Source organism: Malaclemys terrapin, chromosome 14 (assembly GCF_027887155.1).
Source record: "Malaclemys terrapin pileata isolate rMalTer1 chromosome 14, rMalTer1.hap1, whole genome shotgun sequence".
NCBI lineage: Eukaryota > Metazoa > Chordata > Testudines > Emydidae > Malaclemys > Malaclemys terrapin.
This window is the reverse complement of record NC_071518.1, coordinates 10,951,258-11,095,436: the sequence shown is the minus strand read 5'-3', so window position 1 is coordinate 11,095,436 and position 144,179 is coordinate 10,951,258. Positions and strand designations below refer to the sequence as shown.

The 144,179-nt window shown below is 43.7% G+C and overlaps 3 protein-coding genes across 4 annotated transcripts; 1 reads left to right on the top strand and 2 right to left on the bottom strand.

The window, feature by feature from the left end:
• Positions 1 to 2,292: 2,292 nt before the first annotated feature.
• LOC128848674 (protein phosphatase 1 regulatory subunit 3E-like) lies at positions 2,293 to 33,073 on the top strand. Of its 2 annotated transcripts, XM_054048733.1 has the most exons (2): positions 2,293 to 4,500; positions 30,451 to 33,073. In XM_054048733.1, the coding sequence occupies exons 1-2, from the start codon at positions 3,916 to 3,918 to the stop codon at positions 30,652 to 30,654; spliced, it is 789 nt and encodes a 262-aa protein (XP_053904708.1). In that variant the 5' UTR covers positions 2,293 to 3,915; the 3' UTR covers positions 30,655 to 33,073. The 2 variants fall into 2 exon arrangements, with proteins under 2 accessions (XP_053904708.1, XP_053904707.1); XM_054048732.1 differs by lacking the exon at positions 30,451 to 33,073 and having other exon boundaries at positions 2,293 to 7,458.
• A 1,769-nt stretch (positions 33,074 to 34,842) lies between these two features.
• On the bottom strand, positions 34,843 to 47,347 carry GCSH (glycine cleavage system protein H). The gene is made up of 5 exons (XM_054049060.1): positions 47,142 to 47,347; positions 41,399 to 41,478; positions 39,938 to 40,001; positions 36,557 to 36,688; positions 34,843 to 35,508 (listed from the first exon to the last, which is right to left on the bottom strand). Exons 1-5 carry the CDS (start codon positions 47,287 to 47,289, stop codon positions 35,411 to 35,413), a joined length of 522 nt encoding a protein of 173 aa, XP_053905035.1. The 5' UTR covers positions 47,290 to 47,347; the 3' UTR covers positions 34,843 to 35,410.
• A 3,829-nt stretch (positions 47,348 to 51,176) lies between these two features.
• LOC128848845 (polycystic kidney disease protein 1-like 2) lies at positions 51,177 to 125,048 on the bottom strand. The gene is made up of 43 exons (XM_054049059.1): positions 124,652 to 125,048; positions 120,650 to 120,811; positions 116,034 to 116,219; positions 114,630 to 114,740; positions 111,799 to 111,946; positions 109,265 to 109,494; positions 107,499 to 107,903; positions 105,732 to 105,830; positions 104,355 to 104,404; positions 101,457 to 101,574; positions 100,523 to 100,730; positions 99,403 to 99,523; positions 98,819 to 98,960; positions 97,104 to 97,304; positions 96,387 to 96,532; positions 95,324 to 95,518; positions 94,016 to 94,141; positions 91,005 to 91,187; positions 89,750 to 89,874; positions 88,726 to 88,852; positions 83,940 to 84,074; positions 82,605 to 82,830; positions 81,829 to 82,022; positions 81,137 to 81,367; positions 80,213 to 80,314; positions 79,316 to 79,494; positions 78,915 to 79,061; positions 77,900 to 78,099; positions 77,498 to 77,721; positions 76,450 to 76,666; positions 75,486 to 75,714; positions 74,476 to 74,707; positions 73,632 to 73,728; positions 69,838 to 69,978; positions 69,066 to 69,251; positions 67,207 to 67,534; positions 66,002 to 66,135; positions 65,756 to 65,883; positions 64,997 to 65,157; positions 63,604 to 63,814; positions 61,821 to 61,922; positions 52,711 to 52,842; positions 51,177 to 51,519 (listed from the first exon to the last, which is right to left on the bottom strand). The coding sequence occupies exons 1-43, from the start codon at positions 125,046 to 125,048 to the stop codon at positions 51,394 to 51,396; spliced, it is 7,542 nt and encodes a 2,513-aa protein (XP_053905034.1). The 3' UTR covers positions 51,177 to 51,393.
• Between the last annotated feature and the right edge of the window lie 19,131 nt (positions 125,049 to 144,179).

Below are 144,179 nucleotides of genomic sequence, written 5' to 3'. Positions count from 1 at the left end.
ACAGGTGGAAAGGCAGCTGTCTATAGGTCTCCAATGAAATTAAGCCAGATGTGACCAAAAACAATAGAAGTCCTATTTACATATGAATCAGCAGGGGGATAGGAAGTCCCCAGGAAGGGAAGAACAGCATGGGGTTCTCCTGAGTCTGGGGACAAAACAGTGAGTTTTGGAAGATATAAGATCAAGACAACTCTATTTTGGCATCCATCACTGGACAGACATACAAGAGGCCAGATCTCTTGCAAGCTGAAAAAAATGGTTTCTTCAGCCAAAGGGGATTAAATCTTGGGAACTGAATATAGGTAAGAAACCAGCTTATGCAAAGATCTTCCACCGTGGAAGACTAGGAAAATCAGCACCTTGTACTTCTGTGGAAGATCCTTACTGAGAGAAAGTCAGCCATGGCTGGAAAGAAGAAAGACTTATAAGAAATATACCTTGAACCAAGGCTATAGTTTGTTCAGTCTTAGCCATTAGAAAGCTATTTTACTTTTATTTACTTGTAACCACTTTGTCTCTATCCCTTGTACTTGAACTCACTTAAATCCTCTTTTTGTTTTACGTTTAATCTACACCAGCCCAGTGCCATGTTTGAACTGAACTTATTATTAATTCCAGCTAAAATAATAAACAGTGCTTTTGTCTCCTTAAAAGAGCAACGCCTCTGAATGTTCCAGGAGAAGGTTGAACATTTCAGGGCAATTTGGGGAAATTCAGGATAGGGATGTTTTGGGGTCACACAGCTGGTAGTAACCAAGGCTGGTAGAAACCAGCGTGTGACTATGATGTAACAAGCAGGCTGCTGGATTCAGAGTTGCTGGACCAGGGATGCTCAACATAGTGTATGCTGGCTGGGAGCATCCAGACAGGGAACTACAGCTTCCGAGTGTTTTAAGGCACTCAGAGTTACAGGACAAGCAGTGACACAACCTTTCATTGGTCTGAATTGCCCCCAGAATGTGACTATCATATTGCATAAACAGCACCTCCAAACTCACATTGAGCTCTGGCACCATGCTGGGACATTGCTACGAAGAGAAGAATACCACCTACAGAATCACCCCATCCTCTACTATCAAGGTTTTCCTTGAGGGTTTCCCATGCAAGTAGTTAACAGATCTAAGCCTGTTTAGTTTATCAAATCTGAGGCTCCTGAAGGTGATATGAATGCGTAGGGTTAGATTATTGAATATTATTAAATTTACAAATAAAACTTGTATAATTTAGTGGTTGTGAAATTAAAGTAATTAACATAAGCAAAAGCATGACACCAATAATTTAATTTCTTATAGAATTACAGACAAGAAATGAACATTCCCATGATTAGGGATAAGAATTAGTAAAAATAAGTGGTTAGAACAGCTCTATGGAACTAAAATGTATGTTAATCACTGCCTGGACCTCTATAATCTTTACTCCAAAATTCAAGTGCACAGATCAAAATACATAAGAACCTACGAACAGCCATACAGGGTCAGACCAAAGGTCCATCTAGCCCAGTATCCTGTCTTTGGACAGTGGCCAATGCCAGGTGCTTCAGAGGGAATGAACAGAACAGGTAATCCAAGGCCTGTCCCCCATTCCCAGCTTCAGGCAAACAGAAAAAGCACGCAGAGGTTTGTGCTGTTTCCTTGAGACATTAGTTGCACTGGTGGGAGGGGGCAAAGGCCAGCGCAGGAAGGCAGCATGAGGGACAAGAAAGGGAGACAATGTCAATATACTGGACTAGTGTATATGCCAATGGAATTCAAATGTAATGGTTGCTGTTACTGTTTTACTTTCACATGAATACTGCCCCAAATGATCCACCTGTTGTTCTGACTACAAGGCTACTTCAGTTTGTGGAAGCAGAGAAAAGAACTGACAGAAGGGAACTGTAATGCATGACGTTTGTTAGCAAGAGTCAGGCTAACTGTAACCCTGATAACGCGAGATTTGTAGAAGCGAGGATTGTGTGAGGCGGGTGAGAAAGAGCTGTGTAAGAAGTTATGATGACCTCAGCATAGATAAAGTGTAGAAGACCTTGGGTAGATAAGGTATAGAAAATAATTGTATGTTGGCAAGAGTCAAAACAACTGAGGAAATGAGATATCAAGATGGCCTATGTATAAACAAAAATGCTGCTGTCCCTCATTATTTTTGTAATGAAAGGTATAAATGCTTGCTGTAATTAGTTACCAGGGAGAGAGACCTGTTTACCTCTCTCCCTCTGCACATGTGAGAGTTAATAAAACATCTGACTTGCTATACCTAAACAAATAGTGAGAACTCAGTTTTTCTCCGACAAGTTCATTATGAAGCAAATTCAATGTCACATTTAACACTGTTGGACATTCCTTTTTTGTTCCCTAATTATGACCCATCCAGCATAAAAAAGATAGACAAATTGGATATAACCACAGGAGGTCATTTAAAAACTCCCTTTTGAGTTGCTGACAGTTTTGGTTTAAGACAATAGAAAAATTGTTCCCTGTCTTCTGGCATGTTGTTGTTGAGGTTTTTGTTTTTAGATTCTGAATCACTGTCATATGGAGATTTCTCATTATTAATGTCATCACCAACAGAGTCAGTTGTCTAGACTTTCTAGAACTAGGGAGTGCTGGAGTTAATGATGATGAAAACGACCCTGCTTAGAATTGAAACTGAAGAGTTGGGTGTCAGGTGTTTTTTTTTTTTGTTTTTGTTTTTTTTTTTTTACATTGGGTGGTTATTCTGTTGCCTGGTTTTAATGTTTGTTTACTACAGTTTATAGAGTCTGGATTTGAAACCTCTTTGTGAGTAGTCTGTTAGCTCCTTGAACCTCTTGTGAGAAAGAGCTGCATCTGGTCTTCATTAAAGTATAATTCGTTTGAATACCGTTTGCTAATCGAATTAACTTCATAAAGGATCAAACTGTTCATACTTTGTAATCAGTCCTTGTTTAGACTGGGATTTAGCTTTTATTACAAACACAGATCTCTAGCTGGACTGTAGCAGGTGTATGTTATTCAAGAGACCTATTGTAAACGCATTATAGCAGATTAGCAGGGTTTCCGCCTTTGAAATGTACACTGCGAGAGCCAACTCGCAAGCCAGCTGTTTCTTATCAATTCGTTTTGCCTTTCAGAGCTGCACTTTGCATCGTTCCTGGCGCTGCTATTTCTGTAACAGATCGGATAGGAAGAGTGGTGCAGCAGTGCATTGTAATGCTGCCACTGGGGAAACCCCACCGCTTGTTTTTAGATCATATCCTTAAGGAAAGACCCCGAATAGGAGCAGGAGGAAAAGGGTGGATGGAAGAACCTTGAAAACCTGGGAAAAGGGGGGATGATAGCGGGATAGAGGACAAGAGAGACGGTGGGAGGGAAGACATGACGGGGCGGAGAGCAGAGTAGCGATGAGACAGGATGACACAGGGACGGAGATGCGTATTTTGCTGCATGACTCCAGTGCGTCAGCAACGGATAGGGAGCCGGAGCGCGTCACAGACAGTCTCTCCCCAAATCTTAACGGATACCGCAGTGCTACCGGTATAACGCAGGCACATGCAGCTGCCTGGGAACAGATCCCGGCAGCATCATACGCTAGGGTCCGTCCGGTAAAGCAGCAGCAGGAGGATCAGCTAAAGCTCCGAGATAATCGGGCATCATCATTTCCTAGACCCCGACCAGACCCAGCAGCTGGAGCGTGGAGAGCACCAGCATAGAGGAGACTCTGCCGGGCTCGCGGACCAGCACCATGCACTAGGCTCGAACCGAGCCCCCGCTGGCATCATGCACTAGGCGGCACAACACAAGCGGCAGAGCGGTGCGGCCGCTGAGCTTCGCGGAAGAGCCAGCGGCAGCCGCAGGAACGGAGAGCTCTGGGCATGCATTAGACTTGGGCTCAGCCCTAGCAGCAGCCGCCCCGCTCATCCTAGTCGCCCTCTCGCCCCCCATGGATAAGGCGACCTCACTGCACACTTCAGTGCCCACGCCTCCCCCTCGGCTCTACCTGCCTCGGAACTTCAGCTGCAGCGCCTGCCTCTATGGCAGCCTGGCCGAGCACTGCAAGGGGGACTGCAGCCCGGAGCGCGAAGGGGCGCCGTCTCCCACGCCGGTGGTCCGAGAAGCGGCGGCAGCCGCCGGAGAGAAGCCGCAGCCTTCCCGCGGCCGGGAGCCCTCGGTGCCTCCTGTGCCCCCCAGCCCCACGCTGCGCCGGCGAGCCAAGTCGCTGCCCACGCCCGGCGAGCGCAGCCTGCGGCCGGCCTTGCAGCAGAGCCCGTCCCGCAGGAAGACCGTGCGCTTCGCCGACTCGCTGGGCCTGGAGCTCATCTCCGTGCGCCACTTCTGCGAAGCCGACCTGCCCCAGGTGCCGCTGCCCCTCCCGGCCCGCGCCGCCGACCTCTTCAAGACCAGGAAGCCGCCGGCGCTGGGCGAGCTGGAGCCGGTGCTGTTCGGGCCGTCGCCGCTGTTGGAGCCCCTCTTCCCGCCGCAGCCCGGCGCCAGCCCCGGCTTCGCGGAGCGGGTGCGGCGGCACAAGGTGAGGCTGGAGTGGGTGCGGGCCGAGCCCGCCGGCCTGCGCGGCGCCGTGCGCGTCCTCAACCTGGCCTACGAGAAGGCCGTCTCCGTGCGCTACACCCTCAACCGCTGGGTCAGCTGCGCCGAGGTGGCGGCCGCCTACCTGTCGCCGGGCCCCGCCGACGGCCTGACCGACCGCTTCTCCTTCCACCTGCCGGCGGCGGCCGCGGGGGGCACGCTGGAGTTCGCCGTGCGCTACCGGGTGGCCGGCACCGAGTACTGGGACAACAACGAGGGGCTCAACTACCGGCTGCGGGGCCGCCAGCGCGCAGCTCGGGCCGCCACCTCCCCGAACGAGGAGCCCGATGGCGGCGCCTGGATCCACTTCATCTGAGCGGCCTGCGGCTGGACCGTGGGGGCGTCGCCTGCTCTCTCCCGGGGAGAACCGAGCTCCCTCGCCCCCTTCCCTCCCTGGCCCAGGCCACCCTCGCCGCCTCAGCGCCCCTCCCTGACCCGGCAGCCTCGCCGGTTCAGCGGCTGCTGGGCGCGTTTCTCACAGGCCGTGCGGTTGGGGGAGGAATTTCCCGCCATGAATGTGACCGGGCCCCCTGGAGCATCGAGCGGGTATCGTGTTAGACCCCACGGGGCTGGCCCAGGTACATCCAGCCCGCCAAGGATTCTATGGCTGGGGACTGGGGAATAGGAGCAAGCAAGTACGGTTTGGCAGGTCCATCCAAATCTCTTTTCTAGTCCACTAAACATTGTACTCGGTATACTGAGCTTTTCTACGAGATCTTGGGGGATCTGAGATAGTTTTCAATGTTATCTACAGTTATCCTCTTCTGCCTTGTCATTTATCCGCTCCACTGTAATCTTGCCACTTTTCTCACAGATATAGTTTGCCCTGCAGTTAGTCACAGTCTCTTAGTTTTAAAATGCTTGTTTATATTTCACTAGAAGATATTTTTTGAATTCTGTTTACAAATAAATATAAATTATTTATATTTTCTATTTAACTAACTTTATTTAGGGGAAAACCTTTCAAACTTCTTTGCAAAAGCAAAGCATAAGAAGTGTGCAAGTCCTATCCTGTAATTTGTGAGTTCCACCATATCTTCCACCTCAAGTTTGCTACATTTTTGTTGTTATAATAGAAGTTGTTGTAAAGTATGGATTGGACAATTGCAGAATAATCTGTAGTGAACTCTGTATTTATATGGCCTCTAGCTGCTAGTCATCAGTGGGAACCTGGAGTGCAAGCAAGCCAGCTCCAGTGACTTGGAGATCAAGTCCAGCTCTCATTAAAATTGATGGGTCTTGGATCAGGGCCTAGAAGCATAGAGGACAAATATGATAATGAGCCTGTTCCTGCATCCCTAGCTCACTGGAGTAGTCCTACTGAAGTAAGCCCCCAATCCAGCAAATTCATAAACAGTTTGGACCCCTGCTCAGTGCCCCATTGATGTCAGTGTAGTTTTATGTGGGCATAGGAATCCACTCAGGTGTGTTACTTTGCCAGATTGGGACTTCACTTCAGTGAGCAAATACTACAGTATTGGGCCCAAACCAGTGCTGAGTGGTGGAGCCCAGAAGATCCTTTGTGTTGGTTTATTTCTCATGCTACAAAAATAATTCAATTTAGAATAAAGTTTTTCATTTTAGAACTTTGTTTTATCTATTTAAAAATGTTTAGAAGAGTGCTGAGAAAGCAAAATACTGTTAAGTGTCAATTCCACTGTGTCCATGCAGTCCATTGCACTGTGATTTGTGCATTAAAACACAGTCAGTTAAGGATTAGATTTTCAAATACACAAATTGGATGTGCTTGCAAGTGTAAGTCCAAATGCAGTCTTTCAAGTCTGTTTGCATACAGAATATGCATCCTCATATCAGGCACATGAAAATTGGCACGTGAAAATCTAGGCTACAAACCTCCATCCTTGGTGTAACCAGTTTGGTATTAAATAGTTTTTAATTGTGTATACGTTTTGACAAATGTTGGAGAATGTAACTGGTTTTCAAAAACTTGTGTTCAATTGATATTTGTTTTTAAAACTACATAATATATTTTTTGTAAATATTTATGTAAAAATCTGATGTGGCTCAGTGGGACCGCTCACATTAGTAAAGTTACTTGCATGCATATTTGCAGGATTGAGTCGTTAAATCCCACTGAAGCAAATGGGGATTTGCCTGAATAAAAAATGAGATTTGAACCCATTCTCAGTACATATTACAATATCCCATAATTATATTTCGCATCCCATCCCTATCCTTTTTAGCACGTTTCAGTTTGAATTTAATCTTTTATGCTAACGTACCAGTGCAGGAGTTTTTGCCTTTTTGAAAAAAGTTGCCCAAAATAACTCCACTAACCCACTGATTTCAAAAAGGCCCCTACATCTCCTTCATTATGACAAGACCTATTTTCTTTTAAAGCTAAACAAAGCAAAATAAATATTAACAAAATGATTATGTGAAATTAGTAGTAGGCATCCTTTAGTCTCGAGAGACCATGGGTATGCACACCTGAGAGGTAAAGAATTTCCTCAATTGGTTTTATTTCAACCGTGGCTGTGACTGAAGGGACCCAAGAGAGAGAACAGGAGTACTTGTGGCACCTTAGAGACTAACAAATTTATTAGAGCATAAGCGAGAATCTCTGCCACATCTGTCACATTTAAAGGTAGTGTTTCAACCCTCTGCCTTGTTCGAGCTCTTTTCTCCTCTACTAAGCTGGACGTCTTCCTCTCGTAACTCCAGAGCCTTTATTGAGCTGTTGTTTCCAAAGGCTGTGGTTCTGAGTGAGATCTTTCCATTTGTCCACATCTATGTCCATGTCTTTGAGATCTCGCTTGCACACATCCTTGAAATGCAATTTGGCCATCCTTTGGGTCTTTTTCCAGATGCCAATTCGCCATAGAGCAGTGGTGGGCAACCTGCGGGCTGCACACAGCCTTTCAGGGTAATTTACTGGCAGAACGCGAGATAGTGTTTACATACATCCGCAGGCATGGCCGCCCGCAGCTCCCAGTGGCCAGGATTCACCATTCCTGGCCAATGGGAGCTGCGGGAAGCGGCGCGGGCCACAGGAATGTGCTAGCTGCCGCTTCCAGCAGCTCCCATTGGCCGGAATGGCAAACCGCGGCCATTGGGAGCTGTGGGCAGCCGTGCCTGCGGATGATCAATGTAAACACTGTCTCGTGGCCCACCAGCGGATTACCCTGATGGGCCGCAGGTTACCCACCACGGCCGTAGAGGATGTGAAATTACTTTAAAACATATGTTAATATCTGCCTTTCAATCCACATGTAGTGTCTTATTAACTGTGAACAAGGTCAGTATATTTTTTCATTTTAAAATAAATTTTATTGAGCCGTTTAGCTGAATATGAATTGTACTGGGGCCAAATTAGGACACTGATTCTGCAAACACTTACGTGTGTGTGTGTGTGTGTGTGTGTGTGTGTGTGTGTGTGTGTGTGTGTGTGTGAGAGAGAGAGAGAGAGTAGGAATGGGACCACCACACGTATTACTCATGTGAGTGGTATGACTGACTTTAGATCTTTAGATGAGACTATTCATGTGAATGTGGGCTTCGGGATCAAGCCGTAAGTGATTTGGATCCTTTATGTACTGCATTAGGATGGAGTTTTATGGGCATTTGAATATGTTCTTTAGTTACACTTGTATGACAGTAATAATAGTCAAATCTTCAAAGCAGCTTGATCTAACATGATGCTGCGCTCCCTCAACTTCTGTTGAATTTAGTGGGAGTTAAGAGCACTCAGCATCTCTCAGATCGTGCTCCACATCTTGCAGGATGATTCCCAAGGTTTCTAGTTTTTGGTTTGATTCAGATAAGGGTCCAAACGATTGATTGATTTCTTCAGACTCGAGATTTATCGTGTAAGCACTGTGCTGGAAATGTCATGAGAAGAGGATTTCTCACCTGATTTCAGTTACATCTGCTTCTAGTCCCATGAGGAATAGTAGCAAAAACAGCATTTCTCATGGTATTGTTGTTGTTTATTCCAAACCAGTTTTCCAATTCCTTTAATTTTAATAAAGACCTCGTAATACACATATATTATCAAAGTCCTATTGGGTATTTCACAATTTGGAATATTTAAGCCCTGATCCTGCAAACATTTATGCATGTGCTTAACTCTATGCACTGTGTGCAAAGCTAAGCATGCATATGCTTGTAGAATCAAGGCCTTATATTGTTAATAATTAAATTATATAAGGAAGTATATTTTGATAAGGATATGCTAAATATTTTTCAGTTAACTAGTTTTCTAAGAGCCTTAGTATGAGAGGCAGGGAGAGAGTATTATCCATTGAAGAGTACTTTTTGAAAATTGAAGAAACACTTGGCAAATATCTCTTTATGTATGTGTTATGGCTTTCTGACGTATTTTTGCTTATACTTTTTGTAACAGATGCAGTTCTGCAAATGTTATTCAGATTATTAATCAAATGAAAACACTGCTATTTGGAAAAAAAATTGACTAGTATCTACCCATATAAAACATTATGTATGCTATTATTTGTTTATGGAGATTGAAAAGATTTACTGTAATACAGTTTTTAAATGGCTTTGGAAATATGAAAACTATGACAACCATTTTCAGCTCTGAAGGACTTTAATTATAGTGTTTTGAAACAATTATCTTTAAGAGTAGGTTAGACAAATGGCTATCTGGGATGGTCTAGACAGTATTTGGTCCTGCCATGGGGGCAGGGGCTGGACTCGATGACCTCTCGAGATCCCTTCCAGTCCTAAATCTATGAATCTATTAATCTTAAAGGGATTACATCTGAGTGCTGTTTGATTACTTCAGTGTTTGTAGATGTTTAATTGTTAAAAATATCTATTCTCATAAACTGTATCTTAATTTTTTTTAAATTCAGAAAACCTATATTTGGTGCACATGCACCAAATATTTATTAGCAAGTTATAGTTTTACCTTGTTTAATAATCAAACACAGTAGTTCTGACTTGAACTGCTGTCCTAATGTAGGTGAAATTGCTGTTGCTTTCAACTGGAGTTTTGCTTGTAGAATTGGGGTATAAATGTGTAAGCTGTATAATACTGCTGAGATACATTATTGATTTTGTTCTGTTATTTTTCAAATATAAATCTGGAAGGTGAACTTCTTACCTAGTCAGGAAAACTAGGTGCATGTTATTCAGCAGAGGTATTGTAAACGTATTATAGCGGATTAGCAGGGTTTCTGTCTTTAAAATGTAGACTGCGAGATCCAACTTGCAAGCCAGCTGTTTCTTATCAGTTCATTTTGCGTTTCAGAGCAGGGCAAAGCTGGAAGTGTGTTTTTGCAAAAACAGTCCCTAGACCCTGCAAACACTTATGCACATGCTTAACTCTACACACCTCAGTAACTTTGTTGACTTCAACAGATGGCAGATTGACTTCAGTAGGTATATGCATGTGTTTAAAGTTAAATGTGTGTGTGTTTACATGATTGGATCCAAATTTGTAAGGCTAGGCAGTAGTTTTCTAAAAGCTTATATTATAATCTAGTTATTAACCTACACTGTGTGTATTTTTCCAAATTTTGGGACGTTGATATTGGGCCCATTTCTGCTTTGACTGAAGAGTTTTACTATTGATTTCAGTGGTAGCAGGAGCAGGCTCACAATGCGTTGTTGGGTATTTAAATCATCTCAGTGATATGCTAAAGGTACGCTATTTTAATCATGCATTGAATTAGTTTAATTTTTATTAAAATAATTTATTTTTAAGGAGGATTTATTTAGACTTCCAATAACCTTTTTAAGTTGCGCTGATGGTGAGCATTTTTCCCAGCTGCAACATTTATGTATGCTTATCATATGTTTATATGCTCAGCCTAATACCAGATTTGGGTTGCTACATAGCACTGTGAAACATAGGAGAGGTAAAAATGAAAAAAAATCTAGCTACAGAATGACAGTCGATATAATATTTGTAAAAATATTAGCTTTGAAAAAAATTAGGCCTGAATTTGCTCCCTTTGAAGTCAATGACAAAACTTCCATTGACTTTAATGGGAGCAGGATCAGGCCCACTTTTTAAAACCAAATGTGTACAGTCTCACAGAATAAAGATAATACTATATTGCCACGGTAAAGCATTAAAAGTATTTTTTAGGAATATATGAATGTTTTGCAGATGATATTTTCTAGAAAAGTTGTCAGCTGTGAGTTGTGTCAATCTATCACCGCATCCTTTCCAACCGATATTAGAATGACTTGCCAAGGCAATAACATTTAATGACATATTTTACTTTTAAGTAAAATTATTCATTATTTTTGTCTGTCATAGATGTAAAAATGTATCTGTTGTTTACAGAGCAAGAATTGTAGCTTTATGAAATGTGCCATGTTATGTATTGTGCAATATAATGGTACTTTATACTGTAAGTCAAATTGTACTGTATGTATGATGCACATTGATGTCTGCTGCTTCACATTTAACTCTGTGGATTTGTTACATGTGATTCCAATGCCTTTTATGCCTATATTTTCCAGCTCTTTCAGTCATTATTAGAAATCCTTAACAGAATGCCAGGAAATGTGACACTCAGGTAACTATAAACTAAACCTCAATTAGCTAATCATAGTAATGCCCATCAGTATTTAAAATCAATGACTGAAACATTGGCACAGTCAATTTCAATGTCATTATTTAAGATAAGCTAATTTTACCTGCATCTAGTCACAACGGTCAGATCATAAAAGTATTTTTTTGAGCATAGATATCTGTGCCTCTACATGTTGTTAAACAAAAGGATAAACACACAATTGATTTTGTGTATGGGGAAAATGAATCACTGGAATGAACAGATGTTTGTTCGTGCATAACCTTGGTCTTTTTATCAAATACTTGAAGCATGTTTTAATAGAGCCTACAGGCAAAAATCTGTTAAATTTATATAATTCTAAATGTAAATTAATTTATAGTAGCATTCATAATTTGTTTTATAATATATGTTCAAACATAAAATGAATTTTTAGGTGCCTTTCAAGAATGACTAATAATTAATGTGTTCCTTAATTAGTTTTCTTATTTTTTGAACAGTCTATTCATGGCTTTCCCATTAAAATGCATTTTATAACAAAATCCTAAGAATTCATACTAATCTGCTGACATTTTTTCTACTGTGCCAGCAGTCCAGAAATCTGGAGCAGCCAGAAGGATTAGGTACTATTTTCCTATATTGTAATGAAAGGTGTTCTAATGAGAAACGTGTCTTCCTGGTAACCCTATAAAACCATGTCATTGTCTAGAAAGTAATACTGTGACTATAATTTATGTTTATAAAATATATTTATTCAACATGTGCACTTTTTTATAAAAATATAATTCTAAATGTATATTCTAGGTGGAATCAGAAATTCTAGTTTTTTACAAGGCTGATGTGTGTAGTGTTTACCCCTCCTTTAAATGTGTGTTTCAGTTGCTTGTATGGTGCATAATACATATCATGATATTTATGGATGGATTTCATTTCTTTGCACAGTCTCTACCACAATAGTCAAGTGCTCACTATAAGAAACATGTCTCTGAACAAAATTTCTTCTACCTTTAAATTAATGTGCATGGCTTTTTAGCAGCATTCATTTAGCTAATTTAGTAACATTAATGAGTTTGTATACTGTCAGCAACTTATTTGTGCAATCTCTGATATATGAAAGGCTCACCAGTTAACATACTAATTACATAATTGAAATGAAAACTTTTTAGGTCTGAAGTTGTTCTAAGGCTTTACAAACATTTTCACTATAAAGTAAGGGAGTGGAAATAGTTAAATTTGCTGTAAAACTCAACAACACATAATGTGTATTGTCTTATAATACTTAACAATAGCATGCAGAATAAAAAATGTTCTTGAAATAATACATACACTAGCAATTCCAAAGAACATAGTCAAGGAAATCATCATTAAATGTGAATTGTACTACTTAAAATATATGGGCTTTGTTCTAGTAAAATGCAGGCAAAAAGCCTCCATTTCCAGTGTAAGCATATTTATACCAGGGATTTTTTTTTCTATGCAATATAGTGGTACACCTATTTTTTTAGAGTTTAACTTGAAATGTTAGGTTTCAGAGTAGCAGCCGTGTTAGTCTGTATCCGCAAAAAGAAGAACAGGAGTACTTGTGGCACCTTGGAGACTAACAAATTTATTAGAGCATAGTCCACGAAAGCTTATGCTCTAATAAATTTGTTAGTCTCTAAGGTGCCACAAGTACTCCTGTTCTTCTTCTTGAAATGTTAGTTAATGTTCCTGCATTGGTCTATTGTATCTGTAATACCATATGAAAGGGCTTGGTAAGAAAATCATACGTCTTAAATAATGTTTGCATTGTGGGCCTTATCCTGCTCCTGCTGCAATCAGTGGTAGAACTTTAGGCGACTTCAGTGGGGCAGGATCAGGCTCTTTATAGTTGATACTAACAAAATAGCATTTCAGAAGGTTTGCTAAATAAAATCCCTTCTGTAATACTGTTCAAATAAGCTGCTTGGTTTGAGCCCCCAAAATATGGTATTATTATTTATTAATATTGTAATATTATTTTATACCTTTTATACCTTAAAAATACACCGAGTAGTATTGAGGCTTTGATCCACCAAGTTCTTAAACTTGTGCTTCAAGTTAAACACAAGTAGTACAACTGAGGTCAATGGACTACTCACATGCTGAAAGTTTAAGCATGTGCTTAAGTGCTTTGCTGGTGTGGATCCTAACAAATTGTGGCAATCAGATCCATGTGAGCAGTCCCCTTGGGTGAAATCCATTTATTTAAGTAGATCCAGGACTTCACCCCTTGATAATCCAAGGAGCTCTACTCGTATGGAAAGGCCTTCCTGCATGGATCCAATTGCAGGACTAAGGCCTATATTATAAGGTGTCTTCCACTCTTAGAATGGTTTGAACCAAACAAACTTTGCTTTTACAGTGTTACATAAATTGTTTCTCTCACTAATCACAAATGAAGACACTAGCTGTTCAAGACCGCATTCTTTTAGCAACATATGCAATTTGTTGCAATAACTTTTGTTATATATTTTGATTCACTTTGACGTTATTTAAAAAAAGTTGTCTTTTCTAAACATGGACTGGTAAATTGGCTTTGATATTAGTGTTTTCTGTAATATTTGCACTTCAAAAGTTAATCTTGGTTTGTTGTTTCTAATTTTTTAAAAAATTATTTCATGTCAGTAATATAAAAAGTTTATTCTGGGTTTTTAATGCCTTTGCTCTTTTTGAAGCCTGTGAATAGAAATGTGATTGATCTTGCCTTACAACAAAATTACATGTCTTGTCTACTTAAATCATACCTAGTCACTGGTTGTGTCACTATGATGGAAAAAGTATATTTATAAACATGTAACTATTAGTTGTCATTAAAGATGTGTGGTACAAACTGTGAGTGTGATAATTTATAAACCTATATGTTGAACTGATGAGCTAAGAAGTTCTATTGGTTGCAGGTTGTAAAAAAATAATAGCCAAAGTTTGTGCTCTTATACGTCCATTGTTTGAAGGCAATGGGCAATATACCTCCACGTGTGAGGGCAGACTTATCCCTTTGGCCTAGATTTTCAAAAGTTCCCAGAACCTACTATTGGTGCCAGACGTCCAAAGGCACTTGTCACCCAGCAGCTTCCATTGAGGATGTTCTCAATAGGAGCTATAGCGTGCTGAGCTCTTTTGAAAATCTGGCCTCTTCTGTTACTGTAAGTAATGTTAAGTATTACCAGCTGCAAGGAGCTCTCATGCCAGGTTCTAAGCTGCTAAAAAAATGATGTACCTACCCTTATACTCTTGTATCACAGCACATCTTACAGACACATTCTGTACTGCATTTTCTTACTCCATAGGTCAGCTGCTCACCTGCACTCAGTGAGCTCTGGGCACAGATGGGGGCGGGGAGGTAGCAAAGGGGCTCTTTGTTTCTTTTCAATCCTGAGGATTGGTTTTGCATGAGTACAGCCCCCAACATAAGTTTGGAGTGGCCTTGTGACTGCTTTCAGCTTCTCCAGCTGCCAAGGCATGTTCTAGATCAGGGGTGGGCAATAATTTTCTTAGGGGGGCCATTCCATGAATTTTGGTAAGATGTCATGGGCTGCACATTTCTACTATATTAATGAAGGGGGTGTGGACTCTGGGAGGGAGTTTGGGCTGGGGGCAGGGGGTTGGCGTGCGGGAGGAGGTGCGAAGTGCAGGCTCTGGCCGGGAGGCACTTACCACAGGCGAGTCCCGGCTGGCAGCGCAACAGGGCTCAGGCAGGCTACCTGCATGCTGTGGCCCCATGCCACTCCCAGAAGTGGCTGCTGCTGGCGCATCTATGCGTGCCCTTTGGGGGGGAAGGGGGCAGCGGGTCTCCATGCGCTGCCCATGCCCTCAAGAACTGCCCCCACAGCTCCCATTGGCCGGTTTCTGGCCAATGGGAGCTGTGAGGACAGTGCTGGGGGTGGGGGCAGTGTGGGGAGTTGCCTCCTGCGCACTTCCCCCCCTCCCAAGGGGCATGCAGAGATGTGCCAGCAGCAGCCGGCTGCTTCCGGGAGTGGCGTAGGGCCACGGCAGGCATGCACCTGCCTGAGTGCCCCGCTACACCGTGGGACTTTTAGCAGCCCGGACTCGGAGATCACGTGGGGGCAGAGGAGGCCGGACAGAAATGTTAGATGGGCCAGTTCCGGCTTGTGGGCTGTATTTTGCCACCCCTGTTCTAGGTACTAGAAACTGAAGGAACACTTTTTTGTTTTGAGGGTTGAAAGGGGTAAGGATTGAAGGTGTGAGCTTTGTTTGTTTGACTTTAGAAATATCAGTAATATTTAGTATAATTTTCCCGGGCTGCTGGAGGACCACTTGGTGGATATACTGAGCTTGTGCACTTCAGCTGTGAAGAGGCAAGGGTGCTGAAACTTTAACCAACACCTCCTTTTCCCCCAAGTATTGATTAAGCATTTTCCTCTCAATTGCTCGGCTCTCAATTTTGCCTCTTGTAATGTCACGATTTCACTAGTCTCACAGTCTCCTATGGCAGCCAAGACTTGAATTTCTAACATAAAATACAGATTAAATTTGAGAAAAACCTTTCAGGCTTTTTTTATACATGGGGGGGGGGGGGAAACAAAGATAAAAGGAGAGGGAATGAGATAAGCCTAATGTGTCTTTCTTTTTCTTTTGTAACTTTAAAAGAATGGCAGCTGCTGGATGCAGAAGCAGCAGCAGTTTGGCAGTGTGTGTGTGTGTGTGTATTTGTTAATAATAACAAAAGTTCCATGGCTGATCTGTAGCGTTGGGTATATCATTTTACAAGAGAGTACACTTAATTGTCTTCACTTTTTCATTCTCTCTTCACTGTCATTTTGGAAAGGCCGAAAACAAACTATTGCCACTAATTTCATCTCTTCTCCAAGTCTGTGTGCATGTATTTTGTGGTTAATCATTCATCTAATAAGAACATAAGAATGGCTATACTGGGTCAGTCCAATGGTCCATCTAGCCCAGGGGTTGGCAACGTTTGGCACGCAGCTTGCCAGGGTAAGCACCCTAGCGGGCCGGGCCAGTTTATTTACCTGCTGACGCGGCAGGTTCGGCCGATCGCGGCCCCCACTGGCCGCGGTTCGCCGTCCCGGGCCAATGGGGGCGGCGGGAAGCCGCGGCCAGCACATCCCGCGCCGCTTCCCGCCACCCCCATTGGCCCGGGACGGTGAACCCCGGCCAGTGGGGGCCGCGATTGGCCGAACCTGCCGCGTCAGCAGGTAAATAAACTGGCCCGGCTCGCTAGGGTGCTTACCCTGGCGAGCCGCGTGCCAAACGTTGCCGACCCCTGATCTAGCCCAATATCCTGTCTTCCAACAGTGGCCAATGGCAGATGCTTCAGAGGAATAAACTGAACAGGGCAATTATCAGGTGATCCATCCTCTGTTGTCCAGTTCCAGCATTGGGCAGTCAGAGGCTTAGGGACACACACAGCATGATTGCATCTTGGCTAATAATCATTGATGGACCTATCCATTGAATGTATCGAATTTTTTTTTTTAAACCTATTATCCTTTTGGTCTTCACAACATCCCCTAGCAATGACTTCCAGAGTTTGACTGTGTGTTGTGTTAAGTATTTTCTTTTGTTTATTTTAAACCTGCCTATTAATTTTTATCAGGTGACCACAGATTCCTGTTATGTGAAGGTGTAAATAATGCTTTCTTATTCACTTTCTCCACACCATTCATGATTTTTATAGACCCCTATCATATCCCTCTTTAGTCATCTTTTTTCCAAGACAAATAGTCTGTCTTTTTAATCTCTCCTCATATGGAAGCTGTTCCACACACCTAATCATTTTTGTTTCTCTTCTCCGTATGTTTCCATTTCTAATATATCTTTTTTGAGATGGGGAGACCAGATCTGCATGCAGTATTCAAGGTCTGGGTGTACCATGGATTTATATAGTGGCATTATGATATGTTCTGTCTTATTATCTATCCCTTTCCTAATGTTCCTAACAGTGTTCGCTTTTTTGACTGCTGTTGCACATTGGGCAAATATTTTCAGAGAACTATCCACAATGACTTCAAGATCTGTTTCTTGAAAGGTAACAGTTAATTTACCATCATTTTGTATGCATAGTTTGGAAAACACAATCCAATGTGCATTACTTTGCATTTATCAACATTGAATTTCATCTGCTATTTTGTTGCTCAGGAACCCAGTTTTATGAGATCCCTTTGTAACTCTTTGTATTCTGCTTTGGACTTAACTATCTTGAATAATTTTGTATCATCTGCAGACTTTCCTACCTCACTGTTTATCCCTTTTTTCCAGATAATTTATGAATATGTTGAGCAGCACTGGTCACAGTACAGATCCTTGGAGGACTCTCTCCATTCTGAAAACTGACCATTTATGCCTACCTTTTGTTTCCTATCTTTTAACCAGTTACTGATCCATGACAGGACCTTTCCTCTTATCCCATGACTACTTACTTTCCTTAAGACCCTTTGGTGAGGGACCTTGTCAAAGGCTTTCTGGAAGTCCAAGTACAGTATGTCCACTGCATCAGTCTTTTCCAAACGTTTGTTGGCCCCCCTCAAAGAATTCTAATAGATTGGTGTGGCATGATTTCCTTTTGCAAAAGCCATGTTGACTCTTCCCCAACAAATTGTGTTCATTTATGTGTCTGATAATTCTATTCTTTACTATAGTTTCAATCAGTTTTCCTAGTACTGAAGTTAGGCTTACTGGGCTGTAATTGCCAGGATTGCCTCTGGATCCTTTTAAAAAAAAATTGTATCACATTAGATATCCTCCTACATTTTGTGTCTTTTGCTAGTTGCTCTTCAAATTCTTTTTTGGCCTGCCTAATTATACGTTTACACTTGACTTGCCACAATTGGTGCGCCTTTCTATTTTCCTCAGTAGGGTTTGACTTCCAATTTTTAAAGGATGTCTTTTTGCCTCTAACTGCCTCCTTTACTCTGTTTTTAAGTCATGATGGAATTTTTCATCCTTTTACTATTTTTTTAAATTGGGATATACATTTAATTTGAGCCTCTATTAAAGGTTTCCATGCAGCTTGAGACATTTCAGTGTTGTGACTGTTCCTTTTAATTTCTGTTTAACTAGGTTCTTCGTTTTTGTGTAGTTCCCCTTTTTGAAGTTAAATGCTACTGTGGTGGGCTTCTTTGGTATTCCCCTCCCCCCATAAGGATGTTAAATTTAATTGCTTTATGGTTGCTATTACTGAGTGGTTCAGCTATATTCACCTTTTGAATCAGATCCTGTGCTCCATTTAGGACTAAATCAAGAATTGCCTCTCCCCTTGTGAGTTCCAGGACTAGCCACTCCAAGAAGCAGTCATTAATGCTGTCTAGAAAATTTATCTCTGCACCCTATCCTGAGGTGACATGTACCCAGTCGATGTGGGGATACTTGAAATCCCCCCATTATTGAGTTTTTTATTTTTGTAGCCTCTCTAATCTCCCTAAGCATTTCACATCACCATTACCATCCTGGTCAGGTGATGGGTATATATTCCTACTGCTATACTCTTATTATTCAAGCATGGAATGTCTATCCATAGAGATTCTATGGTACAGTTTGATTCATTGACTGTATTTGATTTATAGTGCCACGCCCCCACCAACACAACCTACTCTTTTATTCCTATGTATTTACTACCCTGGTATTACCACGTCCAACTGATTATCATCATCCCAACAAGTTTCTGTGATGTCTATGACATCAATATGTTCATTTAATACCAGACACTCAAGTTTACCCATCTTAGTTTAGCATTTGTATACAAGCACTTATAAAACTTGTCAATATTTAGTTGTCTGCCTTTATGCGATGTAATTGAATGAGACTCTTTCATTTGACTGTTTCTGTTCAATTCCTACCTCTACTTCATCAACTTCTATCCTCTCCTCTTTACTAGGATATAGAGAATCCCAGTTACTAGATCCTCCCCTAAATGGAAGCCTCTGTCCGAACCATGTGCTCTTCCACACCTATCAGCTTTCCCCCAGCCCTTAGTAGAAAAACTCCTCTATGACCTTTTCAATTTTACATGCCAGCAGTCTGGTTCCAGTTTGGTTTAGATGGAAACCAGCCTTCCTGTACAGGCTCCTCCTTTCTTCAGTTCCTAATAATCCTAAAAGCCACCTCCCAACACAATCATCTCATCTACTTCTCATCTTTTTGTTAAAAGTAACAGAAAACTATTAGCATAAATTATAAATTCTTAAACCCAGTGATCTTGAATAAAGTTTCATAATATGCCACTGTTTAAATATTAGGGTAGAAGATATCTCTTACAAAGAATGTAATTTCCCCATCTTCCCTCTCTGCTTTAAAGGATAAAGCTCCTAATACTAGTGAAGCAGAAAATTCAAAGAAATATGTCTAGCATCCAATTCTATACAATGCTTAAATAAAACATGAACTACTAAGGCATGAAGCACAGGCGGTTCTGTTTTATTTTGTCAATATTTTTTCCAGATAACTTTACATTTTCAATCTAAAACTATTATTACAAACCTCAAAATAATGTCCAGTAAAAAGTTGATGAGGTTTCAATGTTAGAGATCTGGCTGAGAACCTTAATGGATTTATTATCATTTTGTCCTGTGTAATCTCAAGGGGATGGGAGAGTGAAAGAAGTACTCAACCTAATAAAACAAATACAATTTGAAACATTTTATGTGACTTTATCTTATCCCTGAAAAAATATCAATGCAGAAGTCACTATTAGCCGAAATTACCAATAAGGTGAAACAAAGTTCCTTCTTGCTAAAATACCTTAGAATATGTAAAGCACTCAGATATCATAGTAATGTGCACAGTATAGATTAGGGAGAAAATTCCAGTGGTCACAGGACAATAAGATGAATCCAAATTATACTTTAGTTACAGGAAGGAAAAAGAAGTCGCCTACAACATGTCTCATGCAAAAATTCCCATTGTCACTTGTCATATAATATGTTCATCAGTGTAAATTGCTTATTTTAGGGAAATTACAGTATATCACAAACATTAGTGAAAACGATTCTGGTTCAAAAGTAATTTTTCTCTTCTACTTTTTAAATAATTCTAAAACAGATCCTTAAAACAAGCAGAATATTTGGATTACAATGATAGCGTTTAAATGACAAGTTTCAGAGTTTGTAATTCTACAGAGGGTTTATTTTTGTTTGTTTTTTTTTTTAAATGAAGAGTATCCTGCATTCTGGGGGTAAATCCAATTTTTGAAATCCTGACTTAGGCAGGTAGTTCCAGTAAAGTCAGTACGATGACGCTAGTGATAGGGACTATCTACAAGTGTTTATAGGATGGAACCTCTGGATATTTTAGTTTGCCCAGGAAACTAAATTGTCAGATTCTTTCCTCTTGCTTTAAGGCTTCTATCAGTTACATGCTACTGCTGTGAATTGCTAAGAGCCCACAGGCTCTGTCCTCTCTTAAATAATGGATCCGCATTCTGGTTCCTTCCGTTAACCTGTTTGCTGTTTCATAAAACCCTGTAGCTGTGTATCCAGGCAAGTTACCAATTGCTCTATCTTTTATGTCTGGTTGATTTAGGTAACATTCCAGTAGACATGGCTTGCTGTATTTTGAAGAATAACTCTTGTCTACATGGTTCTAAAAGGAGTGCAAAGAATTACTCAGAGTTCTGTATGGAAAGGATTTTTCCAGCACTAGGTACAAATTAGATTGTTGTCTTCTAGATGAAATCAGCATAATTTCAAATATCAAAGGGGTAGCTGTGTTAGTCTGGATCTGTAAAAGCAGCAGAGAGTCCTGTGGCACCTAATAGACTAACAGACGTTAGTTAGTCTATAAGGTGTCACAGGACTCTTTGCAGCTTTTACATAATTTCAAACACACAGATATTACAGACTGAAACACTCCCAGGGAGTGTGCTTACTAGTGAGTCCATCGCTTTTTATGGTCAGACTGAGAGCCACAACAATCAGTGAAAAACACATTTAACAACGATCTTGACCTTATATTTAGGAAAGGAAAAATTAGCTTTACCAAGCAGAGAGAAATTAGAGTTAATGTGTTCATGATCTAGAACAGTGGGGTCCAATTTCAGCCTGAAGGCCCAATCTGTTATTTCAGAAAGGTGAAGGGGTTACAAGTAATACTGTAGGGCAGAGAATTGATCCCTTTCCTTGCGTTGCACTGCAAGTCCATTACTTGGGCTTATCCTGTTTGTTGCTTCTCAGTCTCTCCTCTTTCTACCCTCTCCTGGGCTATCCTTGGGTGGTAGTTTACAGGAAGGGAAACATCCTTATTAAACTTTCCTTCAGACTCAGGCAGAGCCAGTTGATCTCCATCCTGTTTTGCAGGGGCTCCCACAGCCTGGTAAGGGAGCAGGCTATGGTGCAAGCAGAGCTACTATTCTTCCTTCCCTGCAAAGCAGCAGGCAGCCAGAGCAGCTACACTAGGGAAGAGGTAGGAGCTGATAGTGCACTTCTGGCTCATACCCGAGCTGCTCATATGGGTGCAGGGAGGAAGATGAGAGACAGATCGTATCGTCCTATCTGTCCTCTACCCTCCCTATAGTGATTAAGCTGATACAAATATTTCATTTTTAAATTCACAGCTCAGGGAACATATTTTCAATTCGTAATCAAATACACATTTTCTTTTTAACACAGTTGCCCTCAGCAGCCACATTTTGTTGCCTCCAGGACTGCAAGTGGTGGTTCAACAGCATTGCACTAGACTCTTTCCCATAACCAGTCTGCACACACAATCCTGATTGGCTGACATGACCAGAGACACTTGTGTGATTGTTGTCAGGGAAATCAGCTAAGATCCATATAGCATGAGGGAGCAGAAAGTGTGTATTAACACAGGATGAGATATTTATTAGAGGTGACAAATCTATGGAAGTCCGTGGAGAAGTGAAAAAACTGTTCCCTGTGACTGTTTTGAATGACAGTCATTCAAAACACACCATATAATCAAGACAAAAAATTAACCTCATATAAGAACGACACCTTTTGTCAAGGTCACAAAGAACCAATACAGCTGCCCAGCTTTTAGCTTGCCGCTGAGGAGCACTTAGGATAGCTGAGAAGGGAACTCTGCAAATATGACTTTGAGCCTGAGGCTGCTCTGGGCTGGGCCTGTCAACAGCACAAGTTAGGGGGGCTGTTAGAGCAGCCCGGGATTTCCAGGGCATAGGAATGTCTCAATCTTAACCCTTTCCCCACATTTCAAACCCAGCATTGGCTGCAAGGTGGAGTAGTGGTTTAGGAGCTTCTGTGGCAAATCCATGACATTCCCCTACATATGGGGAATTCTTGTGCAAGACTACTTCTCTGATATAAGAAATACTGAAACACCCTCCGAGTTTGTGGAATCATTTTCATAGTTAGAAAATAATCTAAATCCAGTTCTGTATCTGTATGAAAATATATCTGTAAGCAAAACACAGTCATGACTAAAGATTGTAAACAAACGTACAAGAAAATGGTCTGATAGCAAATGATGTCGAATACTTGAACAGAGCCAGCCCCATTAGAGCCCAGGGGCCCAGCACCATTACAGCTCAGCGGCGGGGATACTGTGAGGGAAATTAACCAAACCTAAATATCACTGAATAATCTCTCCCACCAAGGACAGTTCCTCCAGGATAGTGGAATACGTTAAAAACCAAAAGATAAGCTATATATGCAGGAACAAAATGTTACCATCCTGCTCAATATATATATGATTGGGAAACCAGGAAAGAACTGTATATATTAGGATAACAAATAATAGCAATACAAGGACTAGATCTGAACAAGGACATTAAGTGAAGATGAACATAAATATATCTTGAAAATTAAATATACAAACTTCAAATTCAGCACATTATATTGCAGATTCCTTCTTTAACTTTGGCCTGCTAGTTAATGTGTAGATTCTGAGGCCCGAAGGGATCATCAGATCATCTAGTCTGTCCTGTATAACACAGTCCATAGAATTTCACCTAGTTATTCTTTATTGAGCCCAGTTCCTTGTGTTTGACTAAAGCATGTTTTCCAGAACGGCATCCAGTCTTGCTTTGAAGCTATCAAGAGATGGAGAATCCATCACTTCCCTAGCAGTCTGTTCCAACGGTTAATCATCCTTACAATTAAAATCTGTGCCTTATTTTTAATTTGTCAGGCTTTAACTTCTGGTGATTGTTGTATTTTTGTTGTTGTATTTTTCTCTGCTAGATTAGAGAGCCCTTTTAGTACCTGGTATTTTCTCCCAATGAAGGTACTTAGACACTGGGATTAAATCACCTCTTGATATTCTTTTTGATAATCTAAACATTGAACTCTCTAAGTTTCTCACTGTAAGGCATTTTTTTCCAGCTCCTGAATGATTTTTGTGGCTCTTTGCTTTACCATCTCCAATTTTTCTTCCTTTTTATAAAAACTGAACATAGTATTCAATTTTTGGTTTCACCACTGATGTATACAGACGTAAAATAACCTCTGTACTTCTACTCACTTCTCCCTGTTTATACACTCAAGGATTGCATCATTATCTCTCTTTGCCACAGCATTGCACTGGGAACTCTGTTCAGTTGTTTGTGCAGTATGATCCCCGACATCTTTTTCAGTGCCACTGCTGTCCAGGATATTGTCCTCAGTTCTGTAGATATGGTCTGCATTTTTCATATTTAGAAGTGAGACCTTGCAATAGGCTGTATTAAAACACATTCTGTTTGAATGGGCCCAGCTTATAAAACAATCCAGTTCACTTTTAATGACTGCTTTGTCCTCATCATTTACCACTCAGCTGATTTTTTGTATCACCCACAAATTTTATCAGCTGATTTTATATTTACTTCCAGATCATTGATAAAAAATATTGAATAATGTTGGATTGATGTTAATTATGTGGATTTTTATTTTCATGTATATGCCAAAATATTTTTCTATATTTTATAGCAGCCTGCCAACTGCTTGATACTGCACAACACAGAAAAGGCATAGCGCTCCTGCCCCACAAGGCTTGCTTGCAATCAAGGGCCTAATCATCTTCCCACACATTAAAAGTCCATAGGAGGGGACTTTTTGGAAGATTTACACAAATTACCTACTGGGTGAAGCAGGGTCAGTTTTGCCACCTTCCCCTACTTCCGCCTACCCCCCCGTTTAGAGTTTATCTCCAAACCTGGCAGACCCCAGAGAATCTGTGGAAGGGCAGGGTCAGTTACACAGAAGCCTGCTATCTCCACACTGTTTGTTTACTTTAGGCATGTGCACATCCTGGTGGTTCTTTTTTGTTTGTTTAAAATACAGGTCAGGGTAATAGAAATAGGGAGTATTATCAACTTATTTATTGTGGGCATCTCCGCTTATTGCACATTTTTAATGGACCCATCACTATAAAATCTGGGTGCCCGACAAAAAATTGAGATATATTATTCTCCTAAATGAGAGAATATACCGGCATTCACTCTGCTAAAGTTATCTTACAATGATTAAATCCTGGCAGGAAATCCCCCAGCATTGTTAGGGATACTCCTGCCCTGACTATTGGGAAATACATACGGTTAGGTTGTATCCCGCTTACATTACTACACAAGTAATTCTGTTGAAATCAAAGGGGACTACTGGCAAAGAAAGGTATTACTGCTCAGCCTACGTAAGGGTGGTGGAACAACCTGGCCCTATGTAAGTAGGCTGTTCTTGCGCTGCACTCTAGGGGCCTGATCCAGCTTCCTTTCATGTTAAAGGGAGTTTTGCCAGTGACTTCAAGGGAAGCGATAGTAGGCCTGAAAACTCCATCCATCTCTGTCTGTCAATGGAAAGATTTGTACTGACTCAGTGGAAATTGGATTGGCCCCTAAATGTGGCAAATCTTGATGGTTTCCAGACACATGAGAAAAAAAGATCCTGGCCATGAAGAGATTACCATTTCTGTTAGATATAACACAGCAGAAGAAGAGAAAAGCCTATTGGGGAGAGGGTAGGGAAGGATGATGGTTACAACATATAAGGCTCACATGTTTTGTTGCATGTTGGTTCCAGTTCTTTGTTGTTGTTGTTTTCCTTATGAAGTCAGACCCCACACTATGTTTAATTATGTCTTTGGTTCCACCCTTGAAATTTCATGGAGGAGTTAAATGAAACTGAGATGGGCATGTTAATGCAGGGCCTTTGAGAGGTCTCAATTCTGCCTTCTTCCTGTTCTACTCCTCTCATGGTACTGCTCTGCTACCTACCCCAATAAAGGGGAACTAACAACTTAAAATGCCTTCTTCAGAAATTTTAAGTAATACTTAACTTTCAAATGCCTGAACAGGAAATGTAACTTTTCTTGTCTGCATAGTAAACACTGGCATTTTTATCTGTTTGAATGATCAGAGTGGTGCTTTCTGTGCTGCCTTGGTTGCAAAGATTTGAACTGCTTCCTGAAGGTCCACAGTCTGGGCCAGCTCATGCTCTATTGAGATGATTGCAAGGTCGACCAGCCACTCTTGTGTCATTGTGAAATGTAGATGTGTTTTTATTAACTTCAGCTTGGAGAAGCTGCGCTCTCCACTGGCAACTGTTACAGGAAGTGCTAGAAGTATGTGCAGAGCAACAAAAGCATTTGGAAAGAGGGTGGTCATCTTATTTGTGCACATATATTCCAGAACAGCCTTTGGAGTTGATCCTGCTGAAATGTATCTTGAAAGGGCTTTCAGTTCATCACCTAAATCACTCGCATCAATATTGCATATGTCATCATGTGTCAACACTGTCTCTAGTGCCCTGCATTGCTGGTGTAGGTCGTCTTCAGGTAGAGTGAGGAGTTTTGGAATATCATACAACATCCCAAATATACTGCTGTGTTCCTTGAGCTGCATGAAACGTTCTTCAACTGACTGTATTGCACAATCTAGCACCTGGTTAAAGAATTCAACTTTGAATTGTTGTTTGGGGTCTCTTATGGGATTATCCTGTGCCTCGTAATCAAAATGTCGTCTTCTTCAGTGACTCTTGTATTCTTGAATGGGTGGGAAAATTAGCTTCAGTGTGAAGTTCCTCTGCCAACTTCTGTGTACTCTTCAGAACGTTTTGAAATCCCTCATCTGACCGGTAAGACTGTAGGTATGATTTTGCTTTGTCCAGATTGCTCCAGATATACCAAGGTCAACACCTTGGAGTCTCTTGCTTACAACATTTATTTCAAACAGTATGTCATGCCACAACACTAAGCCACACAGAAATTTGAAGTTATGTATGTATCTGGTGATTTCATTTCCCTCTGCCACCATTCTCCCACAAACAGTTCCTGTCATAGCATTATCCTCCATAATGGCAACTATGCCATCATCTATCTTCCCAATTTGGTGTTTGATAGGCTTTATCGCCTCCACTCGACTTTCTCATCGTGTGGCACTCAGTGGTTTCAGTGTCAGATAGGATGTTCCCAGATGTTGCTTCAAAATTTGCCATCAGTGAGTTGATGCAGAGAAAAATACATAGATGCTTTGAATTACATTAAAAAATTCGGCAGCCTCACTAGAAGCTAATGCTGCACCACTGACCACCAAGTTCAATGAATGAGAACTGCATGGGACAAAAAAAGCTCGAGGATTTAACTCTCGGATCCGTGTCTGCACTCCTCTGTTCTTTCCTCTCATGTTAGCACCATTACCGTAGCCCTGACCTCTTATGCAAGCACATTTGTCATACCAGCCTCTGTAGTATCATCAATGTCAATAAATTCTAGAAAATGCTCTCTGACAGTCACCATTGCAGGGATATTTTCACTAGGTTCTGTTGTTGTTACAAAACGCACCATTAAAGTCATTTGTTCCGTATGGCTGATGTCAGGTGTGCAGTCCAGAATAACACAGTAATATCTTGCTGACTTCAGATCTGCCACAATCTTCTGTTTGACTTTTGTTGCCAGTAACTGTTTTTCCAAGGTAGTAGTGTGTGTACATTTCTTGGGTGCTGACTCTTCTTAGATGCTCCTGGAGTACAGCATCAAACTCAGCCATCAGCTCCACAATCTTAAGGACGTTTCTATTGTTTGGCACATACAGCTGATCTGAAGCCACACAGTGCTAGATTTTGGGTAGCAAGCATTCTCACAATGGCAATGAGCCTTTTCAGAACATTTTGCCAGTAAAGAGACTCTGATGCCATCTTCTCTTGATGCTGATCATCTGTGATGGCCTTTAATCTTTGTCTCATCTCAAGCTCTTTCCACCTATGGAATGCTCGCTCTCTGGTGATTTGCTGCCTTCTCAGGGCATGCCAGATTTCTAGCCAGATTTTTCCAGTCCTTTGTTCCTGCAGAACCCAATGTGGCTGGAACATTAGACTGGAAGAGTTTGCAACAAAAACAGTATGCAGCATTCTGGGTTTTTGAGTACATAAGCCATGGCCTCTCCACTTTGTCACCATTGGGGATTTCATGCCAGGAATGTGTTGGATGGAAATTTCTATTTTCATTGTCTTTGGGAAACATGAAGTTTTTCACTTGCTGTGGCCCAGGCAGTACAAGGAAGTCCCTCAGGCTACTGCTCAAATGGGTCCACAGTCCTGGATCATCTAGACTTAAGGAACTAAACTCAGCAGCAGCTGTTTCTTGCGCCTCCACCACACTCTTCTCTGATCTACACTTTTCTTCAGGAATGTGCATGGTTACATCCATTTGAGATGGAGATATGGATGCTGCAGTAGCTGCCAGGTCACCTGCACTCTGACTAACTGGAAGATCAGGCATCTCCTCACCACTCACATCCTCACTGGGGCCGGAAGACTCACCGTGAACATTTGTGTCTATGTATCTCAGGAGAGCTCCTTCCTGCTTAGATAGAAAAGCTTCCTTTGCTTTTTTTTCTTTTTCTGAATGCTGCCCCAGAGGGGCGTTTTCTTCTTTCACCCATAACTGCTGTTCTGTGCCAGCTATCGTGGCTCTCAACATTCATTTGAAGGGGACAAATAAGCAGGTAGCAGGGCCTGAGTGAGGGAAGATATCAGCGTCTTCAGGGCTTAACTGGCTTCTATTACTTCAGTAGATAGCCTGTTCTCCTCAAGTGGGTTCAGGGAAGCAGCAGGAAACAGGAAGCTCTCTGAGAAGCTGGTGTTAATCAGTCCAGCTTCCTGGGGGTGCTAGAGAGGTAATAAAAGCCTCCTCCTCCTCTCTCTCCCTGCAGCTCCTGCTCCTTTCTGTTATTCCTTCTCACCTTTTCTCCTGCCTGCCTGTTATGTCTGGTGTCCCCTCCTTTCTCCAGCACAGCACTCCACCATCTCTGTGCATCTAGAGCAGAGAGAATACATATGCACCAGCAGCAGACACAATTTTCTACACCCTGGGTCCTAGTGGCGCCCCACTCCCCCCGCCCCCCCAGTCTGGCACCTGAGGCGGACGCCTCAGTTCACCTCATGGTAAGGCCAGCCCTGCACATATGCTGTGTGTAAGAAATGGAGATGTGCCCTCTTCGTAGCTCAGTAATCAGAGTTGCTTAAGTAACTGTCTTACTGCTAATTTAATTTGACAGTGAAGCTGATACTGAATATGTTTTGTATCCATGTTTGATGACCCTGATGACAAATTAAAAACAATAGTGCATGGGTAAACATTACAGCATTAGCTCTCAAAAGAAATAATACTATCATGCAAACCTGATTTCATTTTTCAGTACTGTAGATGCAACATTAATCTTTTTAATAATTCCCTTCTCTGCTGCTGGAATATGATCGTGTTTCCTCAGCAGTGAATGATAATAGTTCATACATTTATATAGAGCCTTGCATCCTGAGGGAACCTAAAGTGTTTTACAAACTATATACACATAGCACTACTGAAATGCTCCAACCTCTGGGGTGAGATTCTTTCACCAAATGCCTATTTTGCTCAGGAATGTTATTTAGAGATGTATTGTGAGTGCCATAGAGGTATTAAAGAGTGTAACCAGAGATCCAGAGGAGTTTTCAAAGATGCCCTTGGTTAAAGCGAGAGATTAATCTTACCCAGCACACACCAGTATTATAGCAGCAGAGAGTCCTGTGGCACCTTATAGACTAACAGACCTATAGGAGCATGAGCTTTCGTGGGTGAATACCCACTTCTTCGGATGCATTGAAGAAGTGGGTATTCACCCACGAAAGCTCATGCTCCTATAGGTCTGTTAGTCTATAAAGTGCCACAGGACTCTTTGCTGCTTTTACAGATCCAGACTAACACGGCTACCCCTTTGATACTTGACACCATTATTATAGCATGTAGAAAAATTATTTACAAAGATAATCCATGGAGATGAGATGAATTAAATTAATGCAGCAAAAACACAATTCAGTGGATGAACTTTATGAAGTCTATAATTATAGAAAAATAATTACAAGTTTAGTGGTTAGATCAGGGAACTGTGAGTTGGGACTCTTGGGTTCTTTTCTTGGCTCTGCTTGTATGGCCATGGAGTCAGTCTCTCTGTGTTATGCCAGTTTCCTCATTTGTAAAATTAATATCAAGCCATCTACCTCCCAGGCGCTTTGAGTCTTAATTAATAAGTGTTTGTACTTTCAGAGCTCCAGGTACAAGCTGTTACAGAGCTGCAGAGCATTATTATTATTATTTTAGCTTAGTTTCACACTGGTGAATGGTGTATGGATGTTTTTTCTCTGATAATAATCCGTGCATAGGTATTTCAATCCAAGGATTTACAGACATTAATTAATGAAACCATGCAAGGTAGGGAAGTATTGTTGTCCCCATTTTTTAGAGGAACTAGGAGGCTAAGTAACTTGCTCAAGATCACACATGAAGCCATGATACAGTAGGGAACTGACAGATATCCTGACTTCCAGTCCTGTGCTTTAATCAAAGGATCATCCTTTTTCTAAGTGCATTTCATTAAAGAAATGTTGAGTTCTGGCTCAGCTGATAGCTCAGAAAGTTGTCATTCTGGCTACCCATGTCCGGGAGCAAGCTCATGACTTTTATAATGCAGGCCAAGAGAGCCTTGAGGGAGAGGACACAGACTTTATCACACTTGACTACATCCCAGCAGCCTGTTTAAGTAATGACAATGTCAGAAGTTTGCAGTGTTGGTGTAGCTGTGTCAGTCCCAGGATATTAGACAAGGTGAGTTAAGGTAATGTCAGAAGTGACTCTTATATGCTCTCCAGGCTGTGGCAACTGTTTTGCACCCATCTGATTAAAAGGAAAGAAAACAAATATTTTAAGGGTAAAAAAATAAATGCCCTATGTCTCTGACTGATTTCATACCTGGACTCAGAAAGGTACGTGTCATCTGTGACAGTGGAACAGTGAATGAAGGGCAGGTAATGCTTGGATACTTAACCCTTCACTGTAAAGATTAAGGAATAATGTAGGAAGGTAAAATGCCTTAACTTATCAAATGAGCACATTTTTATTCTCCATGTTTTTCGGGAACTTCTACCCTCATTTGACTCCAAACAGATCCAGAACTATCTTTGTCTTTGCAGGAGACTGATTCAGCCAAAGTAGGTTCTGGGACTACCATTTACGCTGAATTTCTAAGTGTGAATCAAAGCACCTCCAATAAACTTTCATGTGCTGCTGTGGCCCAGAATTCAGCACCAAAGAGCAAAAATGAAAACGGGACATCTTCATGGACTTTGAAAAACAGCTGCTCTGATCATGTAAAATGTCCTCAGAAAAGTTACTGATCAACAGTCAATAGGTATAGAAAGTGAGTATCATGGCCAACCAGAGCCTGAAGATTGTGTTTTGTATTCTTTGGATAACAATGTTTGTTCTTACTGGAGATCCCACCTGCAAATAAGACTATAAACAGAGCTGAAAAGGGAAGGAGAAAGAAGATGGCATCTTTGCCAAGGTGCCCGGTAGCTGTGAAAGCTGCAGTCTTCTGGTTTAGAAGAGCTTTGCATGTACAATACAAACCTGCACTAAAAGGCACAGGAGCTTGAGGTTCCAATTATCCATGTTTTCCAGTGGAATTTCCATGAAGAAAATGGGCAAAATTATACATTGGCAGCCAGAGGAGCTATCAAATAAATACTGGCTTGCCTGTGCCCTGCCACAGCTGAACCAGTCTCTGCTGGCCAGGTTTAAACTCTTTTTGAGATTTTAAGATAAAAAAACTTGTACCTTTCCCTATATTCCAGTTTTTGTGGGAGATTACATTTAAGGACTCATATGAGCCTTCTGGCTAGCTTCTAGCATATTTTACAACCTGAAGAATGGCTGGGGTTTTGAAAATGACCCTTTAAGGAACATGAACTGGAATTTTGCCTTTATTTGCCTTTTTATAATGAATAAGCCTTTTTATGTCATCTTCCACTAATGATATTTGGTCTGTCTTTCTATTGTTGTGTGTTTATTTTTATTTTCACATCACTATTTTGAAGTAGGAAAGGAAGCTTTAGACTAAAAACTTGTAAAATCTTTGTGGCTGCAAATCAACCATCCTTTCATAATCTACTGGTTTGTGTATAAATCACTGTTGCCCTCTAGTGGATGGAATGTCAGATTTATTTGTATGTGCCTGGATTCCCTTCCATGTTCTGAGCTAGTGGAACTGATTTTCTTAGGTCACAAGTTTGGGAGATGAAAGTTCAATTTTCACTCCTGTTGCCACATGTTGGTGACTGATGTATATTTGTACCTACAGGTTGTTGTACTTGACTCAGCACAATGTGCCTAAGTATTACTGATCATATTGTATGCAAGAGCACCTGCTGTTCTAAAACTTTTTGAGTAGCTAAGCAATGGTTTCTTGTTGCTTTGTGACAATTTTGTTACGTGATGGTTGAATATGTAAATTTCTAAACATATGCCCTACACAGTCCATTTTTTTAAAGACACTGGAAGGAAAACTTCTGTGGTATGAATTTCTCATGTTAAAGAGCAAAATGGAGGGTAAATAGTAGGAGAAAAATACACAGGGATATAACTATATATTGGAATTATTACATAATGCAGTTCACCATGGAGCCTGAATATGTGAGCATGCAAGGAATTACCATGCTCTAACAGTGTGATGTACTTGGCTAACATGTCTATTCTTTCCAGAAATTTCCTATTACTAAAGCCATTTAGGAATTTTAGGTAGTCTTCCAAAGGAAGTGTTGGATTCTCTACAATTATATAATATTAACCTAGACAAGGCAATGGACATGTTGTATTGAGCAGGATAGTCTGGACAATGTAATGGCTTTCTCCCATCTCTAACTCTTATATAATACTAGACTTTAGTATCCTAATGTATATACTCTTTAGCTATAAACTGCTGAATGTAATTTGTTTTTATTGTTTTCTAAATGTAATAGACACCCCTATAACAGAACACTTGAGATGTTCTATTCACAAAATATGGTAGCATGTTTCTTCCCAATTATGGAAAGCAGATAAGAGAAGGGAAACTTGTATCCCAGAATATATCCCCTTCTTGTCAGTAATTCCTGGTTAGCCATATATTTCAGAATTACTTTATTCTGTCCTTCGTCTCTGCCCTCAATTTTTATGCAAGTTAAAACCTTGCATTATTAGATGGTTATGACTTTTGTGGATTTGGGTTAACAATGAGGTAGGCCCACTGACACCCAATTGTTATACTTTGTATTTGCATAATGGGTTTTTAATTTTTAAAGCACTCTGACAACATCCATTAACTTATCCTCACAATACCCTTGTGTGTGTAGTTCCATTTTAGAAATGGTGAGACTGAAGCCTAAAGATTAAATCAATTACCCAAGGTCACACAGTCAGCCAAGGAGCCAGGATTAGAATATAGAATACCTTAGTCTCAGATAGGTGATCAAGCCACTAGATGACATCTGTGACTGCAGTTCACGCTGAAAGGAAAGTCAGGGACACTAAAAATCCCAGGTAAACAAGGATTGAACTATGAAATAGTAGTTTGCCAGCTAGAACCTCTTTCAAGAATAGTGATTGAATCTATTTCCCCATGTTAAGTATCCTCACACCTTCTTGTCAAACTGTCTGTAATGGGCTATCTTGATTATCACCACAAAAGTTTTTTCTCTTAATTAATAAGCCTCTTAGAGTTGGTAGGGCAACTTCCACCTATATATATATATATATATATATAATCTCCTTACTATATGTTCTAATGTATGCATCCGATGAAGTGGGCTGTAGCCCACAAAAGCTTATGCTCAAATAAATTTGTTAGTCTCTAAGGTGCCACAAGTACTCCTGTTCTTTTTACATGGAAACAGGACATTGATTATGTAATTCCCATATATTACTGGAAATGACTCATTTCAGAACAAGTGGCTTTAGTGGCATTCTCTCTCACTTACTTGAAAGCTTAAAACAAATAGTTCCAAAAAGTACATCCAGGCAGTTCTAAGTTCACATACATGTTGATAGTGTTGTCTATCACAGTGTTACTATTTCAAAGGAATGATTCTTGGACAGAATTTTCTATAAAGTCATTACAGTCCTTACAAGATGCAGTTTGAGGTATGGAAACATACAGACTATGTGGATTCTCTCTCTGGCAGTAAGAGGATCCCTATTCTTAACAAACTTTTTGATTTTATACTAAGATGTGCTGAAGATGATGTAGTCGAGACCCAGTAAGGTTGCTTTTTGGTATCTGGATCACCTAAAAAGGTTTTAAGTACAGAATTTTAGATCCAACCTCCTAGGATAGTCCTTATAATACAGGGCTAAAAGGTTATGAGAGTCAGATACAAGACAATTGTCAGTCTGAATGAAAGAGACTTCACTGCCAGCGCCATCCATGAGGGAGCACTGAAGTATGAACAGCAAGACACCGGTTACATAGTGGAAGGACTTCGCTGCAGTACTCCAGGAACAAGAGCAGTAGTACGCAAGACCTCTTCACAATAATACACCCAGCATATTCTGATATGACAAATTAACACTTGTAGGGCACATACTATGTTTCACAGCCTACTTATATTAGGCTCAGGCTGCACAACTCCTGTCATTCTCGGCCATCTTGCAGTAGTGGCTATAACAAGTGGTACTATTGAAGTTGAATACATTTTAAACAGTTACTAGTTTCCTTATGATGGCACTCCCTACCCACTTATCCAAAAGCTTGACATTTCTGTAGTCCCCAAGTGGCTTTTCTTCACTACACAAGAGGATGTCATACACGATCCTGAACATTCACATATGATTAAAGCAACCATTTCCCAATTAGGTCACATTAAAGAATGGGTAGACCCTGCTGTTTCCTAACCATCAGCTGATAGATACTGAACTTTAACATGATTTTTAATAGAAGTAAGAAATAATGCTTTCTGCACAAGAATTAGAGGAAAAAAATGAAATCCAAACAGCTCTAGAACTCATATGAAGAGCGAAGTATACAGGTAATTTCCCTCAATCGATTGTGCTTGTATCCTTTTCTGACCTCCCAAATTAAACTTTTCAACAGGAGACTATCGTTCATTCACATCACTTCCATCTATCCCATCCCCCTCCTAATCCTAAATCAGGGTTGTTGTTTTTTTTAAGTACATTGGACTTATCCTTCAGTTTGTATACATAATAGGCATAGCTGGCCTCTTACTGAAACTTCAGGTCCTCTTAACCCATCAATGAATCCATCATGGTTTTGGCTGAGGGGGGCATGAGATAGTGTTAAAGCATTAGAGAGGGCTGCATTTCTATCATGTATGTGTCAGAATGAGATATTAGTCATTCTAGCACGCAAATGCATAGTTAGAATATACAGATCCCGAGCCTTTGAAGGGTTGCATGTATTTTGAGTCCCAAGTTTGTTCAAGTGATAGGTTAATCTTGCAAATTCCAAACAGGATACTGAACTTTATATACAATATGTAAAATGGGTTATGGTACATGGAATACAAAATAACAGCAAACGTAAGTGGTAAAGTCAGTTTTTTTTTATTTTCTGTTATCTAGTCTGCTGCAAGGCTACAGCCGTATCTGTAGAAAATTTTAACTAAACTAAACTTTTTAAAGATTATATTGCTATGCACACCTGAAACCTGATGCAACTTTTGTATCACAACAACCTGTTAGCTATGTAAATGTATTTGGACAGCTAACATAGTTACCATGCTGCTGCTAAGACTGTTGCATGTTACAGTGCTACACTTTAAGTGTGTATTTTTAGGAACTAAAAATATTTTACTCTAGATGACATTCCAAACTTTGAAAATTACATAATTAAGTTTAATAGGCTAAAAAAATCACTAGCAAAAGGGAGCAAATGTTAAGCATTTTTTTTCCTATCTGCAATCTCTGATTGTCACAGGATTGCTCTTTAGTACAACACGATTCAGAGGCAGCATATTTGTCTTGAAATCTTATTCAAAATTTCTGGAATATGCAATTTTTTCAAGCTGCCCAATGTCAGACCTTCTGTACACCACTAATCTATGACAAACTACGCTGATATAAGTGTTTTGTAGTGGTTTATTTTAGCATTCCAGGTCAGTCCTCAATGGATTTTATAAATTTCTCATACGCGTCCTCATTCATCAGTTCATTAAGTTCTGAAGGGTTGTCCACAGTCATCTTGATAAGCCAACCTGTAAGTAAGAAATTAAATTATTTTTTTTTAAAAATTAACTAGACCTATTAAAATAAAGGCATCTAAATCCAAACCTTAAGGAAATATTTTTTTAAGTTCACCCCCACGTACCTACAGCTCTTTAAAACTGGAATGGACTCAAGGGCTTGGTCGTCTAGCATATGCAAAACAGTTTTCAGATGCTTTTAAGATCTGTTAAACTTAAAGGAGGAAATATAACCACTCTAAATATGTTCTTCCTTTGCTATTTAAAAGGAGGTTTAAACTCAACCACAGTATATTTAGCTCTGAAGATTTCTGGAAGTTGTAAGCAACAGATCAATTTCCTAGTGAAGACAGGACTAAAATGTTTAACAATTTCATACTATAGGGTTTATTGGAACTAGAGGATGCTCAGAGACATGAGGCATGACTACACTACAAACTTAAGTAGACCTACGTTAGGTGGACTTACAACTACTGAAGTAATTACTGCAGTTGTTTATGTCCACACCACCCTCCTTCTGTCACTGGTGTGCATCGTCACCAGAAGCATTTCTGCTGACTGAAGAGGGGCGGGGGGGGGGGGGGGGGAGGGGGGTTCAGCTCTGAGCAGAGCTCTCCGCTGGGAGCCCAGGGCTGTCAACTTCCCGCTCCCTGCCAGAAGCCAGGCTGCCCCCTGGACTCTCTGCTGTGAAATTGATAGGAATGACAGCCAACAACTGATGTAAGTAACGCAGTGTCTGTATAGTAATGCCCTAACTACCCGACATAAGGCCTAAGCCTCTCATGGAGGTGGAGTTATTATGTCAGTGTAGTAAGGCACTTACTTCAGTAGGAGCAAGGCAGTAGAGTAGACACTGACATAATTAAGTCGATGTAAGCTGCCTTATGTCGACTTAACTCCGTAGTGTAGACCAGGCCAGGTTCCCTCCATGTCATTTTTAGATTCCAAATAATTAAATTGGAGAAATGGACAATAGAAGATCTGCTTGTGATAAACACCATCTGGATCTTAATCACAGAAGTGCTGTTTACTCCTTGAAAGTGAAACAATAGCTTCTTACCGTCTTCATAACAAGATTTATTGACGAGTCCTGGATTATCTGCAAGGGTGGCGTTAATTTCAGTTACTTCTCCCGTGAGAGGAGAATAGAGTTCACTAGCAGCCTTCACACTTTCCAGAGCACCAAACTCATCTGAAATACATGATTGTGTTCATTAAAAAGAAAAAGGAAAAAAAAAAAAAAAGGAAAGACATTGATGATTTACTTTTGTAGATAAAGGTTTTAAAGATGACCCAGCCCCGATAAATCTCTGGAAACTAAACAAGGAAGAACGGATGAGATTTTCACACAGGCTGAAGATAAGGCCCTGGTTTCATTACAATGACTATAGGCTTCAAGTTTGAAATTTCTTTTTGAACTATGTACTCTGGATGAAGGGACAGTTGAGGGATAACATTACCTGCTACTGCACAAAGGATGGGAATTTGTCACTTAGCTCATCCTGGGGGCTGGTGCCTTACTTACAATTAGTCTTGGAAGAATTCAATTTTTATCAATAAATGTCAGTAAACATTGATTTCATTGCACACAAAAAATATTTTCATCGATAACTAAAATGTACAGATAGACCTTGAGAACTTACTAGAATTCTTATTAGAAGGATATCTGCTGTCATTAAATAACTACCTCTGACCCCCCCCCCATAATTTTCTGCAATTCTACATTTAAATTGATAAACATAAAAAACCTTCAAGCCCAGAATTTTGTGTAATTGTGCAAAACTGAATAGATCAAAGAAGAAAATGTTTAAACATCAGTTTTATCTGTCAAATATAAAAAACAAAAAACAAAAATTGAATTCTGCCAAGCCTATTTACAATGCTTTACAGCAAAACTTCTGACCAGTAAAGAGGGGCTAGGCACCAGTAGCCACATCCAGCCCTCTGCTGCAGAGTATAAATATAAATTCTGAGTAGCTGCTAACTAGCCTTTAGCTCTAGTAATCTGCCTGTGAAATAGTCAAAGCAATAGTCTTGTGAATTCTGATTTCCTACCACACTGAGGTCTTGTCTACACTACAAAGTTTGGTTGGCAAAAGCCTTTTGCCAACAAAACTCGAGAGGCGTACACACTACAAAGCTACTTTTGACGGCAAAACCAAACCACCTCAACTAGAGGCATAAAGCTTTTCGCGGAAAAGTTCAAGTGATAAAGCGTCAGTGTAGACACTGCTGTTTGTTTTGTCCATGGAACTGGCTTCCACCAGTATCCCACAATGCCTGCTGTGACCACTCTGCTGACTGTTTTGATCTCTGCTGCTCTACAGGCAAGTGCCCCTCTCCTTTCAAAGCTCCAGGTGTCTGACAGCTGAGCTTGCTGCTCTGGGAACAGAGAGCAGATCATTAGAGGACTGCTCCTGTTCTGTCCTGCAGTAGGAACACAGGGGCCTGCCGCGGGGAGGGGGCCTGCCGTGCTGCTTTGACATTCCTCAGCATGGAGAGCTTACAGAGCTACTCAGGATTCCGCTCCCAGCAGCTAAGAAGGCAGCAGGGAGGGAATCTCAGAACCATAGGCAGGCAGACTGGCAGAGTGGGCTGCTTGGGGAGAGACTGTTGTGCCGAGCAGGGGGCTGACATGGGGGGTGGGGTCCCTCACTCCTCCTACCTCACGATAGGTCGGTCAGCCTGTCATCTCTCCCTCCCCCCAGACTTCAGTTGAAAATTGGCTGACAATCTACTAGGATGCCCATAGAACCATGCGATTCAGAAACGTGTATCATGTGGCGCTACACCTTCCCCGAGGCATTGCAAACCCTTCCGAAAGCACCATGTGGCCACTTGCACACTAAATAGCTACCACCGCGCACTGCTCTCTGTATCGATGCAAGAGCTACTAGTGTGGATGCACTCTGCTGACACAAGGAGCATAGTGTTGACACGCAACAGCGGTTTTAATTGAAGTGACATAACTTTTGCCGACAAAACTTGGTAGTGTAGACAAGGCCTAAGAGTGCACTTTTTCAGAAACACCATCAGGAGCTAATGTACATGCACTGGGAGAAGAGCAAATCCCTTAGTATTCAGAATCAGGAAGTGGGTACCACTGAATTGCTCTCCCCCTTTTCCTTATTTTTTATACAGTTATTGAAATGGCAGGTGGGACACTGCTACTGAAAGCAGCCGTAAACTGTAATGAAATGAGAAACAGGCTGGAGGAACATGGAAATGTCAGAACAACAGGTTGGTATGAGCACAGAATGTAATGGGTTCGGGAGTTTGGAATTAGATGTGCATGGTGCAGAATCAGCGTTAGAGCTGGTGGAGCAGATAGGAACTAGGAGGAATGAATTTTCTCACTATAAAATAAAACAAAAATGTTGAGTTTGTTAATTAGAAGCCCAAAAGCAAAGGGCCTTTCTCCAACATTTGACATTCAAGCCTTCTGTAGATGGTGTGGCTAAAATAGTTGCTGGGGACATTTTACACAACAAGGATTTCAGAATAGAGGTCCTGCTGCTTTACCTCTTTTGTAATCTTGTTTTGCAATTTCCTGCGTCTGTAGTCCATGGTGGATTATTTATGTTTCTAGGCAAGAATGATTTTTGGAACATGTACCAGAACATCAGCACTCCTTATGAAAACAAAGGAAAAGCCTCCTCCTGCTTGCTAACACTCACTCTTTTGCAGTGATTTACAAGTTATTACACTCTTTATAATTTAATAATACATAATTAAATTATTGAGAAGCAGCATGGGCCAAGCATGGAACTTGAAGCTGGAAACTATCAAATTCTAATTCCAGCTCTGGTAACTTGCCAGAGGGTTAAGATTTGTACAAACCTTTGAATTTGTAAAACACCACATCAGCTGCTGTGTTGATTAATGCCACAACCAAAAAATACCTTGCAAAACAGTAACAAATAAGTCACCTAGAAGCACTGGCAGGTTGTCAAATCACAATATGGAAAATTGTACAATTTTAAAAGTTTATTGTAGCAATTCTATTTAAATTTATATAATTAAAAATTTAAGCAAACATTTAAATTAAACAACTGGTTTTAAGTGTCTCTTTACAATTTTAAAGGCAGGTTCTCCTATTAAGCAAGATCTGAGAACTCTTCTTGCTCTGTTTTAACATTCACAGTTTAGAAATAAGGCCTTTAGCTCTCTTAAAAATGTGAACAATCCATATTTTATATCCAACAAATATTCAACCATATAAATGAAATTAAATATGACAGGATCGGAGGGTTACATCAAACAAACAAACAAACAAACAAACAAACAAACAAACAAACAAACAAACAAACAAACAAACAAACAAACGTTTAACTATATGAAAAACAACAAGAATTGAGGAAGTGGCATAATCACGTTAGTTCAGATTAAACCTAAGAATTGTTATAGCAATAGTTTAACAGCTTAAAATAAAAATACTTACCCTGTTTGTTCAACTTTGTCCCAATTTCTGGAAGACTACAATAAACGATGTCTCCTAATGCTTCCTAAAAACAAACCAAATGCATCAGGAATATATACTAGTAAAGGCTAAATGAGCATGTGGAGAGGGATTTAAGGTTGTAACTACACAACTGATTAGACTAAAATTATATTCCTCTGCTTAATGTTGGTGCCCATCCTACTCAAAGGCTGCACACTTTTAACAGGAATCATGTTTTTTGATACACAACTTGCAAACCAGTTAGCTTCTCATGCCCTCTAAATTGTAAGATGTGTTAATATATTAGGGTTTTAATAAGCTTACAGCTGTGTTATGAGTCCATGAGAAAGAATTACATAATCATTCCTCCAGGCACGATGTGACAGAATTCCTGTTGATCTTTATAGAAACAAAATGGGTCCTAACAGCAAAACTCCCAATGATGTCAGGGAACTAAGATTTGACCCCCAAAACATGAAGCATTTACTGTTTGTGTCATTTGAAAGACATGCAATATCTGAGTCCTAGTCTACCCAATGCAGACAATTTACATATTGCCTAGTACACAGTACTCATCAGCTGTCTGGTTTTGGGCCATTTGAGTGACTGGGATTTATGCCATTGAGTTCAACAGAAGCAGGGTCAAGCCCTTTAAGACCCAAAATTTATCTCTACCTCACACAAACCTAGGGATCTTTTATGATAATAGATGTTATTTACACATTCAGAAAGCTGAAATTACAGAAAGGCTCTTTATCCTAAAGAACATGAATCCCACTACACTCAAAGCTTCTGACATTGTCCCATATATTATACATCAATGCAATGTCCCACATTTGGTTGTTACCAGGTTTAGGCATGTTTCTTTGGATTTTTTGTTTTTAATGCACATCTTTAACTAGCATCCTATTAACCAGTCATAACAGGGACTAAAGCTAGAAAAACACCCCGACCAAGGATTTGAAAGCTAATAGTCCAATCTCTTTGGTAAGCATCACAGATGAGGATGCTAATGACTATCACACATATTACAGACTCTCCCTGCACCAAATCCTATTCCTGTTCACAACTCCACTTAAATCAAAAGGGTAAAACTCAGAGCAGAATTTGGTCCAAATAATTTCCTCATGCAGTCTAATGTTCCTATAAAGAAAGTAAAAAGCAAGATTAAAACAGTAATAGCGCAATAAATCTGATTTGTTATTCTGATTTAACAACTAAGATGCTCATCAAGTCTAAGTCAATCCAATGGAGAACTAACATAATCAAAAAATTATCCACAAATGCTGAAGCGGCATAATGTACTTTAGAAATAGTTTGAGATCTAAGCCCATAATATGCTTCAAGTGTACAGTATATGCAATAAAAATAATAAAAGGACAAGGTAACAATCCAAAGTTCAAGGACAAGAGCAGGAATGTACAAGTAAATATTGAAGGACAACAACAAAAAAATCAATACCTGTGCAAAATTGCTGATTCCTACAGTCCCAATACCATTTTCAACTGATATCCACTCGTGCTTGTCTGTGAATTTGCGGGCTAAAATGAAACAGATTTGATATCTCAGAAAATATTGACATTTTACTTTTATAAATACTCTAATATACTGGCATTCTGAACACTGTTTTCTCTTGAGTTTGGCTTTGAACATTATTGTTCAACTTTGGTATGGACTGCATGTTTGGGACACTTTTTGGAAGTGCCGGTATTATGCTTTGTATTAACACAGACCACACGTGAGGTGTTGAAATGTGCATCAGAATCGCATCATTTAGCTTTAGATGCCAAAATATATAAATAACAAGTGTGAATTGCAGATCCATTTAAAAAAAAAAAAAAAGCCTGATTTACATCTTTAGTGACACAGTAGGGGCCTGATCACAGATGGCAAAATCTGGCCCTGGACAATCTAAATATGCCATAGGAAATCATATTTAAAGCTACCAGCTCAAAGCGTGAAGCATGAAGCACCACCAGATGGGATTTAATTGGAAAAAAGACAGTTTGTACTATTCATTAAAATGACAGTTTAAGAATTTTATTCATTGTTGTGTGTGTGTCCAACACAACTTTAAAAGGTTTCTCCCTCAAATTCAGAATTGTTTAATTAGCCAATTCTCCACATTATTCCCACGAAAGCTGACCCTAATGACATTTCTGTAACACTGCAACTTTCACAGTGCCTCATGCAATGCACTATATTTGAACTTTCTTAGAGGACATGGAGAGGTCATACTATCCCTTTGCAGATAAACTATTTCAGCTTGCAGAAACTCAAACATAATGGTTTTTAAGTACATTTATTTTTCACTTATTCATTATTGCAACAATTCAGCTGCATTATTGCAATAATTCACACTTTGTTTAAAAAAAAATGGAAATAAGATCACTGAATCCCCAAAACTGTCCATATTTTACTGAATACATTTCATTCTGCAAATCCAGATAAGAGGAATGATTCTGCACCCTATGCTCATCAGACTACTCATGCAAGTAAGGATTACCCCACAGGAATACGGGTTGCAGGATCAGCTTCTGGGACATTTATATAATTGTTGTGCAATTACTGCAAGGTCACCAGAGAATTGTGTTCTTAATAGACAATTATATAGAAGACCCAGTTAAAGTTTGATCACTTCACAGCAATTCTCACTCATACTTCTGCATGTATTCTAGTCACATTTCTACAAATACAACTCTACCCTGATATAACGTTGTCCTTGGGAGCCAAAAAAAAAAAAAAAAAATCTTACTACGTTATAGTTGAAACCGCGTTATATCGAACTCGCTTTGATGCGCCGGAGTGCTGCTTTACCACGTTATATCCAAATTCATGTTATATCGGGGTAGAGGTGTACTACTCTGATTCTCTCCGGAGTGTGACTCTTTTCATGCTTATGTTCCAGATGCCCTACACTTCATACTTAATTCTCCCTCTTGGAATCCCATTTGAAGACCTCTCTTCTCCATGACCTTTAATCCCTAACAGGTCCAGAATCCTATTCCTTAAACTTCTAGTCTGCTCCTTTTCCCCTCTACTCATCCATTCCCCCCATCTGCCACATTTGGGAATGAGGGGAATGTATAGCAGCAGTGGGGGAATTTGTACTTGTCTTCACCCTGACTCACTATGTGTGTCCAATCAGACATGGGCTGTTCTGACAACTGGAAAAGACTATTTATGAAACCAAACTTTCTGTATTACCTGTGCCATAGCAATTCAGTCTGGCCAGGCAATTCATGTTCCTATCTGGATTTCCTTTTTGGCTCCAAGATCCTCCCTGTGTTTTTTAGCTTCTCTTGTAGGATGAAATTTCAGCCACTGGTCCCCTGCAGAATCCCCACTATACTACCTCAAAGTTTTCCCTACCTTGTAACCCGCTGCCTGAAGAAACTCAGCAGTTTTTGTTATCAACCTGCTGGGCTCCTGGACTGCAGCTCAACTATATTGCTGTAAACCCCTGATTTTAAAGTTGCAATTCCAGGACCCGTGAAGCAGATCTCAAGCCTTAGCTGAACACAAACGTTATGTATTTCACATACACGAGACAGCCACTAATTCATCATGAAGACACACAAGCATATAGAAAATTTGATTATAAAGCAAAATTTAAAAAAACTTGGTAGAGGTTTAATTCCAAATCAGTCAAGTGTTTTGAACTGTTGGAACAGTCTGTAAATTGCTCTTTGTAGCACATCAAAAAGAAAAGGAGCATAGTCCACTATGGCAACAAACATTCTAAATTCATATAAACAGTAGAGAGATTTAATAAATCTTGCTTGGAATGGTCTCAAGAACGTTTAAACATTGAACACAGCAAAAACCTGAGATTAACTAAGTGATCTGCTGTACTACAATTCATTATTATTACTGAAAACTCTAGGCATGTCTACAGGGGGCACTCAGGAAAATGACACTGAATTAGCTGAAGGTGTGAATTTAAAGTTCATTAAACCCAGGTGGACGAGCTCATTGGGAAGTAAAGAGGCCTTTGTTCTGTTCAGCTTAATTCACTTTCAAAGTGAATTTGCTTTTGCTTTAACCGATTCATTTTAAATTCATATCTTCAGTTAATTCAGCTTAACTTTCCTAAGCATCCCTGTGTGGACATACCCTAAAAGTGAGAAAAACCTGAGCCAACCATCACAAACAGGCAGTGGCATATAGAGATTCATTTTCTTTCTTTAAAAAAGTGTGTGGTTTAATTATTACATACAGGATATATCTACAGAAGAAATGCCCCATATATTAGAAAGATTGACATGATGAGAGATTCAAGAATTACTCTTGTAATTAAGCAAGGCGTGACTAATGAGAAAGCCATTTCTTTCCACTATTTACATGGAAGGAGGAGGCACAAGGGACTACCTCAGTCCCTTAACCCAGCTAGCTATTAACTGCCAGAAAATTCAGTACCTGGAGGTCATTGCTATTATAAACCTGTCAGCACATCCCCTCCCACCTTCACCTTTTTCTGCATCTCTTTTGTCTAGGCCATTATGTATTGACTTCTGATTTCTTTTTTTGGTACTGGTCTTTTCTTAATAGTTAATAAATGGATCAGTAATGGAAGCTCAAGACTTCAAAACACTCTCACAGTTGTGCAGCAGTATAACATCTTTGCAAGTACCCTTAAACTAGAAGCCTGCTTCTGATTAAGAACTTCATGGGTAATACACTATTTGCCAGAAATCTTTTTTAGCATGGTAAACCAAGTCAAAAGGAGAAACATATCCCATTGTTTTGTCTTAAGGACAAAATACCTGTCCTACATTAGGCACAAGTGGAGTAAGTCACACTGCTGCAAGCCCAGTTTTGCACCAGTGCAGCATATCTACACTAGGTGTTCATATCAGTGTATAACATAGCTACATCAGTATAGTTACACTGGTCCAAGTTCCCTAAAGTAGACAGGGTTCAGGGTCCTGATCCTGCAAGTAGCTCCATGCAAGTGGACTCCTGTACCCTTGTGAATGTGCCTACATAAAGCTCCTTCAGACCTAAATTCATATAGTCCATTGAGAGGAAAGTTTAGTGCAGTGGTTCCCAAACTTTAACAACCTGTGAACCACTTTCACCAAAATGTCAAGTCTCGTGAACCCCCTCCTAAAAATGAATATTTCCAGGGATTTTCTCCTTTATCTGAGTATAAATTATAAAAGCAGTGATCTTGGAAATATAAAATTTTATTTTAAAGTTTTTATTACATGCTTATTACACACTATTTATTATTAATTATTTATCATTACAGTATTTTTATTACATTATGAAAACAGCAACACTGTTCCAAGATCTCACTTTCGTAGCTTGTATCACTTTGAATAAGCCTGTTATAAGACAAGGCACCTACCTATGTTTCATCAAGAAGTATCAGATGTGAAACAGCATGAAGGTATGTAAGAAGCCAATATAAAGAGTTCCTTTTATACAAGCATTCAGGTCTTGAGCAGTTCAAGCAAACAACACACGTTACAACAAAGCTTAAACTTGTTCTTCATAATACTTTTAAAAACAATACTAACTGCCTATTTAATTTTAAAAACAGCAAAAAATATCCACCTCCCTTTCTATTTCTTATAAGGAGTCTTGAAGTTTAAATCTCAGTGTGATAGATATGCTTACTTTGATCTGCTTAGCTCTTGGAAGTCCTGGGGCTCTGGGCTGCTGGTCCCCTGCTCCCTAAGGACAGCTCTGTCCACCATTAGGGAATTTTTCCCCGAGAACCCCCTGTAACATTTCGCGAACCCGTTTGGGAACCACTGGTTTAGAGATTCATTCACCTTAAACTTGCAATCACACTGACTGGTGCATCATCAAAGCTTCACCTGTTGACACCTCCTAGATGGCTCTATGGATCTACATTAGGGATCGGCAACCTCTGGCATGCAGCTCCCTGGCGAGCCGGGTCAGTTTGTTTACCTGCCATGTCCGCAGGTTCGGCCGATTGCGGACGCGGCAGGTAAACGAACTGGCCCGTCCCGTCAGGGTGTTTACCCTGGCGAGCCGCGGGCCGGAGGTTGCCGACCCCAATCTACATTGAGTAAGAATTGCAGGATCAGCGCCTAATCTGTCATCTTTTCCTATACGTATAGGACAGCTATCAGTGAATATGTAACAACGTTCAGTGGCTGTGTCTACAAAAAAGCCTGCATCGGGTATATATTTAAACTTCTATTGCACACTACGCATAGTAAAGTAAAGCCATCGAAGGCCTCGAGCACACTAGCAAATTTCTTACCCGCTAACATCAGCAGGAAGCACCGCATGGTCACTGGGGTAGCAGTCCTAACAAGTGGTCGGATTATGCCATAGTGATGAAAATAGCTGCACCATGTCTACCTAGTGCTTGTACCTGTAGTAGCCCCACTGCAGCATTACCTATTGATAAAAACAGGTGAAACTGCAGAGAAGGCATCTGTAACCAAAATAATGGCTCACTGTCCATTTTGCAAAATGTGTTGTGTTGTTTTTAAACTAGGCTACATACAGTGGAACTTGATTTACTAACTTGACTCCACCCCATTTTTTGTGTCACTAAAAGTTACGTTTTTAAAAATGCGTGATTTTTAGGCATAAGTCCCCTTTTCTGCAGATTAATGAATCAGGCAGATTTCTAGCGTTCAGAGAGCGGGAGTCAGGCGTTCTGGATTAGGCTCCCCGCGTTGCAAGTTGATCTGCTATGCCCTTTAGAACAGGACCCTTCCCCTTTCCTCTAAGCCATGGTTTTCAAGTGGGGGTCCGCCGACTATGCCTGAGATTTCCAAATGGGTCCGCAGCTCCATTTAAAAACTTTCAGGGGATCACACAGGGAAAAAAAAAAAGGTTGGAAAGCACTGCGGTAAGCCTCGCTCTCCCGAGATGTTAAACACTACTCACTACTGTAGGACACAGCTCGTTGCCAACAAAGTAATGGGCACATGCACCGCACTCCACGCAGCAGCAGCTCCCACGCCTGCGTGCACCAAACCCCACGCACCAACGCTAGCCCTAAAGCTCGCATGCACCAGCCCCCCCATGCAATCGGAGCCCCCCCTGCGCCTGCCCCAACACCCCCCCGGCTCCCGAGCACTAGCCACGCCCACACCCGAGCCCCCCAGAAAGCCCGCGTGCACCGGGGCCCCTGCCCGGCCTCCCGCCATGTGGGCCCGGCCGCAGCTCGCCCTCGCTGCTCCCATCCCCGGCTGCCCGTGGCCGGACTCACCCGAGAAGAGCAGCGCGCTGGTGCCCAGGCTCCTGGTCGAGGCTGCTTGCGGCCAGCCCGCCCGGGGCGAGATGAGGGGGCCGCAGCGGCCGGGGCAGCGCGGAGCCAGGCTGGCCCCGAGCCTCCGCAGCGCTCGCAACGCCGCCATAGCCGCCCCGAGCCGCGGCGCACACCGGCCCCGCAGAGTCCCAAGACGCGCGGAGCCTGACCCCGCGGGCGGAGCCGAGGGCGGGACTAACCGACGCGATCCGCCCTCCGCCCTGGGGGTACGTGTGGGGAAGGGCGGGGCGTGGGCATGAGGGGAGGTGGGGCTGGGGGGAGGACAGAACTGGGGAGTGGGTGTGAGAGGGGGCGGGGGGCTGTGATGAGAGAGGGAGGATGTGGGGGGAGGACAGAATTGGGGAGTGGGTGTGAGAGGGGGTGGGGGGCTGTGATGGGAGAGAGGATGTGCGGGGAGGACAGAATTGGGGAGTGGGTGGGAGAGGGGACGGGGGGCTGTGATGAGAGAGGGAGGATGTGGGGGGAGGACAGAATTGGGGAGTGGGTGGGAGAGGGGACGGGGGGCTGTGATGGGAGAGGGAGGATGTGGGGGGAGGACAGAATTGGGGAGTGGGTGTGAGAGGGGGTGGGGGGCTGTGATGGGAGAGAGAGGATGTGCGGGGAGGACAGAATTGGGGAGTGGGTATGAGCGGGCGGGGGGCTGTGATGGGAGAGCGATGTGGGTGTGGGGGGCTGTGGGAGAAGGACAGAATTGGGGAGTGGGTGGGAGAGGGGACGGGGGGCTGTGATGGGAGAGAGGATGTGCGGGGAGGACAGAATTGGGGAGTGGGTGTGAGGGGGGGCGGGGGGCTGTGATGGGAGAGGGAGGATGTGGGGGGAGGACAGAATTGGGGAGTGGGTGTGAGAGGGGACGGGGGGCTGTGATGGGAGAGGGAGGATGTGCGGGGAGGACAGAATTGGGGAGTGGGTGGGAGAGGGGGCGGGGGGCTGTGTTGGGAGAGGGAGGATGTGGGGGGAGGACAGAATTGGGGAGTGGGTGTGAGAGGGGGTGGGGGGCTGTGATGGGAGAGGGAGGATGTGGGGGGAGGACAGAACTGGGGAGTGGGTGTGAGAGGGGACGGGGGGCTGTGATGGGAGAGGACAGAATTGGGGAGTGGGTGTGAGGGGGCGGGGGGCTGTGATGAGAGAGTGATGTGGGTGTGGGGGGCTGTGGGAGAAGGACAGAACTGGGGAGTGGGTGTGAGGGGGCTGTGATGGGAGAGGGAGGATGGGGGAGGACAGAACTGGGGAGTGAGTGTAGGACTGGGGGGAAGGTGTAGGTATGTAGGCAGGAGAGGGGCTGTGTGTGGAGGGGAGGTATGTGGGGTAAGAGGGGCTGGAAGGGGAGGGTGCCTGTTGTTTTGGGAAGATGTATGAGATGGTGCTGAGGCTGCAGGGTGGAAGCAGGGTCACTGGGGGACCCTGCTGTCCACACGCACTCAATTGGAGCAAACATTCGGTGCTCCTGCTCCCCAGTGGTTGGGCAGATAAGATGGCTCTGGGCTGCACAGACACATCAGGCACTGCTCTGCTTCAGGCACCAGTGCAGTCTTGGGGCAGAGACCTTGGAGGAGGGGGCTAAGGGCCCAGTGTTCTCCAACATTTTTTCATTTGCGGACGCCTAAATCATTTTGAATGGCGGTAAGGACACCTTTGGAAATCTTAGACATAGTCTGTGGACCCCCCAGGGGTCTGCGGACCACTGCTTTAGGGTCAATGGGATTGAACGTAGAAAAGGGAGGGGTCCCTTCCCCAATACTGATGTGGGGGAGGTGTGTGGAATCAAACTGAGGGTAACTTTGTGATATCGGTCAGATTATCAGCCCTTCTGGCGAGGGGCCTTACAGGAGTGGGGGGAAAGGGCAAGGAGCCCTGCTCCTGTCTATGTTATGTCTTCCACATGGAAGTGTGGTACTTTGGAATTACCTGTCAGAATAGTAACAGTGGCCTCAGTGTGGTACAAATCCAAACAAGATAACAGGTGAAAAGTGTAAATAGGGATGCTTGTCTCTTTTGAAATACAAAGACAATGAGAGCAAAGAGGTATAGAGTGGAAAAATAATCAGTGTCCCTAACCAGGAGCTGCATCTCCTAAATAGGGAGAGTTGGTATGTATTTATTTATTCAGAGATTTAAAGGCCAGAAAGGACCAGTATGTTCATGCAGGTCACCCTCCTGTATAACACGAGCCATAAAACCTCACCCAATAATTTCTGCATCAAGCCCATAACTTCTGTTTGAGCTACAGCATATCTTTTAGAAAGATCTCCAGTGTTGATTTAAATCTGATTTAAATATTTGGAAGCATGTCATTTGCTCATGTGAATCAGGTAACTGTATCCCTGTGGGTTGTTAGGTGTGAACTTATCTCAAATGGATTTGCTTGCAAATTTGGTGAGAGTAATTCAGGAAGTTTTCTGGAAATTTGCCTCTAAAAGTTAGCTATGCCATTTTTTAGAGTGGACTCATTTACTAGAGTAGGTGATGTAAACCAAAGGCTTGTCTACATTTAAAATGCTGCAGCTGCACCGCTCTAGTGCTTCAGTGAAGACTCTACCTACGCCGACGGGAGGGATTCTCCTGTTGGCGTAGGTAATCCACCTTCCCGAGAGGCAGTAGCTAGGTCGATGGGTGAATTCTCCATCGACCTAGTGCTGTCTACACCAGAAGTGAGGTTGGATTAACTGCCTCGCTCAGGGCAGTGGATTTTTCTCACCCCTGAGCAACAAAGTTATACCACCTAATTTCCTAGTGTAAACCTGGCCTAACTGCTCTTCTCAGGAGCTGGCCTTTGTGCCTCCCTGTGCACCTTAGGTGTGTGGTTAACTCATAGTACCTGTACCTCATGTCACGTGCTATTCTTTACTTACCATACTTTTGCAGACCCTGATGTTACTTGTTACTCATAACATATAAAAGGCCCGGGGAGGGGGGGTGTTTCTGCAATGTGACGTGGGCAGAGCTCCCCCGGCGATAAAAAATAACCATCCCAAACGAGGGGTGGTAGTTTTATTGTCCTGGCGATAAAGCGTTGTCTATACTGGCACTTTTCAGCGCTAAAACTTTTGTCGCTTAGGATATGTTTTTTCACATGCCTGAACGACTAAAGTTTTAGCGCTGAAAGTGGCAATGTAGACACAGGCTTAGTCAGTGGGGATATAGTGATATGCGGAAAGACAATAACTCAGACTGAAGCTATTGTCCACAAGTTGTAAGGCCATTAAGTCTGATGATCCTTAAGTACCCCACTTCCCCAAAAAAACAAAGATCTGTGTTGTATGTAGTGTTGGAGTAGCCCTGTTGGTTCCAGGATATTAGAGAGACAAGGTGGGAACTACTATCTTTTATTGAACCAACAGATACTTATCCAATAAACGATATTATCTCACTCACCTTGTCTCTGGAAAGATTTCTGTTTCTGGCGAGCCGTGTGCTGAACGTTGCCGACCCCTGCCTTAGGCTTAAATAGAGACTGGGAATGACTGAGCCATTACACACATTGAATCTATTTCCCCCATGTTAAGTATCCTCACAGCTTCTTGTCGAAGTGTCTTAAATGGGCTGTCTTGATTATCACTACAAAAGTTTTTTTTCTCCTGCTGGCAATAGTTCATCTTAATTAATTAGCCTCTTAGAGTTGGTTGGGCAACTCACACCTTTTCATGCTCTCTGTATGTGTATATATATCTCCTCACTATATGTTCCATTCTATGCATCCGAAGAAGTGAGCTGTAGCCCATGAAAGCTTATGCTCTAATAAATGTGTTAGTCTCTAAGGTGCCACAAGTACTCCTGTTCTTTTTGCGGATACAGACTAACACGGCTGCTATTCTGATTCCTTCTAAGACATTTAAATCAGACTGGATAAGTGGGACACTATCGCTTGGTGATTTTATGATCAAATAATTTAGATAAACTTTGCAGTGAACACTTAGCATTTATTAAATACATGACAGTAAATTTACAGAAATTATAAGACAATATACATAATTGGACACATTATTCTAGATTTGTTTACTACTAGTTCACAGATAATATCCCATAACCTCATACAACACATTTTATTATTGAACGTATTTCTATTTATGTCACAGCTCTGCAGACGACACCACTTTACACATAGGAGCCATAATATCTAAGTCCAGCCACAGCAGCTGTAGTTTAAAATGGATAGAGGGAAAGACTTTCAGAAAGCAATTGGTCATTATGGTTGTCAGGTGCTAGCAGCTTCTTTCAGTTGCTCAGCACTGGTTGGCTTCTCTTCCTTTTTGCATTTAATCCCAAGGAAACTGAAAATTTTCATCAGCATTAGGTCAACAATCTCTTCCTCTTCGGAAGCCTAAAAAAATGACAAAAATAAAGCCCCATGCTGCTGCAGCTGTGTATGGATTGCTAGTTTAAATAAATGGAGTGAAATCCTGGCTACCATTTGCTTCAATTGGGCCAAGATTACACATAGAGAATGTAAATACTGTAGGTACAACAGACATGGATTCAGGTGGATGAGACTGAATATCACCATCACTGCAAAAAAACTCAGCTTGTTGCAACATGCTGGGTGAAAATCTGGCTCCACTCACGTGCAGGGGAGTTTTGCCATTGACTTCAGTAGGGTCAGAAATTCAACAGCTAGCTATACACCCGACAGTTCCCACAGATACATGCCTATAACTCCTAGTAAAGTGAGTGGAAGTTGCATACGTGCATCTAGTGCTTACATTAACAATCTGTTCTGTTTTCCATTCGCTTGGTTTTATATACAACAGATTCATCAAGGGCTTCATGTAGAGCAGGGGTCGGCAACGTTTGGCACGCGGCTCGCCAAGGTAAGCACCCTGGCGGGCCGGGCCAGTTTATTTACCTGCTGACGCGGCAGGTTCGGCCGATCGCGGCCCCCACTGGCCGCGGTTCGCCGTCCCGGGCCAATGGGGGCGGCGGGAAGCCCGGGACGGCGAACCGCAGCCAGTGGGGGCCGCGATCGGCCGAACCTGCCGCGTCAGCAGGTAAATAAACTGGCCCAGCCCGCTAGGGTGCTTACCTTGGCGAGCCGCGTGCCAAACGTTGCCGACCCCGATGTATAGCATCAAAGAGAATTTCATACCACAATATCAGTATCTCAAAAGGAAGCTTTGCCATGGACTTCAGTGGATTTCAACCTAAACTGAAATTGCTGGATTTGGTGTAGGTACATATAATAGAAATTACAGATAAAACTAAGATTAATGCACAAAAAGTAGGTAGCTAGATGCTTACGTGACTTGTGTGCACAAGTTGTTTTGAGAGTGTATATATTTCTATTAATAAAATTTAGGCTGACTTAGAAAATCTGGTTCTGTGAATTGAAAAGAGCAGTGTAACTTTACAAAAGCTAAAATGTGTTTAATTAGAATAGATTGTGAGCTCTTAAAAGCAGGCACTGTGTCCTCATCAGTGTTTGTACAGCACTGTAAAATGTCCCAATCCAGATTAAGGCCACTGTGTGCTACTGTAATGTAAATATTAAATAATAAAACAGTTTAGATGAACATACCTGATAATGTTTCTGTTCCTCACTAAAAGCAACCAGAATCACTGAAATGAACAGATTGAGCACCACAAATGTCATGAAAATGATACAGGATCCAATTAAGAAGGAGCCCAAAATTGGATTATAGTCCAAGACCTGGAGAATAAATAAAATAAGGCATTATGTTTTTTATTATAGTAGAAAAAGGTTGGCAGCAGGATCAACTTAAAACCCCGAAGAGGGCATCCAAGTTGTTGATAGAGTATACAATATGTTTCTTCTCTCTCCAGGAGTGATTTTCATGCTATGATGTACTATACATCAGAGGTGATAGAACATGCTTTTATGCATGTGATGCATCCATACGTATTATGGGCCATGCTTTCTTTTGTTTTTTAAATGTGTGTGAATTTAGTGATCACGAAGGTTTCAGCTTGACAGACCTGGAAACCAAAGGCTTCTGCTTATCTCTAGAACAAAACAGCACAGGTAGTGCAAGCTACACCATGCATTCCTGACAGTCTGCCCCTGTAGTGAAAGGACAGGTCAACCTACATATGTATTCAGTCATTGGCCTCTTTGCTGAGGCTAATTATAGTGACGTGGACACTTGTCAAACCAAGCCTGTACCGAGTCCCACCAAACTCATTTAATCAGAACTACAAAATAGGAGTCAGTTAGCAACAATTTTTCATATGTGGCAACTTGGCTGGGATTTGAACGTAGGACCAAGAGGTGAGACACCTTTCTAGCCCATTGCCAGTCCTCGGAACCAGTCTTCTGCTGGACTAGTTTTTCAAATAGTCCACAAGAAAAGCATGGGCTTTTGCCTGTATTGACTGTATCTACAAGTTTAACTCCTTTTGAAAATGTGCTTCCCTATGTGAAATAGACTTGGTTGTTTTTTTTCCTTTTAGGCTAAGGGACATCTGCAAACACTTTCTACTGGGATTCATGCTTACAGTGCTTCAATAATTTCTCACAGTAGCAAACATAACACATGGTAGACTGTTTGCAGGCTTGGGCAAATATTTATTGATTGACAAATATTTCATACAAGGACAGGAAGGCATGTACAAGATAACTATGTCAAAGGTGAAGAGTCACAGAGATTAGCACCACACAAACAAGTTTTGAAGCTATACTATGATTACAAAGTAACCTTCAGTACCAAATGAAGAGAAGCCCATGAAATATGACAAAGAGGAACTAATTTAATCCACAAAAGAATTGGCTAAAAAAAGTTGTAACATGGAAGAATTTTTCTTGGGAGATCAGGGAGTTAAAAATGTATTAAAAATCCAGACATTACATTTGTCCCTTATTGTGCAAACACAACTCCCCTTGGAGAGCAGAAGGTGTACGTATATAGCCGCCCCAAGAGGATGGTTGGTCTGTGTTTCAGAGGGTGCATATAGACTACTGATAGTAATGTCTGTTGTCTAGATGAACCATACAATAATTTTGCATTGGCTAGCAGGGAAGGTGGCTATTTAAAACCTGAGTACGTGTCTTAGTGAAGGGTTCAAGAGGGTTTAAATGAAATGGAGAATAGGGTATGAAATATATTTCACCCTAGTCTCCTTTTCATTGCTTGATGAGAAAGTGCTTCCAGATATAAAGCAGGCAGTTGAGCTTTTAAAATCAGAGTCATGTCTAAAACTAATCAAAAATCTTCCTGTTTGCTGTCTGAGAGCGTTAAGCACTTCTTCCTTTAAAGCATCAAATATTCAATGTTTTATTAAAAATGAAGTAGTGTTATCTGTACTACTTGGATTTGAGTTCAACAGGACCGAACTCAAGATTCTTCTTCGAGTGCTTGCTCATATCCATTCCATTAGGTGTGCGCGCGCCGGGTGCACGATCGTCGGAGAATTTTCTACCCTAGCAACACCGGCGGGTCGGCTGTGGAGCCCCCTAGAGTGGCGCCTTCATGGCGCTGAATATATACCCCAGCCGACCCGGCGCCCCCTCAGTTCCTTCTTACCGCCCCTGACGGTCGTTGGAACTGTGGAGCGCGGCGTAGCTGTTCTCCACTCTCCCTAGCTTATCCAGTTATTCACAGTTATAGTTCTAGTTCTAGTTGTTTATAGTTAAATAGTTGGTTATTCACTTTGTTTATAGTTGTTATATAGTTGAAGGGGATTAAGGGGGTTATCTCCCCCTTTTTCCCCCGGCCGCGTGGCCGGGCTCATGCCCAAGGCTCCCGGCTTCAAACAGTGCGCCTCCTGCGCTAAGCCTATGCCAACGAGTGACCCGCACGACTCGTGTCTGAAGTGCCTGGGAGAGTCCCATCAAACAGATAAGTGCAAGATCTGTAAGGCCTTCAGACCGAGGACCAAGAAGGAGCGGGACTTTCGGCTCCGGCAACTCCTTATGGAGGCGGCACTTAGCCCGGACGCTCCATCGGCACGTCAGGCCCCGGCACCTAGCACCTCGGTGCGCAGTGCCCCGGCGGCACCGACCATTCCGACCACGTCGGACAAGCCTCCACGGCACCGGACCTCGTCGGCACCGCACTCACAGCAAGTGCCTCGGCGCCGTTCATTATCCCCGGGACATAAAAAATCCCATAAGACGGGGACCTCAGTGCCGAAGACGCCGGCTCCCCCGGTGCCGGGGGTAGAGCCGCGTCCGCCTGTGGAGCACCGAAAACAGGTGCCTCCAGCACCGTCGACTCCGGCTCCGAGGCCGTTGAGTCCGGTGCAGACAGAGTCACCACCGCGACCGGCGGTGATACAATGCCTCCCGTCGACACCAGAGACTTTCGCGACGGCGAGAGACTTGATCGCCCTCACGGAGCCGGCACCGCCCCAACCACCGGCACCGTCGGCACCGTTGACTCGTCCGGTCCAATCTAGGGGGAAACCTGCCTTGATGCGCCCTCCATCGCAGGGGCTGGAACCACGGCACCGGTCCAGGTCCCGAAGCAGGTCCCCACGCCGCTCGCAGTCCCGGCGCCGGATATCACCTCGGCACCGGTCGTACTCGCGGCCAAGATCATCGCGGCACCGCTCTACGTCTCGGCACCGCTATGATCGTCGACACCGATCAACGTCGAGACGTAGTTCTCGGCACCGGTACGATCGACGCTCGACGTCGAGAGGCCGCTCCCGGCACCGGGCCTACTCCAGGTCATCGTCTAGGTCCAGATCCGACTCCCGGCACCGGCGAGGTCATCGGCACCGATCGCGATCTCGGCACCGATCGCCGGCACCGCGTAGAGATAGAACATCTCCAGACCGGCACCGTGCGGCACCGTATCCCACGGGATTCGTCTCGACACATTCGGCACCACCATGGCCATCGAGATCGGTGTCTCGCTCCTCTGAGGACATATCGAGATCGGCATACCCCCCTCAGGGGCAAGCCGAGGAGCAAGATATAGGCCATTGGCAAGAGGTAGCAGAGGACCCTGTTCATGGCCCATCTCACTGGTCGTTCTGGACCCCGTGGGCGTACCATCAGGCGCAAGGGGCTCCAATAACTTCAACCTCTCGCTCCGGTCACTCCGATAGAAGGGCCCCAGAGTCCACCATCTCTCGCCCTCCTCCAGGGGGCATGGAGGCCTCCGTGTCTGCACCACCTGACGTCCTGGACCCAAGGGCAGGTGATGCTCCGACCCAGGAACAGGGAGACCAGGATCCTCCCTTGGATCCCTTACCACCGGAGGCATCTTCCTCTTCCTCTCCGGATGAGGCAGTGGCGGGCACGTCGTGCACAGGTCCACCCCCAATAGATCTTCGGGCTCATCAGGACCTCTTACGTAGGATGGCCCGTAATATGGACCTACAGACGGAGAAGATAGTGGAGGTGCAGGACCCCATTGTAAATATCCTCGCGGCGGATGCCCCATCAAGAGTGGCGTTGCCCCTGATCCGCACGATCCAGGCGAACGCCACTACGATATGGCAAACTCCTGCCTCTATCCCACCCACAGCGAGAGGGGTGGAAAGAAAGTACTTTGTCCCCTCCAAAGACTACGAGTACTTGTATACCCATCCCCAGCCGTGTTCACTGGTGGTGTCATCAGTGAATGCAAGGGAGCGCCACGGTCAACAGGCCGCAGCGCCCAAATCGAAGGAGGCCAAGCGCCTCGATTTGTTTGGCCGTAAAGTTTATTCAGCTGGAGGGCTGCAACTTAGAGCAGCTAACCAGCAGGCGCTCCTGAGCCGCTACAACTTTAATTCCTGGAACTCTATGGGGAAGTTCAAAGAATTGGTTCCCCAAGAGTCCAGGGAAGAGTTTGGGGCCTTGGTAGAGGAGGGTAAGAAGGTGGCTCGGACCTCCTTACAGGCCTCCCTGGACATAGCGGACTCGGCTGCGAGAACCCTGGCTGCAGGTATCACTATGCGAAGGACCTCCTGGCTCCAAGTTTCGGGTTTGCCCCCTGAGTTACAGCAAACCCTGCAGGATTTGCCCTTTGAAGGACAGGGGTTGTTCTCGGAGAAGACGGACTCTCGATTGCAGAGCCTCAAGGACTCCAGGACAATCATGCGCTCCCTGGGGATGCATGTTGCGGGTCCCCAGCGCAGACCATTTAGGCCCCAGCCTCAACGTTTCTACCCCCCTCCACCTCGTCAGAGACAGGACTCTGCCAGAAGGCGAGGGCGAGGTGGTAGGAGAAGGTGGACTGGCCCTCAACCCGGTCAGAACCAGGGGCCACCAAGGCCACCTTCAGGCCCTAGGCAGAACTTTTGAAGGTGCGGTCGAGGACGGCGCCCCAGTCATCCCCCAGGATCCAACCCCCTCCTTTCGAGATCGCCTCTCCCACTTCCACCGTGTTTGGTCCCTTATAACTTCGGACCGTTGGGTCCTTCGCACGGTGGAGAGGGGATACACTATCCAGTTTTCTTCAATCCCTCCCTCCCACCCCCGTTCCCCGTCCCTCTTCAGGGACCCTTCTCACGAGCAACTTCTTATACAGGAGGTTTCCACGCTCCTTGCTATGGGGGCCATAGAGGAGGTTCCAGTAGAGTTAAGGGGCAGGGGATTTTATTCCCGTTACTTCCTGATCCCCAAGTCCAAAGGAGGTCTGCGGCCCATCTTGGACTTGCGCGGATTCAACAAATTCGTAGTAAAGTTGAAGTTCCGCATGGTCTCTTTGGGGGCCATTATCCCTTCCCTCGATCCTGGAGACTGGTTCGCCGCCCTCGACATGAAAGACGCATACTTTCATATCGCAATTTACCCGCCTCACAGACGCTTCCTGCGATTCGTGGTAAGCAGAGTGCACTATCAATTTCCAGTCCTTCCCTTCGGCCTATCCTCGGCCCCAAGAGTGTTCACGAAATGTATGGCTGTCGTGGCAGCGTACCTTCGTCGGCAAGGGATACAGGTGTTCCCGTACCTAGACGACTGGCTGGTACGCGGTCGCACCAAAGAGCAAGTTCGAGCTCACGTCCACGTAATAGTGCACACATTCAACGAGTTGGGCATCCTTCTCAACAAGGACAAATCCACTCTACAACCTACCCAGAGAATAGAATTCATCGGCGCAGTCCTAGACTCCAGACGTGCACAAGCCATCCTGCCAGACAACCGCTTTTGTACCATCACGAGCCTCATTCAAGGGCTCAGGGCCTTCCCAACTACCACGGTGAGGTCGTGCCTCACCCTGCTGGGTCACATGGCTTCCTGCACGTACATAACCAGGCATGCCAGACTTCGGCTTCGCCCACTCCAGACCTGGGTGTCATCGATATACCGCCCACATCGGGACAGCCTGAACATGGTGGTCACGATCCCGAACTCGGTCCTGACCTCCCTCACCTGGTGGCTAGATCACAATGTGGTTTGCGAGGGGATGCCATTTCACGCACCACAACCCTCTCTGCACCTGGTTACAGACGCTTCATCTCTGGGTTGGGGCGCCCACCTCAGCGAACACCATACTCAGGGCCTGTGGACTGCATCCCAGCTAGCCCTGCACATCAATGTTCGGGAACTGATGGCGGTGCGCCTGGCGTGCCAGGCATTTCTCAATCTCCTACGTGGCCGCTGTGTGTTAGTTCTCATCGACAACACCACGGCCATGTTTTACATCAACAAGCAAGGAGGAGCACGTTCGTCAATTCTATGCCAAGAGGCCATTCGCCTGTGGGACTTCTGCATCGCCCACTCAATCCATCTCACGACATCGTTCCTCCCTGGAGTCCAGAACACTTTAGCGGACCGACTCAGCAGGTCTTTTCAGACGCACGAGTGGTCCATCCGTCCGGACATCATACATTCCATCTTCCAGAAGTGGGGGTTTCCCCAGATAGACCTGTTTGCATCTCGAGACAACAGGAAGTGCCACGTGTTCTGCTCCCTACAAGGTCGAGCTCCGGGCTCCCTCTCGGATGCGTTTCTCCTTCCCTGGAAAGACCACCTGTTTTATGCCTTCCCTCCGTTTCCTCTGGTCCACAAGGTACTGCTCAAATTGCGCAGAGACCAGGCACAGGTAATTCTGATCGCTCCAGCGTGGCCGAGACAACATTGGTACACCACACTGTTGGAGCTCTCGGTTCAGACACCGATCCCGCTTCCATTATGTCCGGATCTCATCTCTCAGGACCACGGCCGGCTGCATCACCCCGACCTGCAATCTCTTCACCTCACGGCGTGGCTGCTCCATGGTTCACCCAGGCAGAGCAACAATGCTCACTCTCGGTCCAACAGATTCTGTTGAGCAGTAGGAAGCCCTCAACACGAGCCACGTACTTGGCCAAGTGGAAGCGGTTCTCCTGTTGGTGCGAACAACGGGCCACGTCCCCGTTACAGGCACCTATTCCTCTCATATTGGAATATCTCCTCTCCCTAAAACAGCAGGGGTTGGCGATATCTTCAATTAGAGTTCACCTGGCCGCTATATCAGCCTTTCACCCAGGGGAACTCACGTCCTCGGTATTCTCTAACCCGATGGTCGTTAGATTCCTCAAGGGCTTAGACCGGATGTACCCACAACAACGTCAGCCCGTCCCGACGTGGGACCTCAACCTGGTTCTCTCCAAGCTCACAGGTCCTCCATTCGAGCCACTGGCCACCTGTTCACTTTTGTACCTATCCTGGAAGACAGCCTTCCTCGTAGCCATCACCTCAGCAAGGCGCGTTTCTGAACTCAGGGCGCTTACATCCGAGCCCCCTTACACAGTTTTCCATAAGGATAAATTGCAGCTTCGTCCACATCCTGCCTTTCTCCCTAAGGTGGTTTCTCCGTTTCATATCAACCAGGATATATTTCTCCCGGTCTTTCATCCTAAACCACATGCTACTCGCCAGGATCAATGTTTGCATTCTCTGGACGTACGCAGGGCCCTGGCTTTCTATATTGACCGCACAAGGCACTTTAGAAAGACGACGCAACTCTTCGTTGCAGTGGCCGACCGAATGAAAGGCTCACCGGTCTCCTCACAACGCCTATCCTCCTGGATTACGTCTTGCATCCGGACTTGCTATGACCTGGCAGGTGTCTCAGCACCGCACCTCACCGCTCACTCCACGAGGGCCCAAGCTTCCTCGACGGCTTTCCTGGCGCAAGTTCCGATCCAGGACATTTGTAGAGCTGCGGTTTGGTCATCAGTCCACACATTTACAGCTCACTATGCACTAGTGCAGCAGTCCAGGGATGATGCTGCATTTGGATCAGCGGTTTTGCACACAGCAATGTCTCACTCTGACCCCACCACCTAAGTTGGGCTTGGGAGTCACCTAATGGAATGGATATGAGCAAGCACTCGAAGAAGAAAAGACGGTTACTCACCGTTGTAACTGTTGTTCTTCGAGATGTGTTGCTCATATCCATTCCAAACCCGCCCCCCTTCCCCACTGTCGGAGTAGCCGGCAAGAAGGAACTGAGGGGGCGCCGGGTCGGCTGGGGTATATATTCAGCGCCATGAAGGCGCCACTCTAGGGGGCTCCACAGCCGACCCGCCGGTGTTGCTAGGGTAGAAAATTCTCCGACGATCGTGCACGCGGCGCGCGCACACCTAATGGAATGGATATGAGCAACACATCTCGAAGAACAACAGTTACAACGGTGAGTAACCGTCTTTTCTCAGGAGCAACATTCTTTCTTTAAGTTTCTTCTAGAAAGGGAAAACATTCAAATGTAGCTGTGTTGATTTCTCAAAATAGTTTCATAGTGCCCCGCTGAGTTATTTATCTGCTTTTCTGCAGTTGTAAATACATTTCAGAGCTGGCACTTTTTCTTCGCAAATGAGATCACCTGTTATTTATAAGAAACCCCACTGCTGCTGCAATTTCTACCAGAAATTAGCTACATAAGACATCCACTTAGTCATTAAAAAACCCTGAGTCCCACTCTCTTGACTCCACTAAACTGTGTGCTACTTTCCCCGAGTAGCTTTGTATTCTTATTGCTATTTCCCCATCCCACTCCAGCTCCTCACTGTTGTCTTGTTTTCTCCTCGTTAAGTCATGCCTCCGCTATCTTGTAATCTCTGTGGGACAGGGATAAGCACCTACCACTACACATTTTGGTGAGGATAGAAATAATAATAATGGGTGTCAGTTATAAAATTCTGATCTGGCTTTTTGTACCTTTACTTCCCCAAATTCTGGGACTGCTCAGGTCTGATTTGGGTTCAGGTCTACCTCTATGAATTTGTATTAAAATTAATATTTAAAGTGTTTTTTTTTAAAGACAAACTTTTAGGAGGTTAGGTTTTTCTGTTTTTACACCTGTACATTTCTAGACGTCTGCTGTCATTTTGCAAAGCAGAGCAAATGTAGCATGTTACAGACAAGACACACACTGTGCTATCTTTCCTGGAGCCTTTACTATACTTTTTTTCTTTCATGTTCCATTTTCTTTAGTGTAAAATAAATCACTTTGAAACCATATGGCTGCTCTTTATAGCTCTGATCCACTTCCCATTGAATTCAATAGAGAGACTCTCATTGACTTGAATGGGAGCTGGATTGAGCCCTCAGTATAGAAAATCATAACATGATTTATTAGTTTTTCATTTTATTTGTCTGCAAATAAAAGCAACTTAGTTAGACTGACAGCTCTGTGGGGCAGGAACTATCTTTTTTTGTGCTGTGTTTGTACAAAAGATGGTCATTGGCCTAGGTGCTACCACAATACAAATAATTAATAATAGGTCTCTGTAAGATAGATCTGGTACCTCCTCATAGTTGAAGATTCCCAGCTGAAGGCTGACCATTGTCTCCGCTGAATCAAACAGGGTTTTGTAAGAGTGCAGCTTCCAGCCAAATATCAAATTTGTCTGCAAAGGAAAGAAGGCAGATCTTGCGTCATAATCACAAGTGTTTGTTATCCATTTAGGGTCTGACATCAAAGTTACATGGAGTAGACAAGAACCTAGAATCTGTGAGTTACTTCTCCTTCTATGATTGGGGCTTGGGTCATGATGCAAATGTAGACTAATGGGCCCATCAAACAAGTCACCTTACTCAGTTCCTGACTTTCTCTATGTCAATAACAGGAGTGTTTACAGAGGAGAGAATGGGGGAAACCAGCTTTTTGGGTTTAGTTCAGCAGTAAGGAAGCAAGTGGTAGATGGCCATAACCACAATAAAATATCTTGCATTCATAGATAAGCTGATTTTTCAGCAACGCTGAACACCTGCAGCTCCTATTAGCTTCAAGTGGTCTTGTGGGTGCTCAGCATTTCTCAGTATCAGATCAACGGTGCCTTTCTTCTTGAAAGATCTCAAAGTATTCTACGAACTATATACACATAAATCTCTTCAGCTATCACTGAAATTCAGTCACCTCTGGCGTGTTTAATACACAGCGATAGTATAGAGCAGTGTAGGGAAAGAAGTGGAGAATAACGTTTAGTTATGTCTCTCCAATTAATGTATTTGTTAATGAACAAAGATTGCAAAATCTTAGTGGGTACAGACCACGTCTTTTCCTGTGCCTGTACAGTACGGAGTGCATTTTGGATGCTACTGTAATATAAATAGAAAATAATGTAAGGAAGATGCAAATAGTGATTTGGGTTGCAGGAGATTTATTTATTTTACAATAGTACTCAACCTACACTGAGCCCTACCGTGCTGGATGTTCACATGCTTAATAAAAGGGGGTCTTAGTTTAAAGAATTTACAGTGTAAGTAGACAAGAGAGGGAAACTGGACCTGTATGAGGAACTGAGGTACAGAGGGATTAACTGACTTGGCCAAGGCCACACAGGAAGTCTGTGGCAGAGCTGAGAATTGAACCCTGGTCCGAGTTCCAGTTCAGTGCTTTATCCTTCTTTGAGATTACTGTTTTGATCTGGTTTATTGCTACTTTGGAGAAGTTCTAATTATTACCTAATCTCTTCAGTGACAGACTGAACACATCTGTTCTATATCCCACCTGCTCTCTACATGGTAATGTACATACAGTGTTTCAAATAAAACAATAAATACACATAGTTACAGTGCTGTATTTCATTAACCTGATTGAATAAACTAGTATATTTACCCAATAATGAACTTTATTCCTGTATAACCAGCAATGGGCAAGAACCCAAAAAATCTTCCCTATGTTTATTTTACATGTTCCAGACCATATCATATCTGGTGCTGTCAATCACTCTCCCCTGTTTGGTTGTCCTGTAAGATCTTTGCCCACTAAGTAAATTTCTGTACATTGCTCTTTGACACAAACACCATGTACAGGAAATCTATATTTTTTATCTTGTTTGTTTATTGAACTTCATTTCAGTTTGCAAAAGAGCAGACAAGTGGATATTTTAAGTTGCCACTCATATATGCTGGAGAGTGGATCCAATATGCCGCAGCATATTGCAGCCATCAAACTGCTCACCCAAGGTATAGGTGGACAGCTTTATTTCATTTTACATTTCAGAGCCACATTGTTTTCACTATTCAGAAATTATTCATTTTATCTGTAACTAGCAGATTGCAAACAGGAACCACAAAGATACTCACAGCAATGGAATAGGCAAGGAACATGATTAAAATAACAGTGATGAATCCAGAGATGTCACCCCAAGCCCTCCTCAAGGTGGAGGTGATCATGTTTAGTTTAGGGTTGAGCCTCAGGAGATGCCACAATTTCACAGTAGCGAGAAGCACCAGGAAAGCAATTAGGTAGCCAAGAGCTGCATCAGCTGTTGCTGTTTCATTGAAACTTACACACCTATGAGAAAAGAAGATTAATAAACAATGCATGAAAAACTTTCAGAACATTTCTGTGCACTGCGATTAACAAGCATGCTGCTAGCACTGGTCAGTCAGGGTTTGTCTTCACTGCAAAGTTAATTCAGGTTCTTATTCAGGTGTTGCTCCTAACTCCCCTCCCATCCCATCCTCACACAAGAGTCTCTTGTGGATGGTGATGCTTTACATCTGAGTGGGTTGGCCTATCAGAGGTACAGACTAAAGCCCGAGTACTTCTAATACTCAGTCAGGCCAGGAAGTTCTTACTCAGCAAATCACAGAGTAACAGGTACCTAATGCAAATGCTTAGAGTTTACTGTTGGGTAGTGTAATGGGGTGTATAGACCCTTTCTGGAGATTGACAGGGAAGGAGTTTACTATCATGCTCTGAAAGGGACCCCAATTTCCTCCTAGGTCTGCAGAATAGCAAGTCTGGGCTAGCTGTAGAGAAATAACTAATGCCCTGCAAATTCTATATGAAGATTGTGCTGTGGGAAGTTGGGTAATAAATCCCAGTGAAAGGGGGAGGGGTTTTAGCAGTCGGGCTGGAGCAGGATGGGTTAGGGGAGCATTCTTGGCTGAAGTAAGCATGCTACAATAGCTTGGCTTTGAGAGAAGCCAGTTATGTTTGTGTTTTGGTGCTTAAAGAGGCTGCACATTCCTTATGTTTGTTACTGTTTTGCAACAGAGCATACCACAAAGGTGTCTAAAATCTGCATGGGCCTGTTATTCTTCTCTGTTGTGACTGGTTTGTTATTAATTTCTATCCTAGGATATTGCTGTGTCTGGCTTTGCTCTGAGCTCTTAAACAGTAGCCATATATCTACCCAGGGTAGCCGCAGTGAGATGAGGGAAAGGCAGATGATACTCACATAGGGCCTACACCAGCAAGGCCCATCAGTTCCATATACCCCATGTTAGGGGAGGTGGTGCTAATGCCTGCTGTCCTTTAGCGTTTCCCCAGGTGAGGTAACTTTAATTCCTCTCACTAACATAAATCCAAGTCCTAAAATCCTTACACAGCTTACATAATACAGCCATACAGATTCACCAGTGAAATGTAGCTACCTCTGGAGAGCATATATCTCAGGCAGCAGAGGTGCTGGGAAAACAAGGGAGGTACTAGCTAAAGCAGAGAAAGGCAGAGTCATGGAACATTTACTCATCCTTGTGATGCTGGTAGTAGCTGATATCGCGTGCCCCCAGGATTGTCCTCTTCACAAATACGGATAGGGTGCTCCAGCTAATCAGTATAATGGCCAGCTCTAGCAGGTTCCACTTGCTGTGGAAATACCTCCATTTCAGAGCCCTCATGAGTTTTCCCTGTGAAAACAGGAGTTTCAGTTCCAACAGCCCTTGACAAGAATCTCGGCAATATGACTGTATAACGTGAGCAGAGTAGATCAAATATATCACTGCCATGTTGCTCTAACAAACTTTGATTCCATTCATTTCTGCCAAGGCTGCTGATCCAGCCCTAGTTCTTCCCAGAGCTACAAACAGTTCAGTCCAACATTTGGGATTGAGGGTCCTCTTTGCACAAGAAGAGACCCCTGCACATCTGCTCAACCAGTTCTTGTGCTATTCTCTAGTTACTTCCTTTCCAGTATGCACTCCAGTCAAGAGAAATCCCCCCTTTCCTTTATTTATTAAAGGTACAGGATCTGATTCAGACCTCACATTGGCAGGGGGGCTGGAACAATTTGTATAGTGGGGATGCTGAGAGCCATTCAACCAAACTGTAAACGCTGTATATAATGGAAACCACTTCCAGGGGGTCCTACTGCACCCCCAGCATGCCTAATTCCAGCACCTATGTCAGGAGCAACACCAATGAAGTGGCTTGATGTAAAACCCTTGTCGTTGAGATCAGAATCAGATCCAGTGACACATGGCAACTGAAGCTTCTGCTAGGTCTTACCTGTGCTACCATATAGTAGATGACAAATAGGAAATAAATCACTTCTGCTGCAACAACAAAGATGTGCAGACCATCTGTGTAGGGGTAGAGCCGGATGCTCTGCAGTTCTGCATGCGTGAAGAAGGCCCCTGAAAAAAAATAAAGCTCTGTTCAGCTCTCTGCTCTTGAAAATTCCTCCCTGAGTCTTGCTCGTTGTGTATTGCAATGCAAGAGCTGAAAGTGCTAGAATTGAAAGTGGGCTCTTACCTAATGCGTTTGTTTCAAACATCAGGCTTATAATACAGAACAGGTTCACATTGGCATTGTAGACTGTAAATTCAACAAACACTGCTCTTGTGAAGGTGTCCAGCCAGACATTGTTGAAGAGATATTGGAGAATTCTGCCAATGAATGCACAAAAGAGAGAATGACTAATCACTTTTGACTCATATTAGAGGTGTGTGGTGTTACATGAGGGGTAGGATTGTTTGTAAACTACATACAGAAAGTGGGGACAAGAGGCAGGGACTTTCAAAGGACACCTGATGTGTAGGTCCAAACAGGGAGGAATTTCTCTGTCCCTTTATGGTCTACACTGCACAATTAGTCTAGTGCTTTTACTCTCCCATGAAATTTCAGGTGTTGGCTAGTACTAAAGCCAAAATACTGGCTGGATCAGTCACCCAGCCTGGCATGGCAAAAGCTAGGTTCCGATGCAGCTATCTCCAACAACATCTAATTTACCTGTAGGCAAATAGGTACACGTGGGTTTCCAACACTGGTGGACACTATTTAATACTGGTAATACACAGGCCCCTTATCTGCCAACTTGTCTCCAAGCTTTGGGCTCCAAAGGCCTCCATTTTCTGTTATTTAATTCCTAGAAGTAATCTCTGTTGTTCTTCACAAACACAGTAGATTGTTTCCTGTAATGGACAATTCACTCCATCTCTAAGCTTGGCTAGAGGGTGGATATAATTATGCTCTTCAGATGATTGCAGACAATCAACACTGAGGAGGGTGATAAAAAGCATAGGATTGACCAAGAAGATCTTGCTAAGATTAATGGAATGAACATGAGCAGGGGAAGATTTAGGCTGAAATATTTCCTAACAATGGCATCCAGTTAAACTATGAAATGATCTGTAAAGGGAAGAGGTAGAAAACCTGTTGCTTTAGGCATTGAAAAGTAGACTAAACCAAAAGCTGGAGTGTGTGGAAGAGGGAGTAATGTTGCACCGACTGGGAGGAAGTATTAGGTCTTTTCCAGCGCTAATTTTTTTGATTGTGTGGTAATTGCTTGTGTAAATCTGGAATCCATGTGCATGCATGTAGTTCTAATCTTAGAAAATCAGATTATAATCCTGGATTTTGGTTAATACGTGATATAAAACAAGGTGACAATAGACATAAAACATGAATCAAATCAAAACCACAACAGTAGCAAAACCCAAACACAATAAAAATTCTACCTGGTTGCATTCTTTGGATCAGTGCCTAAGTGAACCACATAGCCTCCTCCCCTATAGATGGCAAGTTTGCCCCACACTGGATGCCCTCTAAGTTTGGACTGGCTCTGATATTGCCATGCAGAACTCAAGTCTGAGGAGTTATCGAAGGCTGAGATATTCCAGTGTTCCCCATAGTCTGACGTGTCTTCTGCTTGTGGAGAATACATAGCATGGCATTCTTGGACCGAGCCTTGCAGTTTGGGAGCTATCGGGCAGGTGTTCCCCTTCACTCTCACTTGACGAATTCGGGCACTGCCTACCAACTTGGAGTTGCCATCTGTAATGAAGCCTAAAAGAGGTATGTAAAAGAGTCAATGTTGACATTATGTCAGGCTTAATAAACAACATAGTCTCAACTCCCATTTGTTCCTCACTGCAAGATTTTTTTGTTTTGCTTATTATTTGATTCTGTTTCTTAAATAAAACAAAACCAATGTGAATTTAATACTCAAGAAAACAAAGGATTAATCGTCCTGGTTTGAGTCAGGCATAATGTAATCATAAGAGCTAATTCTTACATAGAGCTTTTCATCCAGAGATGTCAAAGTATTTCACAGGCCGTCAGTATCATTATCTCCATTATACAGCTGAGGGTCAGAGCGGGGAAGCAACTTGTCTAAGGTCACCCCACAGGCAAGAGCCAGGAATAGAACCTAGAGCTCATAAGTCTTGGTCTATTGCAGGGGTCGGCAATGTTTGGCATGCGGCTCGCCAGGGTAAATAAACTGGCAGGCCGGGCCAGTTTATTTACCTGCTGACACGACAGCTTCGGCCGATCGCGGCCCCCACTGGCCGCGGTTCGCTGTCCCGGGCCAATGGGGGCGGCGGGAAGCGGCGCAGGCAAGGGATGTGGTGGCCGCGGCTTCCCGCCGCCACCATTGGCCTGGGACGGCGAACCGTGGCGAGTGGGAGCCGCGATATGCCGAACCTGGCGAGCCGCGTACCGCATGCCAAACGTTGCCGACCCCTGGTCTATTGTATCAGAGTTACCCTACACACAACTCTGCCAATGCACTTCAATAGCACAGAAACACTTCTGAGCACCAAAAATGGGCTGAATTTATGTTTTGGGATTTGCCCTGCTAGGGAGCAGGATGAGAACCCCAATACTTTTATTCATTGGTGGCCTAAGCCATAAGCACAGATCTGGGGAAAAGCTGGTAGTATCACTAACACCTGCTGCCATCTAGCTGTTTGGCCTTGTTTTAAACGACAGCTGTTCATGGTGGGAGGGATAGCTCAGTGGTTTGAGCACTGGTCTGCTAAACCCAGGGTTGTGAGCCCAATCCTTGAAGGGGCTATTTAGGGATCTGGGGCAAAAATCTGTCAGGGATGGTACTTGGTTTTGCTGTGAAAGCAGGGAACTGGACTCCATGACTTTTCAAGGTCCCTTCCAATTCTACACTGCTATGGAAAAGTCACCAGGCATATATTTTAGTACAACACTAGACACAGATTATGTAGTGTTACAATAAGACATAGATCTTATGCATTACATAAAAAAGTTAATTAGAGTATTAGGACAAAATCAACTTGGGGCCATTCTGCTGACTTCCATGGAGTTACACCAGAGATGAATTTGGTCAATTAGGTTTTAATGCACTGTCTGAGTTGTATCCATTCAGCTATGCAGATATTGATCAGCTAATAGGGTAATATACCAGATGACACTAACGCATGTAAATCATCAGTTCACCAGACTTGCACCCTAATGTCCCTCCGCAGGAGTCCAATACACATGGACAAGTTGGGGGCATGCACAAAAGTCAGAGTTTTGAATGCCAAGTCAAACAATGTGAAATCCAGTCAGAACTCTGCACCTTGATATGAGCCATATAACTTGTTGACTAAGGTAGTTCTTGCCCATGTGAAGAAGTCCTGATAAGAGTAGATATCCCGAAACCCATCCGTAAAGCTGCTTTCAATATGCTTGTTCAGGTAGTAGGAATTGGGATCTCTTTGTCCATAGGCAACTAATAGTAGCATCCATAAAAATCCCAAATAGGCTGGAAAGAACAGCAAATATGCTTTTAGGTTAGAACTGATATTGTTTGTCTAGTACAGAGCAACATGACAATTATTGCTATTATCACTTAGTATTAGGCTAAGAAGATGTCTGGCAAAATTTCTCTCTCTGGACTATATCAGATCAGTGCTGAATTTACATGGGTTGGCTTAGACTGTTGGGAGCAAGAATGGAGCCTAGGATATTAACTATGTGTAATTCTTGCTCACAGGAAGGAGCAAACCCACCTTCTCCCAGCTACTAACCTCCTTCATCCTCTCCCTCTGCCTTCAACATAAACTCTCACACTCCTCTGGCCTGTTCTCTTAAAATACAAGCAAGCTGTGTTCGCCCCTTCCTCAGAAAGCCCACCTTTAGCCCCACTGGCATCTCTAGCTATTACCCCATTATTGCCTTCACCCTCTGAATGCACTATTTACAATCCATATATCCAATAGGTATGCCTGTGTAAAGCTCTCCCTTCCCCATCCAAGGAGTCCAGCAGGATAATATTAGCACTGATTTGCAAACACATTAAAGAGCTTTGTCACTAAAACAAGAAGATCATCTGCGGGCAGATTGCAGACCCAGTATTTCTCTGATTAAGGCAAATGCTTTCTGCTCCTTGACGTGATTGTTCTTCATTCTCTGAATGTCTGTGGCAGGGGGTGGCTGGTAGATGTTGCTTCTGCTATCCCGTCGAGCTCCAAATAGAGGGTTTGAGTCGCCTGTGTGTAAGGACGATAAAAGCCAACATGTCAGCAGCTCCTCCAAGCCCTGCTTTTTATTTCTAGGGCACCTCAGCCATTTCAGGGAAACATTTCTAGTTATATAGGGTTTCTCAGCCGGGGGGGAGAGCAACCCTGGGCTGGGGCAACAGACTAGTTGGAGGTGAAGGGCTGAGGAAAGGATCAGTGCCGGAGGGAAAACTACCAAATCCACATGCTGCTACTTCTGCAGGTAAAGTGACCAGTCTGAAAGCTGCTGACTTTCCCTTCCTGCTCCCATTGTGCCCCTTATGTAGATGGCTGTGGGGGCAACTTATAAACACAGGGCTGCAGGCTCAGGCCACAACCCAACAGTCCAGGCTTCTCTTCTCTGCTCCCACAGCTCTCAGCCCAGCCTTGGGTGGCTCCAAAGGATGCCCCACCCCAACAGATCCAATGCCCAGCAGCATGAAGCCTGGTGAGTGGGGGAGAGAGAAAAATCAGCAAAAAACATGCGGAAGAGCAAAAAAGAAAAAAATAGATAAAAATAAGAAACGACAAATAGGAATAAAGGGAGGGGGAAAGAGAAGGGCCAGAAAGGAAATGGCTCCATCTACCAGCCCACAGACGTAGGGGATAGGCAGCATATCCCCAGTCTTTGTGCCCTGTGCAGTTAATACAGTGGGGCAGGGGTTAGCAGCAGGACCAGAGGCTTCAAAGACAGCTGGGAAGGTTGGGGCCTTGGTCCCAGCCCCTTTCAGCACAGGGCAGCAGATTCTGCCATTGCTGTCCCTGTGTGCACTCCCACAGTGCCTTTGCGAACTGCCAGGAGAACGGTGTCCCCCCGCACCCATCTCGCACAGCAGTGAATGATAAAGCTACATGGGACAGATCCTCAGCAGGTGTAAATGGTCATAGTCCCATCAGAGTTCACTGAGCCAAGACAATTTCCACCCACGGAGGATCTGCCCCACACTGGCCCACAGCGTATGTACATACGGTACATACATGCAGACACCTACACGGTATATTTATACATGTATAATTAAGCCTAGCAGCAAAGGCTGAACATCCAGAAAATGGAAAATAATGGAGACTTACCGACTAGCTAGGACAAGGAACCGAGGGTTTTAGCTCAAACAGGCTACAAATATCAAGTACCATAAATGATTGAACACCCTTCTGGGTTGTGAGAAGGGGAAAAAGAAGATTCAGATGAAGAGAAAGATAAAAATAGATCCCAACACAATGGGGAATGACCTGCGCACGGCTTGCAGGGCTGATCACAGGCAGCAGGATTTACACTTCAGAAAGATACAGGGAAGCCTGGCAGGCATCCAGTCCAGTGCCGGAAATTGACATACCCTTTGTAAGAGGGTTGGTGCAATTGCTACGGCAAAAGGCAATTTCCCAGGTGAAAACTGCTTCCTCTACCCACTGAACCCCCCTTCCCCACCTGGTGAATAAATTAAAGCAGGCTTAGAACTTGCTGGCCTCTTAAGATCAGGCTGATAGAAAACAGCAAATCAAACACAAAACCCCCCTCTCTGGGGAATAGCACCATTTCCTTGATTCTACCAGTTTGGCAGGTCCACGACTCCTTGCTGGGATTTCTTGCTTGTGATATATTGGGGAGGGAGTGTGATGGGGTATATAAACCCTGCTCAGTGATGGAAGGGGTTACAGAGTTGCCTTGGGGAAGGCTGGCCTTGCCCCTCAGCCCTGTCAGTCATGTCAAGGATGGAATAAGGTCTTAAAAATGGGAAATTCCCAGCAGTAGCAGTAGCAGAGAGTCCAGGGTGGTTCTACAGCTCATAGAGGAGACTCCTGGAAGCTTTTGGGGGGATCTGCCCTTGGGAAGGTCATTTACCAGCCTCCCCCCAGCCCTGTGCTTACAAGGAGACAACAACCCTGGTGTACTGGCTGGGTAAGATAGGTCCAGCAAGCCCCAAGGCAGGCCAAGTAGGCAGCTGGTGCGTATACCCTTGTCCCCATTTGAGATTATTGAATCTGAGAGTAGCCAAAGGGCCTAAGGGAGTGAGAGCCAAGAGCCCCGTCCTCAGCAACACAAAGAGACTATGTAACCCAATTTGTGTCATTGGGCCTCCTACTTAGGCAGATGGAGGTGCCCTAAGGACTCTTCGGGCCTGCCCAGTAGAAGGTGCCTATCAGAAGCCTGAGAACTGTGGTAGCGAGTTGTAGTAATAAGGCAGTACTCTGCACACTGGACAATAGAGCTCCCATTGACTACAATACATTTTATTTATACACACTATTTAAATAAAGTGTATTAAGGCCACATAAGCCACCAGTTATTTATGGGAACTGTAGCACATCAGTTCCATCTTGGGTAGAACAACAGCTGAGAAGTTAAATCAATAATAAACTAAGGAGTTACGTATAATGGCAAGGAAGATCATGGAGGGAACTTCTCTAAGATGGAAGCTGGGGTTTATTGATATTTTTTCAGGTCTGGGTTTACAAAATCTAGTGAAAAGTGCAGCATATCACACTGTGCATTTTCATTAAGTTGTGGAGTTGTTGTAGTTTGTTGCAAAACAATCCATGATATAAACATTGGGAAGTTAGCTCAGCACTAATGTAAATTGCATTGTGTTCGGGAATGGAAAACTGTGTGCATTCCCTGTACATTCTTTTTTCCATATGTAATTTTGTTTTTTATATTTTGGATGAGAGTTGAATCATTTAAATTAGTTTCTTCATATTTGCATCCCTCTGAAATCCTATTCCAGTTTTCAGCTAGTCTGCTAAATATTATTCCCTTCTTCTGAATTCTGTTCCTTGGATATTGAAACTGTAACACAGCTGCTGAAGTTTACGACATGCAGGTGAGAGTGTGGGAGGCAACAGCAATCAGCCGTAGCAGGAGGACCCATTCACGGTTCTTGGTCTACTACTACTAAGAATGAGAACATGGTTCATTCCCACTTCTGACAGGGGACAGAGCAAGTGATGGTGGGGAGGAAGGGTCTGACATCAGACTCCTGAAATTAGATGAGTCCCAAATAATAGTATTATAGCAATCTAGTTACAAGGGCAATCTCACAACAGTGCTATGTCAAAGGGGGGTGTGTGGAGATATAGAAGAAAGACACATGGGGATAGACACTTCTTTTTGATCCAAGGCTTTTCCTTTTCTGGTTTTGTGGCCTCCCTGTTACGTGCTATGTAGCGTTTCTTCCTAAGTAAACGTATGATCAGGTTTTATGCTTTCTTTTTCATTGTGCCTACAGCAGCTTTTCTGTACTCCTATGGATTTTTATGCTCTAAAGATGCAAAAGGGCCCTAAAGCTGCCCTAATGGGGCTCCTGAGAATTCCTCCAGCATGGGGGAATCCCTAACTAACAGAGCCAACTTAGCTGCCTCCCTTCACCCCCCCGCCCCCAATCTAGAGGGCATGTTGGAAACATGCTCAGGGGAAGTTATGGAGCTAGAGCCCCTGGGCACTCCAGGGATCCCTGGCCTGTGTTGTTATTAGCTAATGTAAATTAGAGCAGCAAGCCTAGGGATCAGGAGCAGACAAAGGTTACAGGTGGTTGGTCACCTTTGTCTACCCTGACCATATGTGTGAATAAAGCACTTCAAAGTCTGAGATGAGACATTTCACATTCATTAATTAGTCCCCATGTGTTTTATATCTGACACACAATTACCTGGTGCAGACAGAGGCCCATCAACAGCAGTGTTTTCCTCGTCTTCGTGCTCCACCTTCTTTAGAACCAAAGCGAAGAAAGCAGCAAATCCCAACACCTGGAAGACATTAGCTATTTGTTCAGAGTCTGCACATCCTGCATAAGGAGAGGTCTAGACCTTGCCTTAAATGCTCATCTCTGCAGCAAGGGAGGTTTAGGTTGGACATTAGGAAAACGTTCCTAACTGTCAGGGTGATTAAACAGTGGAATAAACTGCCTAGGGAGGTTGTGGAATCTCCATCTCTGGAGATATTTAAGAGTAGGTTAGACTATCTGGGATGGTCTAGACAGCATTTGGTCCTGCCATGAGGGCAGGGGACTGGACTCGATGACCTCTCGAGGTCCCTTCCAGTCCTAGAATCTATGAATCTATGATCCATGCACTGCAGATTGGGGAGGAGAATCTTGCCTTTTAATTTGCTCTATAAACACAGGCTAATTCCATGAACAAGAAATCAGAAAGAGAATGGACCCCAAGATGCTGTGTGAATCCCACTAAATGTGATTGGTTTTGCCCTCTGGCCATACCTATCCCGCTGGGAACTTTCATCAGCTTGGGAGCTATCAAAATAAGGTGAAATGAATCTAACGGGAACAAGATTCCTGCCAAGAAAAATCAACATAACATTATAACTCAACTGTAATGAAACCCCTAACTTACAGGAAGGATCTCTTGCTTAAGAGCTCTGTCCTGCAGTCCTTTTGAATGTAAAACTCAAGTTCACTTCAATGGGCGTGATGTGCCTGAGGGGGCTGCAGGATCAGCCCTTCCCTAGCCAGTGTTTTGTATTGATAGTGACCTTACTTTTAAGGGCTGTGTGATGAAGAGACTTTCAAAGAAGGAGATGGCCATGGAAATCAGCCACTTGATGGAGTTATCTTTGCCATAATGTAGCCCGTAAAGCATGGTGAAGAATCCGGACACGCCACTGGTGGCAGCTATGAGGAACCAGCCAATGAAAACAAACCACCAGGGCAAGCCTTTGAAAGAGGAACCTTTCTTGCCATCCCCAGAGAAACTTGGAGTAGGGGAGCACCTGGAGAGTCAACCATCATGAGAAAGTCATTTTACTGGTGAGACAGAAGCAAACCACAACAGCAAACTCTGGACTTAACAGAGATAAGAAACACCTTATGTGAAAGTCAGATTTTAAAAACTACTAACTATTTTCCAATTATTTTGACGATACAATGATACAAATAGTATCCGGGTAGTGGAGAATACAAGCACACAAATCACAGGTGTACAGATTCAAACAGGTATACAGATATAAGATCAAAGCACATTTTATGGGCTTTATTTCTAAAACCCCAGAATAATAGGATTTCTAATGTAGATGCTGACAGACCCACCACTACATTGTGGCTGTTGGATGCCCCTATAAAAATGGGTTTAGAGACCATACAGAGCAGCATCACTATATTGTTGAATACTTCCTACTTAAAAATCCAATTTTTCTGACCCATTTCTGTCTCTGTTGTTTGTTAACAGGTTCCCACACATCCATTCTTTTACAGACTCTTGAGCACTTTGGAGCTCAGAGCTTGTCCTCAGCTCTTTACTATAATGTTTTACTACATTGGAACATTTAGTTTTGGAGGCATACATGTATAAACAAAAGAGTGATGAGTTGCCCCTATTGCTCTAGTATGTAGTATTCATTCCACTGAAATTCCCTTGCTGCTCCTCCAAGAGTGTTTATACAATTATCAAGGAGTCATCAGCTGGTAATGACTTTCAATCATCACCAGCTTGGGCTGGATTTGAACCAGTGACCCACATCTATGTATACCAATGATGAGGGTGATTGTTACCTCTCACTGATAGATCCTGAAGAGCAGAGGTGGCTTTCCAGGAGGCCTTTCATGTGCTGGACCTGCCTAACAGCTTGGACGTAACTCTGAGCCTTCTGGAATTTGTGAGGTCCCAGTAATTCCAACTCCATCTCTACGTGCTGGAGTTGCATGTACAAGTAGCGATTGTAGTCGTTGTGTTTCAGCCTTTCACCCATTCCTTTCTCTGGAGTTGGGCTTCTTGTTTTTTCTCCAGGGAAATGGGGGAGAGGGGAAAAAGGGAAATAAATTAGGCTGTTCGTGGAATAAAGCGTGAATAAGGGTGGCAGAATCAGGATTTAGGATTGTAAACTCTTCAGGGCAGGGAATTACTCTGAAGGTGACATGCACATCTATGGTGACTGCTAATACTAATAATCTAGCTTTCATAATTTATCCAACCAGCATAGCAGTAGCATTCTCCTCACACCTGGCAAACAACATGTTATGACAATGACCTCAGAACCTCAACAGATGAGTCCAACAAGACTTTGCATCCTTGTTCATAGGCTACCATAGCAGTCTGTAACTGCATAAATCTATTGAAAAAGCCAATGGCAAACTGGGATTGCAATCAGTGGGGCAATTTACAGACTAAGGTAATATTCAACGTGAGCCCTGGTGGCAGAATCAAGCCCTGAGTTGGAACCGGAGGGGACAACAGCACAGGGAGAGGAAGGATGCAGGAAAGGACAACATGGTTATGGGATCACTGAGACATGAGGATATTGATGCTACATGGACACTGACTCGTCGTAAACACTGAAAAGCCTGCATTGGTTTTAAAAGCAGGACAGCTGAGAGCCACCATTCACTCTACAGCAAAGGAAACATGGTGTTTTCACTGAACTGTCCTAAACTCAAAATGAAATAAGAGTGGTCCTCATATCTAGCGATTGTGGTGGGTTCACTTACAGGCATTTCAGTGAGGCTTTTCTTAGCTTACCTTGTATATCTACAGACCCTAGTGTGATGATAATAGGATCATCCTTCTTTTTACTCTCATCATAAAACTCTTGCCCAGCTCTGTTCTGCTGGCAGATGATGTCCTCAACCAAAGCCAATAGTGTGTTGATGTCAGTAGATTTTCCAAGGTCTGTTTCTGAGGAGGGTAGCGGAGTCTTCAGGGTTTTAAACAGTGATTTGGCAATTCTCCTAATATCCTGGAAGATGCAGCAACAGCACGGCAGTCACCTAGTGGCTCTGGTTACTTACACTGATGTAGTTTGAAACTAAGGTAAGCTTCACTGGTGCACCACATCTGCAATGGGGGTTTGCACTGATTCTGTAGCTACAGTGCTGCCCCAGTATGGATAAGCCCTTCGACTCTCACAGTGTTAGACAGTCTCATGGGACAGTCCTGATCTGACAGGCTTAAGTCCAACAATATAAGCTTTCAGGATGTGAAAATACACACAATTCACCTGGGCTGGGGAGTCTATTCTATTCTATATAGGTTCTAATACCATGCTCATCATGATAGGACTGGAGCTCCTTCCAGTTGTGCATTAAGCAACATGACTATACATATGTCTCATGTTGTTAGTTGTACATGGGGACAAATGTTATCCATTTCCTTGATGTTAGACTGTGACCACACAACACAGTGATATTAGTCCCTCAGTACGTACCCATAAGGCTCAATATCTGCTTAGGGAGGTACATGAAATCAGCGAGAGTCCCCTACCTGGAGAATTTGACCCTGACAATGGTAATCCTAGCTAAGTACCCCTCATTCTTTAACCCCATCCTCCAGAGTCAAGAGGACCTCTAACAGAGAGACACCCCTCAGTGAATGTTTGGCTTATTACTTAAGGAATTATGAAGCACATCTGGACAAAATAGTTCTTTCTTGCCACACAGAGTAAACAGTGAGTTCATACTGATGTGTACACCCACCAGGAGGGGGCAGTGCAATGTATTTTGTACACCCTTGGGACAGATCAGTACTCTCAACTATTTCCCTGTAACAGGCTGTGTGCAGAGGGACTTGCCTTTATCACAGCCTCAGGGGTGAGCGTGATGCTCTGGATTGCCTGAGGGGGAGGGGGCAGGTTTGGAGACACTCGGCCACTTTTCCCTGGTTTCTTCTCCTGCTCCTTGTTCACCCGGGGTCGGATGTTCCTGAAGATCTGCACGATGAACAGGTTGATGGGGAACATGAGGAGGGAGCTCTCGAAGCCGATCATCACCTCCTGCCACGTGAACTCGATCTTACCTGCCATCATCAGGCAGAGAGGAAGGGTAAAAATAGTCCCAGAGCAAAGTGAAAATGCCAGACTTAGAGCCCCTCCCCATGGAAAAACCTTGTTGCTGAGCGATCCCCATTGAAACTGCTTCCTGGCTCCTTGTTTCCCCTTCCCCCCTGCTCAGCCCAAGCAGTCACTCACACTTACCTAAGTCCATTTTCTGCTCAGCTGGGTCCTTCGGCACCCCCCAGAACATGATGCTGGTCAGCATGGTGCACAGCAGCAGGGAGAAGCAGCACGACACTCTCTGGGCTCGCGTGAAGGTGCTTCGTGGGGAGCGGTTGAAAATCGAATACCAGATGTGCCCGTCCTGGAAACCCTTGGAAGTCTTCATGAAAAACAGGTTACTGGGAAGAAGGAGGGGGAAGCAAGGAAGTGCTTAGAAAGAAGAGAGGGAAATAGAGCTCAATTTGGGGCCCCGCCCTGGCTGACATCTCTAAGTGCTCCCACAATACAGATGTTAAATAATAATGAGATGATACTCAACAGGATTCTCATTGTTTGGGTTAAAAGCAACAGAGGGTCCTGTGGCACCTTTAAGACTAACAGAAGTATTGGAGCATAAGCTTTCATGGGTGAATGCCCACTTCATCAGACGCAAGACGCACTTGCGTCTGATGAAGTGGGCATTCACTCACGAAAGCTTATGCTCCAATACTTCTGTTTGTCTTAAAGGCCACAGGACCCTCTGTTGCTTTTTACAGATTCAGACTAACACGGCTACCCATCTGATTGTTTGGGTTGTGTGAGATGGTCGTGTTAGCACTGGATATAGCCGGGTCCCCCAAAATGCATCCACGAGACCAATGCCTTTTGCAGAGGCCTAAAATGTAACTCCTGTCCCTGTAATTGTAGGGTGAGGACCAAACACATCAAAAGCAATTTCTATTAATCTGTCAAGGAAAATACATAGTAAAGTGCTGGGGTTTGTACTGGGTACTTCCAACTGTCTTTCTCCCCTCTCCTCAGTGTTTTCAGAACAGCAATACCAAAGTTTAACAGTCAGATGCAGCTAAGCAGTCCTCCGGCTCCGAAGTCCATTGAAGTCAAGGCTGAGACCCTCGTTGACGTAAACGGTCTTTGGGTTAGGCCCTCTTCGCATCCCTTCTTTTTTCAAATGGATTGCTGTCAATAACCAACAGGAACGCAAGGCTGAAGTTACCTGAACTGCTTCATGTCCTGCTCAGTAGCGACTGGGAACACTTTGTCTAGGACGCACTCTCCAACATCAATGGCCAGCCAAGAGTTACAGAGGAAATACCATTTCTGATCCTGAGCGAGGTCATGGACCAGCACACGATTCACATACCTGTGCCATAAAAATAAAGAACTAACTCATATGGGGAAGACGCTATGGAATTCGGGTCACTGTAAGTGCAACTCGCTGAGAGTATGGGTGTCAGACTCTGACCCTTAGCCTGTCTGTGACTTAGCTTCTCCATCTGCAAAATGGAGATAACACATTCCAACTTCCTAGGGTTGGGTGTGGATAAATACATAAATGTTTGACTAGTTCAACAGAAAGGATATTCTTGTCTTCTCATAGCCTCTCCCCTTGCTTACCAGGATGGGCTGTCTCCTGAATTATCATGCCACAGTCGAATACGCTGCAGTTCCCCAAGAGGAAACAGGGTACAGAGCAGGAAAACATCCACTCCTCCACGCTCAAAGACGAGTGTGTCAGGGTCAGTCAGGTGGTGGGGTTCACTCTCTCCTTCGAGGCCGTAAAGGGTGAGAGTCACCTGAAAGACGTACCGGATGAGTGTATTGATAATTGACAGCCTGGCACCATTTGTTTGCATTCATGACTTGGACACGGGTACTTTGTATTGACACGGGTCCCAATCCTGATCTCCTTACTGAGCCTCTGTTCTGGCAAATTCCCACTGAAGCCAAGCTGCCCTGCATGGGGACTTAGTGAAAACTGAGCCAGGAGCTCAGGCGTTGGCCCACAGTTGGCAGGATGTCACGACAGGCTTGCCAGATCCTATGAACTGAGTGTAATGGAAGCTGCCGCAGCTGCTGAGTAGCATAAAAGCTACTGCTGTTACATTCTTGTGCATGTAGGGAGAGCCTCACTCATTCGGCCTGTTTTGTAGCAGAGTGAGTGAGGCTGCAGATGTAATCGTGCCCAGTGAATCCTCTGGACTTTCCCATTCCTCCTCACACTGTGGTAGCAGAGCCAGGCACACCATACTGCTGCTGTTACCTCTGCCGCCCAGATCCAGAGGTCCACTTCCCAGGCCTAGGGAGGGGAAGGGAAGACACTTCATTACTTGCTCTTTCCCTTGGAGGAGCCAAAGCTCTCTTTGGTAGCCTGCTGCCTCCCTTAGATGTTAGGATTACATATGACATGGTCAGTTTCCTGATGTGACAAATATTTCTGAAGCTGGAGCTCTCTATGCTGATGGTCTATTAAACATTCAGAAGATACCAACACATCTGTAATTCCATCAATACCTTGGAGGTTGTGGCTGCCCCTCGACGGTGCCCTGTAAAAACTGTCACAAGATAACGATACTGAGCAAAGGGGTCATTATCCTCCAACACTGTGATCTTCACCTGGAGAGAGAGAGAGACAATACTACTGGGAGAATCCTATGGATGGTAAAATAGTAACAGTGCCGGGAGCAGAGCTTTCTCCAGGCTCCTGGACGGGAAATGTGGCATGGTGCCATCTTGTGGACACTGCATATACCTCGCAGGAAGTGTGGAGGCAAGGGGAAGTAGGTAGGGCTGGAAGAAAATTGTCTGTCAAAATTGTTTTTTTGATGCAAAACTAGGTTTATGACATAATTTTTTTTTTTGCAAAAAAAAGTCTACTTTCCATGGAAAATGTTTAATTTTTTGTTGTTGAAAAGATGAATGTTTGAAAGCTGAGATATATTCGCCAAAGCCCCAAATTTTTCAGTATTTAAATTTCTGCAGTAAGCCAAAATTTTCCATGAAATATTTAGACAAAAACTGTTTTTGTCTCCCCCTCCATTTTTTGGCTATGTCTAGACGTAGGCTAGAGAGACACAGAGAAATGAACAGCATTTGGGGACACCCTGAGTGATAAACTCAGTCTTGTGTTATATTCTTGATGTAAAAGTTTAATGAAAGCAAACCACTAAAACCTTAGACTCCCTCCTTCTTCATGTATATTACCGGGAACACACTGAAGATGACAAAGACATTACACAAAAATTACACAATCCAATGCAAGCTCTTTAATCACTCTTGGGATCACCCATTCCCTTTATGGAGAATTAGTGGCATCAGCTCCAAAGGGGGCTGACCACTCACTCTGTCCTAAGTGGCTGCATTAATGTGACCACAGCAGAGCAGGCCAGACAGAGGGGAAATACTTCCTATCACACCATCTATTAGCACAATGCTTACTTTGGCATCATCCTGAATGTCTTTCCTTCTAGCCCAAATAGCCACCAGCACATACACAAGAAAGATACAGCCCACAGTTGTCACTACCACGGGGTTGTCCACAAATGTGCCAAAAAGCTCCACTGTTTTGCTGACATCAATGGTGTTGGGCGTGACAAAGAAGGTGCTCCCAAAGAAGGTCAGGTGGTTGCAGAGACACTGGGTGCTGTTGAGGGTTGTTTTTGGACCTACCTGAAAGCCAAAGAATGATCATGTTCACAATATTCTCAACCTTCGGCTTCAAAGTACAGCTTACTTACCTAGCAAGCTAAAGAAACCGGAAAGCTGGCTGAGCTAGGTGTGAAGAATTGTTATATGTGAGCAGATCCTACAAAATCCAGTAGAGGACAGTGATTCTAAGACCTAAGCAGAAGTGGGTATTATAGTAATAAACATAATCCATTCAAAATGCTTCAACCACTTCTCACTTAGAAGCATGTCCTAGAGAAAATGTGTCTAAGTTCCACTTTATATTGGACTAACCTGAGCTTCATGACCTTCTCCCATCCCAAACTGGTCTTGTTTCACGGTGTTATCAAGAGTTCAAAGAAACATGTTCATTCGTTTTACCAAATGTTATTGTTATCTAGGCTGGCTTTGAAATGTATTGAGCAAAGATCCATGACAACATTCTTCTGCTTCTCTCTACTTACATGGCACCCGTAGCTATTCCAGTTGCCCCGTAGCTCATCCCAGAACACACACTGGGATACAAAGGAAGTGACAGCTATGGTTAGATCACTGTTGGTTGTAGAATCCATTTCCATGTCTTGTTCCATCATGAGATAGTAAGTCCCGGCTCCGAAAATGAGTTCTTCTGGGCTAAGAACCCATGTGTTTGATTTATCTTGAACAGAAATATTTTAGTTCAAAGCTATGTAAGAAAGCATTCGTTTCAGCAATATACAGATATATTGTATACATGCCAATAAATAAAATTAATAGAATAACAGAACAGGTATCAGAATAACTATCAGTATAGGCTTTTATTCTGGTTAATTTATAAGGTTAATTATTCAAAGCACCCGTACTTTGCTTCTGTTTGTGCATAGTGTTTACTAGAGATGACCTGAATCAGGACACAGATTGGAACTCTTTCAGACTTTGAGGAGGTTCACTGCCATTTACACATCCAAACTTCTGAGCTTAAGCTCACCTCTACAATTTATGTTTGTTCTCATCTGTAAAAAATGTGGATGACAGCACTATATGTGAGAATTAAGGCCCAGATCCACAAAGGTGTTTAGGATCCCAATTTCCATTTGAATCAGTGAAAGTTAGGAGCTTAAGTACCTCTGTGGATCTGGGCTTACGAGCTTATATTGAGTGTGCTCAGCTTCTATTGGAAAGTGTGAGTTAAGGGTGCTCATGTAGTTTGCAGATGAGCCTCGAGTGCCCAGAATCAAATGTCCCTGGTAAATGATCTTACCTCCAGTGTTTTTCTTAAGGGGCAGATGAGCTTTCATATCATAGTTAGTCTCATTTGGATGGTAGCCATATCCCAAGTACAGGATTAGTGGAATATCCTGTTCAGTTTCCAGGTGGATCACTAGAGATGTATTTTCTGAGGTGACATTGACTTGGAGAGCACTAAAATTGCCCAGATTCAACAGGCTCCTGTTTTCCTGAGGTGCTGAAAATCTTGGCAGCATTATCTATATTTGAACACAGAGATTCATTCCTAAAAATGTATGACAATGCCTGGATCCTATTACATAGTAACACGATGTGGCTCCATGCTAAGCTCAAAGCACATTTTATGGGATTTATTTCTAAAACCCCTCTAATTTCTTCTTTCAAAACATACTATAGGGAAAGCATTCCCAAGCAAATCCATCCTGGTGGACAGCTATCGTAAATAAGACTTCCCTATTGCATGCCTGCTCAAATGCAATTTGCTTGATACTTAGAACAAGCTTCTGAAAAGTCCATATCAACTCTACATTGGTTAATCTCAAAGCTCTTGATTCTGAGTGCATACATGGGTTAGGGAGGAATGTGAGCAGGCTTGAAGTACATTTGCAAGTGTTCCATATGTGAGTTTTTAGGAAACAAATGTCATGCTACTCATCGAAATGATTCCAAACTGCGTCCTCCAGATGAGTAACAATATAGATACCTGCTAAATCTAAGGAGTTGAAATTATGGTCATCCTGAAACACAAATTGATATGTAGATGCATTGTTGAATGATTTAGGCATTAGTTTAATGATTTTACACATGGGCTAGGAGGCCTAGGAGATAGTAATATAGGCATGCAATATTGGGATGATAGAATCAGAGAAATGTAGGGCTGGAAGGAGCCTTAAGAGGTCATTAAGTCCTTTGCCCTACCCTGAGGCAGGATTATGATGGTTTTATTATTTAGACATCACGGTGTGTTTCAGGCCATAGCCTGCAGCCATCTTCCTTAGCCAGTAGGATTCTCATATTTCTCCTCGTTCATCCACATGATGAAGGAGAAGAAAAGGCTGAATCACTTGTACAAGCAAGATGCACTTTCGGGCCCCACACATAGACCTTGTGAAAGAGATGCTTATTGAGTTCATCCTGCAAACCACATAGTCCTTCCTAGCATGTGCCTGCACCATGCTCTCTCTTTGTGTGTTGGCAGTAAACACAACATTACCATTTCTCTACTGAGCTTGCTACTTTGAGAGATGATGATGATGATGATGATAACACAACTGACATTTATAGAGCACCTGCCACCCAAGGATCTAATTAGACTCCAGTTCACACTGAGAGAGAAGATTGGATTTACCTCAATGTTTTCAGTAAGATCATTAACTGGTATGACCAATCCATCAACGCTGGTAAGACTTAGGCCTCCCACGGTTCCACTGATCTCAAAACTGGTGTCACTTAAGGAAAAGGGATTCACTGCAAAGCTCACCATCTACAGCGAGACATGAATGACAAGCAGCAGTTGAGTTGTACAATATACTTTATTATAGTCACAATTTTTAGATTTCCATGTAGATTAGAGATGAAGTCAGAACCAAACTCAAGAGCCAAACAACCCTGGACTTCAGGGAAGTTCAGATCCAAGTTTGAAGCTGGTTTCTATCTCAATAATGGACCAATCCCAGACCTTACATTGTGGGAAAGTTTGGATTGTGATCTGCATAAAAATACTGCAGCTCAGACCCATCTCTAATGTATCTCTAGCATGCAGCAATCACATTCCATTCATATGTAATCCTTTTCATGGGTCATTTAGATCAGTGGCTCTCAACCTTTCCAGACTATTGTAACCCTTTCAGGAGTCTGATTGGTCTTGCAAAAACAACAAAGAGTCTGGTGGCACCTTAAAGACTAACAGATTTATTTGGGCATAAGCTTTCGTGAGTAAAAACCTCACTTCTTCGGATGCATAGAGTGAAAGCTACAGATGCAGGCATTATATACAGACACATGGAGAGCAGGGAGTTACTTCACAAGTGGCGAACCAGTGTTGACAAGGCCAATTCAATCAGGGTGGATGTAGTCCACTCCCAATAATAGATGAGGAGGTGTCAATTCCAGGAGAGGAAAAGCTACAGCACCTCCTTTGTCAGCCCCTTTGATGATAATGTCAGAGTTGTTTCTGAGGCTGTGGATGGCATTGCGTTATCATCAAAGGGGCTGACAAAGGAGGTGCTGTAGTCATAATGAACAGGTCAGATTATGAACAGGAGGCTGCCAGGCAACTCTCCATGACCACATTCTACAGGCCACTATCCTCTGATCCTACTGAGGAATACCAAAAGAAACTACACCATCTGCTCAAGAAACTCCCAGCTACAGTACGGGAACAAATCTACATGGACACACCCCCAGAACCCCGACCAGGGGTATTCTATCTACTACCAAAGATCCATAAACCCGGAAACCCTGGACGCCCCATCATCTCAGGCATTGGTACTCTGACAGCAGGATTATCTGGCTATTTGGACACTCTCCTCAGACCCTATGCTACCAGCACTCCCAGCTATCTTCGAGACACCACCGACTTCCTGAGGAAACTACAGTGCATTGACGTTCTTCCTGAAAACACCATCCTGGCCACCATGGATGTAGAAGCACTTTATACCAATATTCCACATGAGGATGGACTACAAGCTGTCAGGAACAGTATCCCTGATGAGGCCACAGCAAGCCTGGTGGCTGAGCTTTGTGACTTTGTCCTCACCCACAACCACTTCAGATTTGGGGACAACTTATACCTTCAAGTCAGTGGCACTGCTATGGGTACCCGCATGGCCCCACAGTATGCCAACATTTTTATGGCTGACTTAGAACAACGCTTCCTCAGCTCTCGTCCCCTAGTGCCCCTCCTCTACTTGCGCTACATTGATGACATCTTCATCATATGGACCCACGGAAAGGAGGCCCTTGAAGAATTCCACCTGGACTTCAACAATTTCCACCCCACCATCAACCTCAGCCTGGACCAGTCCACACAAGAGATCCACTTCCTGGACACTACAGTACAAATAAGTGATGGTCACATAAACACCACCCTATACCGGAAACCTACTGACCGCTATACGTACCTACATGCCTCCAGCTTCCATCCAAGACACATCATACGATCCATTGTCTACAGCCAAGCCCTAAGATACAACCGAATTTGCTCCAACCCCTCAGACAGAGACAAACACCTACAAGATCTTTACCAAGCATTCGTAAAACTACAATACCCACCTGGGGAAGTGAGGAAACAGATTGACAGAGCAAGACGGGTACCCAGAAATCACCTACTACAGGACAGGCCCAACAAGGACAATAACAGAACACCACTGGCCATCACATACAGCCCCCAGCTAAAACCTCTCCAGCGCATTATCCACGACCTACAACCTATCCTGGAAAATGATCCCTCACTCTCACAGACCTTGGGAGGCAGGCCAGTCCTTGCTTACAGACAACCCCCCAACCTGAAGCAAATACTCACCAGCAACTACACACCACACCACAGAAACACCAACCCAGGAACCTATCCCTGTAGCAAACCTCGTTGCCTACTCTGTCCCCATATCTACTCTGGCAACAGCATCAGAGGACCCAACCACATCAGCCACACCATCAGGGGCTCATTCACCTGCACATCCACTAATGTCATATATGCCATCATGTGCCAGCAATGCCCCTCTGCCATGTACATTGGCCAAACCGGACAGTCCCTCCGCAAAAGAATAAATGGACACAAATCGGACATCAGGAATGGTAACATACACAAGCCAGTAAGTGAACACTTCAATCTCCCTGGTCATTCTATCACAGATTTAAAAGTCACTGTCATTGAACAAAAAAACTTCAGAAACAGACTTCAAAGAGAAACAGCAGAACTAAAATTCATTTGCAAATTCAACACCATTAATCTGGGCTTGAATAGGGATTGGGAGTGGCTGGCTCACTACAGAAGCAGCTTTTCCTCTCCTGGAATTGACACCTCCTCATCTATTATTGGGAGTGGACTACATCCACCCTGATTGAATTGGCCTTGTCAACACTGGTTCGCCACTTGTGAAGTAACTCCCTGCTCTCCATGTGTCTGTATATAATGCCTGCATCTGTAGCTTTCACTCTATGCATCCGAAGAAGTGAGGTTTTTACTCACGAAAGCTTATGCCCAAATAAATCTGTTAGTCTTTAAGGTGCCACCAGACTCTTGTTGTTTTTGTAGATACAGACTAACACGGCTACCCCCTGATACTTGATTGGTCTTGCGTACCCCCAAGTTTCACCTCACTTAAAAACTACTTGCTTACAAAATCAGACATAAAATACAAAAATGTGACAACACGCTATTATTGAAAAATTGCTTATTTTTCATTTTTACCATATAATTATAAAATAAGTCAATCTGAATATAAATGTTGTACTTACATTTCACTGTGTAGTACAGGGGTCGGCAATGTTCGGCACGCGGCTCGCCACGGTAAACACCCTAGCGGGCCAGGCCAATTTATTTACCTGCTGACGTGGCAGGTTCGGCCGATCGCGCCCCCACTGGCCACGGTTCACCGTCCTGGGCCAATGGGGGCGGCGGGAAGCTGCGTCCCGGGCCAATGGGGGCGGCGGGAAGCTGCGTGGGCGAGGGATGAGCTGGCCGCGGCTTCCCACTGCCCCCATTGGCCCGGGGACTGTGAACCGCGGCCAGTGGGGGCCATGATCGGCCGAACCTGCCGCATCAGCAGGTAAATAAACTGGCCTGGCCCGCTAGGGTGCTTACCCTGGCGAGCCACGTGCCGAACGTTGCCGACCCCTGGTGTAGTATATAGAGCAGTATAAACAAGTCATTTTCTGTATGAAATTTTAGTTTGTACTGACTTCGCTAGTGCTTTTCATGTAGCCTGTTGTAAAACTAGCCAAATATCTAGATGAGTTGATGTACCCCCTAGAACAGTGGTTCTCAAACTAGGGCCGCCGCTTGTTCAGGGAAAGCCCCTGGCGGTCTGGGCCGGTTTGTTTACCTGCCAAGTCCACAGGTTCAGCCGATCGCGGCTCCCACTGGCCGCGGTTCACCGCTCCAGGCCAATGGGGGCTGCAGGAAGGACGGCCAGCATGTACCTTAGCCCGCGCCTCTTCCAACAGCCCCCATTGGCCTGGGACAGTGAACCGCGGCCAGTGGGAGCTGCAATCGGCCAAACCTGCAGATGCGGCAGGTAAACAAACCGGCCTGGACTGCCAGGGGCTTTTCCTGAAAAGCGGCTGCCCTAGTTTGAGAACCACTGCCCTAGAAGACCTGTGTGTTCCCCCAGGAACACACAGTTTCGAATCAGTCTGGGAGACCCTTAGAAAAAGGAATATAAAAATATCATAACAAGACAAAAATGTACTAGGGCAGGGGTCGGCAATGTTTGGCATGCGGCTTGCCAAGGTAAGCACCCTGGTGGGCCGGGGCAGTTTATTTACCTGCTGACGTGGCAGGTTCGGCCGATCGCGGCCCCCACTGGCCGCGGTTCACCGTCCCGGGCCAACGGGGGTGGTGGGAAGCGGCGAGGGTGAGGGATGTGCTGGCTGCCGCTTCCCGCCGTCCCCATTGGCCCGGGACGGCGAACCGCGGCCAGTGGGGGCCGCGATCGGCCGAACCTGCCGCGTCAGCAGGTAAATAAACTGGCCCGGCCCGCTAGGGTGCTTACCCTGGCGAGCCGCGTGCCAAACGTTGCCGACCCCTGGTATAGACACTGTGATCAGCTGACTTCTTGTGACAGTGAATGCAACCAAATGGTGAATGGGGTTAGAGTTATCAATTGAGTCCATTGCTGTGGGCAGCTGAGAGAGCAGTGAATCAGGCAGGGGCTGTGATGGGAGGTGCCTTTCCAGTAAGCTCCCAGTTCCCTTCAACTACCTGCACCAAATCCCATGCAATTAGAAAAGGAAAAGGCTCCTCTGGCCTGATAAATTCCAAGTGAATTTGCTGACATAATCGGAAGGCCAAGAACCAGGACACCACATGTGCCAGTGTGATCAGTGTGAAAGGAGAAAAGGCTCCAAACTCATTAGAGCAAGAGAATTAATGAGTTTATCGAATACATCAAGTCAGAGTAACAGTCCCTTACCCTTATATCCACAGTTTCATCACTGTCTCCTGTGACACTGAGAGAGGAGGCAGAGGGGAGAGTAAAGCTGGCCGAGCTGGAATCGGAGATGTTAATGGATGTGCCATCCATGCTGTCTGTTTGTAACCTGTCCAGAATTGCGGTCAGACACAAGCAGAGAAAATCAGAACCGATGGAGACAAAGAGAGAAGTATTAATAGCACAGTGCAGGGTTGCTAAGCATAGTTGATGTTACATCCAGAAAGGCTTCCTGGCTGAGTGAGTGTAACTGGGCTGGAGAACCATTTCTAACTCCACTGGCAAATACTTCAGGACCTGTCTCTGCTTGCTGTAATGCTCTGCATGCCACTGGTAATGAATGATTAAAGGGCATGATTTTTAAAAAATGTGCATCTGCAATTGCGCACTTAATTTTGCTTGCAGTTATACTCGTATTGTGAATTGGGAGGTGCAAGTGCATCTAAATGTCCATTTACATGAACAAATACTTGATTTCTATGCACTATTGTTGCATCTGCACAAATTAGATGAGCAATTGCATGTCAAGTGTGAACTGCATAGTTGAAAATCATGCTCTAAGTAAACAAATTTGGGGTTGATTTTATGACCTGAGAACTCACATTTTCTTCTGCCCAAACCTGTGACAATTTTTTACCTACAGCAGCATCAGCAAACATTGAAAAAGAAAGAAAAATTAGCCTTTCACAACAAGTGTTTTCCACGTACCTACAAATTTAAGAGGGTGATGCTTGACCTATGTAATCCCAGAGAATCGTTCTCTTGCTACAGATCATATATGAGAATTTTCAGTCTAGTCTTACTGAAATTAGTTGGAGTTAAAACTGTTTTTACAATGGATCACCAGTTACAACATCACAGCACCTATGGATTTGTTACCACCTGTATAACATTTGGTTGGGTGACTCCATTTAATGAGAAAATGATAGATATTTTCCTTGAGAATGATTGGAGATTGTAAGGCACATAGAAGCACAGGCCATAACTGAAATGTGCTGACTGTTACCTGTTTATGTACATTGCGACAGAGGGAGCGATCAGTACCATTGGATCATCATCTGGCAGCTTCCCAATCAGGAGTGTGCTTTGCAGGTTTTCAACTGTGTCCAACAGCTGGTGTGAGACCAAACTCTAGAAAGGACAAGGGAGCCTCCTGATATGCACTTGTTATTTGAAAAGAGCAGGGAACACATTCTTTGCATTAATTTCCATTTGTAATTTATAACCATGCTTCCCTCGTTCTAATTTTCAGTATTTCTTTTTAAGGCAGCAGACTGGGTGATAATCTTGGTAAACTCAGCTAAAGTTATTACAACTCTATCCCTATATAACGCGACCCGATAGAACACGCATTCGGATATAACTTGATGACCTTTCAAGGTCCCTTCCCGTTCTAGGAGATGGGATATCTCCATTAATTATTATTATCAGTGTCAGAGCTGGGATTAGAATGTAGATCTTTTGACTGCTAAACCTGTGCTCCAGCTGCTAGCCAACTCTGCCCCCTTAAGTTGGTCATCAGATCACTTTGTCTGTCTCCCTTCTGTCAAAATTAGTATCTTCAGCCTCCCATTAATATATTCATGTTCTATACTGAATACCCTGTGCTGTCCCAGTTATAAGGTATCCATAGCCTCGCCTCTCGAATTAGATTAATATCACACCCTACTCACAGTGATGGAATTAAAATGCCTACAAAGGCATTTGTAATAATTCACATAGACGTATGAAAAACCCATACCACATAAATCTGAATCGAAAATCAGGTGGAAGCTTTTCAGAAGGTTCAAGTAAGGTAACTGATTTCAGTTTAGTTCCTTGATGAAGTCAGTGGAGCTAACGCCTGAGAGGTGCTGAGCACACGTAACTTCCTCAGGATATGGTTCAGTAGGGAGGGATAGAATCAGAAATGGAAAAACCCTGTTACAGTAGATGAGCTAATTGATCCACTAGGGGAAGTATTACTCCTTACAGTATATGCTGTAATATACTACTCTGGCCAGTCTGTTTTCACATATCTCAAGCAATGTTTTAAGAGGCTGCTTTCACTTCCCTTAGGAGACTATTCTACAATCTAACAAAATCTCACCATTCTATTTACCTCGATGTCCAGCCTAACCCCTTTGCACCCAGTAGCTCCCCAGGGCGCTCTAAGCAACGCCACTTTCAAACATCTCCAAGTCAAAAGGGCTTTTTTTATCTTCCACGCCAGGCAGACACACATGCACTGTACATTAGAAACTGAACCACATGAAAACAACCTGTCCAGCCTCTGACGATGAAGCATCCTCCGTCCCATTTTGTATGGAAGCTGTGAGCACATTGCTCACTGCCTTGAACAGGTAGCCAGCTGCGTCCTTTCGCTTCTGATAATCCTCACTGTCCTCTGTGCTTACAGTGAGTAAGAACTCACTGACATCTTTGAGAGAGTTACTGGCTTCCACCTGAACAGGCGATAAGGGGAAAGAGTTATATGTGTGTGTGTATTAAAAATAATAGGCATTAAAATGAGCCACTCTTCTTGCTATATAACCTGAATAGTCCAGTGGGGCTATTTGCAGAGAAAGGTATTTTTACTGTTATGTTATTTGTATTACCATCGTGCCTAAGCCCTGGTCATGGACGAGGACCCCACTGTGCTAGGTGCTGTACAAACAGAGAACAAACAGGTGTTCCCTGCCCCACACAGTTTACACCCTAAGTAACTTCTCAGTGTGAGAGAGAATATCACAACCTGGCCCTTCAGGCCCAATCCTAAAAGATGCTGAGCAACACCTGGAAGTGCTCAACTTCCATTGGGCACAATGGCAGTGTAGGATGCTCAGCACCCTTCAGGATCAGGACCTGATGCTATGAGCTGGCAGAACAATCCAGACAACTGTAACAGTTTGACATGTTTTATATGCAGTTGCCTAACTTGGGGCCATCGGCACAACCTTGCTCCCATTGGTAACAAGACTCCCATTGACTTCAACAGTATAAGACTGAGCCCCTGGCTAGTTACAAGTGCTCAGATCTGAGGGTGGCAGGAGCCAGAAAGACAGATGGACTATTCCATGGTGTATTGCAGGGGTCGGCAACGTTCGGCACGCGGCTCGCCAGGGTAAGCACCTTAGCGGGCCGGGCCAGTTTATTTACCTGCTGACGCGGCAGGTTCGGCCGATCGCGGCCCCCACTGGCCGCGGTTCGCCGTCCTGGGCCAATGGGGGCGGCGGGAAGCGATGCGGATGAGGGATGTGCTGGCTGCGGCTTCCCACCACCCCCATTGGCCCGGGATGGCGAACCGTGGCGAGTGGGGGCCGCGATCGGCTGAACCTGCCATGTCAGCAGGTAAATAAACTGGCCCGGCCCGCTAGGGTGCTTACCCTGGCAAGCCGCGTGCCAAACGTTGCCGACCCCGGTGTATTGTATGTGTGATGGGGTGTACCTGGCCTTTCGGGGCCCCCTGCTGGAGGCCCTGCAATCCTACCTCACTCTGCTCCAGGAAGGAGCAACGAAGGTGTTTCCTTTAGGCCTGCCTAGAGAGGCTGAATAGAAGAAGCCAATCAGAGCCCACCAGCCTCAGATAAAAGGAGCTGCAGGGACTAAGCAGGTTAGTTCCTGTCTAGGACTGGAGAAGCAAGAAAGGGTGCCCCTTCCTGGTCACAGAAGCACATATGAGAGCCACAAGATGGGTTCTGGTGGTACTTGTATTCAGTGAGGAGGAAGAGGAGTTGAGAAATTCAGGCCTGAGGTCAGGGTGAAGAGAAAGGGGCTACAGGAGAAAAGGCCCAGGGAATAGCAGCAGCAAACTGAGGGAAGCCATACAGGGCTGCTCTGAGTAAGACCCCTGGGCTAGCACCCATAATAATGGGCAGGCCCAGGTCCCCTCCACTGGCCCTCTAGCAAAGTGGCTTAAGACCCAAGAAGGGGACAGGCTCTGTTGGGAAGCCCAAGTGCAAGGCAGGATTTAAAGGGGCCCTGAGACAGGGCTGAAGACACTGGTGAGGGCAGACAGTCTGCTGAACTCTTTGCTACCATTAGGGGTCCATTCACTGTTGGACTGTGTGACTTGGCTGGAGGGCTGAGCCACTGAAGACTCACCTAGTGAGGTGAACAACCTACAGAGGTGCCCAGAGTGGGGGAGAAAAAGGATTGCAGCATCCCACGAGAGATGAGTGTCCCTGTCATGGTACCCAAGAAATGGTACTATATTGTTAAATGTATGTAGTTAATGTATTTCAATTTTTTTCTCCATGAAACCTATCCGTTTATCAACAAATATTGCCTCTCTCCATGCCCTGTGCTCCATACTGCAGATAGAAGGGTGCTGTGCATTCCCATTTATGCCTAAGTATAGACACTAATTATTTTGTGATCATGAAACCAAGTTAATAATTACACTGCCAGGAGCCAGGCCCAGAGTGGTCAAGGGGCTGTGCTAATTTTACTACACAGTGCAGCCACTGCCTATCCCTCAGATCTACGACCCCAGCAGCTTCAATCTTAAGCTTCTGCTCATGAATCTAACTGAGCTACATTTTTATCTTGACTATGGTTACTAGCCATTGCTGAAATACTCCAGCCTCATTTCCTGGCTGCATTTGAAACATTTGAAACAGCCTCAGAAATCAGGAGAAACTATTTTTTTATTGCTAGTGTACTGGGAAAACAACAGCCTGCAGAAGAATTATTCTCTCCCTTCCCCATTGACTCGCTTCCCGAACAGCACAGCACAAGAAACACTGGGATGAACATTGAAACAAACAGCACCATCTACTGATTATATCATGTTGTTCAAGTAACATTCAGGGACTCCTAGCATTTATGGTACAGCTGAACAGCTATGCCCAGGTACTGCTGCTGTGAAACTTGTGGAAAGCTGCTTGTAACATTTAGTTCAGTGGGAGCATGACAATAAGGCAAATGCCAGGAAGTTACAAGCATGAAGTCAAATGGATTTTGGAATAACTCACCTTTGCACTTATATAGCAATACCTTTCCTCCTAGGATCTCAAAGTGCTTATAGGCATGAATGAATTACCCCACATGTGAAACAGCTAAGTATTATTATACCTATTTGATAGCTTGGTCACTGAGTTAGTGGCAGAGCCAGGAATAGAACCCAGGAGCCCTGATTCCCCGTCTCCCACTCTAGACAATACTGTCTCCTGACATGATCCCTGCTCTCTGAAACATTAAATAAAGAACAGGCTACTGCAAGTAGTGATGCTCTCCCAAGGCCAGGGGTTGTGGTTCTGTGGGTGGAGATGTGGATCAAAGCTCTGCTTACCTGTGCTGAGGAAGAGAGCTCTTCACTCCTGTAAGTGGTTTCTTTCAGTACTTCTGACATCTTAAGAGCAGTCTGTATTGATGTTACATTAACAGCAGCCAGAGTTGTCAGCATCAGCTCTCTCAGCTTGGGATGAAAGGAGATAATTAGAGACAGGAACAAAGATGTTAATTGAGACTATAAATGTAAATACTGCTGCATATTGACAGTCTAGTTTGCTATAGATCTAATGGCAGAAACAAACTTCCCAGGATGGATAATTCAAGCTAGCATTAGCTCTACTTGCAAATTGCCACTTCCCATAGCTATTGACTGTATAATCACAGGGATATTTTGTCACTCTGAGACACAGGGGATTTACACATATAACATCGATTAACAGTAATGAAAGCTACTTGTGTGAATTCCTACCCGTTGGGATGAATGTATAGGTCTTAGTGTATAAATACCACCTCCACTGAAAGCAGAATTGCAGACGATTGGCTCAGAAGAACAACAAATCATAGCTGATGAATTCAGCATATGTTGTACTTCTCTAGCCTCTTTCCCTCTGAGGAGCTCAAGGCAGGGGGAAACATTTAATTGAGCCTCATCCCACACCTAAACTGAGCCTCATCCCATTGATGTGAGGTGTGTAACACACACAGGCAAACAGGTCCAGTCCACAAATAGTGGCCAAGCTGGGAATAGGATGCAGGAGTCCTGACCCCCAGTTCCCTGCTCCAGCCATACTCTCACCCTTGAGAGATCCCCACTAAATTCAACATTTTTAGCATGCAGTTTTACTTAGGGTTTTCAGAATCAAGACAGATGTTGGGGCTCTATTACCTCAGTCCACGGGGAGAGGGTTTGGAGAATCACAGAGGGATTGCTCTTATTTCTAAGGGGCCTGGGGTAGGGAAGAGATTTCACCCCTTTTGAGCATCCCCCACTGGCTGCTGGTGGGCCAGTGCCCTAGCTTTAGTAGGGACTGGATTCCCGCAGTCAGTCTCTGGGTAAGTGCAATGCCATGAGCAGCACTCAGGGAGGTGGTGCTGGGATAGCCAAGAGGGAGAATGTTGATATGGAAGGGGTGAAAAGTCAATGACTCAGAAGGGCCAGTGGTGAGAAACGAACAGCTGCTTCTTTTTAGCTGAAACCTATGGCAAATGCTGGCCCAAATCCTGAGAGATACTGAGAACCTACAACTCCCATTGACTTTGGAAGGAGGTTTGTAAGCCCTTGGTGCTACTCAAGAAATCGTCCATGGTCTTTACAGAAAATGGAAAATGCATCATTGTAGTGTAAGAAAATAAACCACCCTCTGACCTCCCTTCGGGTGTCGGTCTGCAGACATGTATTAAAGGTCTCTCCCTGGCTCTCCTGATTAAGGACTGAAGACATTGACTTATACAGCTGGAACAGGGACATGCTGTTGTTTCCTTCTTTTAGGATGGCATTTGCTTTCTCAGCTAGAGTGGCCTGCAGGGTCTGGTTCCCAGTGTTCATATCTTCACGTCGAACCTGATGATGCAATTAGACATGCCCACAGCATTGTTACTGCTGCCTGCTGGTATTATTACCCTTTCACAACCTCCATTATCATCCTAGCGGTGTTCATAATGAGAGCTGATCAAGAAACTGAGTTTGTTCCCCCTATTTTCAGGGATTTTTTTTTTCCAATGAAATTTTCCAACCGTCTTTAGAACCACCCAGGAAAAAGAAAACAATATTTGCAGAAGCATTTGTTTAAAAAACATATTCTGTTTTCATCTGAAAAAATGTTTTGATCAAAAGTTTCCAACTCTTAACTTACAAAAGAGTTACAGTCTTTTCTAGAGATGCATCTGGTTTGGTCCACCTGACTGACTAAAGAAAGATACTGATAGGTAGTAGTATCCTTCATGTTAGAGAAGAGAGAGAGGGCCCAATTCACCTCTGCAGTACTTCAGTCTTACTCCAGTATGATGCCATTGAAATCAGCAGAGTGATGAGTAACTCCATTGAGTAACACTGATGAAGCAGTGGTGCACATTCTTTTAATAAGTATAAAGATTTATAATTGGGCCCCCTGGAGACAGGTTCTGGTATTTCTCTGGTTTTTTTTAACTCCCAGACTAAACTATACATAACCTGTGCTGTTCACTGTCTCCCTAAATTCTGGCCTGAACAAACTGTGATGGAAGAAACTGCTGGCTGCACATGGGATTCTACAAGGAAGCTTGTCTAGTCCTCCTTGGTCAGAAGGATGGAGGATGGTGGCTGTGGATCACAAGAGAGTAATAGGTATAAAATGGGGAGAGGAGGCGTTGGAAGGTGGCCAATCCCCCAGAATCACAGGTTTATCTATTGGCAGTGAGAGGCCTAGAAGGAAAATGATTTTTCCGTGTACCTTGACAGTAGCATCAGTCTGAACCATGTCACCAAAGTTATTGCTGACAGTAATTGTAACGTGTAAAACAAAATTATTTTCCTCTTCTCCAAGGGGAAGATAAACCGATAGGAGTTCAGGATGTGGGCCACAGTTCAGGAGGGAGCCTGAAAGAGGAAAGACAGTGTTACCCATCATATACTTCACACCCTACTGAATAGCTCAGCATCCTCCAAAGAGGCACTCAGTGCCGCGCAGGATTGGGCCTGTAGTTATCACCATGGAATCATGTGTCTTTGCTTTGATTTGCAAAATTAAAATAACTCCTCTGTGGAAAAAATGAATAATGACCCTTAAATTCAGATTCCTTGCCTAAGGTGATTCCACAATCCTTAAAGGGATCCTTTAAAAATCTCCTGCAGTTTCCAAAGGGAAACTATCATAAAGGTCATGGCCCTCTTATACATATATGCCCTGTTCGTACCTGGTTTTTCTTTCCGCTGTCATAGGGCCAGGTTGAGCAAGGGCTGCATCTTACTCCACAAGTTTAAAGTGAACAACCCTATGTGCAGAACAAGGGGCTACTCTGTCCGAGTTGAGGGTATGAGAATCCGGCCAGTTATTATCTGGCCAGCAGCAGAAGTGGGTTACGCCTGTGCTCTTGTTAGTGATGGAAGTACAAGGCTGGGTGCACACACAGGGAAGCTGCCATTCAAACAAACCAGCCCCAGAACATACCTGATTTCAGGTAGAAGCAGTACGTGAGCAGACTGCTGTGTGCAGGGGGGCAGGAGTCCTCCGAGCAGGCAGTACTGCAGGAGATCGTGAAGCTGGTGAGCACCGATCCCTCCTTGGGGGATATAGCACAGACTGGGACCACTGGTGAGGGCACCATGCTGACAACGTAAGTTTCGTCGCCATATTCATTCTGAGTCATTGCTGGAAAGTTCAGAGGGAAAACATCAGTGATCATCATCTGATGACTTTCATCACCACTGAGCATCATACGCTAATAATGATGCAGTTTGTTCAGGCTCTGGGAGTGGCAATGTTGTCTAACCAGAGCTGAGATATCTTCATAGGCTAATCTATAGCATAGACAGCACTGTACAAACATGGTTTTATTTCCCTTGTAAAAGGAAGCTGGATTATAAAATTGAATATTCATCATAGAACCATGTCCAGATGTGTCTAAATCAGATGATTAATATCATCTTGGATTAGGGTTGTTGAATCAGGGCTTGTCTTTTCAAACACTTAGTTTGTGGCAAGCTAGAGTGTAAATATACCCCGCACTAGCCTGCCAGGCGCTAAGTGTCTGTAAGGACCCTGCGGCTGGGCACTACTCTACTTTGAAACGGGAGTAGGCTAAAGTGCACTAGGGTACTTTTAGCACATGGCAGCAGGGTCCACATAGACCCCTGGTGCACAGCATGCCATTGTGGGGTAGATTCCCCCCCCCCCTTCAACTTGCCACAAACTAAGTGTTCATATAGACAAGCCCTCACTCACCTCAAATTACTGCTTGTGTGGGGTGTACAGGTGACAAAAGGGTTAAAGTGGCCTGAGAGGCCAATTAACCTACCAGGCTACACCTGAAGGCACCCCCTAGCTTGAAGTGGTTTCCATCATAAACAGAGATTACAGTTTGGTTCAGTGGTTCTCAGCACCCCCACTGTACAAATTGTTCCAGCATTCCTGCCTGAAGGGGGATCTGGCCTAATTGGTGGTCAAACACAGCTAGGGTTGGGCTGGGTCTTCATAAAGGAAGAAGCAAAGGTCTGCCAGAGGAGAGGCCAGGGAGGAATGGTAGCTGAGAGCTTTCTCTTGAGGGCTGAGAGAAGCCTGAGTGGCTGAGCTCTGAGCTGGAAGCCTGACTGGAGATAGGGGCTGATCAGGGACTGCAGCCTGCCTGAAACCAGGGGTGGAGGGAGAGTGTGACCACCTTTGGCGGTGAGAGTGAAATCCAGGACCTGGGGCTGGTGTTGGGATGGTTTGAAATGAAGGCGGCGACCAGCTGAGCCCAGATGGGCTGAAGATTCAGTTGTTTTGTTACATTCTGGTGGATATTAAATGAAGTACTCTGAGACCCTGAGAAGGGTTGGACTCTGTTACCTCGTTTGGCAGGTCACACCAATGGCTGAAATCAGCCATAGAAGGCACAGGACAAACTGAGGCACAGCTATTGCAATACCACATATAGCCACCAGGGATGTGTTTCAGTTGCAGTTTTGCCACACTTCTACTCTGTGCTTTTGTGTGTACCATACTATGCATCATACTCTGGCAAAATTAAGAAAAGAGTCACTGTAAACATAATGGCATTCAGTGCATCAAATTATTTAACAACATATTTGTCCTTTAAAATGTTTCTTCTCCTACTATGTACGATGTCTCCATATTGCAAAGAGATTGTATCTCGGTGGAGTTTTTGAATCTCTGGCTTTCCCCACCTGTCACTTTAATCCGAAATGCTTGTCCGTGTGCCTGCAGAAAGGAGCTGTTCAATACCAATGTAGATCTGTTGCTCTGAAGCAAAGTCAAGGAGCTCTGTCGGAAACCCTTCAGACTGCAGACTGAAGAGAGGGAGGGAAGCTGGAAAACCCAACAGGAAAATTAACAAAGCAGAAGAGGCTGTTTACTGTGATTTCCATCCAGAGAGTTCTGTGTGCTACATTATCTATAGACCCAGTCCTGAAGCCTTTATTAAAAAAGCATACCTCTTGACATCAGCAGGAGTTTTTCCTGCTATGATACATGGGAGTACGGTACACTAATAGTGACAAAGAATGAATGATATTTGGTGAAACATTGGTCCACCTGAATATACGTGACAAGATTTGAAATCTGTGTGAAAAATGCATGTGCAACTGTATGCCTGCTTTTACACATGCAATTATCATGATTATCTCCACTGGCAGCAAATGCCTTAAAGGTACCTAGGAGACACCCCCACCCCTACCTCAAAGGGCTTCCTTTCAATCGGGGTGTTTATTTTTTGTGGGTGCAGCATTCCTGACCAACCCACTCATCTCACCTTTGACTGGAATGTGTTATCTAAATACCAGTTATATTGTACGGCGTGGGAGCCTTCCTGCATGGTGGCTCTTAAAGCAACTTCTGCAGTGACATTCACTAGCTTGCAGTTTTTCTCACACCTAGAAGGAAGGCAAGACAATAATTATGCACCAGCAGATGACAGTACTCCCAGCTAAAAGCCCACCTTATTTTTTCCATCTTTTGGTCGGAATCTGCCGAACTCATGGGTTATGAGGCAGGTGGTACATAGAAGTCACAAACAGCAACATTTTCAAAAACTCCCAAGTGACTTTGGAGCCTATGTCCTATTTTCAAAAGGAGCAGAGGTACTGAGGACGTGTCTACACTGCACATGCTACAGTGGCACAGCTGTAGTGTAGACACTTGCTACAGTGACAGAAGGGAGTTTTCTGTTGTTGTACTAAATCCAACCCCTTGAGAGGTGGTTGCTAGGTCAATGGAAGAATTCTTAAATTCACACCTCTAACCAATGTAGCTCAGTTGACCTAAGTTTTAGGTGTCGACCAGGCCTTAGAAGACTAAGTCTACACTACAAAATTACATCAATCTAAGTTACAACGATGCACAGCCCCTGCAGTAATTGAATTGGTTTTACATGTCCACACTACGCTCCTGGTGTCAGCGGTGCACGGCCTCACCAGGAGCGCTTGCACCAATTTAACTGCCAGTGTGGGGCATTGTGGGACGGTTTTTGAAAGGCAGCAACAGCCTATGTAAGCAATGCAGTGTCTACAGTGTCACTGTGTCGACCTGAATACATCGACCTCAGTGTTACGCCTCTTGCAGAGGCGGAGTTATTAAGTCGGTGTAGTGGGTGAGTTACATCAGTGGGAGCTGCATTTTAGTGTAGATGCTAACAGTTAGGTCGACATAAGGCAGCTTATATCGACCTAAGTCTGTAGCGTAGACCAGGCCTAAGTCTCATGAAACTTAGGCTCCTAAGGGCCATATTTTCAAAGGTATTTAGATGCCTAAAGAGGCAGATAGGCCCCTGGATGTTTTTGAAAATCGGCTCATTACTCTCATTGATTTCAGTGGTTGCAGGAGGAAATGTAGCAATAAGAATGGGGAATAAGTACTACGGTTCCAAGGCAGACCTGATTTCTGGGCGCAGTTCTTGTCTGGCAGTCACGTACAGACATTGCTCGTCCTGCTTCTCTTCTTTTCCATGACTTCTGACTATCACTTGCAGGGTCACCGCTGAGTTTGGCGGGGGCAGGCAGGCAGGCGGGATCTGTGCCATCTTCTGGTCAGTGGGGATTACTCGATGCTGCACACATTCCTGCCACCCAGGCCAGCAAGCCCCTGCACAAACATTTCCTTTTTAATGTTGGTAATAATATCTGGCTCGTCTGTAGCGATTTTCAGACGTAGATCTCAAAATGCCTCACAAAGGAGGCAAGCTCCTTTATCCCTATTTCACAGAGGGGGAAACTGAGGCACAGAGAAGTGAAGTGACTTAACCAGAGTGGCCCATCTGCCCAGTGGCAGAGGAAAGAACCCAGATCTCTGGAGTCCTGGTCCAATTTTAAACCTTGAATGCTTTTTCATTGCTGCAGAAAAACAGAAGCCTCCCCCAGCTTCAGATACAGCAAGCCTGCTTCTCCTCAGTGTAAAAAGGGGATATGGTACTCTGGCAGCACCGTCGCCCTCTGCAGTCAGGCGTTGGAACTCTGCTGGGAGCTGCCAGTTAATTACTGCTGGCTCATAAGACTCTGAATATGGGTCAGTTGGAAGTAGATCCGTGGCAGAGGGGGCTCAGGGTTGGGGATACACATCTTGAGAGATGGAGCTCGAGGAGCAGCCATCCCTAGGGAGAAGATTAGACTGGGGTCCATGTAGTAGTATTGTGGAATTAGCATGAAGCGTGATATTTTGACTGTACAACAAGCATGTAGCTTTTGTTTAAAGCCAGGTGGGGTCTATACCCTCTTACAGTCAGACTGGCACAGCACATCCAGTATGATGGTGAGTTTACCATTAGGCAGCTAGCTAATGGTAGGAAAAAGTCAAAACATGCACTGCACATACCACATGCCCAGGTGAAGGTAGAATTATTATTGTCATCTGGCCAGTCAAGGGTAACTGTTGTGAACGGATCCACATGGCGACTAGGTTTAATGTATATTTTATTTTTCCTTTTGTCATCCTAAACAAGAAGTGAAAGTACCAATTAGAGCAGCAATGTGCGTGAACAGATGTCTAACCTTTCATTATTTTATAATGAATAAGAAAAAGGGATTTGAAGTGTGCTATTAGCAGAGAGAGCCAGGGCTAAAAAAATTAGGCCCCCAATCAGCTTAAATAATGGTTTGTCCATAGTCATACAGAAAGTCTATAGGAGATCTGAGACTAGAACCCAGATGTCACAGCTCCTAGTCTTGTGCTTGTAACCACCAGACAATTCTTCCTCTTACAATAGGTCACACATGAATAATGATGTGGTTTTTCTGTTTCTCAGCGTTCTGACACATAATGGCTCTAGCCATAAAGATGAGTAATGTCTCCTGTTCTTCTGACATAGTTTCTGTTTTGAGTGAAGTCTGTTTTTAAGGGATACTGTTGTCTTGAAAATCATTTCCGTGTGAAATTCTGTACTTGCTATAGTTACAAGTAACCCTTAAGATTATTACACTGCAAAGAAAACAAAACCATTATTTTTAATTAGTTTTTACAGTTCGTTTAATGTTGTGGATTTGACTGCACTTAGGGTATCGTGAATTTCATCCTTTACTCTCAATAGACTGTTAGCTTCTCCTTTGCTGAAAAGACCCTTATAAATACCAACGGGAGCAGAAAAACCTTTAGAAACAATGTAAAAAGGCATTAAAAATAAATTTGGGACATTCTATTTAATGAATACCTTCTCAGAAGCTGGATTAAAAAAAATTAGTTGACTTTTTAAAAAACTGTAAGAGGATTTCAGTCCAAGTAGGATCGGTCATTGGGAGAAATGAATTTTCTAGTCAGTTTATTTTTATTGGCTGGCTTTTACTAAGAGCTTTAGAACAGATCTAAAGAATGTATTTGCCTCAAAGATATAAAGTGTGGATTCTATGTTAATCTAACATTCTAGGTAGCAATGCCTCAGATGAAGAGGGCCCAGTCATGTGATGTGCTAAGCATCTCAACTGAAACTATAGTAAAGAATAAAAGAACAAAATTGTCAGAAACATAGATGTACATAATTTTGTTGGGGAATAGTCAACTTGGTTTTTGTAAAGGGAAATCATGCCTCACCAATCTACTAGAATTCTTTGAGAGGGTCAACAAGCATGTGAACAAGGGATATCCAGTGGATATAGTGTATTTAGATTTTCAGAAAGCCTTTGACAAGGTCCCTCACCAAAGGCTCTTAAGCAAACTAAGCAGTCCTGGGATAAGAGGGAAGGTTCTCTCATGGATTGGTAACTGGTTAAAAGATAGGATACAAAGGGTAGGAATAAATGGTCAGTTTTCAGAATGGAGAGAAGTAAATAGTGGTGTCCCTCAGGAGTCTGTACTGGGCCCAGTCCTATTTAACATATTCATAAATGATGTGGGAAAAGGTGTAAACAGTGAGGTGACAAAATTTGCAGATGATACAAAACTATTCAAGATAGTTAAGTCCCAGGCAAACTGTGAAGAGCTACAAAAGGATCTCTCAAAACTGGGTGACTGAGCAACAAAATGGCAGATGAAATTCAATGTTGATAAATGCAAAATAATGCACCTTAGAAAACATAATCCCAACTATACATATAGGGGTATAACTTAGCTGTTACGACTCAAGAAAGAGATCTTGGAGTCCTTGTGGATAGTTCTCTGAAAACATCCACTCAATGTGCAGCAGCAGTCAAAAAAACAAACAGAATGTTGGAAATTATTAAGAAAGGGATAGATAATAAGAAAATATCATATTGCCTCTATATAAATCCATGGTACGCCCACATCTTGAATACTGCGTGGACATGTGGTCGTCACATCTCAAAAAAGATATATTGGAATTGGAAAAGGTTCAGAAAAAGGCAACAAAAATGATTAGGGGTATGGAATGGCTGCCATATGAGGAGAGATTAATAAGACTGGGATATGATAGAGGTCTATAAAATCATGACTGGTGTGGCGAAAGTAAATAAGGAAGTGTTATTTACTCCTTCTCATAACACAAGAACTGGGGTCACCAAATGAAATTAATAGGCAGCAAGTTTAAAACAAAAGGAAGTATTTTTTCACACAACACACAGTCAATCTGTGGAACTCCTTGCCAGAGGATGTTGTGAAGGGCAAGACTATAACACGGTTAAAAAAATAACTAAATTTATCAATGGCTATTTGCCAGGATGGGCAGGGATGGTGTCCCTAGCCTCTGTTTGCAGGGCCAGCTCCAGCTTTTTTGCCGCCCCCAAGAGGCGAAGAAAAAAAAAAAGCCGCGATTGGTGGCACTTCGGCGGCAGCTCTACCGCACCACTTCATTCTTCGGAAGCAATTTGGCGGTCGGTCCTCCCTCCGAGAGGGACTGAGGGACCCGCCGCCGAATTGCCGCCGAAGACCCGGATATGCCGCCCCTTCCCATTGGCCGCCCCAACCACCTGCTTCCTGCGCTGGTGCCTGGAACCGACACTGTCTGTTTGCCAGAAGCCAGGAATGAGCGACAGGGGATGGATCATTTGATGATTACCTGTTCTGTTCATTCCCTCTGGGGCACCTGGCATTGGCCATTGTCGGAAGACAGGATATTGGGCTAGATAGACCTTTGGTCTGACCCAGTATGGCTGTTCTTAAGTTCTTAACCCCAACAAAGTCAACAGGAGTTGATGGTACTCAGCAACATGGAAAATCGGGTCCATAATTATGTGTGTTGCAAATGTTCTTCAGGCAGTACTTTAACAACCAAGAGGTATTTCTTAGCTTTTCCACCTCAGGTTATACCTTTTGAACAATACTCACATTTGTCTTTCGGATGTTTGCTTTGGATTTGCCTTTGTTCTGAGACGAGTCTGTTAAATATAAAGAAGATAACAGAATGTTTTACTGCCATTTGTGAGGCTGCCAGACAGCAGTGACTGAGCATTATGACTTAAATAAATCATGATTTGCCTGCAATCTGTTTGCAAGTCAGGGTTACAGGAACCAAACTCCCAGGTTACGATAAGCAGAAATGTTGCAACAGGCAAAATAATAACAACAAGCAACTAATATAAAGAGGAGGATCCTGCTTCTCCTCTCACTTACAGTGGGGTAAATCAGGAGTAAATTCGTTGAAGTTGATGGAGTTAAACTGGTGCGAGTGAAATAAAAATCAGAATTTTATTTGTATTACCATGGTGCATAGGAGCTCTAATGATGAACCAGGATCCCATTGTGCTAACTACAAACACTGACCAAAAAGACAGTCCCTGCCCCAAAGAGCTTGCAGCCTAAGTGGAGGTGCAAAGACAATTTGAGAAAGAGCAGTGGAAATTAAGGGCTCAGTGTTATTACAATAGCCCATTCATTCATTGGTTCAAATGTATCACTATCTTTACACTAGTAGGAATGTAGCTGCGACTTGAGCTATCTAGCAGCATGTTATTTGTCAGCAGCAGTTCAGGTTATGCTGAGATTCAGGTATTACACAACATCTGGAGGTATTTCCCAGGCCACATCTGTAGCTAATTCTTTCTAGCACAAACAGCACATGTGCAATGTGTACCCTTGTGTGGAGAGACCCCAACCTGGGACCACTTCAAAGCCAGGGTAGCTCTCGTCATTAGGCAAAAGTAATAAGAAGCTACTGGCCTTTTTTTGTTAAGGATTTTTTAAATCAAGAATGTTATACGTTCTTGTATCTCTCACTTTAATTTTAAAGTGAATTGAGAGCTGGTAAGAGGTACATAATGGACAGTCCTTGGAAGTTCATTTTCTTATATAGGGTTTGATCCTGCTCTATTGAAGTCAGTGGCAAAACTTCCAATGGTTCTGTCGTGCAACTGGGGCTGAATGAGACAATACCAGAACGAGCAATGCCAGCTTCCCTGTATTGCATAGCCAACCCTATATAAGGGGACTCCCGTACTGGGTGAGGAGCATGTTTTTCCTTCTCCATGCCTAGTCAGTCTCTTGCCTCTCTACTGAGATTAGCAGCAAGAGAGTCAATTAGTATATATGTAGGCTCTGGTTTCTTTCCCCAGAGTGTCCAAGAGGATTATCAGCACTGGCTCTGGAGGGAAGCAATTATTAGAGTCCTAGGTGCAGACCATGCAAACACTCTGTGCAGTGAACTGATTTATTGTAAAGGGTCACAGAATATGATTGCAAACAGCAGTGTTAGGTAAGCATTATTACCTTCTTTAAGAGAATTGTTGGCCAATACGGTGATGCTCCCAATCTCCAGACTCATGTTCGAGAAGGCATTCATAGCTAGCACCTTGACCACAAATGTACCTAGGAAGGACAGGGTGCCAAAGGTAGATCGGGCATTAGCAGCAGCAGTGCACTGGACCTACATGTTTGAGTCATAAAATGAAAAAATCCAACTTTGTGTTCCAGGCCTTCATGAAGAAATCCTCTTCCTCACTTGTGAATTACTAGGCAATACTGGAATAAACTACGTCTTTAAAATAAGTTATTTAGGGGTTATTTGATCATTGAGCTCTTGGGATTTTACAATTACCATTATTGGCCAATAAAATTCAGTCAAATTAGCTCCAGAGGAAAGATCTCTTTCTTCTGTCCCTCTTCTGAGCCTCCAACTACAGTTTTATTTACACCAATTCCAGATCCAGAAAACAGCTCAGCACCAACTATCCCATGGTATTGTTAAATCCAGGAACAATGTAACCTGCCTGCCTCCAAACTGAACTTCACTGGATCACAAACTCCACCAGGTTATAGGGTTCTGTAACACCCTGACTCTGGGTGAGTCAGCAGCAGTGGGAATTGAATCTGTGACCTCTAAATCTAAAAGCATGAGCTTCATCTGCCTGAGCTAAAAGGCAAAATCTATTGTTTGCCAAGCTGTGGCAGGTTTATCAATCTCTACGTGTGGCCCAGACACCACTAGAGGGGGAGAGAGCACCACAGTGAGTGGGAGAGGGTTACACTTGCAGCTTTTCACAATATCCCCACCAGGGAGACAGAATAGCTGGAGTCAGGGCCAACACACAACCTTCCAGTGTGATTGCCAGTCCAAGACGACCCACATCAGAGCAACTCCATTCAGACAATGTGGCTTCTGCCTCAAGTCTCGCTCCGAGTCTGTTAGGACTGTCCCCCCGCCCTCCCAGCAAAATGTGCTTGCACAGTGTGTGCCCCTCGGTTGCCTTGCAGATATTGTGGGGCCCTCTCCAAACTCCAGGTACCAGACAGAACACTTTAACCGCACTGTCTCACATCAGGAGTTTGAAAGTTGTGCTACCACTGTCATGGTACGAAGCCTGGTGTACAATGTCTTGCAATGCCAGGAAGCCCAGCTCTGGTCATTACATAGCTGCTAAGTATCGGATCTTGTATCTGTTAGAAAAATAAAAGACTGAAGGCCCAGTTCTTCACTTTGTTACACCAAGTTTGCATTGACCTGACACCAGTCAAATCATCGGAGTCACCCTGGTACAGAACTGGCCCTGAGCCTTTAGGCTGCACAAAAATAATTGCTTGAATCAAAGAAGTGAAAACAGAAAATATGTAACTGCACAGCTGCCACACAGAGGGCATAAGCTGCATGTCCCATCCTTCTTACAGACACACAACAAACGTCTTGTCAAACTGAGACTTGACAGTAACTATTGATTTGCCTTATTAAAGAATTACAAAGAAATATTAAAGGAGAGAAAAAATTCAGTATCTGCTATGTGGCCTATATAGCTCTGAAACTGTGATGCTCGTGTCTTCTATGCAGGACACCTTTCAGTCTATCTGAACTCAGTCTGTGTGCAGAGACAGCAGCTATTTTGTTCTCAGAATTGCTGCAGCCTGTTGCAAAGAAGATACAGACACTGCTCTCTCGCGTGGAGATTTGACTTTTGTTCTTTCTTGCTTTCCTTAATCTAAAGTAAAAAAAAATAATTCAGACTCTTTGTGTACGAGAAAAAGTAACAGGCTAGTGAGCTGTACCTTCAGTATGAACAGGAATCCTGTATATTCTAGATTCTCCTTTAGGGCTGTCTTTCTGGTGAGAGTAAGTTTCATTAGACCCGACCACCTCAAACTTCAGCTTATCTGGTGCACCATGAGCCACGGAGACATTTATCTCCAGGTCTTTTCCCATTTCCAGTGCGTGGGAGGCTAATGCAGCCTGAAGACCAGATATAGGTTCAACTAAATGAACAGCAATGCTTTCAGAAATCTCGGATGTTGTTGTGTTGCTGGTTGCCAGGATTTCCAGTTGATGCACCCCTGGGCCAATCAGCTGCTGAGAGGTACCATCAAGCGTCAGATTGTGAGGGACAATTCCTTCCTTTGCGCTGGATTCAATCAGAGTTGTATTGTCAGCTGTTACAGTGTAGGTCACTCCAGTACCTGGAAAGTAGGATTTCAGAACTTGGTCACAGATCGTCCAACTCTACCTTCCTTGTCACATTCAGGTGCATAAATAACAGAGCCAGGCAACTATTGCAACAATGTTCTGCAAACATTCATCTCAATTTTTAAATTCATTCACTTCATCTGTTTTTGTGCCCCTTTTGTGTTTGCTTTTTATGAATATTCTAACAAATGAAGGAAGGAATGTCAGTGGAAACAACAAAATTGCAAATAATATTGAATTCTTAATCACGAGCATGCAGACCAGAAGCCTTATTCTAAGAGTTCTGATCACCCAGTCAAGGACTAGAGATATGTCACGGGACATGTTCCTACAAGGTGCTGAGCACTTTGGCCCTGATTCAGCAAAGCACTTAAGCACATGCTTAACTGTAAGGCTCTGAGTATCCCTATTGACTTCAATGGGACTTGTGCTTAAAGTTAAACACATGCTTATGTGTCTTGCTGGATTGGAGCTAGAGTGTTCACCCGGCTCCCTGGCAGGATCAAGCACTATGTGTCCAGTCAAAACAGCATGAATAGTGATTATTGAAAACGTTCAACACAAGCTGCAGACCAAGAACCATCTATAGAAATTATTCTGTAAATAATTTTGAATAACAAATACATTTGAGAAAAATCAGTCTGTTTGTGACAAATTCATCTAATAAATGATTTGTAATGAATTATTTATCCAGCTCTAATATATAATTATCATCCTTTGCAGTTATTTAGCAGCTTTGCCCCACACTGACAATACAATCCATACAAGTGCTCCTGGTGACGATGTTCACCACTGACACAAGGAGACAAGTGTGCACACACAAGCAATTTAATAACTGTAGTGGCTGTATGCTGATGTAAGTTAGTTGAGAACCTTGAGAGCAAAGTTCTCAGAATGCTTTACAAATATGAATTAATCCTAACAATCTCCATCTGAGGTAAGTCAATATTGTTGTATTTTTTATGCAGATGGGCAGTTGAGGCACAGCCAGGGTATGTGACTTGCTCAAGGTCACACAACGAGTCTGTGCAGAGCCAGAAACCAAGGGATGGGACTTCCAGTGCCCCTGCTCTAACTATTAAACACAGTGCCAATAAGAGCAGAGTGTATTCTTTAGGCCTGTGTGCTCCTTGATTGTCGGACATATCCAGAAGAGAAAAAGGTTTGTGCTCACATCTGAAGTGTTGCAGAAGCTATAACATAGCCTCCCTAGCACAGGGATGGGGCGAAGTTAGTTTGAGAAAGTTAACATTTAGTGAAAGCCTTCATTTAAAGAAATACAGATTTGCTTAGTGGAGATCCTGCCTGTGCCCACTGAACCTGCTACTTAACCGTGCAAACTGATTACTCTCACCTCCATTAAGTTCAACTTGGATCCATAACATCTCCCCATACAGGGTCCTGCAGTGAGAACTGTTTCCTGATTCATACTTGCTGTAGCACCCAGTAATGCTGAGCTGATCCATCTTATCCTGAACGGTCACCAGTTTTTGTGCTGTAACGTGCCATTCACTGGTTGTGCATTCCACGAAGACAGTAAACTCTCCAGGAGAGGTATACCGGTGTGTCAGATTGCTGGACAGGCTTAAAATGCAAAGGGGACATCCAATTGTCATGGAAGGTTGCACTGTGAGGTTTATAGCTGTATTCTCTGAAAGCAATGGCCACCATTCCTGAATTATGGCTCTAAGGGAGATTGTTATCTCCTGCAACCACACTGATTCCTATTTTGCTTGCGTATTATTCCAGGGTTAAGTTTGTCTCCCTGTCCCCAGCTCATATGTCGTAACACGGTATGTCAAGGATGATCACACTAAATTTCTTCCCTCCCAATTTTTCATCCCCATTTAACCTACTGCTAAAGTCAATGGGAGCAGAGGATACTCAGCATCTTGCAAGATCATCCCAGTGCTGGCCTATTTTCCTCTTCCTAAGCATGGTCTTATCTATGCTTGTGTCGGGGACTGCCGGGTCTCGAAGCCCAGTCCACAGGCACTAGTAAGTTCCAACCTGCTACCCAGTGACTTGCTAACAAGTCCTCAGAACTAGAAGCTGACCTCCAACAGAGGATTCTAGTCCTGGGATCTGATTGGTGGAACGCTGGGGGTCCTGATTGGTTCCCTGCTTCTATTTAAACCATGAACAGGAAGTTGTCCGTGCAAGTGAGTGTTCCCTCCCCCTCCCCAGACTGCTTCCCTGATGCTACCTACTCCTATTGCCTGACTCTGATCTCCTGGTAATCTGACCCTGCCAGCTCTTGACTGTCAGTCTGCCCTCTGGTATATCTCAGAATCTGATCTCCTGGTATCTGACCTGGCTCCCAACTCCTGCTCCAACCACTAGCTCAGACTGTCCATGTCCTGCTCGTGACAGTTTAGATTTGTTGGCGAAAATGTCTTCTCACTGCTAACACTGGTGCAGCACTACTAGCAGCATTAATGGTAGGCACACTACTATAGAAAAGGCTCCTGCAGCCACTGGACTTTGTAACAACATACAGGAAATACTCCAAAGCACCTAAGGGGTTTAGGGTCACAAGTCCCAATTAATTCCCTTAAGGGCTTCTGAAAATCTCTCCCCAGGCTGTCTAGCCCTGCTCAAAGCCCACAGCAGAATAAGGAGGTGAGATAAACCATGGAATGCAAATAAATGCAGAAAATAAATATCCCTGGGACCATTATTTATTAACTATTTATTTATTACAGTACCAGCTAGGAAGCTCAATCAAAGGTCAGGGCCATATTATAGTAGGCATTGTATAGACACATAATAAAGGTCTTATCTTGACTATGAAAAAGGTTGAGTTTAGATAGGACTTAGCTAACATGAGTTAGCCGAGATGGGTTAAGCGCAACCTCAGCTGGACCACTTTTTCCGAGTAAGACAAGGCCATAGGAGACAATCCCTGCTCTAGAGTACGCCCAGTCTAGGTGTCAAACAGGACACAACAGGTGACAGAAACAGACAAACCGGGTTAGTGGGGGATTGAGGGAATGAGGTAACAATAAAAAAATGTTCACTTGCTGAGACATGGTCAAACTAAAAATAATACTGGGATTTTTTTTATAAAGCTCTTTACCTGTCTCATTAATAACACCTTAAGCTATTAACACTGAAAGAATGTTTAACAGCCACTTTACTTTTTGCCCTTTCTGCTCTTTGATTTTTCATTTCGCTCCTCTTGGATTATGTAAATTGATGGATGAGTTTTTAGGCTGATTCCTTCTCTGGATTTCCCTGCACTAGAACAATGCAGCAAAGTGTGATTTTCAAATACTGCAGAAAAATATTTGGTGGTTAAAAGAAAAAGTTCATAGATTCCAAAGCCAGAAGGGACCATTGTGACCCTCTTGTCTGACCTCCTATATAACCCCAGCCATTGAACTTCCCCAAAATAATTCCTAGAGGATAACTTTTAGAAAAACATCCAGTATTGATTTAAAATGGTCAGCAATGAAGAATCCAAGTTTTCATGGAATTAGAAGAAAATAAAGATAAACAAAGCACCATGGAACCATATTCAGTAATATCAGGTATGGAAAAATACTCTTTGGAAAAAAAAACCAAAATATTAGCCTTAAACTCCTTGGCAGTTTCTCCTTAGAAGGGCAGCAGGTTTCTCAATAATTTTGTGTGTACAGAATCTAGATGAAAGCCCACTAGAAAGAAAAGGAATTCACTCATACTGAGCAGATGAAAGATCAGGGCTGGCAGCTTGATAGAATAGGCATTGTTGCTTTGAACAATTTCAAAGCAAGTTACAGCAAAATCCACCCATCTTGCCTGCATGTCTTGTCACTGCTTTGTTTGCAGCATCTTAAGCGACTTGAAACACAAAATACCAAAGCCTCTAAAACTAAAAAATCATGTATAAAAGCTTCATCTTACGTTAGAGGGTAATAGGGATCAATAGTGTGTCCATCTCCAGTGCTAATTATACAGGAGAGGTTGCCAGAATAGGGAGAGAGTAGCCATTTCAGAGAAACTGTAATATTTTCAAAGATAAAGCACGAATCAGTCACGGCTAGTTGCAAACCTGTAAAACATAATGCACAGAGCACAGCATCATCACCTGCTCATTGTAAAATTGTTTTCATGTATTGTTGGCATCTGGACTTAGTTGAAGCACAGTTGCTCGATAATTGCTGCCTTGTTAAGACAAATGAGGGAATTCAAGACATGAAGTACTAAGTTGATTTTTCCCTGGTTTTGCTTGTCATGATTCCTGTTGAAACATAATTATACTCTTGAGTGTTTTGTACATACCTGAGATTCCTAGTCATATATAAAAGAACAGGAGTACTTGTGGCACCTTAGAGACTAACAAATTTAATCTAAGGTGCCACAAGTACTCCTGTTCTTTTTGCGGATACAGACTAACACGGCTTCTACTCTGAAACTAGTCATATATATTTATTCAAAGCCCTATACAGCTGCCATCTGACGTGACCTTTTTATGCAATTAATCTGTATTTAGCCGTGTCCTTTGCCAGAGTGTGCTTCACTGTTCCAACCTAGCCTTCCTTGAGAATACGGAGCTGAAGGGGAAAAAAAATTGGGGGACTGTGTAGCTCAGGGCACTGGTAGTAGGCTATAGATTCACCTCTGGATCACTGGTCCTATTCCAGCCCAGTTCAGCACTATCTGAGGGCTGTTTGGTGGACTCATTTCAGTTCTGAGAGGACAAGTGTCTATGTCACACTAACTGATAACTTCTTAGCAGAGAGGCCAAGGATTGAATGGGCCATGGAAATTTAGGAGTGGCCCTTCTTTGTCACAGCTGAACCACTTTGTTGAGGCAGTTTTGAGAATACTTGTGTTATTTACTGCCTCAGCTACACCTATTCTCTGTGTAAGCCCTGTGGCTTGACGCCTACCAGAGATGGGAAGTAACTGAGTGAGCTCTCTGATGGCATCTGCTGGAGAGCAAGGGGAGTTTAAATGAGGCAGTACCTCATTTAAATATCAACTCTGTTCTCTGCTGTCATCTACTGGAGAGCAAGGGGAGTCAACTGTGCGAGGCAGTATCTTATTTACATATTAACTGCAAGTAGTTTGGGGACACTGAGATATATAATTTGACTAAGTTTTGTACTTGGGGCCCATATTTTTGAGATTACCCTGTTGGGAACCCCCCTGGACAAAGCCTGGACAATGACTGGGTATGAGGTCATCCTGATGAAAGTGATGTTTGCTGAGGTGGGGTATAGGATGACCAACCCTTCAGAATTGGCCTTGGAGTCTCCTGGAATTGGCGTCAATCTCCTGGTGACTAGTGAAAGCAATCCGGGAGATTTTGATAGGCTATTTTAAGAAAATGACATTATGTCACGTTGGGGGGGGAAAAATCTCCTGGAATAGCTTCAGTCAGAGTTGGCAACCCGAGTCGGGTAAGAGGCCTCGGACAAAGCCGGAGAGAAAGGGCAAAGAACGTGCATTGTTTCTGGGTAGTAGAGATTCTGAGGGGTTCATAACACCACTGGTCCCCTTATATCTAGAAGAGCCAAGCTAAGAGCTGTAACTGCATTAGGGGAGCAGAGATCACCAGAGGCTTCCAGTTGTCTAGCCAGTGGCAAGCAGAGGTCAGAGCCCTGCAGCAGTTTTTGTCCTGTGAGCAGCAGACAGAGCAAAGCAGCAGTTGGATTCACCTGCAGGTCACAGCTTGCAATAGGAGAGCAGCAGAGTGAGAGAAGTTGCACTACAGCGAGAACAGAGGAATTCATAGGAACAGTCTGTCAGCCTAGTGACTCTGGTGAGGTCTCCCTGTCCTAGGGTGACCAGATGTCCCGATTTTATAGGGACCATCCCGATTTTGGGGTCTTTTTTCTTGTATAGCCTCCTATTACCCCCCACTCCTGTCCTGATTTTTCACACTTGTGTCTGGTCACTCTACGGCCTGTCCTAGCTGCTGAAATCAGAGAGCTGCCTACAAAACAGGGACCCTGGTTGTCCTCCTGGACTCTTGGAATCACAAACTATGAGTGAGGAAGCTGGGGACCAAAGAACTGAGATGGGAGACTGGGAAGCAGAACAAACTGCATCAGACATTCGGGGTCTAATTCTTTGGGACTGTGATTTATGCACCCCGAGGTAAATGGTGGTGGAAGGTATTGAACTAGAAATATTTGTCCTAGATCAACCTAACCTTTCTTTTTCTCTTCCCACCCAATAAAATTCATTTGTTTAAACCTCTGTGCTTGAGAGTGGGTACAGATTTGCCTAGCAAAGGCTCCAGAGTGATTTAGGTTCCCAGATTACTGGATGAGGGTTCAAACCAAAAATTAAGGAATGATTGAAAATCCCCTAAAATAAGGATCTGGCCCTTGTTGCTGCCAACACCAGAAAGGTTACATGTGGATACATTAAAATCGCCACTGCTAACATGCCAGCATCTTTCACAAGTACTGAGTTCACTCACACACATATAATTAAATTATTAAAAAAAGCAAATGTCTGTCTTTAAAGTTGGACCTGAACTTGGAACAGTATAGATGGAACCCCTGGGATTTGGGGGAAATTTTGATCTGGACCTGAATTTCTCCACTTGGGGCTTTCTCTGTGTGATGAATCCCAACACTGGGGAATTTAAGATCCAGGTCTGATATTCTTGGTTCAGACCCATCTCTAGCTTCTTAAACTATTTTAAGGAGCTATGTCACCAGTCATAATGTTAAAACATTGTACAGTATGGGCACTATGGCTACAACTTTAATACTTACCTTCCATGCAGTGATATTGAACAGACAAGTAGCTCCCCAATGTAGGACAAGGATCTCCAAAGAAGGTCCCATCTGATGCCACCTGGCACGCCTGGAGTCCGTGACACTGCCCTGGAAAGCATCACAGTCTCATGTGCACTGGCATTTGATAGATTAAAGTACTAAACTTTAAACTTCACAACAACTCAAAGAAAAAGTGGCTATTGAAGTAAAAAAAGGCCATTTTCATGCCATCGATTTCTGAGCAAAATGGGGGAAAGAGGGGCAGGAACAGATGATCAGACAAGCTGCATGGTTTTTTGAATCAGTCATGCTTTGGATGGAGACCAGCAAAAAACCCAAAAACTATTATTGTTACAAAAGTGGAAGGAACAAGGATGTGCATTGAATTTATGGTTATGTCAATTATAAAGTAGAACCCAATTTTTAGGTGTTCAGTAGATGAAATTGACATGATAACTAAATAGGATGGAAAGATAAATATAAGGATGAAATAATGAATTAGAGTCAATGATATTGTGCAGGTTCCATGCCAGAGAGACAAGAGAAATGTGGGAAGAAATTGACTTTAATGGGATTTGCGCAAAGGGAACAATGGATGAATAAAGTCCCATGTGAACAGAAAACTTTGTAGCCTAAAATCTGGTGGATAAATACCAGTGTTTTTCACCTGCATGTACTTTTCTTCCATGAGGTTTCACTTCAACTGTCACTGGGCTCTGCCTTAGCAATAAACAATTAAATGTGTTCCATAAAATCTTAGTCTGATAGAAAGAATGAACAAGGCATGAACCTAAACTCTAGTGATGAGAAAACTGCAATGAAATGACAGTGAGAGCTTTTGATCATGCTGTGAAAAAATGAGTAAAACTAAAAATGTAAGAAGTGCATAGCTGAATAGTACTAAAACCTAGCTTCTGTATAAAGCTTTTTCATCAATACAGCATAAAGTGCTTCACCATGTTTAGTGTATTTATCCTCACAACACCCTGGTGAGGCAGAAAAGTATTGTTATCATCCCCATTTTACAAATGGGAAACTGAAGCACAGATAGGTCAAGTGACTTGCCCAAGGTCACGCAGGAAGTCTCTGGTAGAATAGGGACATGAATCCAGATCTCCCAGGTCCTAGATTAGTGGCCTAACCATTGGACAATGGGCTATATACGAGAAGGCAGCTAGAATCAAGCTTGCGTATATGTAGTTTTTATTTGCCAGTAATGGGCCAAATTCTGCTGTCAGTGACACTAATGTAAAACTCAACTCTGGCCTTGCACAGGTGTTACTGAAAGCAGAATTTGACCCATGAACATCCACAGACATAAAGCAAGGTCAGTTGTTTTAGGTACCACACATTGTAGTGCTTACTGTAGAACTCTGACAAATGCTGCAATGAGATATTTACCTGCTACTTCATCCTTGACACTGGTCCAGCTGCAATCCTCCTCCGTGTCAAGCTGGAGGGGAGTCTCCAATACACAGTAGTGAGGGGTCTTCCGCCCATAGAAACTGTCACCAATCTGAATGACTTCTCCTGACCCACATTGCATGGTGGCATTGAAGTTATCACAAGCAAGGCTCTGGCCAGATTCTGTTGGGAAAGGAAGAACAGATGTCATCTCAGACAAGGATATACAGTGCATCCTCTGCCACAGGGACTAGGAACAGCTTCTCTCCTACCAGGAATCTGTGTGGTCTTATCCTGCCCAGGAAATGAGACCCCCATGATGATTCCTGAAGATGGGTCTCAACTAAAGTTATTTTGAAGTGGTTTTTGTTTTTTTTGAAAAAATGGGGGAATTCAGATGGAATTTTCATGACACTGTCTCCATTTTTGAACAACTACAGAGCTGGTTGAAATGTTTAAGAATTGTGAATTTCTGAAAAAAAAGGGGATTTTTGGGGGGGAAACTGCAGTTCCCTCCCCCTTTTTTGATCAGCTCTTGCTCTAGTCTCGACTTAGTATACTGGCTCCTCAATGCCTGTTAGAATGAGCAAAAAAATTGTATTTGCGGTGTGAAGGAAGTGAGGTGTGGAAGGCTCTGCTGAGTGTGTGTATTAAAAAAAACAAGTTTAAGTGACACTGGGATGGGAAACAAAAAGGTAAAGTTGGCTGTAATTTTTCATCAATGTTTTTAATGAATAATGCCTTTTGTTTTGGGTTCATTTTATTGAAAGTTCTGGGGTTTTTTTAACAAAAAAAAGTAAACCAAAAAATTTCAGTTTTTGTTGTTTTCCCCCTTTCTCTCCCTTTTTTCTTCTCACCCAGTAGAACAATAACAACAACTAAAGAAAAAGAAGAAGAAAATGGGGAAAATGGAAAGAAAAGGGGTGGGGGGCAAAGAACAAAAAACATCATTTTTTTTTGTTTTGAAAACCAAAAGAAGAACATTTTTACAGACTTAATTTCTTTAAAAAATTAAAAGTGAATTAAAAACGAAGAACATTGAAAAAATATTCATTCAAAATTTTTTCATGTAAAAGTTTTGACCAGCAATACTTAAAGGTTTCAGGCTACTTGTAAGATCAGAAACAGCTCCTAGGTAACGTGTGATCTGCTTTAGGCTCAAGAAGTTGCCCAGGAGAAAAGCCTATTTATTCAATAGGGGGCTTGACTGTAGCCTACTCATGGAAGCACCCCTTACTCACATGTGAAGTCCCATTGACTTCAGTGGGACTGTGTGGGTGAGTAAGCATAGCAGGATCATGCCCCTAAACACACATACCTTATTCATTGAGGGGCAAGCTGATAACTGTCTAGGATTCTTCCAATGACCTGAACTTATTTAAGAAAGAAGATGCCTGAAAACCCTTGGTGTCACTTACGGGAGCCACAGAAGAACATTGCTTCAGTTGCCCCACATTTAAGTACATCATTCTCCAATGGCAACTGTGACTGTTCCTCTTGAAAGCCTTGATTAGCAGTGCCAGTGTGTGCACACTGTGGTAATTGTGTGGTATCCTTATTTAATGGCTAAATCTAACCCTAGCTGTATCTATAGCAACATGACCAGATTACAGATTAGAGCTGTCTAAATAAGCTTGTAACATAATTTGCTGTTAAATTCTAGTTGGGGCTATTATCTACTGCTTTTTTTTTTTTTTTTGTTCTTTTCCTTCCACAAAGAAGGTTGTCATTATAGCTGCTCCCTCAGCAAATTTTGCATGGCATTTATGCTTAAAAAAAGTAGGATTAATTGACTAACACTATCCATTCAAAACCTGTTTAGAAATGTGTATTTTGACTACAGTATAGTGCTATGGTTTATTATGCATCTAACAGTGAAATGGAAAGAATAAATCCCACAAGGTCTGTGAAGCTTTAACTACAGATAGAGACGCATGAAAAGTTCTGGGAAGAACAATAGAAGGGAGGAAAGCTTAGTTACAAGGCCATCTATCTATCTGTGCTTTTATACTGCACTTACCAACGTTGTATTTGAGCACTTAGACTAGTTTGTCAGACCTTATAGACATTCACGCTGAAGATTCCAAGCATATTAGAAATATGATTCAACCCTCACAATAGCCCTGTGGGGTGGTGGTAAATACTGCGATTCCCATTTTACACCTGGGCAAACTGACGCACAATGAGGTTATGTGAGCTGCTAAAGATCACATAGGGCTCAAGCCAACACCCAGTGAACCCAATGAAAAGATTGCCATTGACCTCTGTGGACATTGGATCAGACTCACAGCATGCAGAACTGGTACAAGAACCTAGTCCTCTCTCCCACTCCCCTGCTCTAACTATTACTGAAGTTTATTTGTGCCTCGGTGGATGTGGACTGGAGATATTGAAAACAAGTCAGTGATTTGGATCAATCTCTGAAATGGTTGATTGATGCCAGGAGTTTCTACACTTCATTTCTGGGTTAATGAAGAAATAATGTAATGGAATCCATTGTTATTAATCCGTTTCAGCCTCTAATATTGCTCATTAAAGGCCTGATCCAAACCCCATTGCAGCAAAATCAATGGAAAGAGTCCCTTTGATTTTAAAGAGCTTTGGATTAGGCCCTATGGTAATGAATGCTGACCTCCTTCCAAAGAGAGGGGTGATCATTCTGGTTGTAAAGAAAAATTCCCTTTTTAATTTTAAATACATAAAATACTGTACTTGATAGTGGAGCAGGGCAGGAGCATTGCTAGAGCTTGTAGCAGCCTCTGCCGGAACACTGGATTCAGGAACTATGGATATTAGTCAATCTGCAACCAGACTCTGTTGCAAAAGAGCTGCCATATTGGTCAACCCATCTTGTCCAATATCCTATCTCTGACAGTGACCCACACCAGAGCTTCAGGGGGAGTGTACTGAACAGGGCACTTCTGAAGTGATCCACCCCTATCTTCCCGGGTTCTGCTAGTTAGAGATTTAGGGTAGCCCTAAACATAGGGTTGAACCCCTGACCATCTTGGCTATTTGTCATTGATGGACCTATCCGCCATGAATGTATCCAGTTCTTTTTAAAATCCAGTCATGCTTTTGGCCATCACAACATTCCATGGCACTGAGTTCCACAGGTTAGTTATGTGTCGTGTGAAAAAGTACTTCCTCTTGTTTGTATTAAACCTGCTGCTTATAAATTTCCTCGGGTGACCCCACATTTTTGTACTGTGGGAAAGGGTGAATAACACTTCTCTATTCATTTTCTCCACACCATTCATGATTTTATAGGCCTGTATCATAATCCACCCCCCTTGATCATCTCTTTTATTAAGTAGAACAGCCCTAATCTTTCTTAGTCTCTCCTTTATAGCCGTCCCATAACCTGGAGCATCTTTGCTGCACTTCTCTGAACTTTTCCCAGTTCCATTAAAGCCTTTGGAGATGGGGCAACCAGAACTGGACACAGCATTCAAAGTGTGGCTGCACCATGGATTTATACAGTGGCATTCTGATATTTTCTGTCCCATTCCTAATAGTTCCTAACTTTTTGTTAGCCTTTTTGACCGCTGCTGTGCACTGAGCAGAAGTATTCAGAGAACTATCCACAAGGACTCCAAGAATTCTTTCTTGGGTGCTAACAGCTAATTTAGACCCCATCATTATATGTGTATAGTTGGGATTATTTTTTCCAATATCCCCTTACTTTGCATTTATCAACATTGAATTTTAATTTGCCATTTTGTTGCCCAGTCACCCAATTTTGTGAGATCCCCCCTAACTCCTCTCAGTCTGCTTTGGACTTAACTATCTTGAATAATACTAAGATGCCCGTGACCTTAGCTCTAGTTTACGCAAATGAGCAGCTTAAAATGCCTCACTCACATGAAACCGATGAGAAACACAAATTCTCCTTATATGTGGGTGTGTATGTTGGCGGAAGTAGTCTAGTCAGCACAGCACTCCATTCCATGGCTGCTTGATCCAAGCCAGGATTTACCTGGGTGGTAAGATTAGACACCACAGGCTGCGTTTGTTTGGTCTCCTCTCCTGCTGGAGTGCCAGAGGGAACTACAGGATCTAGTCCCTCTCCTTACCTTAGGGGAAACTGCAGGCTGCAGTGCCGTACAGCAGATGTGGTTTGAGAGACGACAAGAGGAACATGTTCAGATAATGGTTTCCAGTTACTCCTATGCTCCTAGGAGTTCAGAGTCCAAATTAACCAGTCACTAGTTGCATAGTGAGTGAATGCAGTGGCCTTTCATCTCTGGAACCTGCTTCTATTCTTGGCTTTGGGCACATGTGGAAATGACTTTGGTAGTCCCATCCTTGCCCCTCGTTGCAATCAAGATCCATATCATACAACAACCACTTCCTTTGTCGGGATTAGAACCTGAACCATCGAAGTGTTGAGTACCCACAACTCTCATTGACTCTGGTGCTCAACTCTCTCTGGATCTTTCCCTCTGCCAGCAGATAGGCAAAGGGGACAGCTGCCTGGGTTTTATGTTTTTTTTTTTAAATAAGCTTCATATTTATTTACTGAATGATGACTTTTAACGAATCCTGGGTAATTTAAACATTGCCTGAAATGCAGCATGCTCAGTTTTACCACCATCTGCTGTGCATCTTACCAAATTCACAAATGAAGTCAAACTCCTGACTGCAGTTTTCTGTCATGCCCCATTCATAGCTAGCGTTCTTCAGGATGTATCCACAATTGGCTAAGAGAGACGGCTGATCCTCATGCCAGTTGCTGTAGCTTATATTTGAAGTGTCCAACCAAATCAATGATCCTGTGAACAAAGTAAACCACATCGAAAATGTCTGTAACCATCACTTGGAGTTTGCCAGCTCCTGGAACTCTGGACTAGGCCTCCAGAGTCTAGACTACAACAATCAAGGCTACTGGAGTCTGGATTTGGGACAGAATGGACTAGAAACTCCTGCTTAGGTCAGTAGGGAGGTGATAGGGTCAAGCAGTTTGCTGGGCCAGTGCTGAGTCAGGGCTGCTCAGCTGCTCTGGGAGAGGAGGGCCTGACTCAGAGACATAAAGGCATGTTTTAGTTTCAATTTGGAGTTTGGGAGCAGCTCAGAGAGAAGGAGAACAATTCAGAGTCAGTCTCTGATTAACTCCCCTTCCCCATAAAGGGAGTCTTTGAACTTCTGTAGGATCTAGTGCATGGGTCAGGCAGTTCCAGCCCTGCAGAGACCAGCATTGAGTGGCAGAGACCCGACTCGGCTACCGAGAGCCAGCCGAGTAGGTTGAGCAACCATCCCTTATTTTAAGGGAGGATCCCTTATTTCACTGGTTTGTCCCTATGAGGGTGATCACCTGTCACTGATTTTAAGATTTATTGATATGTATTGTAAGTACCATTTTAAACGTTAAATTGAAGCATGATAATTGCATATGTACTTGAGGGCAGTAGAAATGTACACTTGAGAGAAAAATCTGTGATATGCGCAGCTACGGGGAATGATGTTTCCCTAAAATATCACTTAAAATAAAGCGCTGTGCCTTATTTTTCTTGTGGTTTTCCTCCATCTAACAAATGTGGTCACCCTACACAGGACTGCAGCCCGGGGAGCCAGGAGAGGCCCTTGCTCCAACATAGGCAAAGACACTGTAAGAGGATCCAGCCAACATTCACAGCAGCCCCTCAGCGTACCATCTGCCTGGGAAGGTGCCAGAGAAGCAGCTGGGGGTTGGGAAGAGATGGGAGGTGGGAGGTGAGAAATTTGATGATGTTTTAAGTACTTGTTAATTAACCCTAACGCTTTCCTTCCGCAGATCCTAATTTCCTGCTCCCAGTGAAGTTCCCCTTTGTTACACTGTTGGTTTTGGTGGCATTTCTTTGCTGGGGTTTGTGTTGATGTACTCTGTTGTTTCCTGTGTATTGGATTTTATACTCCTTGCCAGCAGTGGCAACTTATTCAGTTTCCCAAGAGACAGCACTCTTTCGTGTCTCAGCACAATGAGGAAGTCACCTTGGGGGGAGGCACCAGGTATCACAAAAAAGAACCCAGAACCCAACCCATATGAGGAGAGGTGACTAGCCACTCCAAGTAGCGAGTGCCAATGAAAAGGCTCAAGCCACACTTTGTGGGAGATGTGGGCTATTGTCAGTAAGAAGCACAGCTGTAAGGCAAGTCCTGCAGTCCTTACTCAGACAAATCTCCCACTAAAGCCAACGGCAGTTTTGCCTGAGTCGCGGTGCTAGGATCAAGCCCATTGTCATGAGACATCTGGCACCAACATTATATAGCCTCTCAAATGCTTATGCTGGAGTAATGTAGGCATGTTGTTCTGACAGAGATTCAGGTTTTCCTCCTGAGCAGGTATTGAGCCCATGGAAATCCAAGCCACTGCAATAATTGTCTGAATAATTGTCCTTGGATTAGAATTATAATAATATTAACAGTCAGGTGCCTCCAACATTTTAACATAGGACACCCATAAAATGCACCCCTCATCCTGTGCCAATCCCTATGTCTCGGGGTCCATGGACACACAAGGTGGACTGGGGATTCTAGTCTATTATATCTCCATTTAAATAAGAATACATTCTCATAAACGCGACTGAGGGGAGAAACACCACTATTTGTCAGACAAACTTATATGAAGCGGCATTTTGATGGAAATGCTCATCTGCAGTTCCAGAATAGGGTGAGCGGATGTCCTGATTTTATAGGGACAATCCCGATATTCAGGGCTTTCTCTTATATAGGTGCCTATTACCCCTCCACCCCATCCCAATTTTTCACACTTGCTGTCTGGTCACCCTATTCCTGAAAAGCCTATGGAATTTATTGTTAGTACATTACAGAGCTCAGCTTGCGCCGTTGGAAGAGGGGGGATGAAGACCTGGAAAGGGACTCTGGTTGTATTCATTTAAAATTGTGTTTTTAAATGCCTAGCACCTTTCATAACAGAAAGAACAGGAGTACTTGTGGCACCTTAGAGACTAACAAATTTATTAGAGCATAAGCTTTCGTGGACTACAGCCCACTTCTTCGGATGCATTCCATAGGTATGCATCCGAAGAAGTGGGCTGTAGTCCACGAAAGCTTATGCTCTAATAAATTTGTTAGTCTCTAAGGTGCCACAAGTACTCCTGTTCTTTTTGCGGATACAGACTAACACGGCTGCTACTCTGAAACCTTTCATAACAGAGTCTTCCAAGTCTCAGTGATGTTCACTGAGGAAATGTATCCTTTTGCATCGCATTTAGGTACTGGATCATATATATTCATTCATAAATTCATTGAGTTTAAGGCCAGAAGGGACCATTTGATCATCTAATTTGATTACCTGCATATCACAGGCTCTTAAATGTCACTCAATTATCGTGTTTGTGTGTGTATCTGTATATATTGTGTGTATACATATCTATAAAAAAGGGCAAAATTCTCTTCTGCTATACCAGTGAAAATCTGGGCTAACTCCATTCTCTAACTTTGTAGTATAGAGCAAGTCTACAATGGATTTACACTGGAGTTACGGAGAGCAGGATTTAGCCCATTATTACGACTGATGAACAGCCCTGCAGTCCTTTGATAAAGCATTTGAGATGAGTTAAGCAGAAAGCAAACAGGACATTGGTTTTTCCTTCTGTTACAAGCATAACATTCCTATAGTTTTCGGGACAGTAGATATTAAATATTGTTTCTATCCCCAATATATAGATGGGAAAACTAAGTCAGAAAGAGATAAAATGACTTTACCCCAGGTCACACAGAAAATCAGTAACAGAGCTATGAATAAAACCCAGGTTTCCTCGCTTACAGTTTCCTGCCCTAGCCATTAAATTAGGTCCTGCCTTGTGTTTGAGATGGTCTTTCTTGTCTACATGAGTGTGGATATGTGAGCATGTTTAAAATGGGCCATCAACTTAAAGAGGACCTCAGTAAGGTCTTCCAGATAGGGTCCATATAACAATAGTAGTTATATGTACAGGTCTGTCGCATCTTAGGCGCATTTAACATGCACGATTTCAGCTTTACGCAGTCGACAAAAACAAAACAAAAAAACAAAAAATGAGAGAGAAATAACAATTTAAATACTGTTTCTGTAGTGTGGGCAATTCCACTCGCCATTACACTCAATGTAATTTTGACTATACGCGATTTTCGCTTTAGGCGCTGATTGCGGAACATAACCCCAGCGTAAGATGAGACAGACCTGTATTGCAATAGTATCTAGTGGCCCCAGCCAAAGATTTGGGCCCTACTGGGCTACTCACTGGACAAATACATCATAGAAGACAGTCTCTGCCCCAAGGAATTTACAGTCAAAATACACAAGACAGGCAAAGAGTGGGAGGGGGACAAGAAGTGCAAAGAGGTGAAGTGACTTGTCCAAGGTCACACATCAGGTCAGTAGCAGAGCTGGGAATAGAACCCAGACCCTCTGACTCCTGGTCCAGAGAGTAATGATGCCTCTCATAATAGAAGCAGCTCTGTAATACATTGGTATATACCCCTAGATGTCATCTGATGATACTAGAACAAGAGTGACTCATCAGCAGAACCCTACAGTAGGGTTTCCTTGCATTACTACAGCGATGTAGTAGCTCTTTCAAGTTGCAACCTAACTTAAAAGAAGGCACTATTTCTCTTTTGAGATCACCTACCTTCTGTAGTTTCATTCAGAAGGGAACTTGAGGTCAGTCCTATCCACCACTCCCTGTCCTCGGAGATATGTTTCTGCAAGAACTGTTGAGTTTCCCCATTTTCAATAAAAACGAGGTGCCCCCCTCCTCTCTCGCACCAGCTCTGGGCGCTCGTGAAAGTGCGCTGGAGTCTCACAAACTCGTAGCACGAAAGGTTGAAAGCCACCTGGTACTTTGAACAAGGTATCCCCTCCTCAAGAGCAATTTCCTCCACAGCCGAACAGAGAACGAGAGAGGAGAGAACAGTGATTAGAAGCCACATTCTTAGCTTAGCGGTTGGAGCCCTCCATAGCACTGGTGTTATGCACCACATCACCCCGCTTTTTGTCCCTCTCTCTTCAAAGGCTTGGGCTGTCATCCTGTTACGCCATCAATCTTTCTTTTTCCTCCTTGCTGTTTGTCACATAATACCAGCAATAGCAGGGGGAACAGATTGCTCCTAATAAATAAAGGTTATTGCAGCTGGGATACATGCAGTAAGTGTTGATGCTAAGTCACTGCAATGGGCGATATGAGAACCATTGTGTAAACGTCCCATTCCAAATCAAGCCAGTTTGCATAGTGGTCATTAGACTTTTCACCTCGTCCGTGAGTGGAAAAGATAAAGTTGATATATGTTGCCATTGGGCATATGGTACGCTAAGATAACGCCTCCCCGTCAAAGGATTCATTGTACTGAACATTTGTGGGTGAGTGCTTTACAACAACAAAAAGAGCTGTAATCAGTAGGAATGAATGAAGAATGAGAAAAATCAGAATTTAGGAAGACAGGGAATTATAGAGATGGGAAAGAACCAAGCTGCTCATCTAGATTCTTCTAATTGTTTTGAGTTTCTCTTAGTATTATTTCAGATTTTGGATGCTAGTGTAAGATATATATAATTATCATATGATATTCACTCTTCTCTTGTTTTAACACACAGCCGGGGGACTCTCAGCTGTTCCAGTTAAGTTTCACTTTGAGATTTTTGATGCCTTAAATTCAAAACAAGTAAACAACCCAGGTGAATTCCATATCTGGTGACAAAAAAGAAAATGCTTGCATGATCTCCTGTGAAGCTAAACAGAGCTCCATTATTTATACGATCATTGCTGCCTGTAGCTTTACGAGAAAGTGGATGAGGGAGTTAATGTTAAAACAAACTTGTTTTTCAAATTAAAATATTGCCTTGGTTATCAGAATGTCTTGGGGGCCTTAAGTTTACATTGTAAGCCTGCGGATCTGACACCCTAATAAGAGGTAATGGGATGGCCTTTGGGAAGCTAGACAACAGTCTTTATGAGCTAAAATGCATACATGTTTTGAGCTTGCATGCAAAGGATGTCCTCCAGGTTTCCCAATGTCTGCTGGCTCTGCATGCCCAATAGGATTAAAGCTCTTTTTACCCTAGAATCTCAGGGCCTGATTTTCCTCTTGCACTGGGTATTACATGGTGTAACTGCACCGAATTCAGTGTGGATGCTCGATTTACACTAGTGTAAGTGAAAGGAGATTCAAGCTCTTACATTCGATGATAAATCATGTCTTACAAAAATGTGACACTTTTAAGTCGTACGCTTCAAGCCTTTCTTACAAAGAAAACTGTACGCACTGCAGCCCGTGAGCACTTACAGTATGAGTGTCAATTCAGACTGTCCTGCAGCTCCCCTTCCCAGCCACTCCACTTGCTCAGCAGGGCACAGAAGAACTAAGGTATTTTAAGGTAAAATCATGCACTATAAGGTTTGTCACGAGGCGTGGAGCTGAATGTGTGCATTGTTTGCTTGGTTCAATACTGTATATTTTAATTACATTTGTCTGAAAGGGCCTTAATCCTCCCATGCCCTGTTGATCTGGCTGGCGTTGAGGAAGCTGGACTTGATCTAAGTCCCTGGAACAGATGCTGTTTCTGAGAGCACAGGTTTCAGAGGGGAGGCCCAAATAGAGATGGCTGTGCTTTATCAAGTGAGTCTGACTCAGTGATATGGGAATATGCAGTTCCTGCAAACGATACACACTGCCATATTTGTGAGATATGCATCGATCCTTTCATATCTTTTGATCCTTTCTCTGCGGCTGAGAATCTAGTTTCATGCAGATCCTGTTAGAAATGCCAGAATTAGAGATGCCACTGGCAGAACTGATGCAGATCCAGAGACCATTGCAGTCAAGGGAAGTCTTTTCTTTGGCTTCAGTGGACCTTGGATCCGGTCTGTAAGAGCACAGGAGTGAGTAGAGCTGCCTAAAGAATAAAGCAGGTTTTCCAGACGAGTCCCCAGCTGGCAGTTTCTACAGCTGCGTGATTTTTTTTAAATCTACTGTTGCCTCGAGTAACCCATCAAACCCCTATAAGTGAAGGAGATTAGAGAAGTTTGCTGACTTTGTGCATTTCACTGTCTCGTGAACAGGGGCGGCTCCAGGCACCAGAGCAGCAAGCGCGTGCCTGGGGCGGCAAGTCGCGGGGGGCGGCCTGCCGGTCCCTGTGAGGGCGGCAGTCAGTCTGCCTTCAGCGGCATGCCTGCGGGAGGTCCGCCAATCCTGCGGATTCGGTGGCAATTCGGCGGTGGGTATGCCAAAGCCACGGGACCGGCAGACCTCCTGCAGAAACGCTGCCGAATCGGCATGACCAGCGGACCGCCCGCAGGCGTGCCACTGAAAGCCGCCTGACTGCTGTGCTGGGGGCGGCAAAACACATAGAGCTCGTGAACAGTCAGTTACTCTTCTGGTATTTGTGTGGGTCTTTTACACAGTAGCAGTGGAGAGAAAAACATTTAAAGACAGCAAAATATCTCTGTAAAGTCACCAAAATCAGCAGGGAGTTTTTCAGGGGCAGATGCAGTACCTGAAACTCCTTTAAACTAATTTTTGGAAACTGACCAGATTTCAAGTGGAAAGTGCCCCTTGAATTTAATGCTTTGTACAAAACATGATTTTTAAAATTTTTCTTAGCATATAAACTTATCTTCATTTTAAATAGCTTCCTCAAGATAGAAGTTAGTATGGAGGCTTCATTGTACCGAGATACAATAGTTTGTTGTTTTCCTGGACTGTATGAAATGGGGATACCTAGGGGTAACAAAAGTAGATCAAATAGCCATGTGCTTCTGATATATACAGAAGATCATGGTTGGGGATATGACTGCTTGATCTGCATTTGTATATTTCGATGTGGAGACATAAAAATGCTTAATTAAACCTCTCCCTCATTGTCCCAGGTAGGTTGTTGGATGTGCAGTTGCTCACCACTAGGTGTTGAAAGCACTGTACAGCACTCTGGTTTCAGCAGGAAAGTGTTAGCCATAATGGAGCATTTCAGATATCTGGATTTTGGGTCTGCCCAAAGCCATTGACTCTGTTTTTTGTTTGCCTTTTGCGAAGCACTGAGGTATTCAGACAGACTCTCTAAAAATGTGAAAGAAAGGGCAGGACATGTTAATCCTTGTTGTGTTACATATCTGTCTGTCTGAGACCAGCCAGTCCTATAGCATGTGTTCTGTCCCAATGACTTGCTAATCTAAAGCACATTAATCCAAATGAAATGGAGTTTGCAAAGTGATTGTGTCTTGCAGCTTTAACTATAACAGTGACAAAGCTTTCCCATATTTTCAAACCCTCACTCCAAGATGCAATATAATAACTACTTCATTTGTGAACTCCCTTGCTCCTATTGGAATAAGTCCATCATCTTTCTGAGAATTGTGTCTAGGGGTCCTCCAGAGTTTTTACTGAGTCTTAACCTGTCCTATAGCTTATACAAGATGGTGGCCATCAAGTGAAGCCTTCTGGAGGAAATCACTGTGCTGTCTGAAACATCAGAAAAGGCCGTGGTACAAACCACAATGAAATAAGGTCTGGTTGTCAAAAGCACCCTGCAAAACATTTCCCCTTTTGGACCTTTGCAGGTGGTAGTTATTGAGTTGAAAGAAAACTGCTAGACTGTTGGGAAGTTTGATGGGGGTCTACACCACACTGGCACAAAAACGGTTAATTGGAGGTGAGCTCTCAATTAAGGTACCTGGTTGCACCTGGAGGATTGGCCAGGCCCAATTACTGATGAATCCCAGGTGGGAGAGGAGCTGGGGTTACTATAAAGAAAGGAAGTGTGGCTCACAAAGGCAGGAAGGAGATTTACAGTCTCTTGCTGGGATAAGAGAGTGGACTGTGTCCTGGAGGTTTTCCACTGAGGGCTGAAAGAGGGCTGCAAACTCAAGCCCGAGGAGGGCAGACGGGGGGTTAAGTTAATACTCTTATTCTGGGATTTATTGGGGGATTTGAGAGGAGAGCCCTGTGAATCCAAGCCCCTGTAGGAAGGGTAAGCTGTGGGAGAGCCCTGCTTGCAAGCTTGATAGGAAGAAGTCTAGGAAGATAGCAGCAAGGAGTTGGAGGGATTGAACCTTGACTGTCTTAGGGTCCCTGACTGGAATCCAGTGTTGAGGGTGAACCTGGGTTCTCCTATCTGCCATTGGTGAGGTGGCATAAGCCCCTGAGAAGGGAAGGGATGGGAGGAAGCCCAGAGGAAGGGGCATATGACCCACTGAGCCTAGATCAAGGACTGTGGGCTGGGTGGAGAGACTGGACACTTATCTTTTGGACTTCTTGTTATCCTGAAAGGGGTGCAATTAAATGCTGACCTGGCTGAGTTACTGGAAGAGAGACGATGGCAGGGCTGGAGCGGCTGTTAGGTGCTCAATGGAGAAAGAGCCTGCTATGCTGTACCCAGCCAAGAGGGGGTGTACCAGCAGTGGGAGAAGTCTTTGACGTTCTCTAGAGGTCAAGAGCTATGACCAAGACTCTCAAAAGTAAGGTTGGGTGCTGAGCTTGTGATGTTTTAAAGGGGCCTTTCTTTCAGAGGGTTTCTGCACTTTCTGAAAATCAGGCCCCTTTCAGGTGTCTCAAGTTTGGTTGCCAAAAATGGAGGCACCCAGAATCACTTGTTGGAACATTGTTGTGTTTGCAAATCTTGGCCTTTTCCCCTAAATGATTGTTGTTAATAATCTGGCCCCTATTTGGCTAGTCTTAATTTCTACAACTCAGACTCTCCCCTCCTGCCAATGGCTCTATATGTTGTCAATAGGCCAGTTCAGGTCCCGTGAGAATAGAATCTGTGATGTGCAGCAGCCATATCAAATTCCAGCAGATGCCATCCCTCTGACACTTGTCACAAGCCCTGGATTGTGATGTCACTGGGCAAACCAGGTAGAAGGATGAGTCCAGTTCAGCAGCAGAAAAATGCTGGACTAGTTAGCAATAATGGGGAACAATAGAAACACTTCAATCTAAGTCCCTCCCCAGCCCTACCTGCAGAGAGGTACGTACCACTGCCTGCTGCACAACATTTTTGAGGGATACTGTGTTAAAATGTTGACAGCAAATTGCTGTCCTGAAATCTCTGGGTATATCTACACTGCATCTGGGAGGGAGCCACCCAGCCTGTGTCGACCGTCACAGTCGCGGGACTCAAACTAGTGTGCTAAAATTAACGGGCTGGAGGTTACGTTGTGTTCTGAAGCCCACCCAGCCCCCTAGTCTTGAGGTCCTACGCTACAGCCTGAGCTGCAATGTCCACGCTGCTGTTTTGAGTGAGCTAGCTTGAGTCCCTTTTGCATGAGTCTGTTTACCTGGCTGGGAGACTCACTCCCATCTGCAGTGTAGACATACCCATAGGGGCTGCATGACTCTTCAGGGCCCCAAAGGGGTTCTACTTAGTCATCAGACACCTGTGCCCCAATTTCCTTAATGAAGAGACACAGCATTGGCCTAGACAGGCTCCAGGAGCAGCTAGACCTCAGGAGGGTTTCCAGGGAGCTGAGAGGAGAAAGGTGGATCTCTCGGGAGCCCAGGTAGCTGTGCTTTATTACTAATGAGGCCTGTCTACAGAGGGCAACCTCCTGGGCAAAGAAAGCTGCTTTCGATTTCTTCAAAAGTGTGGGGAATGTCAGTGGGTAGATCCTGGAAAACCGGCTTAGGTGCTGGATGGTATTTTATTTTTCTGTGTATGTTGGTTTATCTGAGAAGCCGGCCCAGAGGCAGAGAGAGGGCATTTTAGGCAAGTAAATGATGGTTTTCTAAGAAGGAATGATTTTCTTTGGCTTCAAATAAGCCCCAGCTGACCTTTGATGGGAGGCTAGAACTGGGGCCTGACCACAGGCTGATGTAACAAACACATAGAAACAAAAAATTAATACGCATGGGAGACTGTGAAGGGAATGTGGTTTAGTGGTTAGAGCATTGACTGGGGATCAGCACTTTGCAGTTCTTGTTCCTACTTTGCCCTTGACTTGCTGGGTGAGATTTTGCTTAAGTCAGGCCTTGGTTACCAGAAACCTTAAATCATTATAGACATACCAGAGGTGCCAGCTCTCACAATTTTATCACAAGTTTTGTGATATTTGGTGTTTTATTTAAATCCCCAGTTCCTAGAGTCGGGGCATTATGAGACCATCACAATTTACTTTTCTTTCCCCCCGCCTCTCCAAAAAAAGGTTCTAGCCCTCCTGGTTCTGGAGCACGGCTTGAACATATGATCCCTGAAGTCTAAACAACAAGACGCACAAAAATAACCCAACATTTAGTTTTAAAATCTCATTATACTTAAGCCAACCTCATGATACTTCATGGCCTGACTCATTATTTTTGCACGCTTGGTTAATGCATGTCAGTTTTTGGAACCTCTGATAGTTCAGAGGTACTGAACACCCACAACTCCGATTTACTTCAGTGGGTGCTTGGCCCCTGTGAAAATCGGGTCCTAGTGTCTCAAGTTGAACCACCACAACTGGAGGTCACTGTTTGGAAATATAAGTCGTACTCCTCATTCAGAATAGATGTTCTGCACTAGAGCCGCCGCACAGGGTTACATTCAAACAACTGCAGAGCTCTGTTCTATTTCAAAACTTTCCTGTAAGGAAAGCATGACTCATCCAAGCATTTACAGTTCTCTAAGGTTCATATTTTTGAACTTTGGTCTCCTAGTTGTGGTGAAAACAGTTCCAAAGTCTTACAGGGGAGTTGAGCTCTGTGCTGGCACAGAGCATGCTACGTGGACCAAGGGGGAGGCAATATGCTTCTGTTAACCTGGGATGGGCTGGTTTGCCCCCGGTGTGGGTTAGAGCAGCCATGATGTTCTACTATGGGTAGGGCCCTACCAAATTCACAGTCAATTTTGGTTAATTTCACAGTCAGAGGATTTTAAAAATTGTAAATTTCATGATTTCAGCTATTTAAATCTGAAATTACACAGTATTGTAGGGGTCCTAAGGTGACCAGATGTCCCGATTCTACAGGGGCAGTCCCGATATTTGGGGCTTTTTCTTATATAGGCTTCTATTACCCCCCACCCCATCCCAATTTTTCACACTTGCTATCTGGTCACCCTAAAGGGTCCTGATCCAAAAGGAGGTGTGGGGGTTGCAAAGTTATTGTGGGGGGGGTTGCGGTGCTGCTACCCTTACTTCTGCGCTGTTGCTGGCAGCGGCGCTGCCTTCAGAGCTGGGATCCTTGCCGGTAGCCACTGCCAGGGCCGGCTCTAGGCACCAGCAAACCAAGCCCGTGCTTGGGGCGGCACAATTTTTTATTTTTTTTTTGCTTTGGCAGTTTGGGCGGCTTTTTTTTTTTTTGCTTGGGGCAGCAAAAAACCTAGAGCTGGCCCTGGCCGCTGCTCTCAGTGGCCCAGCTCTGAAGGCAGCACAGAAATAAATTGTGACCACCTTAAAATAACCTTGTGATTCCCCTCCGCCACTCCCTTTTGGGTCAGGACCCCCAATTTGAGAAAGTTGGTCTCCCCCATGAAATCTGTATGCTATAGGATAAAAGCACACAAAAGACCAACTTTCATGGTCCGTGATGCATTTTTCATGGCCAGGAATTTGGTAGGGCCCTAACTTTGGGTTATTGCAGCCCTGGAGAATGGTTGGGGTGTAAGCAATTGCCTCATGTGGCCTGGAATGCATCTATGTAGGTGAAAAGGGACCACAGAGAAGAGATTAATTCCCTCCCCATCTTTAAGTGGGGATATGTAGTGTCTAGGTTATCCTAGCTGCATCACCGTGGAGGCAGAGAGAATTAAATCAAGTTCATTGCTAACCTGAAAGAGATGCCCTCTTTGTTCCCATGACTCAGTCTGGGACTAATTCTATTCAAGAGTAGCTTTGTGTTTTAATTATTTGTATTAGCATAGTATCTATGAGCTTCCGTCATGGATCAGGACCACATGGTCCTGTACAAACACAGAACAAAAGGACAGTCCCATTAAAATAAATTGAATCTACAACCAAAGGCCCAGTATTTGTGACATAGGCACAAACCCATGGAATCTGTGAACATTTGAATGCTTTCTGCTTTGGTGATGTGCTGTGGCCATAGTTCATGCTGGGAGGATGGTTCAGGCCAACCTGGAGAACGGGGTAGGGGTTAAGCCTCCAGCTAAGGTTAGGACTCAAATTTAGTATTAGGCTTTTTATTGGGATCAGTCCTTGGGCCATACTTATCAAGTACCCTCTAAAACCAACCTACATATTAACTGTCGAGTGTGATATACACCAGGTTGAAATAGTTCCTGATAAATCCAATTCTTATTTGTTATTCACTCATGTAAAATACGGTATTCACCTGGTAGCTAGGCTAAAGACAATGAGAGCTTCACGTAGCTATGCAGGACTTAGGATAAGTTCTACTTAAATGCTTGCTTATAAAACAATCAGGGAGAATGACTCCAGCATGTGCAGAATTTGTTCTTTTATAATCTATAGCCAGAGAAGATGCTTTACTTTTGTGACACAGTAACAAGGCTTTTCTGATATGATGGCTTATTTCTAAATGTGCCTTTCCCACATTTCTTTGTTAGCAAACTCTCCTATATTATCTGCTTTTGGCTAAACCTATAAATAACTATGTCAAGCTGCTCCCTGAAAAGGCTCAAAATAATCTAGGATTCCAATGAGTTTGATAGAAAATCTCTGGTGAAATCAGCAGGCAAATGCAACAGCAGCCACAACAACCATCTAGACATCAGTGACATTCTCAGCCTGTATGTCTTCTGCTAGGATAAATGCTATGATATTCATTACCCCAAAGCACTGACTCTTGCAGTTAGGTCTGATTTACATTGGAAGCCTACTATCTGGGCCATTGCCTTCCCCTGTTCAGATCATCTCTTTATTCTCAGGTTTCAGAGTAGCAGCCGTGTTAGTCTGTATCCGCAAAAAGAACAGGAGTACTTGTGGCACCTTAGAGACTAACACACATTTATTTGAGCATAAGCTTTTGTGGGCTACAGCCCACTTCATCGGATGCATGCAGTGGAAAACACAGTAGGAAGATATAGATAGATAGATAGATACACACAGAGAACATGAAACAAAGGGTGATACCATACACACTATAAGGAGAGTGATCAGTTAAGGTGAGCTATTATCAGCAGGAGAGAAAAAGAACTGTTTGTAGTGGTAATGAAAATGGCCCATTTCCAGCAATTGATAAGAAGATCTGAGGAACTCGGGCAGGGGGGGAGAAATAAGCATGGGGAAATAGTTTTACTTTGTGTAATGGCCCATCCACTCCCAGTCTTTATTCAAGCCTAATTTAATGGTATCCAATTTGCAAATTAATTCCAATTCAGCAGTCTCTCGTTGGGGTCTGTTTTTGAAGTTTTTTTGTTGTAATATTGCGACTTTTAGGTCTGTAATTGAGTGGCTAGGGAGATTGAAGCGTTCTCCAACTGGTTTTTGAATGTTATAATTCTTGACATCTGATTTGTGTACATTTATTCTTTTACGTAGAGACTGTCTGGTTTGGCCAATGTACATGGCAGAGGGGCATTGCTGGCACATGTGTGTATATATAGATATATCTGTGTATATATCTATCTATCTTCCTACTGTATTTTCCACTCCATGCATCCGATGAAGTGGGCTGTAGCCCACAAAAGCTTATGCTCAAATAAATTTGTTAGTCTCTAAGGTGCCACAAGTACTCCTGTTCTTTATTCTCAGTGCTCTATAACACAGCTCCGTTGCTGCCCAAGCTACATTGGAGGGGGTTGGTGTTTTAGTTTCCTTAGAAAGGTTTGTCTAAGGTATTATGGGGTCTGTTCAAAGAGTGCTCTACAGCAGGGGTTCTCAACCTTTTTCTTTCTGAGCCCCTCCCCCCCCCCCCCCCCAACATGCTATAAAAATTCCAGGGCCCACCTGTGCCACAATAATTGGTTTTCTGCATATAAAAGCTGGGGCTGGCGTTAGGGTACAAGTAGTGCAATTGCCTCGGGCCCCATGCCACAGGGGCTCCTGAGAAGCTACATTGCTCAGACTTCGGCTTCAACCCCAGGTGGTGGGGCTCAGAGCCCTGGGCTTCAGCCCCATGGAGTGGGGCTTCGCCTTTCTACCCTGGGCCCCAGTGAGTCTAATGTGGGCCCTGCTTGGTGGCCCCCCGAAACCTACTCATAGCTCCCCCAGGGGTCCCAGGACCTGGACCTGTTGAGAACCAGTGCTCTACAGGACATAACCTCCATTAGCTCATTAAATCTACTTTCACTTTAATACTTACTTCCATTTAAGGGCCGAAAAATGGGATTTCCCTGTAATTGCTGAGTCTGTAGGTGCTTATCCTGGCCCTGTGCTCAGACTATCACACTGTTACTAGCCCATATTATTACATATTTACCCAGTGCTGTCCTAACCTCTGCCATAGGATGGGCTTACCTGAGTGCTGCACTGGGCAGCCTCTCCCCATCCTGACTGCAACATCACCATTGATTGTTTAATATTACAGCAGTGGCCTCAAATGAAATCAGAACTCCATTGTGGTAGGTCCTATACAAACAGCCTTGGCCTCACGGAGTTTAACAATCTAAAGAGCTTGGGCAGACAAGGAGTGCATTGTTACCCTCATTTTACAGACGGGGATCTGAGGCCCAGAGAGAAGAAGTGACCTTCTCAAGGTCACTCAGCAAGTTTGTGGCAGAGCAGGGAATTGAATCCAGCGCTCCTCTTGAGTGGAACTGGGTTGAAATTTTTTGAATTTTGAAATATTTCAACATAAAATGGGGCCAATTCTTTTGTAAAATATGTTCCCAGTTTTTAACCAGTTCTACTCCTGAGTCCTCATGTGGGGCTTTAACCACAAAACCAGGCTTTCTCCAGGCCAGTCTGATGTAAGGATGCTCCAGTTAACTTTGAACCCAAGTTTGTGGTGGGAATAGTGGTGCTCTGGTCTCTAAGGGGTTAACTCTAGCTCAGTTTCCCCCAACCCTTCCACATACGCTCAGGGGGACGGGCTATAAGACTAGCTGCTTGCAAGAGAGAATGACTTTGGGAAGACAGGCTCCACACACATGGGTTGCAGGGCTGGGTTGACCCCCATGCTGGGCCATTTTCTGTCTATTTTATGGCTTTCAAGTAGTTTTCATTCTTGTTGTAGACGCCACCCTCTCGTTCTCAAGAATGAACCTTGAAGAAAAGGCCTTGAGACGGATTCTAGGCCCTGCTACAGCCACTTTACTCTGCTTCAGTGGCATGAAGGGGCTGCAGCAACCCTCTGAGGAATGCCTCCAGTGGAGCAGGGCCAACATAGACAGCTGCCCTTGGGTACTGCCCCTGGGGGCTGGCTGGGAGTGAGACAGGAGCATGTTGAAAGCAGGAGGGGGCTGTAGAACAGCTCATAGGGAAGCAGGTAAGGCTGCCCTAAATGAGAGTAATATCTAGGGCTGCTTTAATTTGTGCAAAGGCTATGCCACCCAGAGAGCAGCCTAGCATTAGGAAGTAGCAAAGAGAGTTTGCAGCCACCTTCTCTCCACCTGCTCCTCTGTTTCTCTGCACGTCCTGAGAGGCACAGCACAGAATCTGATTGGGTCACTGGCTGACAGGTTTTTTTCAGTTTTCTGACCTGTTCCACACAGCAGCCTAGCGAGCTCACCAGTGAGCTGTGCCATAGGGCAATTGAGATATTATCTTAATTAGCAAATTAACTCTTGCTTGATAAGTTATCTTTACTGGGTACAAAAATTAACTTGCATTCCAGTTTTGGACACTAGAACGTGGAGAGGCTGGTATCAGAACCTTGGTGAGAAAATCTCTCATTTCATATGGAAAGAAGAATTTGGAAGACTACGTACTTTTTGAGCAAAATGTTTTAGGGCCTAGCTGCACTATAAGTCTAGCGGTGCCAGAGCTGATAGGGATCTAGCATCCCTCTGTGTTTATGCCATGGGTGGGACAATGTGGCTACAGCGCTGTTAGGTGAATGAATGAGCTTCAGACAAAAAATTAGCCAATGAAGTGATTAATTTATTTGTTTTGATTTATTAAAAAAAAAAAAAACCACCAGTCAAAGCTGCAGGCCCCTTTGCCATAAATAAAAATGACATATTTGGTGAAAACGTTCAAACAGCAAATAGATTTGCTCATGGACAGTTTGCAAACAGAGAGGTGCAATGCATTCAATACGTCACTCGTTGGGAATTATTCACCCATCTCTACAAGTAAGTGATAAACCATCACAGACAAGTGAACAAAACAGGCCTATGTGGGGTGAGTGCCAAATGAAAGAGTAGGTGAGGGAGGTAATATCTTTTATTGGACCAACTTCTATTGGTGAGAGACACAAGCTTGTGCACTCACACAGGCTCTTCTTCACAGATAAAGAATAAAAGATATTATCTCACCCATCTTGTGGCTACCACACTGCATAGTGCTAAATGAAACATTCCTCTTGTAGCAAGGGGCAGTTGGGAGAATAGGGCATGGTTGCTCTCTGGGGCAGATTGGCCTCCCATTCTTCCATTCAGCCCTTGGCATATTTTTAGAGCAAATTTAAAAATTGTCTAGGGTCTAGTAATACAAGTTTCTTCAATTGCACTCTCCTACTCCCTCCCCAGCTGAGACTGCTGCATCTCTTGCCCCGTCCTACACTTGATTGCTGTCAAGGTCACTGGGGGAGAAGCATATGCAAAGAGTGTCTCGTGATCATGCTGGTAATATGTCCCCTGCGCTGAGCATCAGGGTTAGCCTTGAACTCAGATAGCACCTGGAAGGGCTGTATGGGATATCTGCTGATATGTATTGACAGCTCACTAATGGTATAATTTAGATGGTATCTTAATTAGAGACCTGGGCTGCGAATTTATCATTCTAAACTTCCCCGACCTGGGTAAAATATTAACTAGCTTTGCAGTGTTGGACAAGAATGGTTGAACACAAAGTTGTCCATAGCATGGACGGAGCTGCAAAAAGGTTGGCTTGATTCAGAACTTCCAGCCATTGCAACTCCACTGACATGAGTGGAGTCACTCCTACTTCTCTCGGGTGTAAGTGAGAGCAGAACCAGACCTGTTGTTTCTTATGTTTAAACTGGTGCTTAGTTTATCTTCTGCTTATTGAGCTACTGCTGAGCTTAGCGGAGAGGAGCAACTGACATAAGGCCAGGAGTCATTTGCTACTGGAGAAAAGGATTACAACGGGTGGGATTCATTAATAATAATAATAAAGCTCTTCTACAATATGTTTCATCAGTAGATGGCAACTTTACAAAGTAGATAAATATCATTATCCCCATTATACAGATGGGGAAACTGAGGCACAGAGCCCAAAGTCATACAGCAGACCCATGACAAAGAACAGAGTAGAAACCAAACTCCTGAGTCCTAGTCCACTGTTCTGGTGGCTTGGCCACACTGGGCTAGGCAGCAGGGTGCCTGCAAACAGCTGCAGATTAGTCTGCTAACTGAAAAATTAAAAATGCAATGAAGGGAAAAAAACACTTTGGGCTTTTAAAATTCTACCAAACACCGTAAACCAGAAGATAATAGGAAATACAGTGGAATCCCATTGATCTCTCCTACTGTAGATGCCTTCATACCGCCACCATCCATCACAATCTCACTCAGTCACACAGCCTAATTCCAGCCTCTGCGAGATTTAGATATATTCTCCATACTCATGCGGACAGAAACATGTCTCGGTAAATTCTAGAACATGCTGGTTGAACATTAAAACACATAAATGGCCTGGCGTTGTTGGAGGTTGTCGTTAGGATTACGTGGCTGAGTGTGATAGTGAGTAAGTGAAGGTGTGGATTGTGCTTGGTTACACGCTATAATGGAGGAGGAGGCTGTTGTGGAATCAGACATCATTGAATGTTAGGGTGTTTTGATGACTGAATGAGTTGAGGTTGGTGTGGATATTAATGTTGGCTCAATTGGTAATAGCCTTGAGCAACCTTTACTCTCGGTATGTCTATGCTGCAAATAATTTGAGTTAAAATAGCAGTGAAAACACAGCTACCTGGCCTTTAGATCAGGTTAGCAGCTTGAGTTCAACCCCAATTCCCTGTAGGCATTAGTCTGAGCTGCTAATCTGAGTTAAAAGCGGAGGTGCTGTGTCTTCACTGCTGTTTTAACCCAGGTTAGCTAATCTGAGTTAAGAACACACCTTTTATTTGCTGTGTCGACATACTCCACAAAACCATTAAGTAAGGGTATTTACTTAAATGATGAATTTAATATTGCTGATCACATCTTCTATATGTAGAATGAACAAAGATGAATGTAGGAAAAGAGAAGTCTCATCATTTAAAAAAAAAAAAATTCCTTATAGAAACAATTATTTTGGTCAAAACATTATTGGTAAACAAGTCCAATTATTATAATATATTAGCTATTGATAGTATAGCTAAGAATGTTATCAGTAGATGTCAATAATTGTTTATAAGTGTTTACACTGGGTATAGGAATTATTCATAGATGATGATAAAGCTGAATGTTCTTTTTTTTTTTTCAAAAGGAGATCAAGTTCACAAGGCAATAGTTAACCAAGATTAAAAAATACAGCTTACATCTCCTGGCACAATGAGATATCAGTCAATATAATTTCAGTAAGATATCAGTTCTGCTATTACAGTCCATATCTGGTAAAGTAATAATAGATGGGAAAATGTAATCAGGGTAGGTTAGAAACTGAATCCAACAATTTGTACCTTCACTTACAAGCATTGATGATAACTTGACTTTTACTACTGAAGGACCTTGAAATTAAAGTGATTTTGATAAATACTTGTGTTTGAAAATACATATAAGCAATAATATCATTGCTCATCTGCTTAGCAAGGTATTAATCTACTTCTTGAGTAGACAAACTACAAGTCCAAAGGTAAACAGATTGCTTCATTATGTTTATATTATCACACAGCTATAAGTAGATCTGTGTGAAACACTCACTGCTGTTTTTCCATACACAAAAGCCAACATGCTTACAGTTTAAATTTACTTATTTTATAATAAAGGAACAAGACTAGGTCTTGTTTGGCCTGGAAAATTTTGTTTCCATTGGTCAGCACTGGTGCAGTGGCACTATTTGTAGTAACAGTGTCATTGCTAGTATTGACAGGAGAAAGGCACAAAATGTCCTGAGTTCAGTCAGCGCTGTATCTTTCACTGTTATTAGCACCTGTGCTAGAAAAGAAGTGCAACACTGTCTAATATAGACGTATGTTGTGTGTCTGGCTCCCCTCGGCAACAGTCTGCCCTGAACTGAGTATTAAATGGCTGCCAAACTCTATTTCCAGGAAAAGTGCTCAGAAATGTAAAGCAGCCCTTTGGCTGGGAGGGATCTGACTCTGAGTGGCTTCCACCTGGCTCCCAAATATCATCTACATTTGGAGAACTCTCAACTGCATTTCTATGGCTATAGCTTGCTCTAGGCAGTCCTCCAGGACTAGCCTTAAAGTTTCCCCCTTGAGTGTCGCTCCCAGCTGTCATGGCCACAGAGATATGGTGAGAGCAATGCCAGGCCGTGCGATGTAGTGCATCACTCTTTGACTGTGTGTAGTTTGGGACTGTGCCGTAGGTGGGAGAGAAGCTCGGGGATGGGAAGAGGTAGAGTGTGTATGGGGAAAGTGGAAGACAGAGAGAGAGAACAAGACAGAAAGGTGGAGGGGAATCTTTAAGTGGGGGCTCTAGATGGTGCAGGCAAGGGATTTAAAAGGGGGACTTGGAGAAAACGTGATGGGAGTCATTGTGGGGTGGTGAGTTGGGAAATCCAGGGAGAGGGAAAGGAGCGGAAACTTGACGGGGTAAAGGATAGATTTGACAAGGGGTGGGAGATGAGGAACTGAAGAATTTGTGAGAGGATAACTTTTGTAAACGAGGTAATGTGTATATATTGATTATTCAAATTAGGACGTTGGATCATTTGCATAAAACCTCCAACTTTCTGTACCCACAGGCCTCGGAGATACAGTGCACAGAAAACACACAGCGACAGTGTTCTCAACTCAGCCACCGAAGCACCACCCCGGAGACCTGCTTGGGCTCAGCCTGCTTGCAGGCTCTTCTGTTGAACCTGTGCACATCAGCTCAAGATTCAGCAGTCAGACAGTATGGGCCTCTTTCTACTCTGCTCAAGGAACAGCAAAATGGCTGTTCACGCTGCCAGCGGCAGGCTGTACTGAGGTAAGGCTGATACGTAACCATTGGCCTGATTCATTATTTTATCTCGAAGTTAAAAGAAACCTATATTTCCTCACTTTCTCCTCCTGTGGTCCTCCTCCATTCCCATTCATTATCTCTGTTCCCTGCATCGGGAACTGTCTGCTTCCATCTTCAAATAAGGTGACTTAAAATGGGACGCTGTAGAACGGGTCTACCTGGGCAACACCCTGATAACCCGATTGCCTTGGCTTATACAGTCTGCTGAGGCAGAGAGCTATAGTCCTGGGTACTGATCTCATGTCACTTCAGTGCCCTCACCTGCCTCTGGCAAACCAAGATCTGAGAGCTGGGGGGTGTCCCTACCACGGAGCGAGGCAAAGGTGTAGTCCTGTGCTATGTTCTTTGTCTTCCATTTTATAAAGAGAGTTTGATCCAAAACCAGAGTACAGCAGAGTAAACGCTTCCAGGGCAAACTCTCAGATTAACTCTGAGCATGCACCATTTTGTGCTGACAATCAGCATAGATCTCAGGGAGGATCTTATTGGTAAAACTATATATTCTTCTCTTTGAATTTCAAAGCAAATCAAAAGAGAAAGGCAAGAGAGACTGAAATCACCCCCTGCCATGCTCTGACTGCCCGCCACCATCCATATTAGGCCAAGAAACCATCAACCAAGAAATAATCTACTGTCTACATCTGCCGAGAAAGCATTTGCTATAGGGTAAATAAACTCCCAAAGCAGAGGACTCAGTCTACCACAGAGGTAGAAACTCTTATTAAGTGATAGGGAAATCAGAAATTTTATCCAATTCCCACCTTTTTCTTTTGCTAACAATATTATTTTAAAATAAATGTAATAATACTGTATGTAATATTACTGGTTGAACATAAAGGGAGGAAAAATACAGTTCTGTAAAAATACCATGAAAATTCATCACCCCAAATGCAAATGCCATCATTAGCATGATGATGAAGGCAAACTAAAACACTTAGCTTGCCATGGAAAAATTTACTTACCCCAGGCAAGTGGGAGAATTGAACTTTGTAAGGCTGCAACTATTGTATTAGCTAAGTGCTATAATACACTTGCCAAAACTTTCAAAAATGGCTCTTTAAAGTTTAAGTACCAAAACCTAAATCTAAGCAGCAAAATACACATTCGGGTTGATTTTTCAGGGGGGGCTGAGCAGCTGCATGGTCTTCCGTTCAAACTACTCTCACCAAGTTTTCTAATGACCTCTTCCTGGACATATCTCAAGGCCTGTACTCTATCCACATCATCCTAGGTCTTTCCAGTGGTGGAGTTAATAGGTTCCAGGGGGTGACTGCCCCCCTGGCAGCCTTTAGGTGTATGGATGGCACCTTTTGGAGGCTGGAGAGTGAGCCTGCCCTGCATTCACTTGGCAGCAGTATCCCCTGTCCTGCGGGCTGGGCCTAGCTCCCCGCTCTGGGCATTGCAACGTGGTGCATGATGTCACTTTGGCCTGGCCACCCCTCAGTCATGACGAAGGGACAGCCAGGCCAGACCTGAGAGGTACTGTGACCTCGTGTGCCAGGTTTCAATGTGTGGAGAGGGGAGCTGGGCCCAGCCCTGTGTGCATTGGAGCCCCGCATGCCGGGTGAGTGCGGGGTGGGCTCGCTCTCCAGCCCATCACCAATGACCCATTGCAAAACCTGGCTCCGCCCCTGGATCTCTATGCTGATTTTACATTGTCACTCGTAGAAATGTAGGGTTGGAAGGGACCTCAAGAGGGCATCTAGTCCATCCCTCTGTGCTGAGGCATGGCCAAGTAAAAGTAAGTCAGCCCTGACAGGTGTTTGTCCAGCCTGTTCTTAAAAATCAAACTTTCCTCAGTGTCTTGTCTTCTCCTTTGACCTTCATGACTCTCCTCTTACCTCTCTGACAGTTTCTTCAGCATCTCTTTTAGTGGGTCCTCCTCTTTCCCATTGTTTGTGAGATTCCCACATGGCTCTGTCCTTGGCCGCCTCCTTTTTTCCCTTTACACCTTCTCTCTGGTTTATTCTCAGCCATTCTCATTATTGCAACTGCCGCTGGCGACTTGCAAATCTTCCTATACATCACAGGCTGTCCCATCATCAGCTTAACTGCAACAGGGTCAGACTCCTTGGGGCTGATTCTCAGTTACCTCCCGAAGGCCATGAGGGAAGTGAGGAGCAAAGGTGGTTTTAAGCCATCGTTGTGCTCCCCATTTTCTCGGACTGTGAAGGGACCTGTTTGGCTCCTGATGTAATTTAAATGAGACTCAGGCCTGCTTTACATTCTGCTTCCGCTGCTCTCTTATTCGCCCAGTGCAGTCCACTCTGGCCACACCCTCTTCATCAGGGCAGGGACCAGGGCCAATGGAGAACCTTATGTTGCAAGTGAGGCTCTGTGCACAGGGGGAAAAAGGAGTGTAGTGTGAGAATCAGGCCCCTTATCTTTCCTCTCAAATGCTCTCCATTCTCTATCACTGCTAACAAACCTATTACTAAGCCTGTGTGATGGAGGGTCACCTTTGATTCCTCCCCTCTCAAGCCCTCACTGTTAAAATCCTGGTGCTTCTTCACTAATGCTACAGACTCCAGCAAAGTACCTTTATTTCCATATTTAGAAGCTGTATTGTGTTACTGTATTATCCTTTATTTCTCTTGGAGCCCACAGTGTGTGAGGTGTTTTCCAAATGGAGAAGAAGGCACGCTGACTGCCTTGAGGAACTGTGCAGTGTGAAGGCAGACTAGGGTGACCAGATGTCCCGATTTTATAGGGACAGTCCCAATTTTTGGGATTTTTTCTTATATAGGCTCCTATTACCCCCCACCCCGTCCCGATTTTTCACATTTGCTGTCTGGTCACTCTAAGGCAGACCTGTGGGAAGACTGCAAGTAAGGACAAAAGGAGTAATATCCACAAGCAAGCAAGAGCTGTCATAGGTAATGAAAGCTCCATTTTACATAAAATAAGCATGTAAATATTTTCATTGCTTAATCAGCTGTTAGGAGGTGATTTAAACATATTATGGGAACAAATAAGTCTCTGACTTCCAAGGTAATCTCATATAAAGTTGTATAATATTCAGTTGTACAAGGAGT

Bases quoted from the DNA above. Each gene is read 5' to 3' on its own strand.
- GCSH (XM_054049060.1), bottom strand. From the start codon at position 47,289: ATGGCGGCGTTGCGAGCGCTGCGGAGGCTCGGGGCCAGCCTGGCTCCG. The intron at 40,002-41,398 runs GTATTGATTTTT...GTTTGTTTTTAG, and splicing joins GAATCAGCAATTTTGCACAG to GAAGCATTAGGAGACATCGT. The intron at 35,509-36,556 runs GTAAGAAGCTAT...TCTTACTTACAG, and splicing joins TAAATCTTGTTATGAAGACG to GTTGGCTTATCAAGATGACT.
- LOC128848674 (XM_054048732.1), top strand. From the start codon at position 3,916: ATGGATAAGGCGACCTCACTGCACACTTCAGTGCCCACGCCTCCCCCT.
- LOC128848845 (XM_054049059.1), bottom strand. From the start codon at position 125,048: ATGACAGCCCAAGCCTTTGAAGAGAGAGGGACAAAAAGCGGGGTGATG. The intron at 111,947-114,629 runs GTAAGTATTAAA...TATGTTTTACAG, and splicing joins TCAATATCACTGCATGGAAG to GTTTGCAACTAGCCGTGACT. The intron at 95,519-96,386 runs GTACACGGAAAA...TTGCATCATCAG, and splicing joins AGACTGATGCTACTGTCAAG to GTTCGACGTGAAGATATGAA.